The 116,970-nt window shown below is 39.4% G+C and overlaps 2 protein-coding genes across 3 annotated transcripts; both read right to left on the bottom strand.

Moving 5' to 3' along the window:
- Positions 1–923: 923 nt before the first annotated feature.
- IPO9 (importin 9) lies at positions 924–41,402 on the bottom strand. The gene is made up of 24 exons (XM_063144453.1): positions 41,169–41,402; positions 30,116–30,177; positions 28,755–28,841; positions 28,272–28,473; positions 26,869–26,957; positions 26,243–26,329; positions 23,856–23,975; positions 23,036–23,136; positions 21,712–21,770; positions 21,110–21,261; positions 20,049–20,147; positions 19,045–19,151; positions 15,768–15,907; positions 14,909–15,068; positions 14,491–14,717; positions 12,767–12,915; positions 11,955–12,083; positions 10,655–10,930; positions 9,960–10,126; positions 8,032–8,165; positions 6,803–6,922; positions 5,580–5,684; positions 4,240–4,316; positions 924–1,577 (listed from the first exon to the last, which is right to left on the bottom strand). Exons 1-24 carry the CDS (start codon positions 41,320–41,322, stop codon positions 1,467–1,469), a joined length of 3,114 nt encoding a protein of 1,037 aa, XP_063000523.1. The 5' UTR covers positions 41,323–41,402; the 3' UTR covers positions 924–1,466.
- A 5,419-nt stretch (positions 41,403–46,821) lies between these two features.
- KDM5B (lysine demethylase 5B) lies at positions 46,822–114,592 on the bottom strand. Of its 2 annotated transcripts, none has more exons than XM_063144427.1 (28): positions 114,346–114,592; positions 101,337–101,414; positions 99,310–99,432; positions 98,720–98,890; positions 95,843–95,899; positions 86,971–87,105; positions 84,620–84,716; positions 83,560–83,672; positions 82,307–82,465; positions 81,461–81,580; positions 78,773–78,931; positions 75,047–75,228; positions 74,512–74,674; positions 71,424–71,543; positions 70,592–70,786; positions 69,630–69,811; positions 68,136–68,260; positions 67,725–67,875; positions 65,187–65,301; positions 63,346–63,701; positions 61,452–61,590; positions 60,913–61,092; positions 54,435–54,593; positions 53,504–53,989; positions 49,911–50,022; positions 49,558–49,712; positions 48,519–48,584; positions 46,822–47,664 (listed from the first exon to the last, which is right to left on the bottom strand). In XM_063144427.1, exons 1-28 carry the CDS (start codon positions 114,481–114,483, stop codon positions 47,527–47,529), a joined length of 4,374 nt encoding a protein of 1,457 aa, XP_063000497.1. In that variant the 5' UTR covers positions 114,484–114,592; the 3' UTR covers positions 46,822–47,526. The 2 variants fall into 2 exon arrangements, with proteins under 2 accessions (XP_063000497.1, XP_063000493.1); XM_063144423.1 differs by having other exon boundaries at positions 48,519–48,833; positions 114,346–114,591.
- Positions 114,593–116,970: the final 2,378 nt, after the last annotated feature.

The following is a 116,970-nucleotide window of genomic DNA, read 5'->3' as shown; positions in this document are numbered from 1 at the left end:
TGACTTCAGGCGCAACTCATGTAAAAAATTCCTAGCGTATTTTTATGAATTTAGTGAATTATGAGGCCTTTAAATTAGCATATGAGATTACATATTCCACCCATCCCCAACTCCTTCTGAGATAAAGGAAAAATTGAATAGTTGCTTCAATTTGCTGGAGGACGAAGTAGGCATACCATACCTCAAAGGCACCAGTTGGATTCATCTATGTAAGCTCCATAAATATTATTTAAATACAAGTTGATTCTTAGAACATTTACTTTCACACAATGTGAAGCCAACATAGACAAATTAATAAAGTATGACACATTATGCCAGAAAGAGCAGTAGCTGTACTAGTACAGACAACAAATTAAAAATACAGATACTCCCTTCAATTCAGACTATTAGCGAAAGATGCAGTCCCTCAGTGGCAATTAAAGGAAGATTTGTTCTTCACAAATAGCTTATACAGAGATGACCGTAGGATACAACTTTTTCTCTGAATGTTTTAAAAATAAAGATACCAATGTATGTTTGAACAATTTTATTCAACTTTCCCAAAAAGGGAGAAAAAGGCAAAGAGGTGTTGTGAGATGCATCATTGTACTTACTTGCAGATTAGCCAGTAAATGTTAATTTTACTGCCCTATAAAAATACACATACTAATTTGTGGACTACAGCTTAGCCGTTTTGTATAGTTCTTGTGTGTGAAAGAAGCAAAAAGCTTTTGAGAACTGTAGTCATGAAGCAAATAGTCAAGTTAAATACAATCAAGATTTCATATAAAAATGTTTGGTTGCAAAACCAAAGTCATCAGTAACCACAGGAACTGAGTTTTTACGTAGCAAGTCTGCTCAGTATAGGTGCATGATCGCTTTAGTAAAGAATTATGAAAATGACAGTTGAAGTGGAAGCCATTTACCTCCATCTACAAATGGAAAAAGATAGAACTTAATTTTATTTCTTTTAGGTTTTAATCCAAATGCTTGCATTGTATGTGGATTTCATTTCATTCAAGTATCTATAAAAAGATGTCATATGGGAAGATCAAGATAATTTACCCTGTGTAACACAAGTGCCAACTGGGACAAACTTCCCAGTTTCTATACACATCCAAACAAACTACAAACCACAATCTCCTTCTCATTCCATTAAGCTGTGCTGTAAAAGTCAGTGAAGTGCCTTTTCAGTGGAGGAAAATTGGCTTTAGGGCACCTTATTTTAACGATCTCCTGGGAAGCTGATCTGAAGAATAGTGTTCCAATTGTGCGAATCCAATACGCAAAACTGTATGTGCCTTTTGTTGCCTTCTCAATAATCTCTCTCTTAACCCTACATCATGATAAGATAAGGAACAGTACTTCAAAATTAAGATAATCATATTTGAAATATCTGGTGAATAATGGAAGTTATTTCATGTTTGTCACAAAACATGAAACAGACCAGAAAAATATTGTCCAGATATGATCATAATGCTACGGATTTATATGCCAATGGTCTGAAGAACTCTTCTCTCATTCTCATTGAGATGGTCTGAGAACACTGCATAGCAAGGTTGCTGTGCAAACTGACATAAGAAGTCCGTAAGGTAAGCCTAAAAGGAAAACAAAAAGATAGTTAATTCCACTTCCAAAGGATAGTGTAAGATACTTATACATGGAAAGATCCTGCAATATGGAAGAACAAAATATTAATGCAAGAGGGTGATCACAAAAGAGTTCGAACATCATGATAAGCCAGCCTGAAAATAAGCTATGGTGGGCATTTGCACTCATTAGCAGAGTAGGTTTTTTTGTAGAATTTTTCACATTTGTGCAAATTTTAGTGGGTTTTTTATGTTCAGGGAGATTTGCTCAAATCTGCTAAAGCACAATAACCACTCCATTTTAATGCAGTTAAATAAAGTTAAATTTACCCATATCTTCCCAAAGGTTGGGGGGGGGGGGGGAGAAAGGTGTCTCTCTCTAGGGAGGTGACAAAATGGAGAAGTCAATTGACTAGTGTCATTTCATGATGTAATAGAAAGGGGACATCATTAGTGAGATCATGAGGAGTGGTTCATGAGCCAACAGGATTTTTCACCATTCATGCCAGGTGGCTTTCTCATCATTTTAAACAACCCACGCTGAAGTGACTCTGTTGGGTTCAGACACGACAAGCTACCATGAGAACAAGCCACCCTAAATAACCTAACTACAAGCCATAGGTCCTCAGGGTGGCTTGTTTGTGAAAAGCAACCCACAGTGGAAAAGCCATGCTGAATTTTGACATCATACTAAGCCACCCTGCAACCACCCATTTAAGACACTCAAGATCTTAAGACCTTGCAGGAAAAATGGGCCCCACAATTCTGTATAGCGTCTGGATGCCAATGCACAAATATTGGCCTGGTTCATATATAACAACAATCCAGGCTATTACGTGAGAAGCCTGCACTATGGTTTAAGTATGGGTTGCTAACCATGAATAACTTAAGAAGAGAACCATTGGTTTGTTGTTGGGTTGTCAACTATAAGTTTTCTCTGGTTAACAATTCGTACTTAAATCATAGCACAGGGTTCACACATAACAACAACCCATGATTCAACAACAACTCATACTCCAGGTTGTTTTTATGTAAGAACCAGGTCAGTTTGAGGACTTCAGGTCTAAGATGCAGGAGTGAGTGTATGCAATGGACTTTTAATAATATTTTTTCTAGATTAACCTGAGTTTAAGATCCAAAGAGGAAGCTTTTACAGTTTATATTACAGCCTTCTGCTCCAATAGATGTGCCTGAAAAGGGAATTTTCTATTCCATTGTTGCCTTTTAGTCCAATGCAGGCTTTTAACAATCCTAAATGCTTAGGTGAACCTGTGTGATTTCAAAATATTTCAACAATTCAAAGAAACTGCATCAGCGGAGAGCTGCTGCCCCAAGGCTCCAGTGCTCTGGAACCCTCTTCCCAGGGAAGCTAGACTGGCTCCCTCCTTGATGTGCTTTCGGAGGCAGGCAAAAACTTTATTGTTCTGGCAGGCCTTTGGCAAACAATTTGGACCTCTGTCCGTGCCTAGGACTTTTAAAATTGTCATGTGTTTTAAATGTTTAAATATTGGAACGTATTTAATTTTTTTAAACTTTTGTATATTTCTATTTATAGGCTTTAATTGAATATGTTTTAATTTTGTAACGCCGCCTTGAGGCCCAGCATTGGGCAAAATGCGGAATACAAATAAATAAATATAATAATAATAATAATAATAATAATAATAATATAGGCCAAATGAAGCTATGATATACTGTCATGCGTATCAGGAAGGAGACTGGAGCAGGCAGGGACCATCAGAGCCTGCTTCAGTTCGACCCCTCCCCCAGGGCTAACACCTTCACCTTGTGGGGAAGAAGGAGCTGTTGGTTTGCCCTTCCATTGGGAGATTAGAGGACGGAGCAGGGTCTTCCCACAGTGCCTAAACAGTCTCCTTAATTTCTTTTTATTTTCTCCCTCTTCCCTCCCCATCCACTTTTCCTTGTGTGTCATGTCTTTTTTTTAGAATGTAAGCCTGAGGGTAGGGACTGTCTTCTTTATTGATACATTGTAAGCCGCTCCGAGAGCCTTTTGGCTGAGGTGCGGGATAAAAATACTCTAAATAAATAATAAATATAAATAATGCTGCTATTCTATGTCAACTATACTCTCTGTAATTCAGCAAGTCTTAAAGGAGACAATGTCACCAGCTGGGTTGAATCAGCATAGGCATAAGGATAAGATTTTAATTTGGAAACTACAGATTTCAAAGCTTTCCCGGCAGTAGGATGACTGGAACAAACCTGGCAGGATTTTTAAGATGCTTAGAATCTCCAAAACTTCAATGGAAGCATGGAAACTCCAGTTGGTCCCATAGTGGGCAATATTCCAAGCATGACTGCTCCTACTATCAGGTTTAGGTAATTAAACATGCTTCAAGCTGTGCAGGTTGAACCACCCTGCTGTGATGGGAGTTGCATTTGGCTAAGAGAAATGGTACTATTTATTTTAAATATAGAATTTCTCTGTCAGTATCTTTATCTATTGACCATCACTTAATCCATGTACTGAAAATATTCTTTTCCATGCTGCTGCTAATTATTGCTACAACAACTTGAAAACATAGTTGCAGTTATCGCATGCTGTTGCAAGGGCATCTTTATACAGATGGGAATAATATTTTATGGTATTGTTCTAGATATCACAGCAAGTTTTTTTAAAAAGGCATAAGGAAACTGCAACACACAATACCTGTAGGTCTATTTGATACAGAGGATCCTTCAGTGCATCTGGATCATCCTCATCCTCATCTTCATAATAATCTTCATCTGTAAAGCAAACAAAGTTCAAAGTGAAGCACTTACACAAAGTGAGCTACTGACACAAAGTTAAATAAACATTTTTAAAAGCTGAAGCAGTTAGACAAATGTAAGGCACAGATCTCTTTTCTGATACCTTATTTTGCACTGAAATGAACTGTCATATTTTAATTTTGAGTCTGAAGAGACAAGTGAACAATGAAATAATGAAATAGACATTTCTGTTTTTCTACTTGTCCTATTACCAAGCAGTACAATGAAAATATTTGATTTTTTTCCTTCTGTTTATTTGTGTGTTTATTATTTTACTGTGATATAGTTGTCTGAAATGGAGATAATAGTTGACTTTATCAACTCTACCACCTCAAAACTAAGGCTATATTTTCATTACTGAAACAGTTCCACTGAGTACAGAAACTAATCTCAGGAACATAATGGGACTGCTTAAACAGGGTTGCCCTTTAAGGAATCTATAGCAAAACCAAGGTAGCCTACTTTACAGATACATAGTTCTCAAAATATCAAAGTGGAATTCTTTAAGGAAGTCCAGAGATGTTGATGAAGGAAGACAATGATCAGATAATGTTTTCCCAACTCCTTTCCAAGTATCCAATTTTCAAACTGTTCCTGAGGCCTAGTTTTCATAAATAGTACAAGAGATGGCAAATCTGCATCTACTATATAATTTCAGACTGCAAATGAGGGCTTGGATGATTGAATGCTTGCCCGTACAAAATTAAAGATTTCTAAATATAGAAAACTGTAATATCAAGGAGAAGAGTCTGAGTTTCTCCCTGCCATGCTACTTTTCTACATGCTGGGATGTTTTTTGCATTGGGCTTTCAATTATGTGAGTCCTTATTTGCAGTTTGAAGTGGTATAGCCCAGACATAAGTTCACTGCCTCCTTTTCGATGCATTCCTTAGAAAACTTCCTGCTACCCTTGTTTCAAAGTGTTTTGTGTGGCATGAGGAGGTAGAATAATCTTCTGTTGCTCAACACACAATACATTCTCTGGAACTGGTTTAGAACCATGATGCACATGGTAATCTTATCCTAACGTCTGGAACAAAAGTAAGCACTACCAGTTCAATCACCTACATTATTCAGTTTTGATTCCAAAAGATAACATTTTTCTTTAATTATCAACATCTACTCTGACACTGAGAACCCATCTCCTTGCCTAACAGTTACCTGGGAAATGTTTTTACTAAGACTTAGGTTCGCACTTGCCTAAAATAATCTTGGCAGGTTTAAAACTGCTTCACTCACCATACTTGTTTGTAGCAAGAATATCTGACAATAGCTGTCCTGTTAACCCTTCCTCCTCTTCTTCCTCCTCATCTTCTTGATCTTCCCACATATCATTGGATTCCTCTGTTAATTAAGAGAAGTGATTATTCCATGAGGACTTCAATTTTTTGTTTTGTTTTTGCTGTAATGTGTACCACCCAGACATCAACTTTTAACAGGGAACCATATTGCCCAAATTGAAATTTTCAGAGCTGTAGATTTCCAAGGAAACAGTATAACAAGAAAGCTGCAATTCTTACTCCCCAAAACAAACAAACGTCTTACATTTGATAAGGAATACTTAAATGTATGATTATATCCCAAGCACCTATACCTAGAAATAATTACAATTGAGATTTTGATTGTATTTACTGCTAAGTAAATTTGTTTTAGGTTCAGGGTAGTAATTTGCCTACTACTGAGTGAAAACAGTGAATTTGTGGAATATTTCTGATCACTGGCGAAGGAAAACAACATAGGCCCTGCTCAAACAACACACTAAACCATGCTGCTTAACCCATTTTGTGGTTAAGCAGCATGGTTTAGCGTGTTGTCTGAACGGGGCCATAGAACATTAGGGGCATCAAAGGTAGAATTGGGGTGTATAAAGGCGGCAGAGCTCTCACTGTGAAAAAGAAGTCCTATTCGCCAAATACCTGAATTCTTGCCTTGTTTAGTGCCTAGCAAAAAATACTCACATGCTATTGACCTTCTATATGCCCATTTTAAAAAATATTAAGCCACCAAATTCTGGGTTAGAAATTAAAATTGTACTGTTTTCAGAAAACTCATAACCAATGGATCATTCATATATATATATATATATATATATATATATATATATATATATATGAACTCATGCAGTGCTGTGGGCATAGCTGAGGTTTTGTTCTATAGAAGCAATGGTTGTATTTTTATGAGTTTTATTACATTTATATTCCACCATTGTCACCAATGAGCTCAAGATGGATTACATAGTTTGTGTGTGTCTCCCCACCACCGCACGCGTGCGCGCACACACACAAAATTTTGTCATCACAACTAACTTGTAAGATAGGTTAGGCTGAGAGGCAGTGACTGACTCAAGCATGAGATTCACAGATAAGTGGAAAATTGAAGATGGATCTTCCCAGACCTAATCTGACACTCTAACCACCAAAGGCAACTATTGGAAAAAGTGAGAAGTCACATCAATATAGTACCTTGGCTCCATTCTGCAGCAGTTTGTCGAGAAGCATTTGCTTCCATTGCGTTAGAAAGTTCATTTATTATCAGCTTTAAGATTTTAACTAACAAAGGAATGTTTGTCCAGCGTTCAGGATCTGAGGGCATAGAACAAAGCATGTATTTATATATATTTGTATAAAGAACTCTCAGGAAACTCAATGCAGTTAAGTATATTCTCACAATTGATTGAAGAGACATTCCAAAATGTCAGTCAAAGAAAACAGCAGTAGTACACTCCTTTCAACGCTTAACATGCACCACGATCCTTTTATCATGAGTACAGAAAACATGAATAAAGTAGAGCATGCTGAGCTGTGACATTTGCAACATCTGGGCAATTGGATGGCTATATGCAGATCCTTTTTATACTAATCATCATTGTATCCTATTATTCAAAATATAACACTTGTTATATATAGCATAACAGCAGTTATAAGTTGACAATTGTTTACTCCATCTTACCAAGCATTACCAATGCTAATCTTGTCTTTAGCACTCACCCAATTGACACTAGCAAGCAGGAATTCCACGCATAAGAGTACATAGAATTCTGTCCAGGCAAGTGATCAGGCTAGGACAGAGCACTCTGTTTTGCCAGCCTCATTGGCTGCAGGGGAAGTAAAATCACTTCCTCTAGGCCAAGTACAGAAACTGATTGGGCTGCTGAATTAGGGATACAGCACTTTGATACAGCACCAGTCCAATCAGCTTCCATGCAAGCACCTCATGCCCAAATCATTTGACCAGAGAACATCTGGACTCCACATGACAGCCCTGGAGGAAGAGTCGACCAACTAGGGCTGTAGAGGAGGAAGTGCGCTTCTAGCCTGCCTGTTTTTAATAGCCTGCCTTTTATTCATAAGAGGTGTCCTTCTTATGTGTAAAATGCAGAAATCGTTTTTTGTTTTTTTTGCAGCCTAGGAACATCTGGGGACTTAGTAACAAAGCTGGCCAATACATTGAAGCATTATTATAACTATTGTTAACTGTAAGATTTTCATTATATATTAGTTTGAAGACCAGAAAGATAGCCAGTCATTTGTATATGACAACCAGAACTTTGAATTCTCTGCCAGTGGCACATAAGTCTCATTGGTTTTGATTGGACTTGTACACATTACATTAAGTGTCAAAACTTGTAAAGCTCTTTTTAGGCCGCTTGTATATGGATGATTCAGTCTTGAGAGCGTATTTTAAAACTCACTTTTGGCTGCTTTTGATCGTGTGCGAATTCCTTCTTCCATGTTAAATATTTCTTCTCCTTTTACCCTAATATCCTGGAGTCGCTTGTCGTCTGTGTTGATACCATACTGGAGGAGTTTACACAGGGCTACAGAGCTGAATTTTTTAAAAAAGAATGTACTTGAAAATCATCTTCATGCTTAGAATCACTCTATTTATAAGAATCACCTACACAAAATATATGTGCAGAAATTGACCCAACAGCATCCATTACATTAAGACAGAGACGCAGAACCCTTAGCTTGCTGGGCTCCCCAATATAGCCCATGGAGCTTCCTGGGGTACTTCCAGGATATGGGGCTCAGGTTTTGGTTGCCTGATAGATCTAAATAATTCTGAGGTGTGCTATCATAAACAAGTGAACAAATGCTACGGGAAATGAAGGATAACAGGCTCTCCAATTAGGGTACTTAAATACAAACACTCAACATTGAAGGGATCTGCCCCCTTCCCCAATGACAATTTTGGAAATTTTCTACTCCGTTGTTTCATGGCTTTATTTATTTATTGTATATTTTTGGTTTTTGCGATTTAAGTTGTATGTCGCCAGTTCAAACCGCTCTGGAACTTATGTTTATGAAATGTACAAATGCGCTAAACAAAACATTTTGGTCTGCAATCCTATACACACTTACCTGGAAGACCAACGGAATTCAATGGACGTGTATAGGATTGCACAGTAAGTTTTCCACTTTAGAATGTGTCTACAAGTTCAGACTGCAACAGCAACCAAGAGGCATTTCCATCAACTCTTATCTAGTGAAAAAGGGAAAGAACCCTAGAGGAAGGGCCACGGCTCAGTAGTGGAGCACATGCTTTGCATGCAAAAGGTCCCAGGTTCAATCTCCAGCATCTCCACGCAGGGCTGGGAAATATTCCTATCTGAAACCCTGGAGAGCTGTTGCTAGTCAGTGTACACAATATACTGTTAAATGGACCAATATTATAAGGCAGCTTCCTATATTTCTAACCCTTTTTCAGACCTGAATCTCGTAACTATCCTTTGTGCTTTTGTAACCTTAAGGATATCAAAGTTGGTGAACAAGAATTGAAAAACTATTTGTGCAGGAAATGCCTATTGTCAGGGCTCTTGACAATAAGGCAAAGAGTACTTGTACAGGTATACAATCTCTACCTAGCAATTTTATTACAAGATTTTTCCCCTCTAGGTGTTCTAATTCTCTGTAACTCTTAACACAGTGGCAATTCTGTGAACCTCAAACATTAAGCCTTAAACAATAAGGCCACAAAGCAGCTGATTATCAAAGGCCTTGAGGTGTTAACCAACATCTGCCTGAGAAGCTTCAGACACTCAAAATAGCTCTTATATTACAATGGCTTTTACATCACTGTTCAGCAACGTGTTTTCTCATTTTGGGAATCAAGCAAAAAGATGGTGGGCCAGTTCTCAAATCCCCACACCCCGCAGCACATTATGTTGCCATAGTTATCACTTTCCTGATGCTTCTTTTGCTTCAAGGTTGGCAATTGGGCTGGGGCCTATTTTCAACCTGGGGCCTGGATTTGGCCATGGGTTGACACTTAATAGGCAACAGCAAACAGAATAAGAATACAACAGTGATAGATCTGGTTCAAACAATTCTCTAAACTGTGTTTAAGATTATTGTGAATGTGCTTGCACAAACCTAGGCTTCATGCACTCCCCCTCCTCCTGTGAGAGGAAGCTTATATTTTCACTTTAGAACAAATCACAGCTTCCCATTACATGCAAACATAACAAACAGTGGTTTGTCTTCCAAAAGCTGTTCATTGAAACAAAATCAGGATCAAATAATTTTTCTCTATAGTGACACAGAAATCTTTTTCAAATGAAAAGAATGAGGATGCTCTGGTCTTTAGGGCACACACTGTGATAATGGAATGCCTTACCTGACCTTGCCTTCATATTGCCCATAGAACAAGTGTTGTCGACTCATCCACTCTGACATTACAAACTCCAGAGCAGGCTTGCCTGTTGGCCCAGGTAGACTGCAAAGGAATTCTAGTAGTGGTTCCAGCTGAGAATGAACCAGGTGAGCAAATACCATGATCAAAGACTGCAAGAGAGAAAAAGTAATGGAGATATTTTTATGTTTGTATTTCTGGAAGTTCAGTGGCTTTGCCAAAGCTTAAAACTCAGATTAACTGTTTACAAAAATTTAAAGTACAGAAACAGTCACTGAACTTCATACACAAAAAAGCCAAAGGGTAAATTATAAAACATCTTATCTTCATATATTCCATTATTACTGTTCTAGAAAATCATATCCTAGTTGAACTACTAAGAATTCTAGCTACCTTACATGGTGCTGCTTCATAATAATTTTAGTAGATGTGCCATTCAGAGTTCTATTACAGAGGCAATGGATTTTTGAATTTGAATTTTACACAGCCACTAACACCCAGAATACCTCCTTGTTTGGCACTAGTGAATGCACCCATTACCAAACTTCCTTTGCTTTGTGAAAAATTTGAATGCCAGTTTCATGTATAACATTATACTTAAATACATGACGTGATATGGGTAAGGCTTCTTATTCTAGTAACTTCTAATCAAGATTTCCACTAGTTGTCAGCCTCCTTACCTGCATTACAGTGAGTGTTTCTGCTTGTTGCATTTTACTAAGAATTGCTCTCAGAATCTGGTCCAAATTCTCTCCCAATTCACTTCCTGCTTTGGAAATCAATGTGGAAACTAATCTGCCTACAAAGGCAGCTGTGAATTCTGAGGTGCGTGGATCTAGAAGTTGGCTCACCACTTGCATCACATACCATAGTCCAGTGTGGCCTTGCTCATCATGCCACTGTGCAATTTGTTCCAGAGCTACTGAGATGTATGCACGCAGACACTCACCACCATTCTGAATGAACAATACAACGTATAATCAGAATTCACCAACAGTTCAGTCATTCAACAAAATGCATTATAAGCATAAAAGAAGAAAAGGGTGGGATTGTATGGGTGAGCTAAATAAGATGCATAAGATATTTCCACATGACCTCCCTTTCCCACCAAATCCCCAGTACAGGGCTAGGGGACAAGCATGAGCATTACCAAATCATTCTTATTTGACACACATTGCACCTGGAGAGAATTTGTTATGACAAAGTTTTGAACTCATGCTCTAAACATCCAGAGAATGGCCTGAAGACAAACACTACAGTTTTGGCCCTGAACACTGCTGCATGGGAGACAAAACCTAGAGCCATATCCAAGTGGGTCTGAAGTTATACACATGATAAATAGCCACCCAGATGCTAAGGATGCAACTCTGGAAATGTAAAAGAAGTGAGCACTGAGCTATCCTGAAATGCAAAAATTTTAGTATCAGTTCCAACATGAAGAAACAAAGACATGATTGAAAGGCTTTCACAACAAATTAATTTAAATATTGATGTATGCTTTTTGAGCTATAATTTTGGATTTGTGTAGAAAGTACCTCTCTCTGGAAATCAAGGTCAGTAAAGTTTGCCCAATGTTTAGCCATGCTCTCTTTGGACCTAACAAGCACACAACCTCTTCCTGAATAGTACCCCTTGGCTATATTTCATCTTTTTTTGGGGGGGTGTCTTTACTCCATTCAGTCACATACTGAAACAAACAAAATCATCAGAAGAGAGAGATAGAGAGGCAGGTGTTGCTTGCTAGTTCTAGTACTATTGGGGATTACGCAAGGTAAATTTCAAATGTGAAAGGTGCATATCACACCTGAAATTGTATTAATAAACATAAGAGATACCTCATTTTTTTTCAATAATGGAGTTGGTTGCCTTTTCTACTCCACAAATCCAAACATGCTATTCAGAATGAAGTGGCTCCCTTGAACACAGATTATGTACAACATATAACCTAACAAACCTCCTCTCTTTTCCCAAAAATATTACCTGCATGGTAGCATGGTCATCTGTATGCAGGCTGCACTGAGCCACAGCAGGAAAAGCTTGGCAAATTAAGAGCTCCGAAAGGGGAGGTTTAGTATTTCTCACAACAGTTGTTAATATGTCTATCGAAGTCTGAAAAAGAGAAAAGTTCAGAGACAGAAGGTGAAATAAGGAGGCCCAGAACAATGACAGGATGAATTCATCCTACATTTATTAAAATATAAAAAGTATGCAGTTTTATTTCCAATTTGGGAGCAGATTATTGCTGGGTTAAAGAGATTAACATCAGCATTGAAGCACCTAAATATTTCATATTTTTCAGTGAAGAAAACTCAATTCATTTATGAGACAGATCAGTTTGCAGGAATCAATTCTGTCATCCTCAAAATACTAAACCAAGATTCTTCAAGATGGTAACTTCAACAGTAGTAAGAAAAATAGTAGTTTTAGTGTCTGTGAGTTGGCTCCATTGAAATCAATGGGACAAATTAGTCATAACACGTCCAATTGATTTCAAGGAGAGCCAAGTTCAACTAACTTAATATGGATCAAATCCTGTGTGAAATATGCCACTTATCCTGGAAGCAAGCCCTAATAAATAACAGGTTGAAGGTTCAATTTTATCACGAACAGTTATTGAGATAAGGCAATGAAACTTAAAAGGAGGAGGACTAGGCATGTGCACTTTTCTTAAAACACATATTCCCTCCTCTCCCATGAGAAAATGTATTTTTCAGCAGTATCTTAGGAATAAATGTTTCTACGTTTTACAAACATTGGAGACTATGTAGAGGACTTCCTATTTTGATACTTACTGCACAAAGCCCTGCTGGAATCTTATCAGCAGGAGCCTGCATGATACTGACAAGAGTTGGAATTAATCTCATCTGCATTGCATCTTGACAGGCTTCTATTTGTGCTAGTTCCTTAAAAATATCTTGGGCAAGAGAGGCAACAACAGGATCTAAAGCAAGAAAAACATCAATGATTACTGAGAAATACCTAGATAAAATCACACTATTACAGTATGAAAACGCAACACATTTGTTTTAAATGTTGCTAGAGTAAAGAGAAAGCTCTTCTAGGATATCTGGAAAAGTCTCCCTTTTTACTTGAGTATGGCAGGGTTTATTTAAAATTATTAAATGTCATAAAGGGAAGACACAGCTCCAACAAGTGATCTTCCTGCTTCAGTGGTTGCATGTGGGGAGGGAATGCACTCATTATAAGAAACTCAAAACTCCTGAACAATACTTTTAACAGGATGTTTTCATGCCTCTTACATAGCGAGAACAGACCTCCATACTCCCCAACAGCTTTCTTAGAGTGCAATCCTATGCATGTTTAGACAAGAAAAAGTCCTACAACTCACAGCATTCCCCAGCCAGCATTTATTTATTTATGTATTTATTACATTTTTATACTGCCCAATAGCCAAAGCTCTCTGGGCGGTTCACAAAAATTAAAAGCATTCCCCAGTTCAGACTTTTTCTGTTTGAACGTACATAGGATTGCACCTTTGATGTATTAGACTAATTGAATTGCCCCATGTCTTAATATTTAATTAAAAGTTAAGAATAAGGACTCAGCAGTAGAAAAAGTATGTTTATATTCAGGATTTGTCTTTAGTGCAATGTATAGCAACACATAAGCCTGGCTGCAGAAAACCACAAGGCGTTAAAGAAACTAAATTATATCTAGTCCTTTCCAATTCCCGAAGTTAAGTACAATATTAACTAAGACATACTTTACTTGCTAGTTGAGGTCGGCATCCAATTATACATAAAAAGTTAACATTTGTTCCTTGCTAACTAGCTGACAGTTATTATTTAAACACAAAGGCTGGAAGAGGTGCTACCAGAACTGGGTATAAAAATGCATAGATTTCAACTGTTGACACCTCAAAATCTCTGATAAATATTCAGACTGAGAAAACAGGCTTAAAGTCATTTATAGATTTGTTATGCTAATACCAAGGCTCTAATACAGCTATACATTTCTTACTGGATTTTACCAACCAAGATGGGTTTCCTTGTTGTCTTTCACAATGAGACACTGGCTGGGTTCAGAAAACACAAAAACCCACATTCAAGGGTTGAGTACAGGTTGTCGTTGAACTGTGAGTTATCATGTCTCAACCCAGCTGTGCTAACCAATGATGGTTTGTTAACCATGAACAAACCATGAAGAGAACTCATGTGAAGTTTGATTGTGAAGTGTGATTTGTTCCTGATTAACAAACCATGGTTTGTTAGCTTGGCTGGGTTGAGCCAATTTGACAACTCATGTTTTAACATTGTTCAAAGACAACCCACACACAACCAATACTGAATCCTTTGAGTGTGGGTTATTGTGTTGTCTGAAAACTCAGTCACTGAAAAAGCCAACACCAGCATAATTCTCTAATGAATACAATATCTTCCTTGTATAATAATAATTATTAATAATTTAATAGATTATTGTTGTGTTTGTTGCACACAATTTTTGGAAGATATATGTATCCATAAGTTTAACCTCAAGAGCTTGTCTAGGAACATACCATTACTATATTTGAGAAAGATTGCAATGGTGAAGGGGCAGATCTTGTTCTCTACACTTGCTGTAAATGCTGGATCTACTGTGCAGACAATGCAAAGTGTTTCCATCACAAGATTGAGGACCTCTGAACTAAACTGAGCTGCTAAGTGGATCAGTCCATCTAGGATACTGGGAAGGAAAGGCTGTAAGACATGGGTGCTTTCAGAGATCTTCAATTGGTCACAGTAGCTAGAAGAAAAATCCAGAAAACATCAACAAGGTCAGTAATATAATAACAGTGCGCACTCTTTCTCACAATCACAGATTCAAAAATACAGGTTCAGTACTTCATCAGTCATAATGGGAAATTCTGGATTTTAAACTTTTTCTCATATGAGCCTACAAATCAACTAAAATCTGTTATTTCCTGATCTACATACCCCCAAATAGCCCTTACTGCAGAAATTCGCACAGAAGGGGGTTGAGTTTCATGAAGACCACTGACTGTGGCTTGTAGGAACTGCTGGATGAGCTCTGGAGACATTGCAACTGTGAAACGACTGGCTGCCCAAAGAGCACGACCGAGCAGAAAAGGGGACACTGGAAGAAAAAAGTGCTAGTGTCATTGCTATTGCATTCCTCCTTCAGAATTATTGTTAAACAGCAGGGTCCTGAATATTAACAAGAAGAGCTTTTTCAGGGATACAGTAAACAAATAAGACACCTTATTATTAATGCTTAACTGCACACATGGAAGTATCTAGGGCAGGTAAAATCAAGCAATTACTGAGTCTACATGAACATCTCTCCTTTCTGTGCACAATGTGCAGGGGCTGGGATGAAGTATTACTGTGGTGCAAGATAGCAAGGTATCCAAAACCTTTGGGAGCACATATGCATCCCTCCTTTTCCCTTGATGTGGGGAAGCATAGAAGAGACGTACAATGCTTCCAGAGCTATGAGTTTTAAAAGATTAGCAACGGTTTCTATTTGCAAGGTATGAGGAGGTGCAGGGGAGGCGAAAGCCACTGCCTCTCCTGCTTTGAAGCCCTCATTAATTGCTGTTATTTCAAACAGACTAAGATTAGAGACCAGCAATTTATGAATTAATCTCATTCCGAATGAAAATAGAAAGGCAAAAGAACTCACAACTACAGAACCTTTCTCATATATTTCTGTGCATTACAGCATGCTGCCCCAAATAATTAATTTCTTCAACCACACAAAAACTTAGGAAGCCTCTTGAATTTCTGCTCTTTATTTTCTAGGCATCAATCAGTAAATCAAATGTTGAAATACCTGACAGGTTGAGGTCTGCAAGAACAACATTTGTTAGAAATCCATGCATGTCAAAGTGTATCCTGCCATTCTTCACACTGTCTGTGATAAGAGATTTGACTGAACCTAGAGCCAGCATACAGGCTTCATGTATCTTCCACCTGCAATAAATAAATGACTTGGATTTTCCAATATTCATTTTTCTAATTTACTTCTAGGGAAATTATAAAAGTATGTTTGCTAATATCAATAACATAAAAGTACATATTTGTAAAGATAGATTTGCAAAGATGGTCTATTGTATACTTGAAATTAAAATGAGAGAGAACTGAGATGCAATTTGCTACAGATGTAGTTTAGCAGGTGCAGCTTTGATTCACCTGAGGTGGTAACTGGAAAAATCAAGTCATCTTGGACTGGCATAAACAGTATTTTAAATCAGTTTAGTCTTTACTACTAATATTACTATATTAGCATTACCCTTCCCCAATTATGACTTTAGAGAGTAATCCGATGGCCCCTAGATATAGTCAGGGGCACCATAGGATGCTATGGATCTTCTCTCCACTCCCCAACCCCCATGGAAAGCAACCTTGTAAGAGAATTTTGAGAGGGAGAAAAGGGTGTGTGTTAGTGAGCAGGGAGGGGATATGCAGTATCCTACAGCCTCTCCAGTCCGTTTCCCGACCACCAAAAGATTAATTCAGAGGCCAATCTAGCTGCTTTTTTGTATTTTAAACGAAGGAAGAGAAGTGAAATTGCCTCTGTCTTCCTCTCACCTCGTCTGGCTCTTCCTGGCAGGGCATAGATAGGTAAAGGGCTCCGAGTCAGTAGTCTTATTTAAAGAAAACAGGAGTTGGATTGACTGTTATACGAGATATTCACACATCGTGCTAAGCCACCCTGAGAAGAAGCCATGGTGGGTGGGTGACTTGTCCATTACTCCCAGCAGATGATTGCCCACTCAGCAATTTCCTGTGGCTTGTTTCTCCTTCAGCCCCTCTCAGTCCTCTAGGCTGGCACATAGCCCAGGAGCCTTTATGGCAGAAATTGTTTCCTTGTACCCTAACTCAGCCCCTTTTCTGAAATTGGTCCATTGGGGTTCCCAGGGACAACTCCCTCTCCCACACATCAGATCACAAAAAGAGACCTTATGAATGCAGGAACACGTTCGGAAACTATACAAACTTGGCGGGTGGGCAGGGTCTTGAGCTCTTGTGCAAGAGTGCTGTTGGTGAACCATACCTATACCCCCTCTTCTCAATGTCCTCCACTTCATCACTTCCTTTGCTAGTGAACATCTTTTTTTAAAGCTGCTTCATGTTACACTGAAGTAATATTACCTGTCTCTAAAGCTCCTTCTCTCTTACAGCCACCAGTGACTTTTGGCTTCCAACATGCTTGTCACAACCCTTCACTGGTCTCTGTCAGATGTACATGACAGTGAGCAAGACTGTAAAAAAACCCATAACTTTCATGGTACACAATTCTTGGCAGAGCAGTACAACGGAAGTTAAAACTGCACAAAATTCATGGCAGAGCAGTAAAACAGGGGGAAATTATGCAAAATTCCAAGTAGCAGACATTCACTCCTGCACAGGAGCAAAAAATAAATAACTTGTGAAAATATTAGGGACACTCTTTGGTGTCCTTTCTTTAAGATTCCTACCAAAATAAATTAAAAATCCATCCTGAGGCTGAGAAGGGAAGAGGAAGATCGCGAGGAACAGCAGGGTTTTTTGCTACTCTTGTTGTTGGCTCCCTAGCCGTTCCTGACTGCCAATGGAAGAATTGCTCTGCTGCATTTGGATGTCACACAAAGTCACTCTGAGAACAAGCCACCCTAAACAACCCTATTACACGCCATGGGTTCTTAGGGGGCTTGTTTGCACAAAACTACTCATGACGGAAAAACTGCTCTGGGTTTGGACATAATGCTAAGTCATTCTATGGCCACACATGATAACGACCCCTTGTGGCTTAGCGCGATGTGTGAAACCAGTCTATCTCATATGAGTGGGTGTTTTTTCCTCTGGCTTTATGTTGTGATTTTCTCAATGTTATTTATTTTGATTTTTTATAGTAAGTAGCATTGGTATTTGACTGGTCCAAACAAACAAAAATGTCATTTGATTGTCCAAACGTTGTCCAATGTCAAGCATTATTTTATTTGATGAAAGAGAGAGAGAGAATTTTACTATCACAGAAAGTACAATAGTGACTCAAATCACTCCCAGAATATCAAGTACCATGCCAAAATTCATGGAGGACACTTTCCACAAGTATACACAACAGACTCTATGATAGCGTGATTCCTTGGCTCTCATGGCCTGTGCCACTGTGATACTGCATATATTTATTTGTGCCATCATCCCTTCTAAAACCCGTATTCCTGTTCCAAGATGCATGTTTATTGTTCCAGCATTTGGAAAGTAGAAGAGGTACTTTTTGTCACAATCCTCATCCTATAGGTATTATTTACTTGTTAATAATATTTATATATCACCTTTCCCCAAATCTCACCAAGGAGGTATATAGCAATTCAGATAAAAACAATGTAGAAAAACATAAAAACACCATCTTAAAATATTAAACAAGATTAAAACCACATTAAACCTAGGCAGATCAGCATCTTATCTTGGTAATAAAATCTGATTAATCATATTTGTAGAATGAAGATTTCTGATGAAGTCAGTAAGTGACAGACTTGTTCATTACTACCATGAGACATTTTACCACCCTTACTATCATTCACCTTGATGTCCTCCAATAGCACATATTCTGCTGGCTATCAACTATGCCCTTCTGCAGTTTATGGAAGACAAGTTGGTGAATATGTACAATATTAAAATGGTAACCCAAATCCAGTTACCTGAGAGTTAAACAAAAAGTGTTTAGAAAGTAAACAAGTTTATTCCAGGCTGCTGACTTGAACTTTATTAGTTTATTCACTAATGCTTCCCGATCACCTGCAGATGCAAGTAAGTGGACAATCGCTACCAGAGTAGTTCCGGACTTCATTTCTAACTTGATTATTCAGCTACAGAACAAAATTCTGATTTGTTTTCATTGTATGTTATCTGCAGAAATTGCCCGAAAGGATGTAAGAAGAGCCATGATGGATCAGACCAAAAGCCTACATAGTGTAGCATTCTGTTCCCACATTGGCCAATCATATACCTATGGGAAGCCCATAAGCAGGCCGTGAGTGCAATAGCACCCACCACTCTTATTCCCCAGCAAGAACTGGTATTGAGAGGCATACTGACTCTGAGACTAAAGATAAAAACAATCTTACCAATGCTCAGCACCACTGTTTTTAGCCTGCTCAGCTTCTTGCAAGTGTCTTGTAGCTGCTGCAGCCAAAGCTGTTGCACTCTCATTCTGGAAATCAGCTGCTACAGCCTAAACAGAAGTATGACAATAGCTGACATTTTGTAGAGAAGACAAAGGGGACTTTCATATCACTATACCTTGCCAAAAACTAAGCTGGAAATTATACTGCATGGCCTCAGAGCACAGAGAATCTGGCCAAACTGCTAATCAAAGTGTCTACGGTCTTCGTTCTGTATTTCAAATTGACACAGATTGATGGATGCTTAGTAAAGTATCCAAAGGGAATACAGTGATGGCCAAGGATGGGGACAGAACAGGGATTAAACATAATGGCTGCTACTGACTTGTCTCTCTCCCATGCCTCCCAGCATGAGTTGACATCATCACACACAGCACTTGCCTGATGGACCAATTCATTGGCTGCCAAGAACAAGGAAGCAGGGAAACACTGATCAAGATGCATCACGTCAACTGTTGCTTTAAACTAGATGTTACCAAGGAGAAATAGTTTGAAAGAAGCTACAACCTCAATAATGTCTAATTCTGCCCTAAGCCTCTGGCAAAAAAAAGTAAATAATATTCCCTCCTTCATGACACTCATGGTTCTCTTTTTTAAGATGGGCCATTAATTGCCCTCCAACTTATTGTATTCTCAGGCCAAAACCTCTACCTCTGGACCAAAGTGGCTCTAAACAAAATAGTATGACATATACATCTATTCAAGTTCCAAGCATTTGAAGCTCTATATGTATACAATAGATGTAAGCTCTATGTGAAAGACCACCATTTACCATTGTTGTTTAGATCAGAAGTGAGGAACCTGTGGCTTTCCAAATCTTGAACGATTCCCAACAGCCTTAGCCAATGGTCAGGGATGATGGGACTTGTAGTCCAACAACATCTGGAAGGCCACACGTTCCCCACCCTTAGTTTAGCTCTTTCAGAATACTGCATGTTCTCTCTTACCAGCAATAAGTCTTGTGCAGCAATTCTAACGGTGTAAGAAAATGTATCGTCATCTTCATCCTCAACAAATTGTTGTGGGTTTGCAGTCCAGACTTTTATCTGAAAAGAAATCACAGTAGGCCAGTAATTTATCAGAGACTCTTTGGGACTACTCATAAACAAACCAATTGCCATGTACGAAAGATTCCAATGTTAGTTTTCCGAGAGCACATTCATTCAGTGAAATATGTGTTTATATGGCTGCAAAAGGCAGAAGGAATGATAAACAAGTTACTCTTTGTTCTTGGAACAGTAATTCGTTCTTTCATTCAATACTTTTTCCAGAACAGTTAATGCAGTAACCAGGGGTAGGAAACTTATTGCTCTCCAGGTGTTTTGGCTGACAACTTCCATCATCTCTAGCCATTGGCTATGCTAACTATGGCTCATGGAAGTTGTAGGCCAAAACATTTGGAAGGCCACCAGCTGCCCACCCCTGGGCTACACTAAGGCTGGTTCACACAACACTACAAGCAAGAGTATGGGTTGAGTGAGGGTTGCCACTGAACCATGGGTTGTTCTATTGTGTGAACCTAACCACGCTAACAAACTATGGTATGTTAACCACGAACAATCCACAGTTCACAATCCAACAACAAATCATGGGTTCTCTTTGTGAGTTTGTTGTTAACAAACCATGATTTGTTAGCATGGGTGGGTTTTCACAACACCGCAAGATTTAACAGCCCACACTCAACCCATATTGTGGCTTGTCATGTTGTGTGAACCCAACCACAAACAGTAACGTAGATAAAGTAAATGCTAAATACTTCCCACACTTTAATAAACTATTTGATAAGTAGCCTGGCAAAGCTTCCCACTTATCACTCATACTTTGATAAGCAGTTCTTCTGAAAAAAACACTAATTTTGATGCCAATATTCTACAATTTGTTATAGTCTGTCCTATCAGGTCCAACACTGTTATAAAGGATCCGATGAAATCATTATGGGTAGTGCATCTTCCCCCACTAATTTATAGTAACTTTAAAGCACATAATAGTATACAGAAAACATGCTTACCTGCTCTTCTGTGATCTGCATATATAGAATGATGTAATATATTAGCTCTGGCAAAGCTTTCTTCACTGTGCTTTTAAATTTGTGGTTTTCCAACAGAGCATGAACAAACTCAAATATGCTGAATACTAGATTTTCAAAGCCCAAAACTTCACCTAAATTTGAAAAGAAAGTTAGTTTTGTATAGTTTGTAAAGAGAAAAATCTAACAAATGTTATTTACAGTTTTTAAATAATTACTTTATTATATGGCAATTCTGTTATTCTACAAAAATTCAAATTTTGTAAAACATTTACAAATAGAACTTTTGTAATTTCTGTTGCTGTTTTAACTACCACATCATTGGTGTATAATTATTGCCTTATTTATTTAATTAATTAATTTTTATACCGCCCAATAGCCGAAGCTCTCTGGGCGGTTCACGAAACCCTTCAAAGTTACTCATTGATTCCCCCACCCCATGGGCTTCTCCACTTCAACAAGCAACATTTTAATCCTATAATATTCTCAACATGCTTTCCTCTTTAGAGGACTATGTGCTGTGAGTTCTTCTTACAGTTGCTTGCATGGATTTTCAATAAGACCTTTAGTAATGAGTTTCCTACCATCAGAATCAACTGGGTCCTCTACTTCTTCTGTGTAATTTACTTCTGTTCTCACATAGGTATAAGCAAGTTAAGGAAAAAAACAGTTCAGTCTACATATTAACAGATTGTGGTGTGATTCATTTCAGCTTGATTCCTTTGCAATGCAATTATTGGAATAAGTTGGGGAGAAGAGTAAAAATGCAAACCCTTTTCATTTATTAGAAAAATGAAAACCAAAAACCATTGAGCAGCCAATCAATATCATACAGTGCTTAATGTTTTAAAAATAGACTAAATGGCTGCATATCATTGTCATCTTTGGGCCAACTGCATGTTAGAGATGCTTTTTCAATTTCATGCAGATAGCTATAGGGGCCCCATTTTATAGCAAGACTACAGAGCAAGATGAGGGCATTAAATCTTTCTGTTAGCACTCTTTTCCCAATGAAATGTGCTCTTTGGTAGATGTTGCTTGCCCCTTGGAAACATGAACATCTTTTTCTTTTAAAAAAAATACCTATGCCTGAAGAATTTGTACTTTCAAACTTATTTACAATATTTTGGATGGCTATTTGGTCCAATGAAAGATACTGTCACATTTGCTCTATGTTCCTTTTTGAAGTATAAGGCCTCAAGACCTATAACATTTGGTATGCAGATTGTATTGGGAATTTGGGCCATCCTTGATTTATGCAGTTCACAATGTGATTAAAAATGACAACTCAAAGAACGCCCCCAGTCTTATATTTTAATCACAAGCTTGTTGACGCTAACATTTTTATTCAAATAAATAGGCTAGGACTGAAAGGCACTGGGTTGTATCTAATTGTGCTGTTCTGCCACCAGGAGGAACCGCTGGCGGGATGCATTTCCTCCCTGCACACCGCCCAAATCTATGCTGGAGCGTCCCCCAACGCTCTGCAGAATGAGAAGATGGGGAATTCTTGTTGTGCAAGCACTAACCCTGTTGCATAAACGACTTCAACTCATGAGGGTTGGATCAACTCCAATGTGCAAACCCCTTCTACAGAAAAGCAACATTTCCTGAGGCCTAAGAGACTGGTACCAAAAGAGAAAACTGGAAAACCCTGCACACGTGAAAGCCTTTTGAACACTTCCACAGAACCTTTGAATCCTGGCAAGAGTCAGTAAAATATATTATACGGAAATGCCATAAAAATATTTTATTCCCCAGTCTCAAAACTCATTCATTTTTTTCTGAAATGTTTGGTGCAGGTTAGAATTTACATCACCATGTTTTCTCTAGTAGCCCCCACATTGTGCCTTATGACTTCCTTTCTAGGAAATCTGTTGTTATACCAAAACAGGGCAAAAAAGATATAAGGCTGCACTTTCCGTAAGCGTGTTCCAAACAATTGGAAGGATCTGCTGCATGGAAGAAATCATATGTCTTGGGTAGTTCTTCACTAAGGCTGTCACTGCCTGGGGAGAAAAAGACCCTTAGAATCTTTAACAGATTGACAAAATTGATCATTTTTTATTTAAGAACTACTACATTCACTTTTCTTGTTCTGCAAAATAGAAGAGGTATATTTGCCTGATATACTAGCAAACACACACACACACACGATGATAATTAGCACAATAAACTCAGACACATTACAACTTATAGACTAATTTAAATTATTCAGAGGTAGCAACTGATATAGACCAAGTTCATGTGAGATAGCTTTGAAACCCTACTGAAAACATATTATGAGAATATGTAAATTGTCAGATGGAATCTCACAATTCTGAAGGATACATAGCCTTCTGAGTTGCACGCAGTCATCTAGACTGATTTCATTCTGGACAAATTTACTGTCCAGTAAAATATCCTGGAATACTTTGCAACAAAGCATGTGTACCACTTCCCCAGTAGTACCATTCATGAATGGATAATCCATTTTTTATCCCAAGAGAGGTACTTTATCCCAAGAGAGGTACTTTAATTCTATATAAAGGCTTCTGAAAGTTCTTTCCCTAAAAGTCTCTTGGGTTGTACTTTGTTTTTTGTTTATGGCAAATCAATTGTATCTGTACGTTACTATTAGTAATTCAAACTGGCTTATGCTACCTTACAAAAAAGGTATTGCTATGTAATGTATCATATTGAAAGGGCGAGACTTGTGCTCACATAATGGTATATTGTATATACTCACCTTTAAAACCTCCATTTTAAGTCCACTATCTGATGTAGGACCATCAGGCATTTGCAGGGCCTGAATAAAGGCTTCAGTAAACTGTTGCACCACTGGGAAAATCAGAACTTTGGCTGCCCCCTACCAGAATAAAAGAAACAATCATTTTTAATTATAGTAACTTGCAAAGTGTTTATTATTAGCTAAAAAGGAACGCTGCAAGACTAAGTACCTATTAATTCCGCTGTCATACCAGTTCCTTAAAAAGATCTAGCTAGTTACTAATGATGTAGATTTCAAAGTCACACATACTCAAAGTTTGGTTAATTGACATTTACTGTTGAACTGACTTAGATGGCTTCCCAGATCCTAGTTACTCAATGGTAAAGCCTAACAAGTTTTTATAAATTCAACAGATGTTCTCAAACATCAGCAACATTCTGATAAAACACTAACAAGTTACTTCAAAATTCTTGCGCCTAATAGAATCTGGATGGCTGTGACTGTTCAACAAAATACTAGATAAAAATTGACCTCTAGTCTTATTCATTCCCAACACCTGCAAAGCAGAGCTTCCGTTCCAAGGCACACCATGCATTGCCATAACCAACCAACATCTTCTAGATAATTCAGATTATATTCTAGCCATTTTCTTTCACTTTGTAATCAGGACCAAATCTGAGTAGCTGCAGCCTCTGGCACCAGACCAGTGAGGTCAACCTCAAATGGGGATAGGCATACCTTATCAGTTTACCCAAGCTTATAATCACCACCTCCAACGATACCCAGGAAGGGGAGTAGCTTGCCCTTAGCCTACCTCCATCTCTTCTCAGTGCAGTGATGTGGGTTTTCCGGAAAATCTTAAATTGGACTACATAATTTGCATAGGGTCATTTACATGGGGGAATTTTCAGATGCCATAATGAGTAATCTAATTTAGCATATATACCGTATTTCTTCGATTCGAAGATGCCATCGATTGTAAGACGCACACTAATTTCAGTACCACCAACAGAAAAAAAGCTTTGATTCTAAGAAATAATAAACGCACCTGCGATTCTAAGACACACCCGGTTTTTAGAGATGTTTATATGGGGGGAAAAGTGTGTCTTAGAATTGAAGATACGGTATTTAACAAACAGCAATGCTTTAAAAGTACTCCATGCAAGGTACTGAAAACTATTGGCACACTAATTCAGACTTCCCCAACCTGATGCCCTCCAAACTGATGTCTTCGACTGCAACTTCCAGCATCCCCAGCCAACCATGCTGACTGAAGGATGCTGGTCATTGTAGTCCAACACAACTGGAGAGTGAAGCAGGCTGCACTAATAAATTTCAGCAGCCCAAACAACTATGCATAATATCCTGACAACTACTTATCTATTTCAAGAGTTCAACTCTCTTCCATTATTATTATTATTATTATTATTATTATTATTATTATTATTATTTATATAGCACCATCAATGTACATGGTGCTGTACAGAGTAAAACAATAAATAGCAAGAACCTGCCGCATAGGCTTACATTCTAATAAAATCATAATAAAACAATAAAGAGGGGAAGAGAATGCACCAAGGTTGTCGGGGCACTTTCAGTTTTGATGCCACTACTTATTAATTCTATTTCACATTGAGACACACACACACAAACACACACACACACATATATATATATATGAGACATATATGTATTTTCTCACATATATGCTAGAGATACTTTTTGATAACCTGAAAAACATTAATTACAACTTTGAAACTACCAAGCTTGCCTGATATTGTATATGGAATTGTCATCCACCCATTGTTTCAGCAGAAAAATAAAAGCATTGGGTCTTTTTTCCGGAAACTTTTCCACCCCACATCACTGTCTCAGTGTTCCACCAGTTCCCTTTAAACATCCTCAATGAATTGGCTTTCCCCTTCCCATGACATCAGCAGCTGGCTTGAATTTTCAGCCAGCCTCACCAGAATCTCACAGGTTGCTACACTCAAGCAGAATATTTAGAGGATCAGGCCAGCATAGCAGCTGCCCTTCCTGGGAGTTGTTCGGTGTGTCCCCTTGCTACATACTATAACCAAGTGAAATGTTTCTTGACAGTGACACTAAAGATGAATAGAAAGTGCCAGTGCTTCAGTTTAAGTCTTCCTCTAGTTGCAGAGCAAACTTACTTCTCACCTACAAAAGCCACATTTCATACAGTGGAGGACAATAAGTTAGAGTATAGAGCAGAGGGTTTGGGTCTAAGTAACTCAAGTTCAGGCATGATGCCTAATGGCATGGTCTATCCATCAATTTACCTATCATACCTCACAGAGTTAATACAAGAACAGATGACGCCTTGTGTAAGAAAAATAATATTACAGTGCCACAATCAACACAACTCATGATCAAGAAATATTTACCTTTTCCAATTCCTCCATATTGCAGATCATATGGGCACAAGTGGTGAAGATTTCTACAGCACGTGACCTTGTACGAATACCATATACCTAACAGAATGGAAACAACTTGTTTAAAGATGAAAAAGTGTGGTGTTTGTTGCCACTCACAATACTAATTTATGGCATTTTCAGCACCAGATGAAAACACTTTTATTCACCCAGGCCTTTCAAATGACTTGTGATTCTAAAACCAGGACTCTCAACGTCTGATTTATAATTTATTGTACACAGCTGATGCTAAATTACTTTTTCTCTTTTCCTCTTCTGTTAAAAACATCATTTTTATGTTGCTATGTATTATTTTGTTATATTATATTTTAATATTTTTTTTATTTTTTTTTGGAGGGCCACATAGAAAACAGAAGTTACTGGATAGCCTATGCAAATATAAATAAAAAATAAAAAGACAAAACAGGTCCCAAAAGCAGTATTTTCATTTTTTCTATTGAATTTTAAAGGATATTTAGAAGAGAAACAATATGTAATAACTACAGACAAGGTGAAATCACAGTAAATCTAAACATATTTCATAAATGTAGAATCTATGATATTCCTACCAAAGGGAAAACAACTATTTTTATCCATACCTCTGCCATTGTAAAAATCTTATACATCTCAGGTAAAATAACTGGAGCAACAAGGGGCATCTGTGTGTCTGTCACCTCCCGAGTGAACTCTAGGAAACAGAAAGATAACAATAGGTTTACATAATCAAAGATTATTCAGGGGTAACATCTCACTTTCGGACTGTTCATCCATTCTAACAGCACAAAGATTCAGAAATGAGCAAGGAAGAGAAGAATTAAAATTCCCCTCATGATTGCATGAATCAGTAGTCAAGTTCTCACAGAAGTGGTAAATCTATGTCTGGGGTGTACTGCTTCAGACTGCAGGTGGTAGGCTCAGATTATCAAAGCCTCCTCCATACATAAACATTATTTGACCACAGAGGACTAGATTGTCAGATTGAAGAGTTTTTGCCTAGCCTTCTCACCAACATCTAAACAGACAGTTTTACCACGTCAGTAAGAACTAGGCTTATGTCCATTCTGAAAATAATTAGAAATTAAGCATTAACTGCCTCACTTAATATTAAGTGGTTTGAATCTATCCCACCTCATGCACACCCCAATTCTTAGCCTGTCTGGGTGAGGATTGACAGACCACTAGATTTCAGCAAAACCATTATGAAAATCCTCAGTTCTATGATGGTGGGGTCCATTAGTTGCCTTTTATCTTGGATTCTTTAGCAGCAAATACAGCTTCTATCTTTTTAAAAAAAACACCTTAAAATATCTAACATCCTCCTTTCAGTCTGATGACATATGAGAACTCAATGTCATTTTAGAGAAAGGTATGGTGATGGAAAGTTTCAATTTTAAAAAGTTCAGTCTGACCCTATGTTACAACTTCTGAACAATATGCTTTTTTCTGTTTTCAGTTATCATTTATGAACACAAGGGTCATACAGCTAATTACCTCTGCTAAAATATATGCAAGGGAAGTGGCTAAAGTGAGCATGCCTGGTTTGCATAACTTGACAGTCCACTGTGAGTTAATTTTCCTGTGTGGGCTGTTGCATTGTGAGAGGCACCCATGAGCTCTCAGCTTGCTGTGGGTGAAACAACCCTCAAGTAACCCTGAAACAAGTCATGGGTTATTTGAGGGCTGTTGTGCCATGTGAACCAGGTCAGTGAGTCATTTGCTGAAAGTTTACTTTAATGGACAGTTTCATCCATTTTTATGCCTCAATTCTCTATCACTATGCAGCTTCCACAAACTCGTATAAGGAGAAGGAAAAGGGTGGGTGGATGTTAAACTATTTCTATATTAGAAACGTCAGTATGGACTGTATAATTTCTAAAGGCAGGCAGTAGGAATTACCACATTTCTCAAGTTTTAAAAACATCAGCATATTAAAATGTTTTGAAAGCCCAGGTCAATCTAGTAGAACTCCCCAGTTAAGACAATACAATACATACATACATACCTGTAAGCACTCGCATAGCTCCGTGCACTGCATTCAGATCTCCACTGACCAGCATTTCCATTAACAGATTGAAAAGCTCGGGCCAAGCTTCTGGCCAATCCCAATGAGCTATTGCTGAAACTGCATAGGCAACACTTGAGCGCACTTTGCTAATTGATTCTCTCAACCCATTGGGAAGCAGTTCCCTAATGGCAGCTTTCGCCTGGGAAGGAAAGTGGGGAGGAGCTTAGCAAGGGACATCCATCATTTGCACAAGACAGTAGCATTTGCAGATGCCATAATATCCCCAGTCACATAACAGTAAATATCTAGCAAAAATGTGTCCTGCCGAAAAGGCTACTCAATGTATGCAAATGCCTTTAACATATGATAAGTGGTATATAAATTAAGTAAATAAATCAATAAATAACATGGACACCAAGAAATTGCGGTGTTATTCTAGACTTGGACATCATGTAACTGAGTATTTAAAATAAAAATTACCCTTTCTGTAGTCTCAGGAGGTCTAAACTTGTCTGACTGGGAACACCAGTGAGTTTCCACATATTGTTTCAAAATCACAGATGCCAGCTATGGGGAAAAACAACAAGGAAATGAAACAGAACCAAGATACTTATATTTAGGACTAATTTCAGATATCTATTTCTCTCGTAGATGGCTCGCAGGATGGGCAAAATTCTCAAAATTAGAGAGATACACACTAGCAGTATGCTTCTTTGATACCACAGTAGAAATTTTGGGCATGATATTCCCAAACTCATATTGCAAAGAAGACTAGGACTTTCTTGTGTTCTTGTCACAGGATAAAAAAGCAGGTATACAGAGTCAAGGAGATAAGATTCAAAAATCACTTTTTACAAGCACATTATACTGCCTTGCATGATACTATGTTCAAAAGTTTATTTTATTGAATTCTTCATTGCACAAATCATGGGTTATTTGAGGGCTGTTGTGCCATGCAAACCAGTTCAGTGAGTTATTTGCTGAAAGGTATGGTCAGTCTTCTGAGACAAGACTGACCATACCTCCAGTACAAGAACTGCTAACAACAACATTCCAGGGCATTCACATACCTTTGGACGCACAACTCATTCTAAGAAGAATTTCATTTCAATTACAGTAATTTAAGCATGTGCTTAAGTCTTTTCCAGCAAAGGGAAGGAGTGCAGCAGCAACAGGTCCTCCTGGCAGGTGTGAGAAAAGTGCACAATTCACCGCTCCTTCCACTCCATCACTTGAGGTGGGGGCTTCAACCTGCTTCATGGGAGGGTCAGCCCTGTGCTAGACTAATTGGGATCAAGCTTTGGGAACATATTTCATTAGTCCTTAAATAGCTGCACTGGCTCCTGGTCCATTTCCAGACACAATTCAGAGTGGTTGTGTTGACCTTTAAAGACTTTCACAGCTTGGAACCAATGTACCTGAAGGATCAATTATCTCCATGTCCTACCCATGCAGATTACTGAAGTAATCATCTGGTGCCCTTCTCCAGAGTTCATCACCCATCAACTGAGATAGAGTGGCAATACTACATATAATGTGTCAGAGTTGCTCCCTGTACTTCAAAAAATCAATAAAATCAATATTGTTCCAGTGAGTGAGTGAAGAATATGAACAACTCTCTACAGGCTCCATAGAGACCTAAAGTTTGTGTAACTCATGGTTATTATTACTATAACCAACATCCTTAAAAACCCATGGAGGGAGGGAGGCAGAAAGGAGAATTATAATGTAGGAGAGTGCACAGCCTCTGTACTAAATTAGTTGATGACCTTGTTGTAGGGCTCACAGGAAACTACTTGGTAAATATTTTAACACTTTCATTACTTTTGGGAAAGACTGACCTGACGAATGGCCAGTGCTCCTTGGGGATCTACAGTCAATTCTGCCAAGTGAACACCGAATTCTGAAATAATAAAAATCAGTATAAAAAGCCAGTAATTAAATATAATCAGTTTCATAGTGCTGAAGAAACTGTATTGGCATTTCTTATTTATGTGTGACCCTTTATTCCTTGCACAATTTATTCCCCAGAGTTCTTGCTCTACATTGGTACTTCTTTCCATAAATTCTATAATTTAACTGAAAAATCTGTGGACAAAACTTTTCAATAGAACAGATGATAGAGAAAGCTAACAGAAAACAAGGTGGAAGGTGTTACATCTAGAAATCTGAACGATTTAAAGAACGGAATGCTCTATCATATGAAAAATTGCTTTAATTCCCCCATCCTATCACCCAAATGAAGGCGATAAAGAATAATACATCCCCAATTAGACAAGCTGCATAGTAATTCAATGGAGAGCTCATGCTGTACATGTAACCCTTTATTCAAGAGGTGAAAAATACAGAACAACAACCAAAAGAACACCCCAAAACACACTTTCCTATCCATTCTTTGATATCGATTAAGTATCAGATATTTCAACCAAGTGATTTAGAAAGTAAGGAGTTCACCACTTGGGCAAATTGAGGCTTTAAGGCTATAATCCTGGGTACATTTACTTGGAACATACTTCTAAATTATGAATTTATGTATCTATGTATGTATTTATACATACACTGCTTTACAAGGCAAAAAGACTGCACAAAGCAGCTTAAGATACACCTATGCTAGTATAAAAACAATTTTAACACAAAATCAATAAAAATAAGTAATTCTTCCAAGTCTCTTCCAGTTCTAAGACTAAGATTCCAGTACATTGATGTTTGCAAAAGAGAAGTTTATGAGACTGGGGATTTTGATTCAGAATAAAAGTCTGAACTGGATTATTTTTGAAGTTTGCATGTGAGCACTTGGCAAGGTCTGGTCAAGCCACATCCTATTTGGGAATATGAAATCAGTAGCTGCTCCACAGTTGTCTTTCATGAATATCAAGTTGTAGGCATTAGAGCTGTGAAGGCCTGGAAAAAAACCGGGAAAATTAGGGGGGAAACGGTTTTTTCCCGAAGCCTTTTTGGTTTTTTTCCGAAAAAATGAAAAAAATTTAGAAAAAATAAGAAAAACGGATTACGGGATGTTTTATTTTAGCATGATGAATGCTAAATGTTTAAGACAAGGTGTTCAGATATTTACTTCTCCAAATGATTTCTAAAAACTGTACAGAATCAGATTATTACAATTTCTGTGCATCAAGGACAAGCAAGTCCTAGGTTGTAAACTGAGACTACAACTCTCAAATGCAAGAGCAAGATGCATTTATGCCTCTAGGGGGCACTGCCACTGAAGCAGAGACTGAAACTAATAGTTTCATCTCTAGCATTGTTATCCCATTATGTGGCCCAGGAGTTCTTAATGAGTAATAAAGCTCTCCCTGGAAGAGTTATGTAACCCACAACCAGGAATGTATGATTCAGGTTACCCCTTCTTTCTGCACTTGTGCTTATACTAGACCCCACTGGGAATAAATATGAACAAATCAGCTGTAAAGATCTTGTACAAATTCTGATGATGATCCTGCCAGAGGCAGTATACTGCAATCCCACAATGCCACTTCCTGCCAGCTCCACACTCTGAAACTTCTTCTCTCCCACTTTCCAAGATCTAAGAGAGATTATTTAATGCCATATTCCCAGTTTTTTTTTTTTTAAAAAGAAACAAAGTGGTATAAGGGACATTACAGGATGCACGAATTATTGTGTATAGAAGGTATACTGAGCAATTGTCACTTGGGAATCAAGTACTTGAAAATATATCCTAACCAATGAGTTAAAGCTAGATCTGCATTTGAGTCAACACAACCATAAAGCCTTGCATACTCGACTCCTCTCCTCTCCTTCCAATGACTACTACCATCATCATTAGATCTTAATATGTTGGTGTTAAATAGTACCATGAAATAAGAACAGGTGAGCTAAGTAAAGAAATGCAACACATAATTATCAGGCTTGCAGAATTTTACTGCCATAGTCTGCATTATACAAAACTTGTCAATCTTATAAACCTAAATAAGTGCAATCAAGAGCATAATATACAGAAATTACAATTCAGGAAGTATTTGATGCTAAAATGTCACATCTCCAGTATATGTTGAACACATGTAAGAAAAATATTTAATGAAATACAAAATGAAATAACTGCTTATCAAAAGTCAACGAAGACTGGGTTCACACAAAATATTAACACCTGATGGTTTATTGTCCAGAACAAGCCATGATGGGTTAGTGTGTTGGCTGTGGAATGCCCCACCACCACAGTGGGCTATTTCCCCCCAAATAAGCCATCCTGAGAACCCATAGTCTACAGTAAGGGTTATTTTACCCATGGTGAAATAGTGTGTTATGGAGTTTGCCTATAAAGCTGCTCAGCAAGAGGAACTGAAACACTGCCACCTCTCTGCTCCTCTCAAGCAATCTCTAACCCCATCACAAAGGAAGCTGGGATAACTGCCCAGCTGAGCAGGAGGGCTACAGGAGGAGGGGCAAGGGGGTTTGAAATAAACTACTCAGTCTAGCTTGGTTGCCTGATTGTCTGATGGGAACACAGTAGGTTGTTTGCATAACCACCTACCCAGTGTAGCTTGTCACCCACCATGGGTTAGGATGATGTGTGAACCCAGCCAAATTGTTACAAACAGCCTAACCTGCAAAAGTCAATTGCAAAGTCATCTAGAAGTAGAGATATGCAGAATTATTTCTCCTATTTATTCTTATTCATATTGTACTGAACCAAACAGGTGCATTTGTCCTAAAGAAGCATTACAACTGTGTTATATATTTTACATTTTTAAAAGGGCTGCTCAGAGAAACTGCAGTTTGTAAGAGTTGAAAAACCCGAATTTGCTTTGTGGGCAAACTGTTCATTATGTCTTGAAGACTGACTACAGAATCAGGTTTTGAATGATGGAAGAGTACTTCTAGTTAACTTTTTATGGGTCATCTATCCTTGGTGTGTGTGACAGGGTGCTGGACTGACTTAAATCTATGTTCCCTGGCTAGATTCCTGGGCCAACAAATGACCTGTTAACCCCTCCCCTCCTTTCCTTTTTGGAGAAGCTGTTTACCCAGGCACTTGCACATGAATCCTGACATATCCATGGCAGCAGGTGAGTTCCAAAGTGATACCATTGACTAAGAATTTACTTGTGGCCCAGATCAATTATCTGTACCTGGAAATCTGCCAGAGAAACTGTACTCTCTCTTCCCTATTCAAGTATTTGTGGCCTATTTTCATCGTTAATGATGAGCAAACATAAGCCTACAGGACAATTACAGCCCCCTCCCAGACTATTTGCAGTCCTTCTTAGTATGCAAGCCTGTCCCACTTCTTTACGGATATATCTGAAGTCCACCAAGGTCCATCAAAAATGGGTGTGGGGATGGGAAACATCCTGCATCACTACTTCTGCATTGCTCCTCCTCTCTACAAATCTAAATATATGTGGCACAATTGACACCAGCTTTCCAGCCTGCTGCAGCACTGCTTGCATCTAAGACTCTTTCATCATGAGAATTAGTGGAAGAATGAAAACCTTGTATTCTGCTGCCACTGAACTCAGTTCAGTAAATATACTCATTCATACCTGTAAAACTGCATTAAAAACAAAAATAGTTGTGGCTCACTTTGGAGATAAAGAAGAACCCAGAAAATATGTTTCATCATTCTGGAGTTATTGATTATAAAACTGCTTGCTCAGTAAAATTCAGTAATGTAAAAGCTATGAGCGAGGAATTCTCTAAGGAAGTAGGATTCTGAACTCCCCTATGTTCTTTGCAGTAGCTCAGTTCCCACAGTCTCAGGGTTATTTTACCTAAGTTGGGTCAGCGTGTTCGCTGTCATGCAGTGCAGGTTACAGCGATTGCCTACAGAGCTACTCAGCAAGTGCAGCCAAAAATGCTGTTCCTGATCTGCTCATCTCAAGTGATCTCTATTCCTGTTGAAAAGGAAGCTAGCTTACCTGCCTGGTGGGCAGAGGACTACAGGTGGAGAAGGGGCAAGAGGGGTTGAAATAAACTATTCTATGTAGCTGGTTTGCCTGATTGTCTGATGGGAGCACAATAGGTTGTTTGCATAACCACCTATCCATCATTACTGTGATGTATGAACCTAGCAGTCACATGAGCAGAAGTCTGCTTGCACAACTGGACTCCCCCAATGGGATGGACTTTCTTCCCCTTTCATGCCCACCCCCACCCCAAAATCTGCTCCTGACAATCTCCCATCCTATGGAGCTTACTTAGAGGCCTGCAGGGAGAAGGGGAAATCTGTTTTGCCAATGGTTTCCCTTCCACTGACAGAACAACACCAATGGATACCTTAAAAATGTCACAGTAGATAAAACAATTTTAGTTTTGAGCAAAGTGAGGTAAACCAGAGCAGACTGTTTTGATTATCATTTAGGGTGAAAGAAGGAAATGCATTAAGTGGGCTGGGGAGTTCCATAAACAGTTTTGTGCCTCTCAAAATTAAAGGACAGCTCCACACTTTACACTGCAAGCCCAACTCAATGTATACTATTCTTTCTCTAATGTTTCTTGCAGCAAACAATGTAAAGAGTAGACATCATACATGAGGCCTGAATCACCCAAGTACATAAGTGTGTGAATACTGGTACCATTAGTCAAGTGTTTGTCATCCACACTTCTTGTGTTTACTGTGAGGAAAATCAGTGTAACACTAGAGTACATGCAGCAATTAGATTTGTCTTATAGAATGTGGAGCTGCCTTAAAACTCAGGGAAAGAGTTCTGTAGAAAGACTGACTTTTGGGAGTGGTTTATTATTGAAGCCAAATGATATAATAGTGACTTTATGCATCTCAGATAGGAAGTGCATCCTTTGTCCTCAAAAGATGCAGCTATCTTCACAGGAGCACCCTGGGATTTCATGCAGCAGTTAGCATTTTATGGACACCTCAGAGAGTTAGAAAGAATTAGTTTCCCAAACATTTCCTACTTAACTCACATAGTAATTGCATACTAAACTTAGAAGCTGGCTAGGCTGAACCTGTTTTGTTTTGTAAATACATTTATGTTTTATATGGTGACATGACTAAATAATTTTTGCAGGAGGTTTAGATTTTCATGGATGTGAACTAATTCTCACCTTGAGAATTATAGTGCAAGAACCTTGCTTTAAATCTCTCACTTTGTCTACCTACAATAGAACTGAAATGCCAGTTAGTACAATGTGTCAAAAATTGTATTCCCTTGCCAGCCAAATCCATATTTATATTAGTCTCATGACTCTTTTTTCCCTTCAATTAATTAGAAATAGAGTAGAGTGTACAAAGTATGACACTGTTAAGGCATAATACAAGGACTGCAACAAAAAGTTCAAAAGGAGTCCTTATTTTTCTTTCTTCGAATATTCCTGAATTTTGATGGGACACTGTTCCTATGGTAGGACCAGCACCATCCGAAGAGGCATTGTAAAAATATTCAGATCGACATGAACTTTAGGCATCAAGCTACTTGTGGAACCAAAGCACAATTCTGTGCTTTCTTATCTAAGAGTAAGTCCTTTTAAACACAATGGGACTTACTTCAGAGTAAACATTCATAAGTGTGTGCTGTGGGTCAGAGATTTAAGTAATGCCTGGAGCAGAAGATCATTTCCCTTTCAGAAACCCCTCCACCAAATCTCAAACTTCCACACCTGTTGCTACTTTCTGACAGTATGAGAAAAGTGGTAAATTTAACTCTATGGTGAATGAAAATTGCCTCCAGAACTGTATGAGTTGTTGCCACAGCAATACTGTTCCCCTTGTAATAACACTCACTCTGAATAGCTCTATTCTAACCCACAACTCATATGCATGAGGAACTTTATATTTAAATTTCTGGACTGTGCCATTCTGAAGGCTTCATAAGCAACATAATAAAACAAATAAAATATCCCTTAATAATATTATATGTATTATGTTATAATTCATTATGGTTATGCAATATGAAGCATTGTAATTAAAATCCAACAAGGAGGCAGCAGTCGTAAGCAAGATTTCTGGAAATTACACAGGCTTAGACTGTAATAAGTCTGCAGGGCTATGGAGTTTCACAACTTTGGGATTGTCACTAAGAACACTGCTCCACATACTCTTGCCATGTAAACTCAACACACAAATAGTGTAATCAAGAGATTTCAATGAAACTTAAGAAATGAGTGGCATCTATGCTATGGTGGGATTTGGCTGTTTAGGGACTTTACCAGTCAAAACTACTATCCTGCGACTTGAAGATAAATGAGAGCCCCTACAGCAGCAGTGCAGAGCCTCCAGCCGGCAAGGCATCCCATTCTGGCCTGCAGAGCTTCTTGGGGTTCCTCCAGGGTGCAGGGCTTTGGCTCCAAGCCCTGCCCCCTGGAAGAATCCCTTTGAAGAGCAGTCCCTACCATTATCTCCAATCTCAGATAAGAGATAACAGTGGGGACACAGGGCAGTGGGACTTGCTTGAGCTGGAAAGAGCTCATCATGGCTGAGTCTATTATTTTTATCTGAGATAATAGTGGGGATGCAGGGCAGTGGGTCTAGTCTATGCTGGGAAGAGCCAAGTTGTGCAGGCCAGATCAGAGCAGGGATGCAGGGTGTCGGGAATTGGCAGTGCATCAGCAGCAATATCACTGCTGTTATCGCCAATCTCAGACTGGAGTCCCACTAATTTATCAGATCATTTCAGATCCTAGGTAACAACGGGGATGCAGGGTGGTCTGACTTGGCCTGTACCAGGAATAGCGGCCTCTCTTCCCAAGGTAGGCAGAATAACTTTGCATGGTATAGTGTCAGAAGTGGCACCGGGAGCTACACAAAGCTAAGGACACCACCTGCACCGGGAGGGGCAACTTCTCCTCCCAACACTGACCAAGTCCCTTTTTTGTGCTGGGAGAGGGTATCAAATGCCACGCCTCCTTCCAGGAAAGGGGGGGCAGGGGACAGAGCCATACCCTTGATGTGAGATCATGATGTGGAGTTATGCACTTTGATGTTATCCATCCTACAGTAGGCCTTGTGGGGGGCAATCTGGCCCCACCACAAAACTGCTCTGCACTCCTGCCCTACAACATTGGAATTATGCGCTCATAGCTAAGCACTTGATAGGAATGCTGTCACAAGCTGTCCCAACTAATGCTTCTGAACAGTCTCCATGAGCAACCCCATGTAGAATGCCTCAAGGTAGCCTAATCCTAAGGCTATTACTCAAGGCTGTGAACAATGTTCAATAAATCACAGAGTCACAGGTTTCCCACAAGATAGAGGTTGTGAAGAGGGATCCTGGGCTTTCAGGAACAGCAAAATGTCCCGAAATCACCCAGTTTTCAAATCTGAGTGAGGAGGCTGAAACTATTTATAATGGCTATCCCCACCCACACTGCAAGGCTAGCCAGCAATCATTAGGATCATAGCTATTATAATACAATTTAGAGCTCTTGGGATAGGGAATAACTGCTTGAGTAACTGCTAGGGCGAAGTAGTGTCAATTTGCTTGTATTTCCAGTTTCAGCATTATACAATTCTGCAGGTTCATCCAGATAATATAAAATATTTAATATACAATTTAAAAAACACACATCCCCTGTTCAGAAAGAACAGGATAAAAATTGATGTTGTGAGTGAGGGTTGTAAAGGTTAGACAGATTGCAGTCCCACATGGTAGCCCTTGCCCATACGATGACATCATATGATTACGTCACGTAACACAGTCAAGATATACTGCTAAAAGTAGAAGTGTGACATGTTCTCAAGCTCCTCAAATTCTGGGCTACCACTCCTAAAACAAGCAGATCTTATTTGTGCTGTAATAGGAGCACTGGCTTCAGGACTTCTAAGTAGCAATCAGCTTATCTTAGCAGTTATCAGCTCCATATAATTTCCAGAGGCTGCCTATTAGTCTATTGCAGAAAAAACAACAAGGAGCCTTTTGGTTCACAAAAGCTTATGCTAAAATACATTTGTGTCATAAGATTCTTTGTTGTTTCAGCTATAAAAGTTTTTCCTATAACTAGGAACATACTACAATAAGCCCTAGACACTTGAGAATTTGTCAGTAATATGTTAAAGACTTGCTGATCTGTGTGTGTGTGTGCACACATGCACATACATGTGTATGTGTAAGAGTGCAGTCTTATGCAAGTTTGGATAGAAAAACATCCTATCCAGAATGGCTGGCTGTGGGATACTGGGAGTTGTAAGACTTTTTTCTGTCTAAACATGCATAAGATTGCACCCTAAGACACTAAGGGCAAAATCCTATGCATGTTTAGACAGAAAAAAGTCCTACAACTCCCAACATGACCCAACTAGCCAAGCTAGTTGAGGGATGCCGGGATCTGTAGGACTTTTTTTCTATCTAAACAAGCAAACAATTGCACACTTATTTACCTTAATACAGCATTCTTTAAAGATATAGTAAAAAAGCCAAAAAATAAATAAAATGCAGTTCTTATCTTAGATTCTAAATCTTAAGACATGTGAAAAACCTAGTGTAATCCTTGGATATACCTCCCATGGAGATCTCATGTCCTTCTTTGGAGACCATGGAGTTCCTTTGTTCTCTTCAAATAACTATGGACATTTTCAAAATGCTATCTTTTTGTGAACCGCCCAGAGAGCTTCGGCTATTGGGCGGTATAAAAATGTAATAAATAAATAAATAAATAAATATCTTTGCCCCTCTGCTAAGATTAACTTTTCATTAAATTATAGAATAGTAGAGTTGGAAGGGGGCCTATAAGGCCATCAAATCCAACCCCCTGCTCAATGCAGGAATCCACCTTAAAGCATACCTGACAGATGGCTGTCCAGCCACCTCTTGAATGCCCCTAGTGTGGGAGAGCCCACAACCTTCCTAGTAACTGGTTCCATTGTCATACTGCTCTAACAGCCAGAAAGTTTTTTCTGAAGTCCAACCGGAATAAAATTTAATAGGGATAAATGACAAGTTCTACATCTAGGAAAAAGAAACCAAATGCACAGGGGGGTTACTTGGCTCAGCAATACTACAAACGAGAAGGATCTTGGAATTGTTGTAGATCACAAGCTGAATATGAAACAACAGTGTGATGTGGCTGCAAAAAAAGCAAATGCTATTTTGTGCTGCATTAATAGAAGTATAGCTTCCAAATCATGCAAGGTATTTGGTTCCTCTCTATTCAGCACTGGTTAGGCCTCATCTTGAATATTGTGTCCAGTTCTGGACACCACACTTCAAGAAGGATGCAGACAAGCTGGAGCATATTCAGAGGAGGGGTCTGGAAACAAAGCCCTATAAGGAGAGACTGAAAGAACTGGGCATGTTTAGCCTTGAGAACAGAAGATTGAGGGGACATGATAGCACTCTTCAAATACTTGAAAGGTTGTCACACAGAGGAGGGCCAGGATCTCTTCTCGATCCTCCCAGAGTGCAGGACACGGAGTAACGGGCTCAAGTTACAGGAAGCCAGATTCTGTTGTTTTCAGCCCAGCACTCCAGCCTATCAACATCACTTTGAAATTTGTTTCTGTCTTCCAGGGTATTAGCTATCCCACCCAATTTTGTGTCATCTGCAAATTTGATAAGCATTCTCTGTACCTCCTCGTCCAAATCATTAATAAAAATGTTGAAGAGCACTGGGCCCAGGACTGAGCTCTGCGGAACTCCACTCGTTACCTCCCCCCAGTTTGAGAAGGTACCATTGATAAGCACTTCGATTCCGTAGCCAACTGTGGATCCACCTAATAGCTGCTCCATCTAGCCCACTTTTAGTTAGTTCGTTAATCAGAATATCATGGGGCACTTTGTCAAAAGCTTTGCTGAAGTCAAGATATATTATGTCCACAGCATTCCTACTGTCCACAAGGGAGGTTAGCCAATCAAAAAATGAGATCAGATTAGTCTGACAAGATTTGTTCTTGACAATTCCATGCTAGCTTCTAGTAATCACTGTGTTGTTTTCAAGGTGCTTACAAACTGACTTCTTTATAATCTGCTCTAAAAACTTCCCAGGGATGGATGTCAGACTGACTGGTCTGTAGTTCCCAGGTTCTTCCTTTTTGCCCTTTTTGAAGATAGGGACATTAGTCCTCCTCCAGTCATCCGGGAGTTAGAAAAAAATATTCCATCCCTTTTCCTATGATACTATAGTTTACAAAGCTACCTTTTGCATTAGCCTTAAGTGGAAGGGAAACGCTTCCTTTCAGAAACATTTTAGCATTAAGATTTCAGATCATCCCATTTTTATTTGATTCCACTGTACTTAATAATCTTACTAAAACCCACCCTTAACTCATTTTTTCATATATTTTATGCTACAGGTTTAAGAAAATACACCCGAATTGTATGCAACCCTTTAGGCCACTCAGATGTGATTTGACGGTAAGGATATCACTACTGCCCTCAATTCAATGGTGGCCCTAACTTTCTACAAATGTTCTCTGGAAACCTTTTCGGCTGCTTACTAGGAAAACGTCACCAGATCACCAAAGCGAAGCATCCTCTATCGCTAATTTCACCGAAGCTCAAATCATAAGTAAATGAGAGGCAGCTTGACCCGTATCTCTTGAGAGAAAAGAAATGCGATCGGGGGGGGGGGGGGGGAGAGAGAGCTTGATATTTCTGACATTGGAGAAGAGGAATAACTGGTCCTCGGTTCCTGACGTGAATACGGAACCGGGGGCAACAAAGGCAGGAAGCGAACTCTCCCCGCCCCTATTTGCTCTCTTCATGAACCACCAGATCACTTTCACCCCAAGAGAAACCGCATCTGCCCTCAACCCTCACTGAGGGCAAAATCCTCCCCGAATTGAAAAACGAGGGGCAGCTCCATCCTGGATTCCTCTGTGCCCACCGCACTGACCAAGCCCCGACAATCTGAAGAGGCTCAAGGAGGCCAAAGCCCACAGAAGAGCAGATGAGAGAGGCAGAAGATCCCCCCCACTTCACCCGGAGTACCAGCGGGCAGCAACATCAGCAGCTCCCACACACTCACCCTCAGTCACCTCCAACACCTTCACCTGCTCCTCAGCGGCGGCGCGCACCCCCTGCACCGGGCACAGAATCCCGTTGAGGGTCTCTACTAGCGCCTCCTTCAACCCCTGAGCCACGGGCCCGGCTCCCCCGCCGGCCGCCGCCGCTCCCGACATCCCGCTGTGCCCTCCAGGCAGCGCCGCGCAGGGCGCGAGAAGACAGACGGACGGAGGAACCTCCGCGGGAGACGCACCAGAGGGAAAGGGGAGAAAAAGGCGGCACCGGGCAGACTGAGGGCCGCGGCTGCTGCCGCCACCGCGCGCCAAACACGCACACAACGACGTGCTCGCCCACAGAGAGCGGCGCCTGCGAGAATCACGCTGGCAGCGGTACTGGAAGAGCGCCCCCTGCTTAAACTTGCGAGTAAGCATTAAGCGGGAACAGGACGCCTTTGCCGGATGGGGAAAATGTTTTACAGCGGAGGAAAGAGGGCTGCCCTCCTCCGGGGCAGTATACACAGGCGTACTCCACGACCGGGTGCAGCAGCCCATCAGAATTTTGCAAAAGCATGTCGCTTATCAACCAGTACAACCGTGTGTATGTTTGCAACGCCACCGATTGCAACGGGAGCTATTCGTAAGTACATCCGTGTGTGCATAGGATTGCAGCCACGCTTTGCACGCTGCGTCCGGGCCAGGAGCCGCCTGTTGTCCAAACTGCCATTTATGGGAGGCGCTGTTGACAAAAACATCCCTGGATTTCATATGGACAGGCTCACCTAGTCATTTTAGGGACATTGAGATGCGAGTTGACTGCGTGTTGTGACTTTTAAGTATGTTTAGTCAGTGCCCCACTTGATCTCGCGTTAGCAACTTTTGAAATCGAATATTCTGTATATGAGATCTGGCTGTTTTTGGCTGTCCTAGTGACAGAGCCCTCATTGTTTAGAAAATCCAGGGGCAGAATCTGGCACAAATGTTGTCTATTCATGTATAGCAAGGATGATCTGCAGAGGTTCCCAAACTGGCTTCTGGAAGCTTCAGCTCCCTCTGTGGGCCCCTAGGCAGGAAGTAGTGGTGGGGAGGCGGGGCAAGAAGAATCCCCTTGTTATCTCCGATCTGTGATCAGAGATAACAAGAATATTGCAAGTGGGAGGGAGAGCAGCACAATAATTCAATAAATTCCTGCTACTTTTCTTATTTTTCTCTGGTTCTGGATGTTGTAAGTAGATTAGGAGGGATCTTCCACTGCCTGGAGGGCCAGACTCATTTCCTTGGCTGTGGCTGGCTGCAGCTTCTATTTCTGCCAATTGCCAACTGCAGCATTTGGCAAGCAGAAGAAATCTAAAGCATATGGCTGGGCTCTCTAGAGCGCCCACAGGATCCTGAGGAAAGGCCCCTTAGAGCAAGGTATTGGACAGACACTTCAGAGAGCTGTCCTGGGCACTTTCCTGCTGTGGCAAATGGTGCAGGCAATCTCCATGGCCACTTCTCCCAAAATGGCTGTTTGAGGAAGGACCTCTCAGAGCAAGGTATTGATGGGCAAGATTCCCCAAACTGCTGCAGATAATGTGGCAGGAAAACGGGGAAGCAGAGGGGACAAAGAGGTGGATCCTTCTGCCTCAGGTGGCATGACATCTTGTGCTGTACCTGGTTGTAAGTTCAGTGCTGGAACAAACTCTCCCACCTCCTGAGGCAGGAAATCACATGCGCCGCTGCCATCAACCCTCCACTCTCCATCGGTCTCTCTTCACTCCCTACCTACTACATTGTCATTGTCACCACTGTCCGCTCTGCTGGGCGGCTGAGCTCTCAGAAGAGCAGCGCAGCTCTTCAGAGAGGCAGCCAGGCCTAAATGCCTGCCTCTGAGGGGATCCTTCCTTAGAGCCAGGTATTGTGGGAGGAGGGGTATCCCTGGAAATTGCCTGCAGTACAAGCAATCTCCAGTGATACCCCTCCTCCCACAATACCTGGCTCTAAGGAAGGATCCCCTCAGAGGCAGGCATTTAGGCCTGGCTGCCTCTCTGAAGAGCTGCGCTGCTCTTCTGAGAGCTCAGCCGCCCAGCAGAGCGGACAGTGGTGGCAATGACAATGTAGTAGGTAGGCATTTGGACCTGGCAGCCTCTCTGAAAAGCCATGCCGGCTGCTTTTCTGGTCAACGTGGATCTTCAAAGAACTTTGTTGCCTGCCGTTCACTCTGAGAGGATCTGTAGAGCGGGCAGCAGCAACGGGATGGAAAGGGAGTGAGTGGGAGGTACAGCCATGGTAGCAGCCAAGGGAGAGTGCTGTGGTAGCAGGTCTTACTGGCAGGAGCAGGGAGCACACAATTTCCCACTCCTCACATCTTGAGCTACTGGCAAAAGTGTGGGCAGGTACCCTGTCCCTGGACTTCAAAAAGTGGTGTTGCCAGTACAGAGGGACAAGATGGCTCAAAGCCAGACAGGGCAAGGTTGCTTTCTCAGACCAGCTGGAACAACTTGCCTGAACAGCACTAGAAAGATGACTAAAGGGGTACATCTTGAACCCTAGAGCAGACTTTCCTAACTTGATGCTGCCCAGATGTTTTGGACTACAACTCTTGTCAGGCTCAGACAGCATGGCCAAGCCAGGGATGATTGGACTGGCACCAGATTGGGAAAGGTCCCTAGAGGTTGACCACAACTTGCTTTCCTTTAAAAGATAAGTGAACAGGGCAGATCCCAAACACTTTTAACACCAAAGAGAAGCCTGGAGCAATAGTTAATGACCTGTCACAGAACGATTATTTTCTGGATAATGAGGTAAAGACAAAAATCATACTTACCATACCTACCAGACTGTTATCTTGCTGCAAGACACATGCATCCAGGTGGACTATTCAAATTGTGCTAGCTTGAAAAGTGATGAATAGCAGCCGTGCCTCACCATTTCAACAGTGCACTTTGAAACCATTTGAAATTTCCCTTCAGCCTAGTCAACTACACTGCAGAGTGAGTGGATGTAGCAATTTCAAAATCCCCCTGAGTGGTGGAAATGTAGCTGGACGAAGACAAAAGGGTAAGTATCAGTATAACTGCCCCTTCCTCCAGCAGCAACACAAGCTGCTTTGCAGCAAAGTTATTTTTCCAACCTTAATCCCCTCATTACATGAGGATGAGATGAAGTGCTAAAAAGACCTGCAGGGACTGTTACAATAAGCCTAAAGTGTAGTTTGATTATCATGCAAACCATAGGCAAAATGTGTATTTTCTACAAATCCAACATACACTATACCCCATTGGCTGCATCAGACCATAGGCAGGGGCTGAACAGTCACAATAGTCTATAGGGTTCTTCCTCTTAAGCTAGCACATTTTTCTGAGGGAAAGTAATTTGTTAGGCTGTAGCCAGAAAGAAATATGCTCGTTTGGATTTGATGAGCAGGAAGCGGTGTGATCTGTAGCATGTGGTTGGTGACTCCATCATGAGAAAAACAGAACCTATAAACAACATCCTTGATGAACACAGATGCATTATTTCTGGCCTTTTACTAAAAATTGTACTAAACCAATTTTATTGCCACTATTTTAACACAAAGTTCCCTAACTGGCTTTGTTGTGTAACAACTTTCAGAAAGGAAATTGTACAAGAGAACACTGGTTTCCATAGACCAGCACAGTAACAACACAAACATCCTGAAATGTTTCTGTGTAAGACCGCATTACATTACATCATTTCATTACATCAGCACCTTGTGTTTTAGAGCTGCTTCCAGATTCTATCATAACAACATTCTCCACAAACCTTGCTTTTCTGCAGACAACTGAGGAGACCACTGTGTAAATCCAACCTCAAGTAGGTTATGCTTTTTTTTAGTGGACACAGAATAAAGTAAGGTTTAAGTTTTTGTTTCCCTATCCATAATCCAGTGCTTCCGAAGCTGAGGGGCACAGGAGGTAAGCAAGTATCTGGCAAAACGAAATTATGTAACATTGGTCAACCTTTCTCCCACCCCTTCTTCACCAAAAAATACAGCCCAAGGTGAAGAATTTCATTGTTCTAAAAAACAACGCATCTCTCTTATAGGTAGGAGTTGGCAGCACTAGCTTAAAAAAAGAAAGTATAGTGGATTGAGATGAGATGCTTATTGTCTGCAGTGACAGGATACATCAAATAGGATTTTCAACAGGTTGAATTGCTTTAAAAGGTATTGTAACCACTAGCCTAATATCAAATGCTGCATTCGAAGTACATATTAGTATCTCAATGTATGTAGAATTTGTGGAAGTAGATCTGGAGGCCATGCTAGACACAACACCATTCAAATAATTAGCAATTGCATGAATGACTTTTAAAATGAAAACTGCAGCCAAGGGGGTGGTGGGAGACTGATGTGAGGCAGTAACACACAAATACACATGTACACACACACCATTCCAATACACCTGATTGAACAAATAGCTGAACTTGAGTTCTACAAAAGAATTAACATAACCAGGAATAACCTCCCAGTCAAAGTTTTGGGCAGATTTAGATAATCATCACAGCCCCCTATGGCTTATTTAAGCCATGGTGCATTGTGGGGTGTGCCAGGGACCGTTTTGAATATTCAGCCATGGAGGCTGTGTGTGCCATGGTTTGCTGAGTCATCTGAACCTAGGTGGCAGGGGTTGTTAGAGGGGGAAACAACCTTCAAATAACCCTACCACAGACCATGGGTCCACTGAGCCAGACCATTGGCCCATCTAGCCCAATATTGTTGACACTGACTGGCAGCAGCGCTTTTCAGGCTGGATTTTTTTCAGCCCTACCTGGAAAAATGTAATAAATAAAATAAAATAAATAAATAAATAAATACCAGGGATTGAACCTGTGGGACTTCTGAATGTAAACCATGTGCTCTACCACTAAGCTACGAATCCCCAACACTCTTTATGTTGTAAGTATTTTGTTGATTAGGAAAGACTTCTGCTGAAAATTCTGTGTCTTCATTATGAATACAAGTTAAAGCTATTTTTTCTCTCTCTGTGTGCATATACTTTGGTTTTGCAGTTTTTATAAGTTGCTCTTTTGATCTTGGAATTTTGTTTTTTATAATATTAATATTTTCTCATGGTTTAATGCTTTTGGGGGATTTGGTTTAATTGTACAAATAAAAAAGAAAGTAAATAGCCCATAAAAATTGTGCTAACCCAGTTACCTACCCATTCATGGCATAAACCATGAACTTTCTTCCCGGGGAAGCTGGACCGGCTCCCTCCTTGATGGGCTTTCAGAAGCAGGCAAAAACTTGTTTGTTCCAGCAGGCCTTTGGAGAATAATCTGGTCCTCCATCTATGTTAAGGACTTGTAAAATTGTTGTGTATTTTAAATGTTTATGTTTTAATATTGTAATTTTTATTTAATTTTTAATTTTTGTACATTTCTTTTCCTAGGTTAAAAATGTATGTTTTAAATTTTGTAAGGCCGCCTGCCTCATCATCATCATCATCATCATCCACTACCACCAAATCTGTTACATTTCTCTGCTTAATTGGCCATAGGTAGCCAGGAGGGGGGCTTTCTTTCTTTTTTTCTTTTCTTTACAGGCAGAGTCTTTCTGGTGTTAGAGAAATTAGTCTTAAAATTTAATGGCATGATGCTTTAAAAATGTAATGTGTGTGAACACTGATCAGGGTGAGAAATGGTTGCAATTCAACCTCTCTAAAGACACCAGTGTTTAATTTTGTAACATAACCAAGGGTTTATTCCACAATATAAACTGCAACATTTGATACAAGCTACCAAAAAAGAAGAAAAAGCCAAAATACAGCTGTGGCCATTACTTTACAGAGCTTTTCTGTCTCCTACATCACTAGTCCATCAGTGACACTAGAAACTAAACATTTGCTTTCTGTACATTCACCAATGCTAAAAGCACCAACACGCTGTCAGAATTATAATTCCAGTCACTGAAACCAGACACAGAAGTTATTGCTCAGATAAATAAATCTAGTCTAAAAAATCAAAGTGGGGGAAAAATCTAAAGTTTTCAAAAACGTTCAAGAGAGTAAACAGGGATTTCTTCAAAAAGAGGAATTCTGGGGATTCTTAGTGCAGTATTTTGCACCTAAACAGAGTTGATTAAGTGTGCTGGTAAATTCCAAAGAGGTAATTAAATGCTATACATGAAAAGGTGCCTGTTTGATGCCTTTCAAATTGGCGAGAACCCCTGGCTAAACAGTCAGCATTTCAAACCTCAATAACCACAAACAGCTTAAAGGATAAAAATACAAAAGTGTCAAATTGTTTTAAGTTTTGAAAAATGATCCCATGAGGATAGAAGTAGCACCATTTGCAACTTGGCTCTAAAACCATTTTTCTCTTTATGGAGAAAAATCTCATCATCTTCTTTTGTAGAGTCCTGAATGCTCCTCAGGCATTCTACTTTCGATATGGAGAGTCCTTTCCAGTACAGCTTACACAAATGTAATCTTCTTTTTCTGCCATCTCTGGAGAAACACCCACACACACTTGATGGAACCACTGGTTGCAGCAGCCATCACATTGGACCCAGTCCACCTAGACACAAAAAGCAGACAACTCTTCAGAGGACAACAGATGTAACATATCACACATTTATATTTGATCATTGGCAAATTTTGTACAGATACATGCCCAGCTATCTAACATTACTGCATCTAGTTCCAGCTACCACACTTTAAGAAGGATGTAGACAAAATGGAACTGGTTCAGAGGAGGGCAACAAAGATGGTCAGCAGTACAGGAAATAAAGTCATATGATTTCTAGAGGAGTAACTGTTAGTCCATTGCATGAAAAACAATGAAGTCTTACGACATCTTAAAAGTTTAACACTGATGATTGCAGAAGCTTCTGTAGACTAGAGTCCACTCTATTAGACGCATGAAGTGTAATCTTCAGTTATTAGGTGGTATAGAAATGTAATAAAGAAATAAATTATCTGTATATATACACACAAGTGTAAAGGGAAAATTGTAGAAGTTGGAGTTAAATAACATTAGAATGCAAAAAGTACGGCCTGAGAGAATGACTGAAGGAAATGGGTATGTAAGCCTGGAGAAAGCAGCAGTGGGGGGCATGATGGCATTCTTCACAGAAAGACTTGTTCTCTGCTGCCTCAGAGGGCAGGGCAAGATTTAATGGGCTTTAGATGGAGAGTGTGGACCATTGGAGGATGCTCTAGTTCTAGTTTTCATTATCAAGCAGAGAATTGGACTTGATGGCTTACAAGGCCTCCTCCAACTTTGTATCATGCATTTCTTAACATACCATTCCTACATCATCTACAGATTTTATTATTTATTTATTTATTTATTTATTTATTTATTTATTTTATTACATTTATATACCACCCCACAGCCGAAGCTCTCTGGGCGGTTTCCCATCCACTTACCTCATCACCTTCAGGCTGCAGGCAGTTAACAGCTGGACAAACGGCATCCTCATCTTCAGACTCTTCCTGTTCAGAAAAGGACATATCTGAAAGAAGCAACTGGCTTTCACCAGAGTGTTGAATGTCAAACAGCCTCTCTCTTTCCAGCTTGCTAGTATTCAGTTCCCTCAAATGAGTCAATTTCAGTTTTTTCTTCTTGGGAGTTATTTTCCTGACTCTTGTTCTCATCTCACTGCAGTATTCCCCTCTCTCAAAACGTCTCTTCAGTTTCTTTTCCATAGAGCAAATGCCATCTCTCTTTCCTCGACAGTCATTCTATGAGAAATATACATTAAAATGAGACCATTAAGTACTGTGTATTTATTTATTTATTTATTTATTACATTTTTATACCGCCCAATAGCCGAAGCTCTCTGGGCGGTTCACAAAAACCTATGTAGCTATTAAGTACTGTGTATTTCAGTCTGTTATGCAGTGACTGTCATGCACTGAATGAGAAGCACATCTACAGCATAACACCTTAATTATGGAAGTAATGTGTGCATTCTATTGTTCCTGGAACTTTGGAGTTGAATAGTAAAAAAAAAAAAACCAAAAAAAACCCGGAAATACATTTCTTCCTTTCATAAAGTGCTCATGAATGAGATTTGGTGAAAAAGAATTCTCCACAATGTACTGGTAGAGTTTGCTTAATGCAATGGAATTTTTACAAACATTCTAACTGTATAAGCAATTCAGGAACAGAAGTGTGTTATTGGTGAGAAGGGATGCAGAGAAGCAATTGGGAGTGAATTTCTGGTGTGCCTTCTGCTTTCATATCTTGGTGGTTGGTAATGTTAAGGAAAAAATTTAAAAATATATTCTGGAGAGTGTCTGCACCTGTGCATGTGTGCTCTTGGGTGAGAAGAAGATTCCACTTAGACTAAAGGGACTAAAATAAACTTTTTCTCCCCCCAAAATTAACTTGTATTATTATTAAACTGACTGGGCCCAAGCAAACTCTCCCTTCCTGAGAGGGACTTCTGTGCCAAATACTTACCTTTTCACTTGCTGGTCCAACTGGTGACTTCTGCTCTGTTTTTGAAACAGGGGTCTGCTTTGTGAATAAAGTCTCATACAACTCTTGTATTTCAGGTAGTGAGACTTGTAGCAATTGGGCTTCCATCATTAGTTCATTGAGCTCTGTACTTATGGCTACAATGACAAACACAAGAATTTTTAATTCTCCAGGGTGACAGTTACATAGCTTTAAAATGTGTCTTTCCAAAGTGCATGCCAAACAAAGGAAAATTATGTTACAAGCTCCCTGGCTATATGAGCCTACACAAAGGAAATCTCTTAATTTTATGCTTAGGATTTCACAGTCAACACTAATAACTAAAGCATCCTTACCATGAAGGGGGATACAGTTTTGTCCTGTAGAAAAAGGAGAGTGTAAATGTATGGGTCTGTTATTCCAGTCATGAGGCAAAGAGAAAGATGTAGCACCAATTGTCTGTGAAACCTAATTAAAGAGAAGCAATTAACATGCTATGAATTTAAATTATCAAGGTATTAAAATGCAGTTTTAATTAACTATTCATTAAAATAGCCTACCTCACATCACTGTTTTAGAAAATTCTGTTATGTAACTAATTTTTTACAAAGATGAATGCATACAAATCCTAAAAGGGAACTGGGTGTTTTTCATGTAAGTGGACAGGTCAGCAGGAACAAGCTTGAGGGGAAAGCCAGGAGAGTACAAACTGATCAGCTTAATCTCTGCCCCAGGTAATTTGAGAGAGAACATTATAAAAGCTAGAATTATTAAAAATATAGATCAAGTCTTTCTAAGAATAATCAACATGGGCATTCCAGAAGTAATCCTGCCTCAAACTTGTACATTTTTAAAAATTGTATATACATTATTGCTTTCTTAAAATATTTTTCGATAGGCTTTCTAACCTATCTAGAGTCCCTGCAAAAGCTCCTGAGTAAATTTAGCAGTGATGGAATAATTTCTGGATTGGTAATCGGTGAAAGACTAGGAAGCAGAAGGCAGGAATAAATTATTTCCTTAATAGAGTGTGATGTAAATAAGGACAGATATTTAAATTTATGCACAAATCATCTGGAGTCAGGGGTTAAACAATTAGGTAGCGAAGTTTGCAGATGATACCAAGTTATTCAATATGGTGAAATCCAAGCAGACAGAATGTGAATAGCTCCAAAGTGAACTCCTCAATAGGCAGCAAGGAGGCCAATGAGATTCAAATTAAGTAAGTGCAAAGTAATATACAATGGGGCAAAAAAGTCCCAACCACAAATTCACTGATGGGGACTTATCTCGCTGAGACTTGGGGAAACAACCTTGGGATTATAAATGGGCAACTAATTCAAAGATGTCAAACTCAGTGTTCAGCAGCAGTGAAAAAAGCAAATCTCATGTTAGGATAGACCCTTCTCAAAAAAGCACCATAGACATGGAGAGAAGTTAAAGAAAAGGGCAACCAACTTCAACATGGCTGGATTTCATTTTCCCTACTAAACTAAATGGTTGGAGCTTTTTAATTTAGAAAAAAAGATGACTAAAAGAGAACATGAGAGGGATGGACAGCTTTAGGCCCTTCAGATGGTTTTGGCCTACAACCTCCATCAGCCCTAGCCAGCATAGTGAATACGGAGGAATCATGGGAGTTTTAGGCCAAAACATTTGGAGGGCCACAAGTTGCCTACTATCTTTCATTCACATTAGAACTTGGGAATCACTCTGTGAAATTGTCCTAAAACTACTGCTAATCAAACAAAAGAAAGTACTACTTCATATAATGCACAAATACTTTTATGCTAACGGCCCCTAGCTTAGATGGCTTTCAAAAGAGACTAGACAATTAGGAGAGGAGAAGAAGTTAACAGCTATTAATCATAATAGCTAAAAAGAACCTCCATGTTCAGAGACACATACTAAAGAATATCAGTTGCTGGAATTCCAACACATGGGATGGCCTATTGGCTTTACACCCTGCTTGTAGATTTCCCAATGGCATCTGATTGACCACTGTAAGGGATAGTCCTGGATTAGAGGAAACAAACTCCCCATTCTAGATATTCCAGCTGCTGTATTTCCTCTCAAGAGGTTTGGTTGTGACAGGCTTTCTAGACAGACTTCCACTCTGGAAGTATAGTCCAAAAGAGCAGAAAACAATTAGCAAACCCAGGGCAGTTTAACGATCTTACAGGGCAATAATTATCCATCACAGAATTCAACAGCTCACACAGGTGTTTCCACTCTGCTCAGTACTAATCTGCTCAGCACTCCACATTCAGCACAGCAGCAAATACTGAACAGAACTAGTGAGGGTGGGATGTCAAAAGCAACAAAACTCCCCACTCTTGATGTTCTAGTTGTACGTTTCCTTGAATCCTGTCAAGACAGAGGCACTATGAGTAGGTGATTCCTGGATTCAGGAAGTTGGTCTACAGTCAGTTCTGAAGGTATGCAGCATGGGGTTGCTTTTGGATCTAACAGTGAGTGTCACTTAAGGCCCAAGAGGCCTCAGGGGCTTGGAACACCTTTTACCAGCTTCAGATAGTTTATCAGGTGCTGCCTTTTCCAGACAGGGATAGCCATACTACAGTGATCCATGTTCTGGTAACCTCCAGGTCAAATTACTATAATACATTATCCATGGAGCTGCTCTTGAAAACAGTTCAGACACTCCAACCAGTAAAGCAGCCTTCCCCTACCTGGTGCCCTCAAGATGCATTAGACTACAATTCCTATAATCTCCAGCCAGCATGACTGCTGATTGTGGATGTTAGGAGTTGTAGATGTACATTCATCGTCTACTAAAGAGAGGGCCTTCTCTGGGGTAATGCTCTAACTTTGGAACATTTTCACCTGGGAGATATGCCTGGCACCAATGTTGCACTCTTTTAAACACCATGTTAAAAGCTTTTTATTTGCTCAGGCATTTTAAATTTGTATTTTTTAGCTGACTGAAGTAGTTTTATTCTTAGTTTTACTGAATTTATAGAATCATAGAATCTTAGAGTTGGAAGGCGCCTAAAAGGCTATCGAGTCCTTGGAATACTACAATAAACATAAATAAAGTAGAATTGAGGGGAGTAAAAACTACTTCAGTCAGCAAAAAAAGTAAATATAAAATGCCTGGGCAAATAAACAGGTTTTAATCTAGTTTTATTGTAGTAAAAATCAATTTTTTTGTGTATACTGCCCTGAAATCCTATTTTAGATGAAGTGGCAGTCTATACGTTTTTAAAATAAATCAAATTCGTTCTGATCGCACAGGGTTTTTCCATATATTATTATACCAAATATGCCTGTCTTTTGTTGGCAAAAGGCTTTCTCACAAAGTGTTAGGAATATTAAGTATGGGATTAGGAGTTTCATCTTCCATGAAGCACACACAACCATTTCATTTGAGTTCTGGACGAGGGAAACCCGTGAACAGGTGAACATTTTCACCCTCAAAGTAACATCAGGTAGCCAAAGCTGATTAGATTTAATTTTACATAGAATTTTCATAAGCACAGATTCAGACTGTAAAGTTTCCCAATCCCCCATCCCCACCCAAGAAAAGTATTCAGTAAGGTCCAAGCCTGACTAAATCCACTGTAACATCAAAACAGCTGAGCAAAAAGCATTCAGAGGACCAGATTCCTGAAACAGAGTAACAGAGCTCTGCTGTAACATCTCAGCAAATCAAGCAAGGACAGCAGGGATCCAGGAGGAAATTACTCATTTAATTCTATGCAAGATTTTGGGGTAGAAACATGATGTAGTTGAAATCCATAACTGAAGGAAGTGCAACATCAATGGCCCCAATATACTGGCAGACCCTTGGCTAATAAAATGTAGATTATCAACTCTTAGACAGCAATACATTTGCCATAGCAGTGTTTGGTAAAAAACTGTCCAATGCCATGGAAGTTGCTGGACTCATCCTGGTTAACCCTTAACAGGAAATAATTGGGAGTCTTACCTTACTAGTCTCTTGCAATTGGCCTGCCATGGTTTGCCATCTGCTATACAGTATCCCTGAGCCCACTTTGTCTTGTGTAAGTTTTATATTCCCTGAGGATAACATTTGCTGTGCTCTGTGTTGCCAGTTCACGGTTCTCTCAATCATATACCGCAAAGCATCTCCCTCCGGCAGTCTCACGCGAATACGCTGCAAAGAGGCGAGTAAAGGTAGAATCTTTTCTAAAGGTGGCTTTTCAGATCTATGGCAGTGAGGACAGAGCCACACCCGAGGTTCCTGCAAATTGCTGGGTGCTGAAACACAGCTTGTATGGAAGACCCCTCTGCATAGCTCACACTGTATCATCGGTGCTGCTGGCTCTTTCTGGCAGAGACAAACTTTGATCTCTATATCCTGTTCATTAGAGAAGCTTTTTTCTTCATTGGCTGCTCTTAGAATATGCAGTGCTTCCATCTCCTTTAAACGGGCTTCACTGAGTGTGGCCATCTGGAAGCAAATTACATTAAAAAAAAAACCATTCAAATTTCTTCAGCTGATGGTCTCAACTGTAATTTTCTCTAACTCTTGCAAGACAGCTTAGTTCTAGAGAGTAGCCTTGATACTTTCTTATTCTTAAGTCTTTTTTTATATTAAAATATGGCTTATTGTCTGTCAGCGAATCAAATGTTGAGGAATTCTCACATGTAGAATGTGAGGCTTGACTTTTATTCACAGAAATTGCATTCCAAACTGATGTGCACATCCCCATCTCAAGTCTCATGTAGTCAGATTTTTAAAAATGTATATTTGAGAGGATACACACACAGCTATACTAGACCAAAAAAGTATAACTGCACCTCCATGCTGGAAGGAATACAAAAAATGGAATCATCATAAAAGAAGCTTATCTACTAAATACATATATGCAAACCCATTTTAAGCATATACATACCGCAGCAGCAGTTTCTTTACTCTCGGTTAAAGCTCTTTCTAAATCATTTAAACTCTCTAATTTGGTGCTCCTCTTTTTTCCACTTGGGACAGGCTCTTTTAATTTCTTTGTTTTTCTTTTAAATCCCAATGTTCCAATATCACATCTTGGACACAACACCTGATGAAAAGAAACATTATTTATTACGGTGCAACACTAGCAATCTTATATCCTTGTTTTAAAGAGTCATCCAAAGGTAGAGATAAATTCTAGAAAAGTACCATGTTAAGTCTGTTGCACCAAAAATAAGTTGAATTTGATTCTGTAGATTCTCACCTAAAAAAGCTCACTCACACACCCCAAACAAGTTTTTAAAGTGCAATAAGATATTCCTGAGGGCTTGTGGAGGATGAGGGGAGAGCTTCACAACAGAAGATCTAAACACTGCTCAGCATTGATATGTTAAACAGCCCAGAAATAGAAGATTACACATCAATCTCTTAAAACCTTTACAACCACCAGTCACTTTAATTTTCAGGGTTACAAATTCCAACAACACCCCTTTTTCAGTCCTACATCAATGTTACCTGGGAGTCTAAATGACCAAACTGGATTTTGCACATAGATGCATGTAACATTATCCTGAAGGCCCTTTTTAAACTAGTAAATCCGGAGGGGCAATTAGGAGAGAAGATTGCTTTTAACAGGAGAGACACCCCCACTCCGCCCATACAACAAATACTTAGGGATTTAGCCTCTGTTTCTTGAACTGTTTGAACAATAGTGGCATATGTATAATGGGCTGTTATATCTTGAGCTGAATTTCACTTTCACACCCCACAAACCCCTTAGTGTATATTTCCCTTTTTATTTAATTTGGCTTTATTATGATGACTATTTAGTAAATGTGTGTTTATCTCTGTATGTTAATGTTTATATGTCTGAATATATTTAATGTTAGGTTTGAAAGGCTTGTGTTGTGGCTTGTGATTAAAAAAGAAGACTATAGAGAAGCTGCCTTGGGAGAAGGACTGCTTAAGAACAGGAGCTGGTAAAGGGTGGTCTAGGTAAGAGAAAACACTGGAAGCTGAAGAAATGATCATCTTCTTGAAAACAAGCTTATATGCAATAGCTTTGTGTAAAGGGGTAAACATTCTCTTTTGTTAATGGAAAATTGGTATGGCTTGAAGTGCCTGACTGGTAGCAATAATTGCTTTGCAAATACAAGTGTGTTAAGCATGTTAGTCTGTTACAGCAAACACAACAGAGAGTCCTCTGGTAACTTAAAATATTTTAGTGGACTAGAGTCCACTTCATCAGATACATAAAGTGCTATCCTCAGCAAAATTATTTATAGTTTATTTTTATTTTTTATTTATTTATCATATTTATACCCCGCTCCTCAGCCAAAAAAGGCTCTCGGAGCGGCTTACACTTTGAAAAAATAGTTATAAGACACACAGTCGTATTTTCAGAGAAAAACTGCAAGTAGTGAGAACAAAAGGCTATGCAATGCAAGAGATTGTTTGTGACATTTCTATGCAAAAGCTCAAATGTATACTTGATCAGCACTAACTGTACAATGCAGCAGTAACTTCAAATGAAAATTGCCTGCTAGATTTTATCAGTCCATTTGATTGTATTGGTTTAAGACTCAATCTGACCAAGAATCTCCCATTATACAGTAGGTATCATTTAACATAGCAAGGCTAGGAACACAGCATTATAGCCAACTATTGGTGTTGTATATGGCTTACCATGTTTACCTTTTACATTTGAACTCTGCACAAGCTGTACCTCTTGCACTGAATAGACTTTTGGTTCCAGTATTGAGAGTGTACAAACACACATATGCCTTGCACCAAGTGAGGATAACACTTCATGCCTCTGATGAAGTGGGTGCTAGTCCACAAAAGCAAATGCCACAACAAAACGGTTAGCTTTTGAGGGTTCATAAGTCTCCCCCTTGACTTTATTTGTGCATTTACAAAGTAGCTGGTCATGAATCCCCTTGTAGATCTTTAATTTTTTTAACCTAATTGGTAACCAAAAGCTGGTCTTATTGATGCTAGGAGTTCAGAATGATTGACAAATTCCCTCAGTCTGAGCTATTTACCCAATAGGTAGTGAGGTGCAAGATGACTGTTGGCTCTGTGTGTCTTCTTTGGGGGGGGGGGGTGAATTAGGACAGAAAGAGAAGAAATAGGACTTAGAGAGAATCAGGCCTAGTCTACACATGCAACAGAATGAGATGGTAGAGTTCTGAAGCAGCAACAGAATGGGCAAGCTGGTACCGTCCAGATGTTTCAAACTACGTCGGCTAGAGAGCAAATGGGATAAGACTCGAAGTGTAGATGACTAAGCATGCTCTAGAGCGCATAATCTTGCCTATTGTGTGCAGAGCGGGCAGCAAGGAAGGTTTATTTTGCTGCCTCCATCGTGTCCTCAATAGCTGTCCAGCGGAGCTCTTCTAGATGGTCTGGGGGATGCTAACACCCTCCTCAGCAAATGGGGCCCTGGCCCCATCGAGGACCCGCTGTGACTATTTTGCATCACACTTTGAGGATAAAATCGCTTCTCTCCACAGCGAGCTTGATGCTGTTGTTAGTGCAGCTCCAGTTGAAGTGTCTGATGCCACCATCTGCCCAATTTTGTGGGATTGGTTCCAGTTATTGCAGCCTGATGATGTGGACAAGGTGATTGCAGCAATGCGACCAACTACTTGCCCTCTGTCTCTGTCCCTCCTGGCTTATAAAAGCAAGCTGAGGGGGTTTGACTGGGTGGGTCCAGGGGATGATAAATGCCTCCCTCTGGGAAGGGGTGGTCCCTGCTGTCCTTAAGGAGGCAGTAGTGCGACCACTTTGGAAGAAACCCTCCTTGGACCCAATGGTACTAGACAACTACAGCCCAGTTGCAAACAGGGAAGGTACTTGAGAGGGTTGTGGCAGACCAACTGCAGGCACTCTTGGAGAATACTGATTATCTAGACCCATTCCAGTCTGGGTTTCGATCTGGTTACTGGACTTAATCAGCCTTGGTCACCCTGATGGATGACCTTTATTGAGAGAGGGACAGGGGGAGTGCAATCCTGTTAATCCTGCTCGATCTCTCGTCGGCTTTTGTTACCATCGACCATGGTATCCTTCTGGATCGACTCCGTCGGATGGGCATCAGAGGCACTGTTCTACAGTGGTTCCGGTCCTACCTATGGGATCGTTCTGAGAGAGTAGCATTGAGTGACCACTCCTCGACCCCTTGACAACTGAGCAATGGGGTGCCACAAGGCACCCTCTTGTCCCTAACATTTTTTAACATCTATATGAAGCCATTAGGAGCGGTAATTAGGGGGTTTGGAGCTAAATGCAATTAATATGCTGATGACGCGCAGCTCTGTCTCTCTGTGACAACAGAATCAGGAGAGGCTGTGCAGGTCCAGGACCAGTGCCTAGACTCAGTAATGGGCTGGATGAGGGCTAATAAACTGAAACTGAATCCTGGCAAGATGGAAGCCCTGCGAGTGAGTGGTTCCCGAGTCCAGGAGACAGGCTCATTGCCTGTTCTGGATGGGGTTGCACTCGCTCTGAAAAATCAGGTTCATAGTTTGAGGGTACTCTTAGATCCATCTCTGTCGCTGGAGGCTCAAGTGGCCATGGCGGCTCGGAGTGCCTTTTGCCAGCTTCAGCTGCTTCGCCAGCTATAGCCTCTTGTGGACAGGGATAGCTTGGCCACAGTGGTACAGGCATTGACAACCTCAAGATTGCATTACTGCAATGCACTCTTAAAGCTGCTCCGGAAGCTGGAGCAGCTTCCGGAGCAGCTTTTTTGCTGCCGCTATTTGCACACCACTATTTTGCAAGTGCTTAAAGGCTGCCCTTAAAGCTGCTCCGGAAGCTGGAGCTAGTGCAGAATGCTGCAGCTTGGCTGTTGTCTGGAGCTGCCCCTTTCCAGCATGTAACACCTCTGCTGAGGGAACTACAGTGGCTGCCTATTCACTACTGGGCCAGATTTAAGGTTCTTGTACTTGTGTACAAAGCCCTAAAGAACTTGGGACCAGGATACCTGAGAGTGCGCCTTCTCCCCTACCAACCTGCCCAATCATTGAGGTCATCCTAGGGCATGCTCCTGGTGGTTCCACTTAGACCCATCCTCTGATTGGAGTCCACCAGGGGAAGAGCCTTCAGTGTGGTGGTCCCCTTCCTTTGGAATTCCCTGCCTCTGGAAGTCAGGCAGGCGCCAACTTTGTACTCCTTTCGGCACCTCCTGAAAACGTCATTGTTCCAAGAAACCTGTCCTTTATGATCAGCCACAGTTCACCTTTGCTTTTAAAAATCTATTTTAAGGTGTTTTATTCTGTTTATTGTATTTTATCTTGTACACTGCTCTGAAATTTTGAATGGGGAGTGGTATATAAATATTGTAAATAAATAATCAATCCCCGATCATTGCTCATGGAAGCTATAGTCTAAATCATGTAGAAGGATCAGACTGCTTACTCCTGTAGACTGTAACACTTTAAACTTGCAGGGATTCCCCTCCCCACCCAATATGATTAGTGCATTAAAAATATGGTCCCTACTTCTAGGCTGAAGTAGTACAATCCACTCTTATCACCCTAGGATTTCACAATCTCACTGTTGCATGTGTAAACCAGGCCTCTGACAAAGAAGAGCGAGAAAGAGAGTGTACTCTGTGAGAAGTCCATAGTTGAATCATCTTTGGATGCTGTGACTCTCTTTATCCAAAGAGCTACTTTGAATATTGAAACATTATTCAGTTGGAATGGTAGACACCACTATTTTGCAAGTGCTTTTAAAACTCCCCTCAGTTTCAAAAGAGGTCTGCTATGAGGCACAGGTAGCTACTATTTGAGAAACATAAACCCAAAGCCTCTTTGGTCACACAAAACTAGTTAAATAGTTCTTTAGAGCCAGGGCTTTTTTCAAAGCCTAAATAGAAAAACCTTCCTTTCGTTTATTTACTACAATGTTGATAAGTTTCTATTTTATTCCTATTTTCCCCAATTGGCAAAAATTAGCATATGCCAATTAGCACTTTAAGGTGCAGCAGCTTGCAGATCTCTCTCCAACACTGAATATGTATGTAATTATACCATTTAAAAATCATAAATATACCACAAATCACAATTGTATCAGACTACATTATACAGGATACATTTCACGGTCTTAAAGAAGCTAGGTTTAATAAGAAAGTAAGCAATGCTTGTGTTTTAGTGTTTCTTAAACTTTCCAGTTTTATTCGAAAACACTGGGAAAACTGCTTTTTCCCATGGCTTCAACATTTACAGAAATTTTACATCTCTAAGCCTATAGCAGATTGTACAATACTTCAACTTTATTCCAGCAGTCAGTTAGGTCAGGATAAATTACATTATTTAAAATATTCCCTACTTTTTAAGTATGATGATCAAGGCAGCTCAAAAAATAATCACAATAATAAAAGGTAAAGTAAAAAAATCAAAACAATGATACTGAGATAAGCTGTAGACCATTGCTTTAGTAGCTAAAGTTCCAAATGTTTTTCTTCCATCCATCTCAATCCTTTCGAACGGATGGGTCTTAAACAGGTCTCTGAAATTCACAAGGGAGGAGCGTGTGCACCTCTTAAGATGTCATGCCATAATATAACAGAAAAACATACAGAATTGTAACTGTTCAGCAGTTGTCATACATAATCTACATAGAAAAACCCTGTCAACACGACTTTAAACAGCTATTAGCTTTATGTAGGCAACCTTAATATATGTTAGAATTTAAAGTATTTCAGATTTTATGCAGTTGCCAAGAACATAATAAAAGTATAACTGCACTGTTTATCTCAGAATAAAGACAGCAAAGGCAGATCAATTTGAAGACAAGATTAGAGCTATCTTCTTTGTGTGATTGATTCAATGAGAAAGTAAAAACCTGGGATGCAAATTCCAAATTACCTTGCCTGAAGAAAAACAGAGAGCAAAATATACAATGCATTTTAGAATATATTTTAAACTCTGACAAAATGTTAATAAAATGCTGAACAGGACTGAGCCAAAGTTGGGGGAATGAGGGCGGGGAAGTTCTGATCTAGAATCAAGAACCACCGGTGAGCAGACCATGTATTCCTCTTGTCCATTTGTACATGCTTTGCCAGCTTAAAAGAGGCATCCCAGTGGGATCCTTTCCTTAGAGGAGCAATACTCTCCTCATTGTTTGAAAGCACTGCCCTTACTAATTCAGCTACCTTTGTCCTTAGTGATATAATTCCCCACATTGCTATTATTGCCTAGAAGGTGAGAAAAAATGCACTGAGGCAGCAGCCTGGAAACATAGTGGATGCAAATAAACACAAGAGCCCCTCAGAAGTACAGTATTTATCCTGTAAATGTCCTCAGGCAAACATTTGGCAGAGCTCTAATATTTAATACTACTTGCTTAATTTCTGTATTTCACGCACGCACACACGCACACACACAGAAGATCTGTATATAATCTAAATTGCTTACCTCAAGAAGAGAATAAGAAGAGTTCTCTGTCAAAAAAGTATTGATTGCACACTCTTTCCAGGCTTGAACCTCAGCCACTAATGATTCTAGTCTTGGCAGATATTCCAGATGTACCGGAATAGACCGACTTCTTGACACAAGTTCCACAAGTGTATCTAATACAGGTACACGTCCACCAGCCTAGTAGTGCAGAAACATTAAAATGCTTTAATAAAGATACAATACTGTGAAATTTTATAGAAATAGATGGATAAAAAAAAATTGACAGAAGTAAGCATTTCTCTGCTTTTATAATCTGTATTACAACAAATATCTGTTTTAGCTGCAAAATCAACCGAAACTAGATGCAAGTTTCTTTGTTATTTTTGTCAGTAATATGCTTCTAGATTACTGCAAGAGAGTTGCATTCTAAATCTGCTAAAATATGTAAGAGTAACTGCTGTTCGTCTCCCGAAGGAAAACACCAGTTACCACAAATGAAGTTCTAGTGAAATCAAACTAGGAATATCACTAGCAATTAATAAATATATTTTTCCTACCTGCAAGCCTTCCGCTTCCTGTAGCCAATCTTTGGCCTTTTTCACAGCATCTTTCAGAGCTATGCCATTGGGAAGGTAAGCAGGAATTTCCTCTATCTCCTTCACTGCTGCTTCAAGACTACTTAATGACTGCCGTGGTCTTAAAATAAATAAAACATACATAGCCAAAATGTGGTACCATATTGTTACCCATAAACTAGTGTGAAATGGCTATCTGCCAAACAACTGGAAAAAACACGACAAAGAACATGTAAAGGCTGTCATCACATAAATTAGGAGTACTGGAATTCCAATGCATATATAACTCAGTTTCTAGGATTTATTTCAGTATCTCCTATCTAGAAGCAAGCCTGCCTTTAAAAAGATCCCTCAATATAATTAAGGACAAATTCTCTTTGAGGGAGTGTCTAGAAAATACCACTTCACACTATATGTCGGGGCTCACATGAATGAATGCTCCTCCATACAAATGGAAATAGAATTTTAGCACACTTATCTTCCCAACACATCTGTTTCCTATGTGCAGGGAATTTTCTTGTACAGGGCATTCAATCATGTCAGCCTCCCCATACCCCATCTGCAGTCTGTAGTGGTATAGCGCAGACACAAATTTATCTACATGGTGAGAAGTGGGCCCAAGATATTGTGGTTGGACTCTTGGCTCCCAAATTCGGATGTTTCTGAAAACTGAAACCACTATGAAACTCCAGATTAAATTACCAACAGCCAATCATTAAAGTGTTGGCTGACACCCTCAGAGCACAAAGCTTAAGAGTGATAATGCTAGTTCCAGTGCAGCAACAGCTTACCACCTTTCTCAACATGGCATTTAGTGACAAGGAATGGTATTGGCAGGGTAGGACTTTGGATAGCCATGTCATATATGACATCCTAAAGGGCTTGTGAATGGCTTATAGCAGTTGCTTCAAACATTTGGTCTCCAGATGTTGTTGGACTACAACTTCAATCATTCCTAGCAATTGGCCATGCTGGCTGGGGTGATGAGAGTTGTAGTCCATCAACATCTGGGTACCATGGACCAGCAGAGAGGAGGAGCATTTTCTCAATAATAATGGCAACAGTTTCAGGGAAAGGGGGAAAGTACCAAAAATCTCTCTTACATATATTCACTGAACACACATAATGTAAAAAAAAGTACATTTCTTATTACTGTAATAGCCTGCAGCAACTTAGCATGCAAAATGTTATTGTTCATGTATTTTTCTTAAGTTGAACTCCTGATATTTTCTGTTCAATAAAAGTAAACAAGAATGCATATCGGATTTCACAGGTAGAAAAGTACGACTATGGAACATCGGTATTATTCAACTAAGCTTATCCTGAATCAGTAACAGAATTCTCTGTTAATGAGAATTCATTCCCAACTGTAACCAGTATCTAAGCACGTAACTGCATTTGCTCAAATTCACTCCTCCTTAATCAAAGTTCTTTGTCTAACTAAAATGCCAAAACACTGTAACTTTTCTTTTAGGGGAGCTCCTCCAGCCCCCTAACCATTTTGGTTGTCTTTTATGTCTCTCTCCTTTTCCTGTCTTTGTTGATTTTAGTTTGTAAGTTCTGCCTATGAAACTATAAGGCAACAATGTACACTTATATAAAACTTAGTATTACCACACCCACCACCACCAATACAATGATTGCTTTTAAAAAACATCTTAAAAAGAATGAAGTAATAATATATGAAGTATTCATTATTAAAGAAATTCAACTTTTTCTGTAATTAGGAAATCTATCATCTCATTTTCTTTGCTGTACACAAATTGGTATAGATCAACATTTCCCTCATTTTTTCTGCAATTTGAAAAATACATTCAATTATTTGAAAACAGCAAGTAGTAATTGCAACAGTTCTGAAAGAAGAGTCAGCTTCTACCTGGCTTTTATCAGGGTTCTAGCTTTGTCATCCCAGTGTTCAGACACTGTTAAGAGCTCTTGCAGTCTAGCCATTGCCTTCTCAACTGCAGGATGAGGAGCTAGTCCAACACCAGAATCTATAAGTCTTCTCATATCATCCAGAGTGAGAGAATTTTGGTCCAAGCAAACCTGATGTACATCTTCCAGCCAACGTGCTTGTTCTAGGCGTATCCGTAATTCACCTAACTGAGGAAGATCAACATCAAAGTCAAAACTGACATCCAAAAGTTCCTGTAGTTCTGAAGCACTGGGAATTTCTTCAGAGAGGAGTTTTTGGCTATACTTCTGGAAGTCTTCCACACGATTAAGTAGATCCTGAAAACGAAACAGCAAAATACATCAAAGCCTGAAAACTCCCACACCAGAATCGAAGCGATCTACTCTGCTACTTTAGACACACTCACAATGAGTAGCTGGCAGTCTCGTATACTTTTATGAGTTAGCGAGTTCAGGCTCTTCAAAATGCCAGTTGTATTTTCCTCCAAAAAATCCACATAATTTTTTCAGGTTTTAGGATTTCTAAATACATCTTATTTTAAGGGCTTCACTTTATTCAATTTTGGTCAGCGAGGGCTCCAACCTGAATTAATATGTCTCTTGGTCTTAAGAATTAACAACTCCCAGGGGTAAGGCTTGTACACAAAGGAAGGGTGGGAAATAACTAATATATCTCCCAACAATTTATGTTCATTTAAAGCGATGTTCACTACATATACCAAAATGTGCAATATAGTTTATTCTAATTTATTCCTGTTAACTGTCAATTCTGAACATATCTGTGCAGCAAGTTGTAACTGGAAGTTCCACTTACATTGACTTTGCGCAGCTGTCCAATTGGTATATTCTTGCAATTGCGCAAACTACAACCAAACCAGTTCTCATCACATTTGATGCCATACAGCAGGGATAGGGAACCTCTGGCTGGCTGACCAGATGTGGCCCGAAGAAGTCCCAATCCAGCCCACTTTTTCTTTGCTGATATCTCCAATCAGTGCAAATTAGTTCCCTGATCCTGCTTTCCCACACAGCTATGCCAGCTTCAAATGAGGTGTATATTTTATTTATTATTTATTTAAACTACTTATATACCACTTGATATCTTAAGATCTCCAAGCAGTTTATTTTTTTAAAAAATCCTGTTTTTTCAAAAATAAGCCTCACTTAATTCAATGGGGCTTACTCCCAGGAAAGTGGATATAGGATTGCAGCCTTAGCTATACATATGTCAACAAGCTGATTGTCTTTTTTGTATGTTTTGTTTCCTGCTAGTTTCGTTTATAGATTTTAATTATTATTTTGTTAACATTCATCTTTATTTTATCTTGTCAGCTTCAACCTGGAACTGACCCACAGTAAACTAGCACTGTATGTAAGTACTATAGGCAGTATCCAATACAGCTGCTGCACTTCCATGGTTTCTATTGTGCCAGGAGGATCCACTATTAGCACGTCTTAAAGCGATCCTGTAAATTAGCAGGAATGCATGCTTGTAGAATGGACCAGTCAGCAGAGCTAACTTCTGTGAGCTCCACTAACCTGCCCCATTCCAAAATAGAATAGAATATTTCTGCTTGTTTCAATTTGCTTTATTTATTAATTTATTTTATTATTTTATTTATTACATTTTTATACATTTGCTTCTGTTTATATTCTACTAGTGTGGAACTTTTGAACCAAGTGGAACTACAGTGACATTCATTTCTCTATCCCAGTTCTTAAATGTTTGTAAATCTAAGAGGCTATCTCTTATTATTTATTATGCGGAGAGAAACCCCTCCACCTCCAAGTGCTCTGAGTTACCTTTAGCAATGTTGTTTGACTGAGGACACATGGCAAAGCATAGAGCTGCCTAACAAATAAGCGGAGTTCATTAACAGTCAGCTGATTTTGAGATTTTCCTCCTCCAGACCGATATCTGCAATTACATAGACATGTTCATATACCACTAGAAAGTCTACATGACTAAAATATGTTACAAATGTTTCAGTTATTTGAATAATTTACAATAATATGAATAATTATCAATAATTTCTATATCCTGCCTGTCAATAAAATCCCTAAACTGGCTGAGATTATTTTTCAATTAGCATTTTTCTACCTTTTGTTTAAATTATTCCTTTTTACAATGGTTGTTACCCCATTAAGGTAGTTTAGAAAACATTTTCACATTCAAACCAGTTCAAAAGGCAGTACCAGTGTCAGACCCAAAAGAGCCAAACTTTGCAAGGTCCTGAAGAAAACATTCTAACTGATTAACAATTGCCCTGTAGAGTAACATCATCCCATCCCCCCCAAAAAGCCCTGCTGAATCAGATGAAAGGCTTATCTAGTCCAGTATCCTGTTTTCCACAATGGCCAGTCAAATGACTACCGGAAGCCCACAAACAGGACATGCGTGCAATAGCTCTCTCCAATGATTGTTTCTTAGCACCTGGTAATCACTGCCTCTGATTCTGGAGGTAGTATATTAGTAGTAATTGACAGCCTTCTCCTCAATGAATTTATTTAATCCCCTTTTATAGTAACTATGGTTGCTACATAGCTTGCCCTGCACGCCCTAAACAATCTTGCTGTCCTCAGGTGTGATGGAGAAGGTAGTTCCATCATCAGTATTGAAATAAGATTAGACTATCATTCTGGGGCATTTTATCATTCAGTTCAGGCAGCAACATGTCTTGGTCTTGCCCATTTGAGCACAATACCAAAGCGGGCATCAGAAAACACTATGTTGTCCCTCAACTAGCAGATCAATAAATAAAAAAATGGAAAGAGGCACTGCAGAACACAGCATAGTGTCCTTCAATTTGGAGGAACTGGAATCCACAACCTCAAGCACCTTCTCTCAAAGAAGAGCTTGCAAGCATGAATCTCTGTTTCTTCAAGTTTTCCTCATGAAGGCCTCACAGTGCTGGCAGGAATCCACAAGACATGTCTGGGGCAAGGCACCCAACAAACTCTTCTCTAGCTTTAGAAGTTTTTCAAAGTAGACTTTGCCCTGGCAGAACCCATGCATTTGATTATTAGCTCATGCTTATGTTGCATTGCATTATGAATGGTCACTGTTAACAACACAATTGTCAGTGTCTACTTTTGGCATTTCATTTTCCTCTGACCTCACTAATTTACAACTCCACCTGCCTCCTCGCAACTATGTGTGTATATACCTGCAATTTAGGACAACACTTTATGCATCTAATGAAGTCAGCTCTAATCCACAAAAGCTTATGCCAGAATAAATTTGGTAGTCTTTAATGTGTTGTTCAATTCTCTATTCTTATTCATAACACGTTTTTGAGTGTAACAACTTTCTCAGAGACAATAGTCATTTCTTGTCTCCGCCATGAAACGTTTCTTTGTCTTCTGAGAAAGCACTCTCCCCAAAGACAAAGAAATTCCTCATTCAGGAATCAAGTGACTAATGCCTCTGAAAAATAGTTCTTACACTTGAAACATGGTAGGCACAACAACAGAAAATTGGAGTGATTTCGTGAATAACTTGTATCCTTTTCATCAGTGCCTTGTGAGGGCACTGAAGAAAAGGATACAAGTTATTTACGAAAGCAAATATTATTGCTCCTTTTTTATTATTGCTCCCTTTTTGCTTTAGGATTCCCTGGTGGCATTAGCAGGGCTAAAAGGAACCCAGGAAGTTGGATGCCATTCCTGCAGACACTCCTCCCATCAGGAAATGGAAAATTACCCCCACAGCCTCTCCAATGATGAAGGAACTCTTTCACAATCTCCCACTTCCTGGTAAGAGGGGTACCTGAGAAATTGAGAAATGGGAGATTTCGCTGAAGACCCATGTGGCAATCTCCCACTTATCAGCAGGAAGGATGTAGGACAACAGCAGTGGGGGCAAAGCACAACTTTTGCTGCAACCTGGCACTCCTCCTGCTTTTAGGAAACTGGAGTTTGCTCCTCTCTGGCCTTCCATTGAGCCATGGCTTATGCAGGTACCCAATCATACTATTTGATGCTCAGCCTAAATATGGACAGTTCTACTCAAAAACATTTAAACCTGATTATACAAATGTAGGTAATTTAGCATAGCATTTTCAGCAAGTTATGCTGGAATTTTGTATTTCAGCATTCTTTTTAGTGTGTGTGTGTGTGTGTGTTACATATTACATTTCTATACCGCCTGATAGCCAAAGATCTCTGGGTGGTTTTACAACAATATGCAAAATTTGAAAGCGAAATAACACACAACAGATAGTATACTCGGAGACAACATAAAAACAGCCAACATTTGCAGAAAATTGAGAAGCATGTAACAGGTTTTCAAATGAGCTCCATGGACTTCAAAATCGGCCACAAAACACATAATAAACATACCTGGTTTGCCTTTTGCCATTAAGAAGCTGCTGTGCAACTGAGGCACATTTTTCTGCATCCTGAGTAACTAAACGGAGGTGTCGTAGTAAGTCATTGTCTGGAAACTTCCTCACTTCAGATTCTTCAATTAAAGCTTTGAAACTCATGAGACCTTTGGGAGAATAATAATTTTGGGTAAATAAAATAATAAAGCAGACTATTTTGGGTCCATGTTTTTATTACAATCTGTTGCACATTCATATGAGGTTGTCTAGCTTCATCCTATGCAGATCTAAACTGTAATCTTATGTACATTGAATTGGAAATAAGTCCTAGCGCTCAGTGGAACTTCTGAGTAAACATGCTTATGATTGGACTATTAGTTTGATAATGTTGAGTTACAGTACAAAATAGAAAGGAAAAGATACATACTTCTTTTATTATTAACTTTTGCCTCCAAAGCTTCATTCACATTAGAAGCCCATTCATTGTAGGATTCTGCCCGTAACTTAAGTGCGTTCATCATTGGATAAAGTTCATCTACTGAATATCGGTATCTGGAAATAGTATAGAATTCAAACAATTTATTTACAAATTTAACATTCTATGTAAAATGTTCTGGCACATACAACAATCACTGCAGCAATACACTGTGATCTGAAATGAAGCTGCAGCCAGATTGTTGACCGGGGCTGGTTACAGGGAGCACACAATTCCCCTGTTACAACAGCGCCACTGGCTCCCGGTCTGTTTCCGGACACAATTCAAAGTGCTGGTTATGACCTATAAAGCCCTATATGGCTCGGATCCAGGTAATCTGAAAGACCGTATTCTCCCAAATGAGCCTGCCCATGCTCTGAGATCTTCTGGGGAGGCCTTTCTCTCAGTGCCACCAACATCCCAGGCATGCCTGATGGGTATGTGGGAGAGGGCCTTCTCGGTAGCTGCTCCAAGGCTCTGGAGCTCCCTTCCCTGCCTCTGAAAGTCTGCCACTTTCAGAGGCAGGGAAAAACTTTTTTGTTCCGGCAGGCTTTTGGAACTACTCTGGACCTGTGTTAAAGTATTTGAGTTTTTTTTAAATCTTACTGTTTTAATTTTTTTTTAGATGTTTTTAATTTTACTGCAGATTTAATTCTATTTTAACTTTGTAACCTTATTTTTATATGTTTTAATTGTACATGTTTTACTCTTGTAAACTGCCTTGAGTCCCAGTACTGGGAAAAAGGCAGGAAACAACAACAACAAAATAGGCAATGTAACTAGTGTTAAAGGCAGCGTCTACATGTCAGTGAAAAACTGAGACGGTGAAGAAGGATGGTTTGTTCTAGAACAAGCAAATCAAATGGCAGGCCTGCCAAAAAATATAACCCCAAAGTGTAGTAGCAGCAGCGCCATGTCTGCAAACAACCACTTCTACCTAAGAGCACCTCCTCACTTCAAAATAACCTATACAGTGTTTACAAAAGAGAGAAAACATCAGGATTAAATCATTTTCTTGTAGTTTGTACCTGCTTTTCACAGATGCACTATTTAGAGCTGTAAGGATGGGGGAAACCTGGTAAGGTCATCATGCAACCACAACAGAGAAAGGGTGTATACCGACATTAAGATACCCACTGCTAGAAAATGGGGAAGGGACAGGGCCAAAAGGCATTGCCCCTACCACAGGTGAAAATTCAGCAAAGAGACCAATAACTGCCCTTGAACAGGACAGAACCCTACGGCACCCCTCCGTCCGTGGTACAACTCTGCTCTAGTGCAAACAAAATTAAGTGTTTAAGCTTTTAAAATACTGTTAACTATTTAAGGGATTTAGAATTTCTATTATATATCAGACACAAAATATAGCAGCCAGAAGTCAGAAAATGGTAGGATGCACACCTATTTCATAATATTTCTATCTGTCAGAATGTAACAGAAGCTTACCCCATTTTGTATTGGTAAGTGGGACACGTACAGAGATCCTCTACATGATATAGGCATACCAATAAGTCAGGGTTACAAGAGCAGTAGACTGCAGACATATAGCAAGTGGTTTTACACTTTATGCACTGTCGTTCATCATCAGGCAAAATTTCCAAATTCATTCTCTCTGAATCAGTAACTCCCTGTACAAAGAAAAAAGTCATGTTATAGAAGAGGTAGGCAACCTTTGGGCCTTGTGGGCACATTTGGACATTTGAGAAACTGTCCTGGGCGCAACCATAAAACGGCTGCCATGGGTGGGCATAGTTAATTACACAGGACAACCTGCCTAGAGGCATTCATGGGAAATTAAGATGGCAGCAGCTAGAGGCTCCCATTTCACTATGAAGCAATCCCAGCTGCCAGTAAAATAAAAATTGTGAGGACTAGGGTGTTGGGGAAAGGTGTTGGGTGTGTGTGTACATTGGTGCCCTCAGGTATCACATTATTATCCTATAAAACAAGGGTAGGCAAAACATCAGTCTATGTATGTAAATAGACAGGTTTCACTGATGTCACAAGGTGCTACCCAGAGAAAATCAGGCATGTTCAAGTTCCATAGGAAAGAAAAATGTATTTTGAGCATTTGAATGGTATACCTATGGGTCAACTGTACCTAATACAAGGACCTAAAACAAATAGCTATCTAAGAAGATAATAACTTCACCAAAAATAGAAAATAAACAATAGAACTTTTTTTAAAAAAAGAATGAATCTTGACTATATTGACATGTTTACTGCTTTTCCTCAGATGGACAACTAACTACTCATGAGGGAACTACTATTCAAGGAATCAAAGTAATATTATGTATGACCCTAGACTGTTTGTAAGTTACAAAAGATTCAGATATACAAGCTGTTCTGCAAATTAGGCACTTTAAAATGATTCCATTGCTCATCAATAAACTTCACAAAAAACTTACCAGCTTACACACAGCCTCCCGTAAAGCCTTTTCATCTTCAATCATAATAGCCATGTCTTTCTCAACAGTAGAAGCTACCACTACATCAAGAGTCTCAGCTTTGGCAGCCATTCGACATATCATCTCATCATGAGAAAACACACAATAGCGGTTTAATATGCGATAGTGCTCCACACACTGGCGACCCAATGGCAACTAAAAAAAATGACGACAACGAACAAAATGTCTTAATCTTCTCCAAAGCAGAAGGGTGGGGGTAGATTAAAGTTACAGGTTCTTTCAAGTGACTGTGTAGGAAGCAGTCCACTTGACACCTGCAGAAAGGCATTCAACATTAAATGAGGACTGTCCAATGCTATCTGCAGATTTGAAGCATCTGTCACCATAACCAGAAACCTTGCAGTGTATTTCCACCTGTACAAAGGTCTCAACCATTCACTGCAATTAGAATAGTCCTACATCTTCTGGGAGGGGTCCATATTAATTCAGTGGTTTGGGAAGACCTTAGTCAACATGAATTTCATATGCACAATGAAGCAACTTTAGATCAGGAGCAATGTTTATAACAGTTTGCTTCTTACCATTAGGTGATGAAGAAGTGTTCAGATAATATAAGGTCTTTGAACTTAATTTCATTTTTAAACCATCTGAAAACATCTGTCTTTGAGCTTTCGTTCTTTAGTGGGTGACGTGCATTTCGTATAGCAAATAAAGCAAACAATCCACACTAGTCTTACACACAACCCATGATAGTATTTTCTTGGTTAAACAAAACAACACTCCAAAGAGATTTGTGTTCTCCAATAAAATGTTCATAACATATAAAACATACCCAGTCAACAGTGCAGAAATTTACAGCTTCAGCAAAGTTGAAACCTTGATTAAAGCCACTATGATAGGCTCTTGGAAATGTAATCACAAATTCACCAGCACACTGGTTGGTTCGGTAAATCTAGGACAAAACAAAACCAGCAAGTAAGATATAAGTTAATATTTGTTAGCCTTTTTTTCCCCTTTCAGGATTCTTGTTACAAAACTGCCCAATAAAATGTTTCCTAGAAGCCGATAAGCAGGGCATGAAGGCAACAGCCCTCCCCTATTGTCTGTCCCCACCATCTGGTATCCCAAAGTATAATGCTGCTATACATTTCATTCTTATCCCTCTTAGGTGCCGATAGCCCTTTCTGTGAGATTGTTTAATCCCATTTTAAAAGCTATTTATGATGGTGGCCTCCATCATCATCAGAAACAGTCACTGTGTCCACAATGTGAGCTAGCTGCTGACATCTATGGCTGCTAAGGAGTCCACTGATCCAGTCAAGTGACTAGCTTGTAGCCCTGGTGTACTTTCTGTCACGTATGCTAGCAAGAGCAATGGGGCCAGATAATAAGTGCCATAGGTATCCTGATTTCACAGCAGGAAGGGGCTGCTGCCTGGACACAAGCTTGCATCTAGGCAGTAACCTGTCCCCCAGTGACCGCATAGTGCTTGTATTGCATGATGTAAGATTCATTCCAGGCACCACAACTCCTATCTAAACCATCTTCTTTGCTAGTCATGGAAAACAGCTGAGAGGACAAATTATGGATAGTGGGTACTAGAACAGAATTTGCATCACAACAATGTGTTTTCACTGGAAGAAGTCCTGAATGCAACATTTCATCCACTTAATAGTTCTTGACCCATCCCAGCTTACTTCCTGGATCACATAATGCCCTTCAGCAGCAGAGGCCACTGTCCAAAAGACCTAGAACCACACCTGGGAGTAGTTCACTGGCAATTTAATCTACTATTGCCTCCCCAAGTTAGTCTGCTTGCAGAAATATAGGTAGTCAGTGATTTCCACCTTTAAAGAAGTCAGAAGCCCATCTCCTTGGAATGTAGAAATTTACTGGCCGTATTGCCTTTGACATCTGTGTAAGTGTGTCAAGTTCCTTAATTGTGGAAATTCAGCTAAAGGTTTAAATTCAAGCTTCTAGTGAACTTCGGTAGAATGCAAAAAAGGCTAAACATTCAGCCACATGTTTATTCAAGAAACTCCTGAAAATTCCCAGTGCAACCAATTAGTTTCGAAAATGTAGTCCAAACAAAGAGCAATACGACTCCCAAGTGCAGTCAGTATATTATACACTCTTACTGATAGGAGGAATTGCAACTCAGCCATAGTTCATATTAGAATAATAGCAGACAATGCAAGAAAATCCTATTTTTAATGTCCAAACAATAAAGTTATGCTTATTTATTTTCAAGATGAAACCCAAAGTCCAATTAGGGCTCTACTGGGAATGGCTTCTTGGTTCAGAATGCAGGCAAACTGTAGTCAGAATAAAAACTATAGCTAATTTTGAGTTTTCTTCAACCATAGGAATGTTTTAGCATGGATTCATATGGACTAATGCATAGGCAAAATGTTACATTAGAATGAAAATGCCTCTTGGATCATACACAGAAGATCCATAAATATGACACATTGACATGATTCTCATATAACATTAAACCATGGTTTATTTAAGCCATGATTTCTTGCCCTACTCAGGTACTGGGTTCAGATGACGCACTGCAGCTTTTTCGTGGGTTATTTAACCCGTGATAAGCTGCAGTGCCTGCAAGCACCAAATTAATATCCAACACCTGCTCAGAGGTTGTCATGTCATGCAAACCAGTGAATATGGATTATGTGATGGTTAAACTACAGCCTTCGCATAACCCTAAAACAGACCATGTATATGCAAGGGCTGTATAAAGCTTAGATAACCCACACTTGCCAGGTTCGCACAACACGACAACCCCAAGTGGGGACTACATATTCAAAGTGATGGCTACATGTACCCTGTATGTTCCGCAACCTCACCTTGGGTTAAGTAACCTACAGTGGGCTTTTGTGTCATGCGAACAGCCCCAGGGGTTGTCTGGTTGAATGAACTGTGGTTTGATTTTCAATCTCTCGGTTTGTTTCTGTCCTCCCTCACCTGCTCCCTCCCTGCATCCCACATGCCTTTGCGGTGCTGTAGTACTAGTATGTAGATAACCACTGTTGCCTGTCACCTCTGTAGCCTGGCAAAACACCCCATGATCCTGAGTTCACACATAACAACAACCCATGGTTTAAACAAATCAGAGTTCACAACACAACAATTTCTGTTGTGAGGAGCTGTGGCTCAATAACAGTACATACTTTGCATACAGATCGTCCATGGTTCAATCCCTGGCATCGCTAGGTAGGGCTAGAAAAAATCCTTCCTGAAGAGTCGCTGCCAATCAGCATCAACTATACTCAGCTAGATGGACCAATGGTCTGAGGACTGCTTCCTTTGTTCTTAACAAACCATGGGTGCTCTTTTTGGGTTGTGATTAACAAACCATGGTTTGACAATGCAGCTGGGTTCACATATCCATTCCAAACTCAGAATTCAACAACCCATGGATTAAATAAACCACAGGTTTGCATTATGCGCAAATCAGTTCAATTAGTATCCTTCCTCTTTCCATTTAGATCTTTCATTCTGATGTGGTATTTTCACAGGACCTTTTTCAAAGCATTGAGGGGAAAAACTGTTATATCAAAATCAGCCCTACAGTCATAGGATTTTTCCATAGTAATTATGATTTGCACAAGAGGCAAGCCATGTGCAACAGAGAGATCTGCAATCCTTCACTATGGTTTTAGGCCCATTTCTTACAGAGAAATAGTTGCTCAGAACAGCCAATCAACAGACGGATTAGTTTTGCTTATTTTCAAATCAATTGAGTCCTTAAGAAGCAACGACAACATGACCCTTTGGACCACACCATTTAAACACTGCAACTATTGCTGTGAGCAAAAACAGTTAGAATATTGCCAGGTGATACAAAAGAAAAGCTTAAAGTGTGAATCTTGCACTAAAAGGGGGAGAGTGAAAACAAAAGCTCAACGACATACAGGCACACCATGAGACATTAATGTATTGGGATTCATAATTGTAACCAGCTGATGTAAAAGGTCTGGCTGAGATTCAAATAGCTCAGGAGCCAGCTTCTTCATGACATCTTCCAGTTGTTCTGCTGCATATCCTGGGGCTCCATACCATGTTTTAGGCTCCCCCCTAGGAACATAAAAAAACACACACAATATAAACCAGAATTAAAAACAACAACCAATCATTGTAGACTTTGGATTCACCATTAAGTGTTCAAGGGAGAAACAAGCGAACTGCATGCAGAAATGCAAAGACAATTACAGCTAATGTTGAAAGGAAATATTATAATTCAGTCCAACCTTCCCCAAACTGGTGACATCCAGATGTTTTGGACTAAAATTCCCAACATGCCTGACCATTTGCCCTGCTTGCTGATGAGAGATGAAGTCCAAAGCATCTGAAGGGCACTAGGTTATGGAAGGCTGATTTACTCTTGACTGCCCAGTTTGCACACACAGAAACTTGTGTATCTATAAGCTTGGTTCTCTATAAACTCACCAGTGCAGATAGTTAATAGAATAGCTCCAGTGATCTTCAATGTGCCAGCAAAATGAGGAAAAGCACATCCCTACATACAGCCAGGGCAACTTCATTCCACATATATCTGCAGTGATGTGAGCAAGTACAGACTGTTCCATCACAGGCATATTGTTCAAATTCCATCCACTATCAAGATACTCCTAAAAAGAAAACAAGAAGTTGGATCCACACGTCTAAAATAAATAGACCAAGTGAAAAAGACAGCAGAGTTCTCTATTTCATAAGAACGTTTTTCTAGTTTGAAAACTATATAAAATACTATAGAATATTGATGTGTATCCCTCTCCCAAGTTCAAATGGTTCTTTAACGCTATTTAGGTATTTTCTTACCAAACACTTTGTACAAAAGTCCTTGTACAAAAGTGTTACTGATTGCATGGGCTGCTTCCACACTAGGATTTCATAGCATTCTTAAGACATCATTAATTAAAATGATGGTTCCATATTGCAATTAATAATGCCTTTTGCCTCCATTAACATCCAGCAATGCTCAGCCACAGGGAGAAGGGAGATGCCAGAGAGTTAATTCTTCCTTCCCAACATCCTTGTTACACTGAAACTTTGCAAATTAGTGCAAATTTAAAACTGGGTGTTTTAAATTTGTAATTTTGCATTGCTGCTGTTTTTATCTGGTTGATCTTTTATATTGTATTTTATATTATGGTTTTATACTGTTGTTTTATACTTTGAATGTTTTTAATTTTTGTTAACCGCCAGAGAGCTCCGGCTATTGGGCAGTATAGAAATGTAATAAATAAATAAATAAATGTCTCATTATTTTGCAAAATTCTGTGAGGCTCAGTACAAGTGAAGGGGATTCCTCCTTCCACCTTCTCTGACTTGGGTGGAGCTAGGAGGTCCTGCTGTTTTCCAGGGCTGTGAAGGGAAAATCTTCCTCTTTTGCATTGGGTCATGCTGGAAAGCAACAGGATCTCATTGCTTTCAAAGCTTTGCAACTTCACATAACTCAGAGAAAAGGAGGGGGGGAATCGAGCTCACTGCAGAAAGTGAGACATTTTGCTGTTTTGCAAAAAAAAAAAACCCACTGAGTACAACATGAAACCTGTTCCCCTGCCCCTTCATTTGGATCCTAATAAAAAAAAAGTATTGATTGCAGTACTTGCATTTTAGCACAACAAGGAAGTGGAGAGAACCATGGAGAAAGTGACAGGACTGTAGTGCTAAGATGATCTACACCAGCCAAGGTTGCACTTCTCTTTTGGTTTGGTTTTGACAGTTGATCTCAATTATTTATATCAGATATAATATTCTTGGCTCATCTATTTTACCAGTTACAATGGACAGAAAGTGCCGGGGATAAGTAAGTTGTGGTGGTTGCTTTGCACCTCTCTGAATTCCTCCTTGAGAGGGGATAGTGTTGACCTCTTTAAAGGAGGCACTGGGTGGGTTCGGACGTGAATTTAATTCATGATTACTTAAATAAGCTACGCACAGTAGCTTATTTTTTAAAATAGTTCACAATGCCCCACCACACAAACGGGATAATAAGCAACTGTTTGTATCTTATTAAGCTACTGTGTGTGATCTGACTTATCGTCCCACTGTAGTCCTCCCGTCCAAGTGCGCTGGTATCCCATCTTCCCTTGCGGTGTTTAAGCCCATTTAAGTCTCCTGCCCAAAATGCACAATAGCTCATTTAAGCTATTGTGAGTACCGCAATAGTACTCATTCGCTAAAGCGCGGTTCCACCTTTAATCCATAGGCAGTACTGCAGTACCTGGTTTAAGCTGTCCCCAATGCCACCTTAGCGCTCTTTCACTCATTCACTAAAGCGCAGTTGCACATTTAACACATACACACAATCGCAGTAGCCAATTTCAGCTGTTTCCAAAAAACCAGTAGCACTATTCCCATTACCCAGAGAACGCCTTGGAAGAAAAGAGTGGCGCAGCAATCTGAAACACTCTTGCTATGCAACTCTATAGACAAGCAAATTTGCCCATGGTGCCCGACAGATAGCACAATAACCATGCTGTGTTACTGCAAATTGTGGGTTATCAGAGTGGGTTTTTTAGGGCAAATAAGCCATTGTGGATTAAAAAATTCCTGACAGACAACACGATAATCCATAATAGGTTAAATAAACCATCACAGTTTATTTAACCCATCATAGGTTATCATGTCATCCAAAACCAGTCAGTAATTAGGGCACTCCTGGAGAAGCCTAACCTGAATCTGGAAGATATTAACAACTATAGACCAGTTGCCAACATCCCCTTCTTGGGCATGGTGCTTGAGGGGTGGTTGCTGGCCAGCTCCAGACACTCTTGGAAGAAACTGATTTATTAGATCCATTTTAAATGGGTCTTCATGCCTGGTTTTGGAAAAGAAATGGCTTTGGTAATCCTGTGGGATGACCTTTGTCAAAAGACAGGTAGGTGAATGCAACCCTGTTCACTCTCTTGGATCTCTCAGAATTGACAATGGTATCCTTCTGAATAGTCTGTCTGTGTTAGAGGTACTGTGTTGTGGTGGTTCTTTTCTTACTTGGAAAGCTGATTCTATTGCTCTGCCCTCAGCAGTTATGCTATCGAATTTTACAGGGCTCTATTTTATCCCTCATGCCATTTAACATCTACATGCAATTGCTAGGGGTGATCATCTGGAGATATGGATTGAGCTACCACCAATATGCAGATGATACCCAGTGCTATCTCTCCTTTTCATCTAATCCAGATGAGGCAGTAGGTGTTCTAAATCAGTGCCTAGGTGCAGTAATGGACTGGATGAGACCTAATAAACTGAGACTCAATTCAAATTAGAGAGAGGTATTGTTAGTGGGTACTTTGCCTAGCGGAGCATTATTTAACCTTTTGGGGGATCAGGTTCCTAGTTCAAGGGTACTGTTGGATTCAGCATTAACATTTGGTGACATGGAGCACCTTTATCAGCATTAGCTTATATATCAATGATGACCCTATCTGGACAAAGACAGCCTAGCCACAGTTATTTATACTTTGGTAACCTCTCATTTGGATTACTGCAATGCATTATATATATACGCAGGACTGCATTAGAAAATGGTCCAGAAACTTCAGAAAGTCCAAAATACGGCAGCAAGATTATTAACAGGGACTGACTGATATGATTATATTATGCAAGTGCTCTGTTATCTGCATTCCTTCTAGGCCCGTTTCTGAGCACAATTTGAAGTGCTGGTATTAACCTTTAAAGCCTTAAACGCTTGGGGCCAGGTTAGCTGAAGGACGGTCTCCTCCCATATATACCTGCCCAGATGCTAAGATCACCTTCAGAGGCTCTTCTCTGGGTATCCCTACCAATAAGGTGAAGTGGGTGGTTACTAAAGAGGGGGCCTTTTCAGTGATGGCACCATAGTTGTTGAATTCCCTCCCTGAAGAGGTTTGCCTGGCACCAACATTGTGGTCTTTCCAGCGCCAGGCTTTTCATTTTTAGTGTCTTACATTTACGTTTTAGTGTCTTACATTTGGGGCAATTACTGTTGCTAGTTTTTATTTTCTAAGGGCATGGCAACGTGCTTTCCTCACTTCTCTCTTCGAATCAAAAAGATCATCATTTGGGGGCTGAAACACTATAGCTTGTTTCTCATAAGCAGAAAATAACCAAAGGACCAGCCATAGCTGCCAATTTCTTGTTATTTATACATATCTCTAAACAACCTACATTCTAAGGATCAAATCTTACCTCTTCTTCTGGTCTTAGTTTAATTTTCCCACCTCTCACAGGAAACCCACTGCCAAACTCCTTTGAAGCAATGTCAGCACCATATTCCACGGTGACATCCTCTTCAATTGTGCTAACAAGACGCCAGAACTCTTTCTCAACCAGTTCTGTAGGAACCATCTGAACAAGAGGCAGAGCAAATATTACTCACCAACAAAGATATGAATGAACACAAAAATACAATGTCAACATGTTTACGAATACAAAAGGAGCCAAATGAAAAGTAAGGAGATGGCAGAGATGTGTTATGGTCCATGCCAGAGAAAGCAGAATCCCATCCAACAAAGTTGGTTATGACCTATAAAGCCCTATATGGTTCGGGTCCGGGTTATTTGAAAGACCGTATTCTCCCTTAAGAGCCTGCCCGTGCTTTAAGATCTTCTGGAGAAGCCCTTCTTTCAGCCCCACCATCTTCACAGGCACACTTGGTGGGAACATGGGAGAGGGCCTTCTCGGTGGCTGCTCCCGTGCTTTGGAACTCTCTTCCCAGGGAAGCTAGACTGGCTTCCTCCTTGATGGGCTTTCGGAAGCAGGCTAAAACTTGTTTGTTCCAGCAGGCCTTTGGAGAGGAATTTAGTCCTCCATCTATGTTAATGACTTATAATTTTGTTGTGCATTTTAAACTTTTTTTTACATTTCTTTTCGTATGTTTTAAAATGTGTGTTTTAAACTTTGTAAGACTGCCTTGAGACCCAGTATTGGGCAAAAGGCGGGATAATTAATAATAATAATAATAATAATAATAATAATAATAATAATAATAATAATAATCAGGATATAAGCTCTCTCTGGGGACAACCAGACGTTGCCCTGGACAGCCTGTGTATTAAAATATGAGCTGTGCTGAATTCTTTTGAAACACCAGGGTGGAAGTACTAATACTACAAGTAGTAGTTATTATTATTATTATAGTTATTTGTATCCCACCCTTTTCCCAATACTGGGAGTCAAGGTGGCTTTACAAAATCAGTACTTTTTGTAGTTACAAAAAGTACTTGGAAAATGGCAGGTACCACATAAAATGGTACGATGGTCCAACACGCCCTGAAAATCTTGCAACGGCCACAGAAGAGGACAGTGAAAAAGGAGATGAGGAAAGTGATGTTGACAGTGATGATAGCAGTTCCAATGAAAGTGAAGAGGACATCTGATGAAATTTATTTGTTAACCCTTCTCACAGAACATAGTTTTTATTTTGTAAATTGTAAATTTTTGCTGAAGATTTTAAAAACATTGGTTGAAAACAATTCAACTTAATAAATTCTCTTTTTAAATATTTAATCATACTCATCCTGTTTGAAATTTTGTAAAAAACATTTGAACATGTTCAACTGTAAAAATCATGGTTGAACATGTTCAAAATGATCTGTGCATCAGATCGAGAGATATTTAGGGTGGATGCTTTTGAAATGAAAGCCCTGTACGATAAACTGTAAAATCATACAATCCTGAGAAAGGGGATGTATAACGAGATATCACTTATAATTCTGTTAAGTGTTGGGGTAAACCCCATGTTATTATACATTTTCTTAATCCTCTTTAAAAAATGCAATTTTTTTGTTATTGAGTATTCTTGCAAAAGTCGTATAGTTTTTGAGTAAATCATGGTTAAACGTCACACATAACCAATGTGAACACTGATTTTATACGTTCAAATGACATTATCTCCAAAACTAATGGAGTTAACAAAAATGTGTAATTACAAAAAATATTTGTCATTAAATTTGAAACATTTCAGGGGGAAAAAATCATCTCTGTAACATAAACAGGTGAAAAGTTATGCATATTCAAATGTGGCAACTACATAAAAGCGTGGCAGCCATGTTGATGATGTCATTACACAGCCCCCACCACTGGAATTTTGTAAGACTCACTTTTCTGAGACACTTATGTCATATATAAACAAAAAATATTCACTAAGCTTTTGCACTCTTTGGGTAAATAAAACCTTCCTGGCTCTTGAACTATACTGTCTCTCACCCAGGAGCAGTGAGTTCTGATCTCTTGGCCCCAGCAACAACAAAAGCTGAGAAGAAGATGCCATTCTGTGTTTTGGTTTTAAATCATCCCATTGCCCCCACCCTCCCCATTTTATAGGAATGCGGTAGAAGCCATATTGCCATCATTATCTTGCTTAAGATTGCAGTCCTATATATGTGTCCTCTGAGTAAGTCTCACGGAGTTCAGTGGAACTGACTTCCAGGTAAATGAGTACAGGATTTCACTTTGATACACTTTCCCCCTTGTTTGTTTGTTTTCTTTGTTTTGTTTTCTCCCCTTACTGACTTATAATTTTGTTGTGTATTTTAATTTTTATTATTATTATTATTATTATTATTATTATTATTATTATTATTATTATTTTACATTTCTTTTCCTATGTTTTAAAATGTATGTTTTAAACTTTGTAATACCGCCTTGAGGCCCAGTACTGGGCAAAAGGCAGGATACTAATAATAATAATAATAATAATAATAATAATAATAATAATAATAATACATTACCTAATCAATATTATCTAGTTTATAACTAAGGAGTTCTCTATTTTTGTTTTCCTACATACCAATACCGAGCTTTTCCCTGAATGTGTATTTTAATAAACCTTATAAAGAAACCCAAGTTACAGACTCATTTAAAATATAAGCTTACATGCACTGGCATATTAAAATAATCTGACTTGAAGGCGTCTGCCATTTCTCCAAATGTGCGAAGCGTGTAGTCTCGGGCTGCCTGTTCAAAGCCAAATGCTTCTTGTGGTTTATTACACTCCTACACAATTAAAAGATAACAATGAATTAACAGAGAAAAAATACTGTATGCAAAGTAAGTACTTTCCAAACATATGACAAAAGTGTGCTTTATGAAGATAGATAAGCAGGGTCTCAATTTTACAGTACAGCCATAGGAACTGCAGATTATGGCACATAGGTAAAAAAGGAGTAGAAGTATGGCTGGTGCTGCAATGGGCCCTGCTCTTATGCTCTCCTGCAAAGCTCTACCACCTTCTTCCCTAAATGAATGCAATCTGTTGGGGAAGAATGCTCACTGGCAATTCTGAGGACATGGGGCTGCCAGTGGCAGTTTTATCATCAACCCTTGATCATCCTGTGTAAACCGCACAGAGCGCTTCGGCTATGGGGCAGTATACAAATGTAATAAATCATCATCATGGGGCTCAATCACTCACAGTTAATGATCCAAGCAGGAAGTCCCCATGGCTCATATATAAATAACAGAGTAACTAGGTGAGCCAGACATGAAGAATATAGTAGCAGTGGTCAGGCTGACTCCCACAATAGTGAGGAAGATGCCCCAATAAAGCTGAGGTTTGGGTAGGATAAGGGGGAGGAGGCATAGACAATGACCTCCAGGGTAGGGGAGTCAATCAGAGAAAAACAAACTTCTGCTTAATATATGATTAGTTTATTTCAGGTGCTGATATTTTATATTTGTGAGGCCTGAGAAAGTAACATTTCACCCACATTTTCTTATTACCTGAGCTAGGCATTGGGGGCATCTCCAGTCCCCCTTGGGAACATCATGAAGAGGTGGTATTAAGCAAAAGGTATGGTAACTGTCATCACAGCCATCACATAGAAGCAGACGGTCCTCATCATTACCACTGCCACATAAGAGACACACATACAAATCCACCTGTAAAAATAAATTGTCGGTAGAAAATAACACTGGTCCCATTATCTTGTTTATTTCTATTGCATCGTTCACAGTAAAGATATGCAAGCATCTCATATTTATGCTTAAACACAACTTCTTTGTTCTCAAATATGAGCATATATGAATGCCTCAAGATACTTAGGACGCAATCTTATGCATGTTTAGGCAGAAAAAAATAAAGAAGTCCTACAACTCCCAGCATGGCCCAGTTATTTAGTGATAACATTCTATGAATACATTGATGAAAGAACTAAAAGCTGGTAAGCCACCATCAGAATGACCATTTTCCCTTCTTTTTTACCTAGTTATCCCATACTTCTATAAAGAAGAACAAGAGGTACATGAGTTGTTCCGTTTTATTAACTCATTTGTGGCTGGTAGAAAGATCTATGCAGTCAAACATTCTCTTCTAGAATATGTAAATAAAAAAGATCCACTCAACAAGAATAGTAAAGGCTAATCTTTCAGAAAAATAAGCTTTCACATCAAGTAGCAAAACGAAGCCTCTGACACAGACCTCAAATGGAATTTGAAATAGCTCTACTGGACAACTGAGAGCCAAGACTGAGATATCATTCTAAATGAATGAGGTAGCACTCAAATGTTTTTAAAAACAATAATAACCAAAGCAAATGTCCTACAATCAAGCTTTTATAATTTAACACTTAATATATTTTCTATACTAATTAAGAATTTTAAAAAGTGTGGTGTCACTATGGCTGCATTCAGACAACACAATAGTCAACGGTGGGATAATAATCAACTCGAAAGTTGTTTATCTAGGGAGTACTCCCCACACAACATGAGAGTAATCAACCATAGGGTAGATTAGGATCAGCGTTAAATTGACTATTAGTCCATGCTGAGTTGACTCACTCATCCCCCACCCTCTCTCCCCCCTCAGTCCTCCTGCTAGTATTCCATCAGCCACTGCTGCCAAAAATCTATCCTACCAGCTATTTAAACCACCATTGGTTATCGTGTTGTCTGAACCCGGTCTATGTTTCACATCATAAATCTGAGGAATTATTTTTCCGCTAAGGGCATTAAGAACCACAAATAAGAGTACTCACTGCATTAAAGCTTTTCTTAGAACGTCCCTTTGGTTTTTCTCTATCTATTTCCCAAACAGGTTGCTTTTTTTCAACAGTTTCCCGTTTCACTACGCTTTGAGATTCTTTATTATCTGATAAAGCAAAATACATTTAGTTAATATTACTCTAAAGGCTTTGAGACAAAATAGGAATAAGAAAAGGATTTTAATAGGACTGTCAACCAATTAAAGAAATCTTCATTGGGTAAATTGTGTGAGTTTTAATTGATCAATTAGAGCTGCATGAATTCGCAAGTAAGTCACAGAATCATAGAGTTGGAAGGGGCCTATAAGGCCATCAAGAATCCACCCTAAAGCATACCTGACATTTGGGTGGAGCTGAAACCCGATATGAATGTACATTCACATGTGCAATAGGCATCTGCTCCAGTGGGTCCCCCAATCCTCTGGAGTAGATTTTGAGGGTGTACAGGGTGCAGCTCATTTTAGCCAGGGTGGGCTGTAGTGCATGCCTGGCAGTTTTTGAGTATTTAAGCCATAGCTAGTCATGTTGTCCATACTTGGGCAGTGGGGAAACAGGCCATGAATTATGCATAACCCCACCGCCTGGGTTTGGACAACACAACGAGCCAAGGCTTAAATATTCCAAATGACTGCCTACACACACCAGAGCCCACCGTGACTTAAATAAGGTGACTTATTTGATGGTGTGAACTGGCCCAATATCTTAGAAGAGGCATTCCTCCTGTATGAAAGAGAAGTGTGTGTGTGTCTTTTAAGATGGTACCGATTACCTACGTACAAGTGCTTTCTCCAAAAACCATTTTAGAAAAACAACAGTATGAACTGAGTAATTTCTCTTGTTGTAAGTAAAGGTGCATCAACTTTTTAAAACATAAAATTCAAAGCATTGTTTTTTAAAAAAGTTTTAAAGCCACCACAATTTTGTCAAATACTACATCTGAATAAATACTGGTCAATTTACACAGCTATGCCAACCTACAATTTAGTCCTTAAGGTGAAATTATATAAATAAAATATGAAATTTCTGTTACTATGTTTTCTGTTAAAATACTTACCACTGTCAGGCTTTGCAGGGGTATTCCCCATTCTTCGTCTCAAGTTGTGAGTTTTGGTTTCTGTAGTTTCCTCTGAATCGGTTTTAATATTAGTAGCCTTGAAGGGAAAATTATGCTTAACATTAATTTCTTTTAACCTTTTGTTCATCACTGAATTACTGGTCATGAGCTAATTCTATACAACAACGGAAACTTCTAGCCAGTACAAAGTGGGATATTTTATTTATTTACATTCTTTTATTTATTTACAAAAAATTCTATACAGCTCTAGATCTAATAAAATATCTGAGCAGTAAACAATAAAAAAGAAAATAATAACAACAATACAGAATTAAAACAATTACAGTACAACAGATTTACGACAATAGTAAGGTTAATCCACAAAATAAGGAAATGGTGGTTTTGTCTCCTTTCTCAGCTGATAGCATTTGATGTCCTCTTATAGAAGCAGCAATACTGACAATGTCAGGGCACGGCATTGAAATATCCCACAGTTCTGATTTAGCATTTCATTGCTAAGCAAGAATACAAAGAAATTCCCATTCATGGACCTTTTGTTCCCAGTTAAAAGTAGGCAGGAGGTCCATGTGCTGATGCCATTCATGCCCAGCTCTTTTTATGCGCCCCATGCACCCAAGTCAAAGTGACAGCAACTCACATTATCTGAACTAATAGTGTATTCTAGAATATTTAGGGAACATAGATTTAACTATTCCAAGATGTGTGTTTGCACATTATCAAAATTGTGAGAAACAAATTCAGACAAATGGAAAATCAGCTTTGGTGGGTTAACAACTAGTCAGAATGTTTCAGGGCTGCTACATTTGGTCTAAGATATCTGAACTCAAATCTCTGCTCAGCACTGATCATGCTAGAGGAAGTCAAAAGAAAGTTACGTTGTTGGCCTCTGGTTCTTAAGGAGTCTTAAGCAGATATAACTTTTTCTGGCTGGTACTCTGAATGATATCTGGCATCACCATTTTTCAGCAAAGCAGAACTAAAGAACGAGTTTGAACATAACAAGAAGCCACCATGTCAGAATTTCCCCACAGGGCTTTTCATTGTGACGGTGGCCACCATTTTGAATATTTGAGCCATGGTGAAGCTTGCGCTGTAGCTTGCCATTATATGTGAACCCGGGAAAAGTGAATTGTTGGGGTGGTTGATAAACTACCTACAATCACATGGGTTTGGGTGGCTTATCAACAATCCCAACCACCCATGCGGCATTTGCACATCACGACAAGCTACAGCACATACACAGCTGCCATGGTTTGAATGTTCAAAATGGCGGGCACCCCAGCAACAGGGAAATTCTACGGTAGCTTCTCTTTACATGTGAAGCGGGCCAATGTCCTATTTTACTGAGTTGTGTAGATGTTTGTGGTAAGAGTTTTTTTAAGTACTACACATACTCGAAATTACTAATATTTAAGATGTCAGTAGCTTCCCAAATTATGAGGAAATACAAGTGAAACCAGAACCTGGTTTAAAATCTTGGTTAAACGGGAACCCTAATTCTCCTAACTCTGAGTTAACATAACTGCCAATACTTTACTATGATTGAGGCAGGAAGATTCACTCCCACAAAGGAAGACAGTGGTGAAAAATGTGTGATACTGTAGACCAACATTCTCCAGCCTGGTGTCTGTGGAGATCATTGATAATTCCGGGACCCAGCACAGAAATAACAACTTTATTGGGCAGATGTGTTGTTTGCTTGCCTGCTTGCTTGTTCTACACTGATATGCACAGAGGCAGGAGAAGTTCCCTAGAGCAACCTTCCCCAACTTGGTTCCCTCCAGATGTGTTGGACTACAACTCCCAGCATCCCCACGCAGCATCAGTAGGGGATGGCTGCCCTAGAGACTTGACATGGAACATATGCTACACCCTCCAGACATTGCGGATGATGATTCCCATCATCCCTGACCATTGACTATGCTGGCTGGGGATGATGTACGTTGTCCAAAACATCTGTTGTGCACCTGGTTCAGAAAGGCTGCTGTAGCCCATTTATCATTTTTTAACCACAGTATAAAATTGTGAGTATGTCACTGTATAGCCACAGTCTTCAACCTAAGAGATCATGTGTGGTTTTATCCTGGCTGGGCTTTTTGTATTGTATTTTGTAAATGTGTTTTTAGACTGTTGGTTGTTTTATTATGCTTTTCATGGTTTTAATTTTTGTGCACCACCCAGAGAGCTTCAGCTACTGGGCGGTATAAAAATGAAATAAATAAATAAAATGTGAAAATATTGTAACCGCTTTAATCTCTGGCAAGGGAAGGAACTTCTGTGGGTTTGAATTATAATCTCCTCAGAATCAACAAACGAAAAGTCAATCTTACCTCTGCTCTCATGCGTTTTGCTCGACGTGCAGGTGGACAAGTTTCAGATGGTGGAACAGACTGTCTTTGAGGAATATCGTGGGGTTTATATTCCTTGTCCTTTGTACCACTCGTAATATCGGGCTTCTGAAAACACTAAAAACGCAAGCAAAAGTGAATTGTTCCTTTATATTTCCTAACAAGAATACATCTTACACAACATATACATAATGTATTTTTAGTCGCTGAAAGAAAATGCATACATGATTATGTTCACTATAAATATATAGTGGAATGACCAGCTGTACATCCTGCTGGCACAAGGGGATGGGGAAGCAACTTTTACCAATTTCCCCCTCACCCTGCCAGCCACTTGCACTCTCCAAAAGTCTGCTCCAGAGGGTTTCCCAACCCACATAGCACATATTTGAACAGGGCAAGTGGCTGCAGGGGATGATGGGGGAGAAATCAGGAAGAGTCAGGTCCGTCCCCCCACTTTCCACTAGAGGGAGCGAAGTCTGGTTCCAATCCAATGCTATTCATAACTGATTCAATAATGGAAAAATTATCTGAAAATAAATTAAATACAATTAATATTTTATAGTTGATCTGCTTTAAATAGTTTTCCAATTGTAGCTGAAAAGAGAAATCCTAAGTATTCTGGATTCAGACAATCTGGAAGTTTTCCTGCAAACTTGACAAAACCATGTTTGTTATTGTCAAGTGTATTCTGAAATTGAATCAGTACGCCACTGATTGAGCCCTTTGTACCTATGAACTTGTTTGGATGACAAATGACCCAAATGACATTTTAATTTGTTTAAAGAGAGCCATATACATTGAGCAGGGATTTGAAACTGAATCTCCAGATAATTTTGAAGATAAAAACAGTTGCAATAGTGCAATCCTAAGCATATTTACTTAGAAGTAAGTCCCAGTGAGCCCAATATAGATGTATTAAGGACTGCCATTTAAATAACAAAAGTTCAAAAAACTTGGTATTAATACCCAAAACTTCTAAATATAGTGTTAGCTCTAGAAAGAGAGAAGTATGATGCTCTTAAATACAAGTAAACGCATACGTTATCCAATTCCTGATCATTTACAAGCAGAGAAAGTTACTTTTTCAAGTATCATTGATGGTGGTAAAACTTTCTTTTCAGTTAGCTCCACTTAACAATTTTTCAGTACAATTCTGATGTGGAAATAACTCTGAATCAACCCCCAGACTCCCCCACACCAACAACATAACCCCTTAACTTGATCTCAACACACAAATGCATACTTAGTTTCTATCTCTCTTGCCCGGCTTCACCCGTTCTCTTTGGCTGCCCCGTTTGCTTGGAATGTTCTTCCAGAGCATCTATGAACTACGAGTTCCATCTTAGGTTTTAAAACGCGTTTGAAAACTCATGTTTTCCATAGCTTTTGGTATTTTAGTCTGATTTACTGTTCTCATTGCTATGATTATTCCTTTATTTCTGTTTTGTGTAACCCCTTCCCCCCTTCATATGTTTTAATGTGATTTTAGACTGTAAGCCTCTAGGCAGGGTATTGCTGTTTTATTTATATATTCTGTACAACAGCAAGTACATTGTTGGTGCTATATTATTAATAATAATAATAATAATAATAATAATAATAATAATAATAGCTCGCATCATTCTATGAATAATAATGAACTCATTCACTTGAGGGTGGATACTTGTGTAGCCAAAATGGCACCATCTGCACACAAAGGGAAGTATTAACAGGCTTGGGGAGACTCAAAGTTTGCAAAATTACCTTTTCTTTTTAAAAAAAGATCCCTAAGGGAGCAAAACAACAACAACAGCTTAATGAGGAGTGAACATGCATAGGATGACCATGGAATGCTGACTAACTAGAAGGGGAGACATGAATGGGGTATCCTGAAAGAAAGTATGGCTGGTTGGAATCTTGAACAGGAGTACTTCATGCTGCAACATTTTGTTGCAGGTTCCATTTGTTAAACCAGTGGGGGGAAATAAACAGGCTGCAAACTTTTGATGCTTCCAGAGGAGACTTTTTTGTTACCATCATCCTGCCTCATTCACAGAAGTTTACCGGGGGTGGGGGTGGTTCAACTATATCTCTTGCCTTGTGTTTTCTTATCACTTCTTTCATCTTTCCTCTTAACAAAGAAAATCTGCATCTCTGATTGCTACCACGAGGAGCCCTCTATCTGAAGTACCTTCTGACATCACTTTGAGGGGACATAATTTGTCCCTTGCTGCCCATGACGTTCTAGTCACCAGGGGCAGGAAGTAGGCTGGGCCCCCACCCTTTTCAACATTTCTCGCTGTATCTTTTTACTTTCTCACATATTTACTCCAATGGAGAAAACTAAAAGCGGCTGGACCCAAACAGACCTATATACAAGGGATATGCATCTGTCTGCACAGATCAAGCAGGGACATGAACCAGAAACACATTACATTAGGGGATCTACATACATTCTTCCCATCATAATGGCAGCCGTTTTGTTTGAGTTTTATTGCATAAAACAGTCAGCATTATATTCTGGGTTTTCCACCCAATAATGTCAAGTGTATAATTTATTTATGTATTGCATTTTTATACCACCAAATAGCCAAAGCTCCCTGGGCTGTTCACAAAAATCACATAAATATTCCAAAAGAAAAGCGGAACTATTTGGGTTTCCATCCCATACGTTCTGCTTAATTATAGTATCCCAGGTATTATTTGTTTAACATTTGTAAGGATACTATGCAACTGAACAGACCACTTACCAGAAGAAAACTAGACCCCTTGATAGAGAAACAGAGAGCCTTGCCTATTTTATGCCCTTCAACTGACAATTTCTTCCTTTGTTTACAAACACCATTTTTACAGTTACTGAATAGTGTTCCAGGTGTCTGTGAGCAAACTAGTCTACCACCTTCTGATGAACCACTTTGCCAGCATGGGTGGGAGAATTATCATGGTAATGGCAATAGACTGTTTTTGAGGACTCTGCCCTAAACGCAGCTGCTGCATATAGAGGAACATTATAGTTCAAGGCTGCCTGAGAAAGCTGCAGCACACAGCAGTTTGCGGTTGTAATTCATGCACCATTACAATACACCTATGCACTTTCCTTCCGTGTGCGCTTTGTTGCTTAGCATAACATTCCAAGACATTTAGAAGCCTACACAGACTAGTAGAAGATCCTGGGAACCGAACAACACTAGTGCACAAGAAGCACAATGAACTCCAACGAAACTTTATTTGGAGGAAGAGATTAAAAAATGAATTGCTGTAGATCAGAAGCTGAATATGAGCCAACAGTATGATGTGGCTGCAAAACAGGCAAATGTCATTTTGGGCTGCATTGATAGAAGTGTAGCTTCCAAATTGCGTGAGGTACTGGTTCCCCTCTATTCGGCCCTGGTTAGGCCTCATCTTGAGTATTGCATCCAGTTCTGGGCACCACTTCAAGAATGATACAGACAAGCTGGAGGAGTTTTAGAGGAGGGCAATGAGGATGATCAGGGGTCTGGAAACAAAGCCCTATGAGGAGAGACTGAAAGAACTGGGCATGTTTAGCCTGGAGAAGAGAAGATTGAGGGGAGACATGATAGCACTCTTCAAATATTTAAAAGGTTGTCACACAGAGGAGGGCCAGGATCTCTTCTCAATCCTCCCAGAGTGCAGGACCCAGAATGATGGGCTCAAGTTACAGGAAGCCAGATTCTGACTGGACATCAGGAAAAACTTCCTGTCAGATAGTACGACAATGGAATCAATTACGTAGGGAGGTTGTGGGCTCTCCCACACTAGAGGCCTTCAAGAGGCAGCTGGATAAGCATCTGTCAGGTATGCTTTAAGGTGGATTCATGCATGGAGCAGGGGGTTGGACTTGATGGCTTTGTAGGCCCCTTCCAACTCTATTATTCTATGATTCTACTAGTTTCAAACACCACAAAAAAAATCTCTGTATAAGAACTTGCCAATCTCTAATCATATTGCCATACAAAATATAATGATGAAAGAAAGGGGAAAACAGGGCATGAGGTAGGAGTGCAACACGGAGCAGGAGGCACAAAGGAAAGGAAGGAGAAACAAATACAGCGAAGATCAGGGAAGTGACATTGGGGCCGACATTCATCCACCCATTCAGCTATCAAGCATTTTTGCAGATGCATAATTTGTTAAGCATATCACGGGTGACTAATATTTGGCAATTAATAATATCAATTGACAATAGAGTACTAAATTGCTTAAGGCACTGTTGAAATTAGAGTAAATTTTCAAAGGATTATATAAAGGATTGTGAACTGCCTAGAGAGCTCCGGCTATTGGGCGGTATAGAAATGTAATAAATAAATAAATAAATAACTTACAGTGACATAGGCAAGAAATATGAATAACCTTTAGGTAAACACATACCTCCACACGTATTAGCCACTTCATTCAAATATAAATTAAACTGAAGGGACATGCTCTATTCACAATTACATTTTCAAGAATTACCCTTGGAATTTTATTGTTTGCTTGGACACAACCAATTCCTAGTTTTGGGAGGGCAATTACGGTAAGATTGCTGTATTTGAAGCGTGCTCCCTCCTGGTCTCTCTCTTGATTCCTCTCTCCTCACCTATGAAATGTAACTGATGACCATGTTATTCTCCAGGTGCCTTAAAAAGATGTGCAGGTGGTCTCCTTAGTATGGAGGTGGGTAACATCATGCCCGTGTGACTTCCTCCTGCACTGTTAAGTGCCCTGCTGATAGCTGTGTTGTTGTTGTTTTAAAAATGTTTTATTTAATTGGGGGGGAGATCAGCTGGGAAACTGAAGGTGGGCAACTGAAAGCTAGCACTTGGGAGTCGGGGTGGGGGAGAAAAAAGGAAAGATGGAATGGACCCTGTTGCCACTGCCTGGGAAACAGAGAAGGGCCTTCGGATGGCAGAGCGGAAACCAGGGGAGGGCTGGGAGTCACCTAATAGAATAGGAGGCGAAAGCAGGGAGTCCAGGGTTGGTGTGCAGATCAAAGCGTGGCGCTTTTTACGGCTGCCCAATTGTGACAATTGCAGGGGGAGAAAATGTGTGGAAGGTGTGTGTGGGTGTTGGTTATTTATTTATTTACTTATTACATTTCTATACTGCCCAATAGCCAGAGCTCTCTGGGAGGTTCACAAAAATTAAAAACATTCAAAGTATAAAACAACAGTATAAAACCATAATATAAAACACAATATAAACGCTCAATATAAAAGCTCAACCAGATAAAAACAGCAGCAATGCAAAATTACAAATTTAAGTAATTTGTAATTTAATTTATGATTAATAGTAAGATGGGTGATCCTAAAAAGAGAGAGACATGAGTGCCTATGGACAACAGGGGTAGGAGGGTTCTGTTGCACTCAGGTCCTGCTTGTGGGATTTCTGTGGATAGCTGGCTGGCCACTGTGTGAATAGAATGCTGGACTAGATGGGGCCTTGGTCTGATCCATCATAGCTCTTCTTATATTCTTATGAATGGCTGGGATGAGTGTGTCTTATGTGCTTCGTGTGTGGGGTGAGAGCATTTACATGAGTTTGGGGGAAGTAATTCTGAACACACAAAAAAGAACTGTGGGCTCAAAGGACTGAGATTATGTTTTGAGGGCTCACACCCCTACCTTTTCTAAGTATTCAGGTTCACGGGCAAGTTATTTGTCTTTTAGCCCCATCTACCTCACAGAAAGGAAAACTGGCACTTTGTGACTGGCCGCACCCACTACAACAGCCATTTTGTGAATGGGCAGCCACACTCTTAGCAGCAATTTTGTGATGGTGCCCATGGCACTTTCCCAACATTACAAATGTACTCACTGGTCCCAAAAGGCTGGAGACCCTTGCCTTAATATATTGTTTCCCTCCCATAAAAGAACATGGCAGGGAAGAAAGAAAATGCCAGTTCTGCTATAAACAAACCAATGTATTATTAATTTCATTTCCCCCCTCCCCCATCCTTCCTCATGGTTCCACCACCATTTTATCTTCAGAACAATTCTGTGAAATGGCCCGATCATTCCATATTTTCCTAGCTTAAAGTCACCCAAATGAGCTTCATGGCTGAGCAGGAATTTGAACCTGGCTTTTCCCAGACCTAGCCCAACACTTTAACTATCACACTAATGACTGGCTCTTAGGTAGATAGGAATAATGAAATATTTTGCTTAAGATGTAAAGAACACAAGTAGTTATTAAATATTAAAATTTTACAGTTAGAAAAAAAGGAAGACAATATATAAATATAATGCATATTTTCCTGCAAATGTAACTAGAACTCAAGAAGGTTATCTGGAGGCCCTTCTCTGCGTCAGGTGGGTGGCTACCAGGGAAGAGGGCTTGCAGTTCTAACAGTCCCTTTGGAATGTTTTCCCCAGAGAGGCTTGAATGGTACGTACATCTTCCTGGCCCAGACATTTTTATTTTCTGAGGCCTTTTAAAACCTGGCTGAATTGCTTTTATTCCACTGCTATGATTTTATAATCTTCCTATTCTGCTGTTTATCAGCATTTACATGTAATTTTGTTTTTATCTTCTCTATCCAATTTGTTAGCCACTCTATTCAATTTGTATGTAATTTTATTTTTATCTGCTCTATCCAACAAGTTATGTGGGAGTAGTAATACTAAAAGGTGAGGCACATCCTTTCTAAATAAAATAGAAAGGATTTGAAAAAGCACAATACTGCATATTCTTCTAAGAAACAGAAAATATGGGGAATTTGTATTGGTGATGGTGGGGGGAATTTGAAGAGGTTTCTAACTGATTTAAAACAACAAAAACTACCAACCTTTTCCTAAAATGTTACATAGATTGAAATCAATCGGGAATATAAATAGTAAAAGGATTAAACTTTACCATTAGACAATTACAAGGAATGATTTTTGTTCTTTAAAGAGAACAAAATAATTAAATGAAAATTTGAAATAATAACGTCATTATTACAGCAAACCTCCAAAGCAAGAAAAGTATTCAGTATGCACACCACTGGGATCAAACAAGGTGAAAAACCATTACTATTTCCCAGTCTAAACATATTTTAGGAGTTAACATACTAGGTCTAAGAATACATTTTAACTAGTGTAGAAATAGAACTTTTATATTTTTACAATCTAGCCTAAGGGAGCCAATTTGTGTTGTTGTTGTTGTTGTTGTTGTTGTTAAAATTTTGTATTTTTGGAGAGTGCAGGCCATCAGCTGATATATCTTAATGACCCAGATTTTTGCAAATCTCTTATTCTTAGTAGCAATCAGAAGAATTCACCTGTTTCTAGTGTCTGATCATAGTCATTATTGTTGCAGTTAACAAGTGATCATAGGGATTATCTTCTGCTTCAGTAAGATTCAGTGGGACCATTTTAAAAGACAAATCTAGATGACAATTAAGGCACAATTCTAATTGGCTGGCTGGGGCATGCTGGAAGTCGACTCGCTGGGGCATGTTGAGAGTTGTAGGACTTTTTCTGTCTAAACATATATAGAATTGCACCCTTAGTAACCTAACTTCTCTCTGCCAAAGCTTCTGTTCACATTTTATTGGACAGACATACAATGCCCATATAAACTCTATTCTGTTAGCATCTGTACCAGCCACCACAGGTGCTATTCTGATAGAAATGTCTTACTTTGGGGGGAATAAATCCAAACTAGAGATCTGTAATCAAATCACTCATTTCCTTTTTCTTTTCCCCCCAATATGGTGAAGAGTGCCTTCAATTTTGATCAGAGCAGCAGTGCTGGGGGAGAGGGTTCAACCCTCCCCTGCAACACTATTTCTCACTCTAACCTTCTTCCCCAGCTACAAATACCCAGCTGGTGGACGGTTCAAGCAAGGTACAGGTAGCTCTGTCTTTCCCCAGCATGGTTAATAGCAGCTTAGTAGGGATATGATAGGGTGTAAACACACACAGTGTTGCTACTGCAAGATACAAGTTCTCTGTAATTGTATAAAGCAACAGCAAAGGATAATTTCCAGCCTTGTGACCATTCATCTTCTGCCAATGGTGTGCTTAAATGTTACCCAGCAAATTGTACTGCTGGTCTTACTATCAAGTGTTATCTGCAGCAAAATTTGATATACAGTTGAAACCACATAATGGCAGGGACAAGGACAAGAGCATTGATCCACTTTATGTATCACTACCTTTCCCTGATCACCAAACCTTTCACAATCCTTTACCAACTACTAACTAAAAAAAACACCTATGCAAAGCTCAAATCAGCAAAGGTCTGGTATTCAATTGCCCTCCTGCCACAACTCTGAATAATTCAAATACTAAGATACCAACCCTCCCAAATAGTACAAATTCTTCTTCTGAGAAAGACTTTTTGATCTCAAACAGAATTCTAAGAATATACGATATAATCTGTGGAAGGCAATTGGTAAGAATAATCATGTCCACTAAATAATCATTCTGTATCCAAACAACATTTGCCATAAGGCTGGAAGTTGTACATATGTAAAAAAAAAAAAAATCTTCATACCAAGAAAATTATGAAGATTTTTGTTTATAGATGAGACAATTAACCTTAAATAATCATGTCAATGTGTATATAAAACAAATATCACAATGCACCATCACAAACACCAATTATCTACTACATAGGCCAGAGCACTTGGATTAAGTATAAGCCATGGCAATGCAATACATTTTTATAGAACTACTAGTGAAAGGCAGGTGAACAAGAAGTATAGCTGAAATTCTGAGAGCAAATGAGACCAAAACCCAACAATATAAGGATCTATTCAATTTGCTGACTCACTTCACAGAATATAGAGTTTCAGTATTTTATATAGGAAGATGTACAGGATCACCTAAAACAGCTTAGAAACAGAGACAAGGAAGGATTGTCATTCAAAAAGTTATTTTGAACATACCTTTTCCAGAACTGCATCATCCATTAAACACATCAGTTTGGAACAAATGTCAGGTGCCTAATGCAAGAGAGAGCTTGGAGAGTTACAATTTAAAAGAATAGTGACCTTGTGAAGTGAGGTCACAAATAATAATTCGAAAATCATTTACTTCTAAAGTGGTCCTTTTCTGAAAAACTGTGAGTTGTCATTTTAGAAATATCAGACACTTAAACAAGGACTTTTTTCAATTGTACATGGTAACTGAGACAGCTTTGTTCTAAGATGCAATTATTAGATCCTTTTCAGTATGTTCCTATCACAGTAGCCATGATTACATGTGGCCAGGCAGAAGATCTTCACAAAAAGCCACCAGAACTCTATTTAGCCTTTAAGAGCAGAACACACACATATAGATGAATGAAGTAGACTGCAATGCTTTGATGGGTTTCCACTAGTCATCAAGAAATGCACAACAGAAGTAATATGATCTCTTTTCTGATACAAAAATCTTTTTTTTTTACTCAAAAGCTTTGTTCTTTCATCATTAGTATTCCTATAAATTAATAGCCAAAATTTTAAGGGTTTTAAAAAACACATTAACTGAGAAAATATGGGTTTTATTTTTACTAGCTACAATACATTATTATGGAAGGTGGGTTGTAATATTGACCAAGAGTAGATCCATACAACCTTTTAGCCCATAGGCAACTATGGTTTTCAGTTAGCCTGAGTTCATGACTATGTTGTCTCATAGTGGAAATGTTGTATGCATACCACCAAAACTGGTTTAATACAGGCATGCCACACCACACCAAAACTATTTCAGGTTGAATTCAGACCCTGGTGACAGCATGGACAGAATGTATTATTATTGCCTGACATAATGTCAGCACATACCAAATGAAAAATGTGCAGGCCAGTGAGTTGAGAGGACTGCATAAAAAACAGATTTTCTCTTATGTATAGAACATGCTCATTGTATAGCATGTATAGAAACCTCATGTAATCTCTAATTTCATTTAGGTAGAGCTAAGTATTAGAGAATTTTCCTTTTCATGGACTCTTATAATACTTATTGTAGACTTATGATACAGACCACTGAGTTGAATGGACTCAACATACTGCAGAATGAATCAATTGCTTTCCACATGATCCTTCAATACAATTTATTTACATTCAATTGTTGTAGCACAAAACGATGCAAAGACGCACAAGACATGCCTATGTTAGAGACACAGCCAGAGTTCAGGTCACCCATACCTCCATAAGGCAACACTGTAACCTAACGTGGTGAATAATCAGTATAGTGCCATAAAAATCCACAGAGGAATTTTTCAAGATCTAATGAGACTAATTCTAAATAGTAATACTTTGGATATTTAGAATTATCTCCGAAGTGGTACCTACTTTGGAGAACAAACACAGGCTACTTCAAACTGTACTATGCTCAAGATGATGGGTAATGCAAGCAGAGCAATTTGAGATACAAAATCATGTTTTAAAGTAACAGGCTTTCTTTGTAAATTCAGACTTTAATTAAAAAGCCTACTGCTCATTTGTATTTAGACTAATAAGGTACAACAGCAAAAGGGAACCAATCATCATTCCAATTTCTTTTCCTTTTAAACATTTTAATATCAGTACAACACATATAAACATTTAGATATTTAAAAAAATGCAATAAGGAAAAAGGAAAAAGTAGCTTCTCTTACTGAGAACTGAGTCTTATCTGTACATTTTCATATGTTTATATGTGGATGTGAGTGTGTGGGCTGTGTATGCTCAGACAGACACACAATTTTTAAAAAGATTAATTTTGAAATTATCCTGAGGTTGTGACAGTTTTCCCATGCAATTTATTTATTTGATATTTTTCTGCACTTTTTAGGGAATGCACTCAAAGGCAGCCCTAAATAAGAAAGCCTTTAAAATAAAAATGTTGAAAAGCAGAACAACTGATAGTGTAATAAAGTAGCATCAGGTAAATTCATATACAGGTGCCAAGAAAGTATAAAAAATATTGGTATAATAAACAAGTCTTTAAGGGCTGCTTAAAAGCCACAAGAGAGGAGGCTCACCAGTGTCCTTTGGGGAGGGCATTTGAGAAGTGTGGAACCATCATTAAAAAGGCCCAGCCCCTAGAGCAACCTTAGTGGTGAGCTTGAGAACAGGGCCTATCAAGCCAATCTTAGGGCTTGGGTAGTTTATGTTCTAAAATTTGTCAACTGGCCTTTGATAGAGGAAGCCTATCCTTTTCAGATATATTGCTACCTTGTCAATGAAGCAGCATCATGCTAAATGCAGCCCACCTTTTCAAAAATATTAGATTACCAGACAGCAGCTACACAACTATCTCAGAAGCTACAGTTTTAACTCTCACTTTTGGGAGCTGGAAAGTAAGGTACTTTCTCCCATTTAACAGAAGCAAAGAAAGAACCCAAAGAATCTCAAAGTGCATAGATGGAAGTTAGCACACCAAAATGCATACTGTCGAAAGCAGTGCCAAGAGTCCTTAGGTATAGCAGCAGCTTTAGATGTGCTTAGGAAACTGGCTACTTTCTGACTGTGACGAAGAAATAAAGTGAACCAGATCACCTTTTCTTTCTACTTGACTAGAATAGCCATTATGAAGTATCAATTTATTGATAAAAGGTATAAAAATACCAAAAACAAAAACAAAACCCAGCATATATACAGGAGGTTGTGTCTTTGGGTTCAGGGAAATCTTCAAAAATCCTATAAAGATTTCCAAGATTCTACTACATTATTGTATTTTGGGATTCCTAGAACACCCAGAAAATTGTGTAAGTAATTTATTATTAACAGTAATAATAAAAAGCAATGTTGAAAAGTTTCAGAATTCTATAAGAAGTCCACAATGTAAACTAAGCAACTCACCAGTAGGCTAGCTCCAGTCTGGAATAAGTTGTAAGGATAAAGAATACGTTCATAATGAGCACGGATGTGTGAACCCACAGCTTTGCCAGGAGCAAACCCCATCTTGGTGGCTATTTTAGTCCATTTTCTGTCCTTACAGACCAAGTCAAATCCACCTTCTTCTGCAACTAGCTACAAAAGAAAACGATTTCACAGTTAAAACTATTTTATTTATTTTATTTATTTATTTATTTATTACATTTCTATACCGCCCAATAGCCGGAGCTCTCTGGGCGGTTCACAAAAACTATGCATGTACAAGGGCATTCCTGAGAAACATAGCTAAGAAATGGAAACTGTTTTGCTTCAGTATGCAGGTGATACTTTATAAATAAACATGACATCTCCAGATAAAAGTTATAGCTTTAACACAATGATTTAGTGTACCAGACAAAAAATGTTTTAATTAATATAACTACTGAAGCCACATTTATGATCCTGAATTCTAGAATGTTTATCAACTCAAGGGCTTCAAGACTGAACAAATCTTTATTAACTTGCTTACCACTCAAAACAAGCAAGGCTTCATCCTATAAACTTGCAAAACTTACCCTATTAAGCTGGAACAAATCCAAGATCTTTCTTTCTACATGTGGGATTTTAAGTGCACATCCTTGGAGTTCCCAGAACTTTGCAATCTGGTCCAGAAAATTCAGTTTTACCCGGGTCTGGGCCTGTTAGAACAGAGTGTGAATTTATTATATTGCGCAGTTTACTTATCATTTTGAAGTTTTATCTTTAGCATTCCCAATCTGTTTTGTATATTGAACAAAACAATCCAAAAATAAAAGGTAGCCACTGGCTCTCATACTAAACAAAACAAAACTTGAATTCTCCTATGCTCATTTCAACACTTCAAAGCAGCAGTATGGACAAAGCATCTGCTGTACTTTTGAGCAGCCATGTATGCCACTTGAATAATACTTTTCTGCACAAATACAGATGGCTGTAATAACACAGTACTGAACACATGGGTTTAAAATATTCCTTCCTCATTTACCCCCACAGGGCAAACTGCCATCTTGGCCCTGTGGGGAAGAAGAAAGACCGAGGGGACAGGAGCAGGCCGAGGAAACATCGGGGCCTGCTCCTGTTGGACTCTTCCCCCACCCCCACAGAGCAAACTGCCATCTTGGCCCTGTGGGGAAGAAGAAAGACCGAGGGGACAGGAGCAGGCCGAGGAAACATCGGGGCCTGCTCCTGTTGGACTCTTCCCCCACCCCCACAGGGAAAACTGCCATCTTGGCCCTGTGGGGGAGAAGAAAGCCCGAGGGGACAGGAGCAGGCCGAGGAAACATCGGGGCCTGCTCCTGTTGGACTCTTCCCCCACCCCCACAGGGCAGACTGCCATCTTGGCCCTGTGGGGAAGAAGAAAGACCGAGGGGACAGGAGCAGGCCGAGGAAACATCGGGGCCTGCTCCTGTTGGACTCTTCCCCCACCCCCACAGGGCAAACTGCCATCTTGGCCCTGTGGGGAAGAAGAAAGACCGAGGGGACAGGAGCAGACCGAGGAAACATCGGGGCCTGCTCCTGTTGGACTCTTCCCCCACCCCCACAGGGCAAACTGCCATCTTGGCCCTGTGGGGAAGAAGAAAGACCGAGGGAACAGGAGCAGGCCGAGGAAACATCGGGGCCTGCTCCTGTTGGACTCCCCTCCTTCGGGAGCAGGACAATCCCATCAGCCCTTTTCCCAGTCCACTTAATTTCTCTCTCTCTTTACCTCTTCCCTCCTGAACTCCTTTTCCTTGTGTGTCATGTCTTTATTAGACTGTAAGCCTGAGGGCAGGGACTGTCTTTTTTGCTAAGTGTAAGCCGCTCCAAGAGCCTTTTTTGGCTGAGGAGTGGGGTATAAATATGATAAATAAATAAATAAATAAATATAAATGACCAAAAACCATTTCATTATCTGATATACTAGATGGGATATAAGTCAAAAGGAGCTTATAAACAGGGAAGGTTGTAAACAGTGGAGTCACCCAAGGATCTGTATTGGAACTGGTGCATTTTGTGAACCGCCCAGAGCGCTCCGGCTATTGGGCGGTATAGAAATGTAATAAATAAATAAATAAATAAATTTCAACTTGTTCATAAACAATCTGAAGTCACGGATGAGAAAGGAGATGGCCATGTTTGTTGATGACACCAATTAGTTAGGATGGCTAAAACAAAAAGGAACAGCAAAAAGGTCCAAATACATAGCTCCAAACTGGGGGAATGGGCAATTAAAATGGCAAATGTGGTTTTGTATTCCAGGATACAGTTTGAATTCAACCCTGTATAAGAAAACTTTGGCCTTAGCTAGACCTAAGGTTTATCCCAGGCAAAGGTAGGGGTCGTCCCTGCCTGCTCCCGGGATCCCCTGCGAGTCATTTAGATGCATAGGGATGATCCCGGGATATAGGCCTGGTCTAGGCATGGCCCCTGATTCCCTGTTTATAAACAAGAAATCTAAAAAGTATGTCTGAAAATGAGACCTGTTATTTTAATTTAAATCCACTGTATTTTTCTTAATACAATTTCAAGTTTCCATTTCAATAGGGCTAACTGTAAAATTATCTACATTAGTTTACTTCATTACCTCCAATTCATTCAGCCTTTGGATTCGTGGAGTAAAGTGAAGTTTATCAACATCGCATGCAAATGGAGGCTGCCAGTCCTAAAGGAAGGAAAGAAGAAAACATATTAATATACTGACCAAATGTAACACACAACTAAGATCTTGGTCAATGTCAGTTGTAGAGAAATCTAACAGGAAAGGTTATGTTTTATATTAGATAGCCACTGAAACCCATATAAATTCATTAGATTTCTTCAGTTTTAGCTTGGCCTCTGACAGACTTTTTTTCTTCTTCTGGGGTTCAATATAGCATAAAAATATGTAATATTAGAAGTCTGGTTACACAAACTATCACCCTACCTACACCTGGGTTACAACAGAGTCAGGAACAACTAGAAATACGAAGGCCCAAAATTGAAACAATTGAAGGAAACATCTTACACATTTCTACTTCCAAATGAGTGAAATACTCATTTCAAAATCATCATTTAGATCCAATAGTCAAAGGTTTTAATATGACAAAAATAGTGAACAGTTTTAAACGGAATAACAAATTACCTAGTGTATTAATGAAAACCTTACAAATGAGGATGCTGGACTTTTGTTAGGAAATATTCCTGTTTATTACTATGTAACACAACTTAGCTTTGCATTATTTTGGACCTTACAAAGTAGTGAAAATGTTTGTTTCCCCTATTAAATATATTTCAAGCTACTGTAGAGGGTATATTTCATGGAAAATTAAACATCCATGTATAAAGTGCATTATAAAGGTTTGGAATATGTTTTCTGCTGAAGCCAGTCCAGGGGTTAGATCCAACCCTCATGTGAGCAATGGGACTTCCTCATCCTGACTTCTTGCAAGCCCTTGTGATCACCACTGATCTGCTCCAGAGGGTCTTCCCAATGCTCCAGAGCAGGTTTGGGGGGTGCGCAGGGGAAGGGGGAAAGTAGTTCCCCCCAGCTGGCAGAACATTACTATCAGATACAATCACAAGTAACCTGGGTTTATCTTTATGTATAATGATGAAAGTTATTTAACAGGTTCTTTTGAAACTATTAGAGCTTCCAGATAATTGTGCGAATCCACTCTCATTCAAGTAATTTTATGGGGGGTCCAGATGATAATGTCTTCAATTTGTAGCCCTCCTGTGTTTTCCCACTGCTTCTTCCATCCACGGAATAGCTGCAGAATGTCTTTTGACTGGTAGTGCTAGAAGTTCTCCATCTGGAAACACCCAGTGGCACCAACAGGAATGTGTGTGAAATAGTTAGTTAATCAGAAAAAGACAAGTTATCCAAATTCAAGAGATGTCTTTGGTTAGGATATTACCATTCACCTTGGTATTTTCAAACAATCGTTCGGTTCTTTGATGAAATAAAAATGGAGATATCAGAGGCACAAGATGCAAGGAAGAGTCAGAAACGGAGTTGTAAAGACGCCTTGCCACCACGTTGCAAGAACAGTACACTTGACAGACCCTCAAACTGCGTTTTTGCACCAAAACCATAAAGGTGTTTTGCAATTAACGTACTTTCCCAACATCAAATCCTAAGCAACTTTGTTTGGTAATCTAGTCAAACACATTAGAATGCTCTCATCACTAATGTTACTACTTATGAATCTTGGGTCTTAGTGATTATTTTGAAACACTTTTTAATTATTAAATATTTTATTGAACATATATATAACCACCAACAAAATAAAAACAAAAAAATATCAAAGATGAGATCAAAGCACATTTTAAAGTACATATTTTGAAAACTTATCAAACTATATAATTAATAGGTACTGATATTGCAACATAAAACTTTATAACAGAGCAATCCTATATATACTCCATGGGAGAGCGCCCCTTGGACCATATGTCGGAATACCCCTCCCAAAGCCTTAGAGTGTCCTACAGCCTTAGAAGGGGGTTTCTGCATTCTGTTCCCTCCAATCACTGTCCCTGCCCCCTCACAGCTGCTAAAGAACCACAGCAGCTGTTTCCTGAGGCCAGAGAAGCAACCTCAGATGATCTTGTAGAGGTAGAAAAGGGAACATTCCAGTGGACATGGAAAAGAGATGAACAGCCGAGATCCACCGAATCTGGTGGCCTCTCAGGCCTTGGCAGCATGATCTCTCTAGATAGGCTCAGAAATCCATCTAAAAGAAAAAAATTAAAAAAGGACACAGAGGCAAAAAAAAAAAAAATGCCTCCATCAATCCTCCAACCCTGCTGGCAGCACACCGCCAGATCACAGGATACTTGGAAACCTGTGAGATCAGACACTTAGCAATCCCATAAAAGAGCCAACGTGATGTAGCAGTTAGTGTTCAACTACACTCCGGAGATGCAGGTTCTAGTCCCTACTTGATCATGAAGCTCACCCAGTGACTCTAGGCCAGTCAATCCAGAGAGGTCCGCCTGGCACCTACACTGTACTCTTTTCGTCGCCAACTGAAGACCTTTTTATTCTCTCAGTATTTTAACACTTAATTTTAACTTAAATTTAAATTTTACTATTCTAACTCTGTATTTTAATCTTATATCAATTTTGCTGCGTGGTTTTATCCTGGTTGTGCTTTTTATACTGTATTTTGCATTTGTGTTTTAACCTGTTGGTTGTTTTATTATGGTTTTAATTTTTGTGAACCGCCCAGAGAGCTTCGGCTATTGGGCGGTATAAAAATGTAATAAATAAATAAATAAATCCAGACAAGATGGAGGTATTGCTGGGTAGTCAGGAATTCTGTTTGGCAGTCTGGGGATGCTTAATGATCCAGCACTGTCATTAGAGACTCAAGTGACCTTTGTGTCTTACAGCACCTTTCATCAGCTCCAATAGATAACACTACCTGTGATCTTACTTGGATGGAGATAGCATGGCTACAATTATCCATACTTTGTTAACTTCCCATTTGAACTACTGCAATGCCTTTAAAAATGGCTAGGAAACTGCAGTTGGTCCAAAATAGGGCCACTAGATTAACTGGAACTGGACAGTTTGATCATATTTGTCAACTACAATGGCTCCTAGTCTGTTTCCAGGTCCAATTTAAACTCCTGGATTTAACCTTTAAAGCCCTAAATGGCTTTGTAATAGATTACCAGAAAGACCATCTTCTCCCATATCTACCTATCTGAACTTTAGGATCTTCTTCGAAGGCCCAACTCCGAGGGCTCCACCAAATGAAGTGAAATAAGTAACTAACTGGTAGCGGAACTCCAGCTATAGAACAGCCTTCCCAGAGAGGTTTGTCTGGCACCATCCCTGTGCACATTTTGGCACCAGGTTTCTGCTCCTTTATGCTCTCCCAGGCCTTTTAAATGACTCATGCAGTCTGGGTTTCTTAGTTTTAAACTGTGTTTAATTTTATGGTGCTGTGTGTTTTGTTTTGTGCCTCCACCACAACTCGTTTACCATGAGTGTTATGAATCAGCTATAACAATTCTGTGTGCATAATTTCTAACCTGCAGCAAAATTAGCTTCAGTCCTTTTCATTAAATATAAAGATTAATAATATTATCAATGCTGTTTTCCTTCACAGTATTGAGAGCCGCTGTATAAACAGACAGACAAATTACTGTACAGTGCTGAAATTATCCTTCCAATGTGTCCTCCAAGATAAGAGTGAGTAAACATGGTCCACTTCATATAAAACAGTGATGGACTCGATGGCTTAATAGGCTCCTTCGAACACTATGATTCTATGAATAAGGGTAATTATTGCTAGGAATATTTAAAAGGTACCTAAAATTAGAAGACCATACTCCAGAATTGTTTTAGTAGCACTGAAAAGGGCCCAGAATGTTCTGAAGACTGGCAATAGGCCCCATAATTTGAAATACAGTAGCAACTTTGTTCTTAGACAATACTTCCTTCACCATTATAAGTCATGCACTGTATAAACCCACAACTTCAATTATTAAAATTCTAAATTATTTACTGCCCCACGCAGAGAATGAAAAAAAAATAACCCTATAAAAATTGCTGCAACCTAAAATACTATATTTCAATTAATTTGTGATCCACTAATTTATATTCAGCTCTCCACCTTTGGGTTTTTAGGTGTGTATGTACACCAAGCTTCTTAATTTGTGCAGTATACCAACTCCAGGCTGTTCTCACAGCCTTAGGTGCATTCACTTGTCTCAATATGGTTCATCGTACATTAGACATGCTTGAGCATGCCACAGTTCACACACAAAAAAACACAAACTCATCAGTTTGGTTTCTACATGTTGAGGGATGCAATAGAATAAATAATCTTTATATTATCATAGATAATAATGCATGTGTTTTGCAACACAAATCACAAGGTTTCCGACCACTGAACAAGGCTTGCATGTATCCTTACACATGCTAGCTTAAGCTTCTCTTGGGAATATAAATGCAAGATTAAATAGCGTTCATATAATCAGAAAAAAGACATTCAAGAATTGCAGTAGTCTTTAAAAAGCACTTCAAGATTACTGACAAAGAAAGAGGGGAGGGTGGCCTCACCAAACAAGTCCTAGAGAAATGTTTACAGAAGTAGACCCAAAACATAATATCTCCTAACTGTTCTAGGGCTGTAGCAGGATTAGAGATAATGGGGTTTCTACAGCTAGGATGTTGCTTTTGAGACATCTCCATAGACAAGGCAGAACTGAGAAAAAAGATCTCCCCTCACCCCAAGAACTGCAAATTTTCTTGAGGGGCAAGTCAACCAAATTCAGACTATTGAGAAATAAGTTGGTATAGGTGCCAATTAACAAAATGAACTGCAACAGAAGTGGGTATAGTTTACCAAGGAGGACTTGTAAGGAAACTCAAGGGCCATGCTATGAAGTGGTTCAGATAACCAAATTAATATTTTGAATGAAAAATTAAATGGTTTGAGTTTTAAAAGCACTCAGAGCTAGTTCCTAGATGCCTTTTCAGAACCTACAAGTAAAGAGAGTGCCAATTAAATACATAAGTGCAAAACCCTGAAAATTACAAGTTTTCCAATTGACTGTCCTGCCAATTCCAGAGTATAAAATCTAACACATAGATTAGATTTAAGCTAATGTAGATACCTTGCTCTGCCCTAGTTCAGATTTCCCATGTATTAATATTTTGAAATTAACATTTTCTACAGTTTGATTGTGTGGGTTGATGACGAAATAGCTAAAATGTAATGAGAGAGGCCTGCCAAATATGAGCCGTTGCTTAACAGAATGTTTTCAACAGTCATTTCGCTTCTTCTCTCTCCTAAACTATAGTGCTCTCAACCAGATTCTATACTGCTCACACACATACACAGCACCATTCTGCTTTGCTTTGGCAAGTTTAGTCTGCCTAAAGCTTATGTTATTCTTTTTTTTCTTGACAAAGACCATGTCTTTTGATAGAAAAAATGCAATGTCTTCACACTCCATGCCAGAGAAAGCACCTGTTGAATTTCTGTTTCCCATGTAACTGTTAAAGGCACAGTGCATCAGGCAATGATATTTCAATCAAGATTATCTTCTCATGATAGAGCTAGAAAACTTTCCTCCATATTACTGTGGGTCCAGCACTACACCGAGAATATTCAACAGTTCTATCTCTAATATTAAATAACTTCACATAAGAAATTGAAATGCTTCAGAAGCAGACTATGGAAGCTTTATCTTCTTACCAAGGAATGCAGATCAGCTCTATTCTGCAATGAAAAGCAGTAAGATATGTGAAGTTGAGAGCCATTCTGCTATCCCAGGTAGGGAAATTTGTTTACAGCAAAGCATTGCTTTGGGACAAAGAATACTAGAAACAAAACACACATTCTTGTCAACAAATAGCCAGAGTAAGACGTGTTCAGATGGAATAACAAACAATTATGTGTTCTTACATGAACGAGTTGGTACAAGCCTTGGGTTTGTGTACTCCTTGCTCTCCTTTGCACATAAACGGAGACTTAAAGCTTTCACTCTCTGGTGAAACCATACTTTACTGATGCATCTGAGCATTGCAAATGATAGTTTGTTCAAACCATAGTTTAGCAAGTCAGGATACTGTGCTACCTCTTTAATGGTTCATTATGTTTGAACCTGGCCTTAGAATAACAACCTTCGTACTTATTTGCTGTAGCAGTACTGAGAAAGTGTGCCATCAGGAGATGTTCATTTTTATTATGTCCAATGACAATTGCTTTGGTTTTAACAGAAAGTAATTCTTTATCCTATCACTTCTGAAATAATGAGGCCTCAGGTAAAGCAGATGGGATCCAAACACAATTCTTTCCTACTGGGAGTAAAAACAAACAAACAAAGCAGAGCATTAATCCCAACTAGTATTTTGTTTTGTAAATTATAGAAGCTGGACCTCTTCTCAATAATTTGTATATTGGAAAAGTGAGTTTTAAGCTGAATACAAAAGTCATTAACAAAGAATAAAATGTACAGAGAAAATATTTCTGAAAATAATGGAGTATCACAGAAAAACAATAAATGGATGAGCATAATACACAGTAAACTAACTATAGTGACATACATCATTCCTGGGCATTAAGAAAAGAATGACCAGCTAAAGCAATAACTAGAATACTTTTATATATTTAGTATCAATCCACTGGTCCAAAAAGCAGCTTACCTAAGCACAAACACTATCCATGTCGTTGTTGTTGTTGTTGTTGTTTTAAAAAAAAGGGGGGGGAGAAACAAGCAATAACAAAACCAGAATATCCAGTCAACAGATTAAAACTCAATTGATCCCAGAAGCCACCTGAAATAGAACTATCTTGACCTGCTATCAAAAATTGTCAGAGAAGGAACAATGTGAGCCTCCCTCAGGAAAGAATTTCACAACCTCCATGTTGCCACTAAAAAGGCCATGGTCACATCTTGCTGTTTAAATAAACAAATTTAAAGACAGTCTAACTCCATAACTTCAGTGCAACTAAAAAACAACAACAACAAATATTTCAGCTTTGAGGAGTTCTGGTTGGGTTATTAGACAAAGACTTCTAGTAACTTGACTGTCTGGACAAACAAGGCCTTGTCTTCATCTCTATTAATTTTAGTCCTGAAAAGGAGGCTTTTTTTCAATGAGCTCACTGTCACCACTAACAGTTGGCATTGCTGGTGGAGAGGAAGAGCATCCCAGGACTTTGGAGTGACTATCTGCCACCCTGACAGTGCTCTAAAGAGGACCCCACCAGACCTGGGAATGAGCTTCTCTCTCCATTCTGCAGCATCCTTCCCAGCGGTCAGCACTTGACAGTTAGGTGGTGCTGCAAAATAAGAGCATTCCAGAGTTCTAGAGAAAACATCACCCATCCCATTTAATGTCACAGCACTTCTTTAACAAGCAAGCATTTAGCAGGTGGCTGTCTGCAAAAAGCATTGTCATTTAGATAGCTTTTGGACTAGTTATTTATGGTGTGAAACAGGTTTTTCCATTTGTTTTTTGTTTTTTAATAAATGCTATGTTTACTATGACACTTTTGTTCAATCTGGCCTATTAATACTGAGAAAAACTGCTGTGAGCTACTTCCATCAGCCACTCCCACAGAAGAGAGTTGCAGGCCAAAACATTATGGAGGACCATAACGTGCCCAGCCCTTGTTTAGAAGTTAGTGCCAATCACAATTTCTTCAATTTGCCACAGAAACTATGTTCACAGGAACTAAGAAAATGACAGAGAATTAGTGCAAGAGAGAGAGAGGACATGGAGTGGGAGGGAGGAGAATACATAAATCCACAGCACCTCTTGTTCCTCCAAAGGTTTGGAAGATCCAAAAGCAATGTGTGAACTCTGCCAGCATGAAGAGACATTGGCAGGGATGAAGATAAGTCAAGAGGAGGGTACTGGAAGCTCCTACCTATATGCAGAATGCTTCAGAGAACACTGATTGTGGTAGTGGAAAATATGTGGGGTAGAAGACAAGGAGGAGGTAGTTTGTTTCTAACAAAGGGCCCAATAAAAGGTTTGAAACCAGTGGACTAGTTGAAAACCTATTTTCTGAACTAAAATTAATATTAATATTTGCTGCTAGTATACCTAACTTCAGTCCATGTACATGTTCTGAAGTGATGTCTTTTTGTTCCACAGATTTTCATTAAGAAACTCGTATGTTTGTCAACAAATCATTTAATTATTCTGGCATTTTGGAATTAGTTCTAATGAACTTAGAAGTGATTAATATAAAGTGCAATAACCAGCCCAACATATGTTCGCAACATATAAAGTTTAATATTAGCATTAAATCTTTATGGTAAGTTCCAAGCAAGTATCTAGTGTTCCAAAATGAAGGGGAACTTAAGTTTATTAATTGTAAGTGTAGAAGAATTTCCCTTCATCTCTACTGTCTACTTCTTATTTGCTATCTTTCCATTTACATACTATCCCCAATTTTTTAAAAAAGACCGTTCTCCCTCTCTTGAACATTTTAAATAAAGAGGATATTTGTCCAAATGACCATGTTACAGTTTTGATGCAAGAAGCAGTGAATGAAATTTTGTGTTGTTTGGTTCAAGGCAATGCTAGATGTTCATACTTGTGCATAGAACCTTTTTAAGTCTATAGATCCAATCCAATACACGTGCTTAAGCTGCATTGATTTCAATGGGATTCAAGTATCTGTAAGAATCACCCTGATCATATGAAGAATTGGATGCATCTAAACCGATTGAAATCAGTAGGCTTAGACATGCCTAACTCTGCATAAAATAAGGTTGTGTGCTGGGCCACAGCCTACAACATTATGTGTTTGAAACCAGTGCAAAAAAGCAGTCTTCAGTTATGAAGCTGATGAGAACTGGGATCCAGATTTTTATTTAAACACCAAATGCCTCAGCATGACGTATTGAAAGGTATCATATGAATTAGTTAAATGCCATAGGCATTTTTCATCAAGATGTGGGTTGCTTCAATTGTTCTCAAATGAAGCTGTTGGATAGTCAGATTCCCCATGTATCCACTCATAAAACCAAGAGAAACTGAGTATTTTTAACGACATAGGGAAGGGGCAATACCTGTTTAAATTTGTTTTTTCCCTTGTCTGGAGAAATATTCCACTTAATTATTATTTTATGCTGGTACATTTTAGATTTTCGCATTTGGTAATGCCCCTAAAAGAGTAACACTGTCAAGAACAGAGATGGACTCTGTTCATCTTTCCTATCTTTCCTCTCTCATCTCACACTATTGCCCCGCACGTGCTCTTCGCTCCTCTGATGCCATGTTTCTCACCTGCCCAAGGGTCTCTACTTCCCTTGCTCGGCTTCGTACATTTTCTTCGGTTGCCCCTTACGCCTGGAATGCTCTTCCAGAACATTTGAGAACTACAAGTTCAATCGCAGCTTTTAAAGCTCAGCTAAAAACTTTTCTTTTTCCTAAAGCTTTTAAAACTTGATTTTGCTCTGACTTTTATACTGCCTGTTTGGTGCATTCTCTTCCCCTCCTTATTGTTTTATTATGATTTTATTAGAATGTAAGCCTATGCGGCAGGGTCTTGCTATTTATTGTTTTACTCTGTACAGCACCATGTACATTGATGGTGCTATATAAATAAATAAATAATAATAATAATAATAATAATGGACAAAGACAGTCACCCGGGTGGCCACAAATGTAGTTCTAGACTCTAGTATACTCCACCCATCAAAGGAATAATACATTTTCAAACAACCACCCACACTACATGGAACTAGTATGTCTCTTTCAAAATAGCAGCAGACTGCATTTTGTACCAAAGTAAGACATCAGCATCATGGAATCAAGTGGGGAGATTGCTACAAACACACGTCTGTTATCAACTCCTCTCCTGTGAACACCCCCTCACCAGACAGCAGCTGTAAAGGAGATGGCACTATCTCTGTTGAGCATGAAGCAAGAAAGCTGAACCTCATTAGCTTCTAGAAACAATTATTAGCTACCAATCCACCAAAATTTATGGGTAGTTTTGGTCTTCAATTTTTTTTTCAAGGCCAACAGGCATACACCCAGTAATGCACCCACCAAAGCAAAGATTGACAACTTCTGTATCCTTGAGAGTCACTTTATATTCTATATACCAGTCTTCTCCAACTTGGTGTGCTCCACCTGTTTTGGACTACAACTCCTATCAGCCCCAATCAGCATGGTTAATTGTCAGGAATGTTGGGAGTTATGGTCTAAAACATCTGCAGAACACCAGATTGGGGAAGGCTGCTTGCTATATACTAATCCACAGACCAGAACTAGATTCTTTAATCTGACCCAATCGTGGATGACCCATCTCTGTTATAAATATGGTGTCACCTACCAATACGGGTTTCAAAAGGGATGGTGCACAGGCACTCAGGTGGTACGAGATCACAGATATGGAGATGAGGCAAGGATACGAAGTGCTTCCTAAAATATCTCCTCAGTACAAGATCAATGATTTGTGGATGGGACAAAGAAACTAATGTTCTTCCAGAAAGATTTCCTGAATAGGGCGGTCTAGTAGAGATTCACTGCAGCAATTTATATTAAATACATGCCTTATTGTTTATTTTCCTAACAAGTAAAACTGAGAATTTTTGTTTTATCATGCCTTCATTGTTAGACCACTAGGGCCCAAATAATCCAGCCACCAGTTGGCCATCCCCGCATCAGAAATATATCTTCAAAATCACATACATAGCCTGCCTTATTCAAAGGGACTACAAAGCACAACTGATCACAAACAATGATCAGGGATTTAAAATGGATGTGAGGTACTCTGTTTCACAATGTTAGATGCAGAGTTTTCATCTAATTCAGTAATAAACATTTAGGTTATATGTGTAGAAAGATATAGAAACTGAAAGAAACTTTAAAAAGATAACATAACTGTATTAAGTAGAATTACTTTTAGAACAGAAGGCTGTCCTACCCAGTGTATATATGAGCGCCATCCACCAAGCATTGCTTACACAAATAAATAGAACTGCACAGGAACAAAGGTTGGTAGATTTCAACCAGTAGAATAGGACAAGTTCCTAGTACACTACTTTCTTTAGTTAAATGTGAATCTTTACTTTTGTTTTCCAATTAAGAAAAAAGTACATATTGAAAAGTGTTCAAATGCAGAGAAAGGCTAGAATTAAACTTTCATTGTAGAACTCTTAAGTTTAGTAAAATGTCTCCTTTATCCTCAGTTCCAAATTAAACTCTTTCAAGGATTTCATACTACAATGTAAGCTTTTTGAATCCACATTTATCATTAGGTCTCCCTAAATGAAGAATGTCTTTATTTTTGGTAAAAATAGCATGCATCCCCTTTTAACAAGCAAATCTTTGTTCCTGTTCCATCAAATCCTTCCTCATCCAGTTTACCATTTTTTGAACAAGTACAAGTAACTCTGCTAATAAAGCTACAGCAAATTATACTGAGAAATAATGAAACAACAACTGAAGGGAGTTACTGGTTCAAAATTATCCTTTTGCAGCCTGTTGTAGTGCCTGTTTATACTTCTAATGATGTAGACTTATCACCCTTCCCACTATAGATCGTACTCTAAAATGGTGGCCATGTCTGCCTAGCATTTTGAAAGAAAGGAGCTCTCAAAACTCCAAGGCTTATATTTATGTGTTCTCAACTTTAAAATATGGGTACCTGTATAAAAATTAAGCCAGATGGCTCTAGAATGGCCACAGAAAATATTTTATGGATACAGAAAATAGGGAAATCTACAGTCTTAGCTCAACCACAATGCCAACATGGAGGGCAACACCCAAGCAGCTGTCTTACTTAGGTCTCTACAGAGTGACTGCTATATAGTATTTATATTGAAAGTAGCAGCCCAGCCCCCAAGAATTTGACGAAGCTTAAACTTTGTTAGACAAAGCACCTGAACCAAACACAAAACTGTCCAACTCTGTGAATAGGTAAAACTATGATAATGGCTGCCTCTCTAGCTATATATAAAAAAATCCTCTTCCACTACTTTTGCTGCAGAATTCTACACCTTTTTTTTTAGACACTTAAAATTATATTATATTCCCTTTTCACTAGTTGTCTACAAGGTAAAAATCAGTTCCTCGATTTACATGCGGGCTTTCAAGGCAGTTTTTCAGCCCTTATAAAGTTGTTTTGTGTTAATTTTAAAACTGCACTCACTTGTTCTTTTACAGAAACAAAAACCTCAACTGGTCTTTAGAGGCTGAGCCCACTGGGTACCCTAGAACAGATCATCCCAAGAAGACACTTCAGGAATAAAGGAAATAACTTCTCTGTTTGGTTTGGAAACCTAAGAAGCTTAGAAACGTGTGTGTGTGTGTGTGTGTGTGTGTGTGTGTGTGTGTGTGTTGCACGAGTGCTTTCCAAACCGCTGGATAAGACACACAAAAAAGGCAACTTTATTTGGGCCGTGGAGGGGGTAGGGAGGGGGTGCAGAGCAAGTACAGTTCTCCGAGTTAAAAGTGAAGCCAGGGGGCAAAGTGAGACCGATGGGGGAGCTCACTGGCAGCCATATTTAAGTGGGTCTCCCTCAGGGAGCCAAGGCTGCTTGGTTGAAAAGACAAGGAGGGCCATTCTATACCCCACCCCACGGCCAATGGCCCAGTTTCGGGGAGGGGAGAGACTTATACTGGGTTGCAAAAGAAATCAATATTGGGACAGCCGTGACTTTTAGGGCTCAAGACCCCTCAATTGTCAGAGGCAAGGAATGTGCTCCCCCCCAACTCCCCAAAGCGCCCCCTGCAATGGAGAGCGTCTGGCCATCAATACCAGATGGTTAAGGGGGGTGTTCCTCCTTAGGGGTCTTTTCCCTGTGTGATGTTGGTGGTGCGAATGGGACTCCTTCAAGATTGGTTAAGGGAACCTAGGAACATACAAGTTTCTGCGTGGGGTACGTATGGGGATGCGGGCTCCCGAGTTGAGCGGTCTTGGGAAAGGGGAGTTATTGGGATTTCGGGAGAAGTGCAGCGGGAGGGCTGGCGGAAGACTGGCGAAGGGGGGGGGTTCCCCAAACTCTTCACACGGAGGCCGCGCTCCCTCCCTTCTCGACTGGGTGGTGGGTTTTTTTTGGGGGGGGGGGGAGTTAGAATAAGGTCGGCGCTGTCCCGCAGGTCGTCGCCAAGGCTCACTCACCGGCGGCGGCCGCACCTTGCAGATCCCCGTCTGCTCGGCAATGGGCCGGATCTTGTGGATAAAGGCGAAAGGGTCAGCGAACTCCTCCCAGCTGGGCTCAAAGACGGGGCACTCGGGCGGCGGTAGGAACTCGGCCATGGCCAGCCTGGGTAGCCGGCAGGACGGGAAGCTCGGAGTAAAGCAGCCGTTCCGAACAATCCCCCAACAGCCAAAGCGTCGCAGAGCTCCGCTAGAACGAACCGTGTGCTTCCGCCAAAGCGAGGGAGGAGGAGGGGGAGAGGAAAGGAGTCCGCCGAGGAGGCCAGGCCCTGTGGGAAGTGCCTCCTTCCCCTTTTCTTATGGACGCGCGTTCACTCCAGCCGCATGGGGTGCCAGGCTTCTTCTCTACCCCACCCTTTTGTTGGGGGGTGGGGTCATGGGAGCTAGCTCTCTTCCAAAGGAGCTTGCACAAACCACGGGTGTATCGTCTCTGTCGAAAGGCCTCTCCTAAGGCGACCCGTGCAGGAGTATAGGGCCTATCAAGCTTGGCCATAAAACGCGAATGCCTGAAGTCCTGCAACCGTTGTTGTCGCGGCTCAATTGTAGCTTGCTACGAAGGGTGATGGGGATATTTTGGGAAAGGAGCGAGCCTACTCGCCTTGCAAGGCTAGGCCTTCAGCGGGCCCCACAGCTTTGTTATTTTGGTTGGATCTTTCAATCAATCCAATCTGTTTGGATTTCAGATTGCCTTAAATAGTTGATATGGTGGACATGCTATCAGTCCCGGAAACAATTTTAGGGACAACGTGGGGCTCTGAAGAATGGAACAACTTTTCCTTAAATAAGCTGGGCTCCCCTAAGGAACTGGTCTGTTCCTAAGTTTGGATACAGTGGCTGAGTTCAGACAACACGCTAAACAATGGTTGTTTTCCATTTTGTTGATAATATACACAGACCGTTGATAAGCGTGTCCTCAGAACTCAGCCAGTGTGTGCACAACAAATTCACTCCCATTTTCTTCCTCTAACAATTGAACTAGCTTTAATTTTGCTAGTACCATTCTCCATTTTTTTTCTTTTTTAAAGCATATTTATGCATCTCTTTTCAATAACTTCTTGGCCTGGAATAAGGGGATGAGATGGGAAATCTGTTTTAGTAGGTCGTTCTCACACTGATACTGCCAACTGATTAGCAATTTTAAAAAAAACTTGAAATATTTCGTTTAAATAGGCAATGGGGGGTAGAGTGAAGAATCCAGGCCTTGGTTTCCTTAGACTTTGTCCTATTTTTTTGTTAAGGAAAAACGGTACTTTAATGAGTTGTGTATTCAGATGCAGAAGTTAATTCTACAAGATGATAATGTATGTGCAATGAGGAGACCAAGATTAAGACCTGAAGAATACTTTTATTTAGCTACTCGTTGTTTTAAGAACATTTCCATTGTGAAAAGTGTATAAATGTGTCAGATTAAGGTACAGTACATGAAACAAATAATGGCCTGACAAAAGCTAAACTAGGATGTGTTTATATTCATATTTAGCAGTGTAAAAAAAAGCCTTGGTTTCTTTGCGTGCAATCCATTCCTAATTCAAAATGGAGATTGAGGCCAGTGTGTTTTATCTTCTCTCACAATTGTTGTATTTGCTTTCTGAACTGTTCTTATATTTCTAAGATTACCCTGTTCCTTTTTAAATTAATCCACATGGACTTTACATCCTAAACCTATGGAATGTTTGCTTACTCAGAAGTAGTTGTACTTACTTCCAAGTAAGTGTATAGAGAGGACTGTAGATTAAATGGCTTTTGGAATTACTTCAATTTCTAACCCCAAAGGGTCAAGTAGTTAACATTTTAAAATAGTAACACAAAATATATTTTATCCATGAGATGTACTATTCTAGAATAATCATATCATTTCTTGACCTTAGTCTCTTAAACAAGTACCAAATTTAAATGGTTTATATTGCTTCCATAATAATAATAATAATAATAATAATAATAATATATTTATTTATTTATTTGTTACCCGCCTCTCCCTCTGAATCGAGGCAGGGTACAACACAAATAAAAACACCGTAAAATACAACTAATTCAAACGTTTAAAACCAGTGCATCATTAAAAGCAGCACACCATTAAAAAAGGCATCTTAACCTCTTATAACGAAAGGATGGGAGAAAGGCTCCAAAGGAAAGGATGCCCTGACCGTGGAAAAGCCACTGAGGACACTTCAGTGGGTACCCTTGACATTTTAATCATGCAAGGATTATATTTTCAACTACCATCTTCATGCTCACAAAATAAAAGGAGGGTGTGAACTCTCAAGTATGTATGGATCATTTTTGGTACAACTGTAGTCTTCAATCCACTTCCTCCAGAGTAATCCCACTGTTTTAAATTTAGATCTAATCAAGAATAAGATGTTTGAGGATTGCAATTTAGATAAAAACAATTCTGAGATGTGCCTCCAAGTGTGAGGACCCAGAGACCATAGGAACAATTTTATTCCTACAGTGAATTTACTCTAATTTTTCTAACAGTTACATAGCAATTTATTGGCCTGTTCTAAAAACCTTATACAATTAAGCAGAGCAGGGATTTCACAGGATTGGCATGACTTCCTTCTATAGGCCTGATGTATAAAACTT

The sequence above is a fragment of the Elgaria multicarinata genome, chromosome 1 (assembly GCF_023053635.1).
Source record: "Elgaria multicarinata webbii isolate HBS135686 ecotype San Diego chromosome 1, rElgMul1.1.pri, whole genome shotgun sequence".
Taxonomy (NCBI): domain Eukaryota; kingdom Metazoa; phylum Chordata; class Lepidosauria; order Squamata; family Anguidae; genus Elgaria; species Elgaria multicarinata.
The sequence above is the reverse complement of the archived record's forward strand: the minus strand, read 5'-3'. Positions and strand labels throughout refer to the sequence as shown.

Excerpts from the sequence above, each read along its gene's own strand:
- IPO9 (XM_063144453.1), bottom strand. The coding sequence starts at position 41,322 with ATGTCGGGAGCGGCGGCGGCCGGCGGGGGAGCCGGGCCCGTGGCTCAG. Across the intron at positions 19,152-20,048 it reads CTGCACAAGACTTATTGCTG|GCTGTAGCAGCTGATTTCCA; the intron begins GTAAGAGAGAAC and ends ACTTCTGTTTAG. Across the intron at positions 14,718-14,908 it reads GCAGTAAGGGCTATTTGGGG|CTACTGTGACCAATTGAAGA; the intron begins GTATGTAGATCA and ends TTTTTCTTCTAG.
- KDM5B (XM_063144423.1), bottom strand. The coding sequence starts at position 114,483 with ATGGCCGAGTTCCTACCGCCGCCCGAGTGCCCCGTCTTTGAGCCCAGC. Across the intron at positions 83,673-84,619 it reads CCCTGCAAAGCCTGACAGTG|ATAATAAAGAATCTCAAAGC; the intron begins GTAAGTATTTTA and ends TTGCTTTATCAG. Across the intron at positions 69,812-70,591 it reads GGGAGGCTGTGTGTAAGCTG|GGAGTTACTGATTCAGAGAG; the intron begins GTAAGTTTTTTG and ends TTCTTTGTACAG.